The 142799-nt window shown below is 46.1% G+C and overlaps 10 protein-coding genes and 14 pseudogenes across 15 annotated transcripts; all 24 read right to left on the reverse strand.

Annotated features, from left to right (window-relative positions):
- Positions 1 to 3994: 3994 nt before the first annotated feature.
- Positions 3995 to 4836, reverse strand: LOC125549316 (uncharacterized). Its single transcript, XM_048712758.2, has one exon. It carries the CDS (start codon positions 4691 to 4693, stop codon positions 3995 to 3997), a length of 699 nt encoding a protein of 232 aa, XP_048568715.2. The 5' UTR covers positions 4694 to 4836.
- An 11589-nt stretch (positions 4837 to 16425) lies between these two features.
- LOC125549315 (uncharacterized) lies at positions 16426 to 17089 on the reverse strand (annotated as a pseudogene).
- An 8302-nt stretch (positions 17090 to 25391) lies between these two features.
- Positions 25392 to 28066, reverse strand: LOC125549314 (uncharacterized; annotated as a pseudogene).
- A 14556-nt stretch (positions 28067 to 42622) lies between these two features.
- Positions 42623 to 43808, reverse strand: LOC147981846 (uncharacterized; annotated as a pseudogene).
- Positions 43809 to 44827: 1019 nt separating this feature from the next.
- Positions 44828 to 45505, reverse strand: LOC147981847 (uncharacterized; annotated as a pseudogene).
- A 2969-nt stretch (positions 45506 to 48474) lies between these two features.
- Positions 48475 to 49223, reverse strand: LOC147981848 (uncharacterized; annotated as a pseudogene).
- Positions 49224 to 49541: 318 nt separating this feature from the next.
- Positions 49542 to 52195, reverse strand: LOC147981849 (uncharacterized; annotated as a pseudogene).
- Positions 52196 to 52248: 53 nt separating this feature from the next.
- Positions 52249 to 53586, reverse strand: LOC147981850 (uncharacterized). Its single transcript, XM_087514135.1, has one exon. It carries the CDS (start codon positions 53520 to 53522, stop codon positions 52818 to 52820), a length of 705 nt encoding a protein of 234 aa, XP_087370261.1. The 5' UTR covers positions 53523 to 53586; the 3' UTR covers positions 52249 to 52817.
- Positions 53587 to 56269: 2683 nt separating this feature from the next.
- Positions 56270 to 57901, reverse strand: LOC125546090 (uncharacterized). Its single transcript, XM_048710230.2, has one exon. The coding sequence runs from the start codon at positions 57300 to 57302 to the stop codon at positions 56601 to 56603; it is 702 nt and encodes a 233-aa protein (XP_048566187.2). The 5' UTR covers positions 57303 to 57901; the 3' UTR covers positions 56270 to 56600.
- Positions 57902 to 58090: 189 nt separating this feature from the next.
- On the reverse strand, positions 58091 to 59781 carry LOC147981851 (uncharacterized; annotated as a pseudogene).
- A 189-nt stretch (positions 59782 to 59970) lies between these two features.
- On the reverse strand, positions 59971 to 96862 carry LOC125546084 (uncharacterized; annotated as a pseudogene). Its single transcript, XR_015599058.1, has 7 exons — positions 96811 to 96862; positions 88372 to 88458; positions 78882 to 78993; positions 65943 to 66148; positions 65310 to 65851; positions 64550 to 64888; positions 59971 to 62079 (listed from the first exon to the last, which is right to left on the reverse strand). The product of XR_015599058.1 is annotated as an uncharacterized LOC125546084 (transcript).
- Positions 62570 to 64543, reverse strand: LOC125546086 (uncharacterized). The gene has a single exon (XM_048710227.2). It carries the CDS (start codon positions 63402 to 63404, stop codon positions 62700 to 62702), a length of 705 nt encoding a protein of 234 aa, XP_048566184.2. The 5' UTR covers positions 63405 to 64543; the 3' UTR covers positions 62570 to 62699.
- Positions 66651 to 68619, reverse strand: LOC147981852 (uncharacterized). Its single transcript, XM_087514136.1, has one exon. It carries the CDS (start codon positions 67509 to 67511, stop codon positions 66807 to 66809), a length of 705 nt encoding a protein of 234 aa, XP_087370262.1. The 5' UTR covers positions 67512 to 68619; the 3' UTR covers positions 66651 to 66806.
- LOC147981853 (uncharacterized) lies at positions 74019 to 78875 on the reverse strand (annotated as a pseudogene).
- Positions 79000 to 81301, reverse strand: LOC125546089 (uncharacterized; annotated as a pseudogene).
- On the reverse strand, positions 82610 to 84246 carry LOC147981854 (uncharacterized; annotated as a pseudogene).
- LOC125546083 (uncharacterized) lies at positions 84268 to 85843 on the reverse strand. Its single transcript, XM_087514134.1, has one exon. It carries the CDS (start codon positions 85775 to 85777, stop codon positions 85073 to 85075), a length of 705 nt encoding a protein of 234 aa, XP_087370260.1. The 5' UTR covers positions 85778 to 85843; the 3' UTR covers positions 84268 to 85072.
- On the reverse strand, positions 88470 to 89840 carry LOC125531175 (uncharacterized). 3 transcript variants are annotated; one of them, XM_087514137.1, is made up of 2 exons: positions 89585 to 89840; positions 88470 to 89330 (listed from the first exon to the last, which is right to left on the reverse strand). In XM_087514137.1, the coding sequence occupies exons 1-2, from the start codon at positions 89803 to 89805 to the stop codon at positions 88844 to 88846; spliced, it is 708 nt and encodes a 235-aa protein (XP_087370263.1). In that variant the 5' UTR covers positions 89806 to 89840; the 3' UTR covers positions 88470 to 88843. The 3 variants fall into 3 exon arrangements, with proteins under 3 accessions (XP_087370263.1, XP_087370264.1, XP_087370265.1); XM_087514138.1 differs by having other exon boundaries at positions 88525 to 89289; positions 89541 to 89808; XM_087514139.1 differs by having other exon boundaries at positions 88529 to 89248; positions 89506 to 89808.
- Positions 90887 to 92347, reverse strand: LOC125531174 (uncharacterized; annotated as a pseudogene).
- On the reverse strand, positions 92856 to 96944 carry LOC125546085 (uncharacterized; annotated as a pseudogene). Its single transcript, XR_015599060.1, has 2 exons — positions 96811 to 96944; positions 92856 to 94340 (listed from the first exon to the last, which is right to left on the reverse strand). The product of XR_015599060.1 is annotated as an uncharacterized LOC125546085 (transcript).
- LOC125531169 (uncharacterized) lies at positions 94831 to 96804 on the reverse strand (annotated as a pseudogene).
- Positions 96945 to 96964: 20 nt separating the features above from the next.
- LOC125531172 (uncharacterized) lies at positions 96965 to 104546 on the reverse strand. 2 transcript variants are annotated; one of them, XM_048695587.2, is made up of 5 exons: positions 102000 to 104546; positions 101216 to 101542; positions 98204 to 98379; positions 97571 to 98112; positions 96965 to 97149 (listed from the first exon to the last, which is right to left on the reverse strand). In XM_048695587.2, the coding sequence occupies exon 1, from the start codon at positions 104478 to 104480 to the stop codon at positions 102477 to 102479; it is 2004 nt and encodes a 667-aa protein (XP_048551544.2). In that variant the 5' UTR covers positions 104481 to 104546; the 3' UTR covers positions 96965 to 97149; positions 97571 to 98112; positions 98204 to 98379; positions 101216 to 101542; positions 102000 to 102476. The 2 variants fall into 2 exon arrangements, with proteins under 2 accessions (XP_048551544.2, XP_048551543.2); XM_048695586.2 differs by having other exon boundaries at positions 98204 to 98409.
- Positions 98419 to 101207, reverse strand: LOC125531173 (uncharacterized). The gene has a single exon (XM_048695589.2). The coding sequence runs from the start codon at positions 99748 to 99750 to the stop codon at positions 99046 to 99048; it is 705 nt and encodes a 234-aa protein (XP_048551546.1). The 5' UTR covers positions 99751 to 101207; the 3' UTR covers positions 98419 to 99045.
- A 23954-nt stretch (positions 104547 to 128500) lies between the features above and the next one.
- RDR6 (RNA-dependent RNA polymerase 6) lies at positions 128501 to 133582 on the reverse strand. Its single transcript, XM_048695583.2, has 2 exons — positions 130729 to 133582; positions 128501 to 129695 (listed from the first exon to the last, which is right to left on the reverse strand). The coding sequence occupies exons 1-2, from the start codon at positions 133495 to 133497 to the stop codon at positions 128811 to 128813; spliced, it is 3654 nt and encodes a 1217-aa protein (XP_048551540.2). The 5' UTR covers positions 133498 to 133582; the 3' UTR covers positions 128501 to 128810.
- Positions 133583 to 142799: the final 9217 nt, after the last annotated feature.

Here is a 142799-nt window from a genome sequence, read left to right on the forward strand (position 1 = left end):
TCTTTAAGTGTAGTTTCCTATTTATTCCTTGTATTTAGGTTATTACTATCATTATTTCTTTGCGTGCATTCAACAATTTGAAACTAACATGTAAATAATCAAAATAATTTTTCATTTGCAGAAAATCCAAATAATAGGTAATCCTTCATAATATTGCACTAAAGTTGCTGGCTCAGTATTTGACTTGTTAATTTTGTTTTTCTTAAAAAATATGGAATCTAAAAGAGGCCCTTAGTTTTCCCGTCCCCACATGTCAGCTTCCCGTCCTCTTCCCTCTCAGTGCCGCCGCACGCAACTGGAGAAAGGGTGGAGCTCGCGCGCCGCCGGCAACGCCGATTCATCGCCTTCGCCGGAGGCGCCGGCGCTCGCGCTGCCATTCCCCGCCGCGGACGCGCTTCTACCTCAACCCCGACGAGCACTGCGAGCGTCTCCAGGCACTTCCTTTCGTCTCTCCGAGGTAGGATCTCCGCTTCGTCGCTGGTTGGTTTCGAGCCGGCATTGTCAGAGTATGCGTGCTTGGGATTGGATCGATCTGCTGTCACTCGGTAATTTTGTTTTGAAAGGGGGCTGCGAATCTCATTCTCCCGTGGAAATTTTGTGGCAAATTGTGATAATGTATTGGACGGGGAAACCCAGCTTCCTTACTGGAGTCATATGCAGCGATGGATCCAACTTTCTCTGACGATGCAAGCGAACCCAATCCTGATCCCTGACAAAGTATGCATCTGTCTGGCCAAATGCAGGCTCCATCTTGTGGCTTGTGACATCACCATGTATCTGAAACATCCTGGCATGTCAGTTATCTGGATTGTGATACTGGGTTCTCATTCAGTCAAAGAAGACATGAGCACCCTGCAGCTCTTTGGTCAGCTGAAGCAAACTACTTGCTTGGGTATCTTCTCGAGCAGTTTCCATGCCTTGTTGGTCAGACTGATGGAAGGTTGGATGTCCGCGTGAACAGATTGCATTCAGGGATTCAGAGAAGTGACCGGAAGTCCGGTTTGGAGGCTCAAGTGCTTCCCTCCTAGCTAGAAATGGAATGAAGGCAATAGATTCAGACAAGGGACTCTTTGCTGCAATGGTGTCGAACCAGTATGGTGTGCCTCTATATGTAACGAATGAGGCAGAGGCCATGTAAAGGCTCATCCTAGAGACATCAAGATTCTCGTCGGTTATGGAGAGTTGTGTTGCTGGCACAGGACAGAAGACACCCATCTCCCCGACAAGCTGATGCTTTTTTTATGCCTGATCAATATAAGGGGCATCTGTAACTCTAGTCTCCAGCTGAGGCTTCTGATCGGGCTGTCATGTCTGGATTATTGGCAGCAAACTCGTGCACGAGCGTGTAGTTTGGTTTCAGATCAAGATCATGAGATCGGCGGGTGCGATGAAACGGCGAGAAATGAAGAGTTGGCTGCTGATTGCTTGCTGCTGGAAGGAACAGTTGACTTGGCTTTGGAGGTTCCAGGGCCATGCTTATCTGGTGAGCATCGCTGGCATGTTTCTAGTTTCTACTACCGCATTAGCTAGCATGTGGCTGTTTGCAATCTCAGGACAATCCACGTGATTTACAATTTCTTACTGCCGCATTAGGTGCTCCTAATGAGGGCAATCATGCTGTCATGTTCCAGTTATTGGCAGCAAGAAAATACACGGCTGATTACTGTATTGATTGGTCTCTCCATATACATGAATGCTTTAGCACCACTTTGTACTTAGCAATGTAATCTGATTGATATGCAAAATTTAGTTGATTCGTAGTGTTAACTGCAACCGGCATGCTATCAGTTATGGGGAGCAATACCCAATATATCATAAGGAGCAATGTCAAGGCTTCGAGTTAGTGTGTCTGAACAATTTTCTTAATCACACACTGAACATGGGCCTGAAATGTTTCTTCGCTTTCTTTGCTAATTGGGTGTAGGACTGAATATTGACTTGATAACGGCATTGTCTCCTCATTTCAGAATCAAGTGCAGTTCTTGGATGGTGGATGCCAGTCTTCAACTCTGAGAAACTTTCTTCATTGCATTGCAGAGGACAAGGAGCGGGGGAGATGGCTCGAGTTCTCCCCCCACTTGCTTTGCCTGCTGAATGTGGCAGAGTCTAACTTGGCCTCCAGGCAAGCACACATGATCTATTACGAATGGTCCAGCCATTCTCTGTTTCTCATACCATCACATACTGTTTCAATGGTCAGGGGTGGCGAAGAGTAGAGACCTAGTCCATTAGAGTGAGGGTTGGTAGGCACGCTGGCTGACCTTCCATGCTTGGGGCAGAAGCTGCAGTGCTATTTTTTCAGATGGAAAGGAAGAGAGGAGGAACTTTGCTCTAATGGTGTCTACCCCGGCATGCACATTTTGGTACCCTCATATATAGTGCAGAAGTAGAAGAGCCTACAGACATTCCCTCAAAAAAAAAAGAGAGCCTAAAGACATCTTGTCAGTTGAGGTCCTGAGAGTTTGTCCCCCATCCTCAAGGCAAGTAATATGCTGCTCTGCTGTCATCTTATCGTTTCATACATGAATGAATGAGTATATGGGCCTGTCATGTCTAAATTATCAGAGGCAAACTCACACATGAGGACCAGTTTTTGTGTTATTTCTAGATAGCTTGATCATGTACATGCTGACTAACCCTCTTCATGCTTTGTCGCTGGTATTGTACAGCCTTGTCTTAGTTGTCAGTGGCAAACTCATCTGCACGAGGGGGTGGTTGGTGCTTGCTGGTGCGTTGTGCTATCTTGTTCCGCTAATAGCCTTTGTCCATTGGCGTTCCAACCTTACAACCAAGCTCATGCCAGTCATCTCCTTGCTGTCATCAGAGGTCTGTATCTTCTCTCTTGGGATCCTTCCCCAAGATCCATTGAGCACTGCTAGGTGTTCAAGTGCACAAACCTTTGTGGCCCAAAATGCTTACATTTTCTGCAAATTGATATTAAGCATATATCGTCGCCATTGAGTGACAAGGTTATAGTGGAATAGGCATGGTTTTAAGACCTGGAACCATGTTTCTTGGACAAATAATATTTTGATAAATTTCAGCACGAAGTCTTACCAGCATGAGATTTTTTTTAGTGAATATAGTGGTAATGGATTTTACTGGCATTTGTATACAATGTAACAGGGGTGGAGAAAGAAAAAATATATATTAACTAAGTTTATCTACCATGCTTTGATGAGGCAAAATATTTCCCTTTTACTGGAGAGATGTTATTGGTGTTAATGTGTTAAAATTAAGATATGTTATCTCAAAAATTTATGATGCTCAATCCAATATTTATCTCCTATTAAATACCAAATAAAATTATGCTGAAGATACCAGCATACTAATATTTTTTTCATCTGTAGATATGGATTATTATTATTAAGAATATTTTTTATTTCATTTTCCCACTTGATCTACCCATCATATTTTGCTATTTGATTATATCAGCAATGTGAACTTATCATATGAATAACAATCTAGACATACATACCAAAATATTAACTGAGCAAGTGAGCATACGATCGCCAGAATTTACAACTATGAAGGGAATCTGCTACTCCATTTGATTTATGTGCTTATTACAACCATCAACCATGTGGCTTCAACCTGGCGTGTCCCATGCATGATAAGTGAGATCCACAAAATAAGGCTAATCATGAATCTTATGGTAGGTGTGGCGCAACCGATAACCTGCATGTTGGTCTAAAATCATTGTTGTTGTGATTTACCACAAAAATATAACCTGTAACAAAAACCTAATTAACAGAACCTAGTAAATATATGATGGATTGAAATCATACACATTTCCTTTTCTCATGCATATTCATCAAAGAGCTCCAGAGAGATGTTATCGATATCACAAAATTTGAGATGGATCAAAACTTTGCTCTTCGTTTCTATAATTTCTGTACATTTGTACTGTATACATATGGGAAAACTGCCTCAAGATCGGCTCATCCTCAAAAAGGCGGATGCCAATCGCAGGGAGTAGAGTGATGTGGAGTGTCTATGAGCTAAGAATATTTAAAATAGAAACTCTGTTCTGGACTAATTTCCTGAACAGATTTCCTGTTCCATTCTGAAGATCTCCAATGCTGTACTCTAACTCCTGCAATTGCTCCTCCTCGCAGACAACTGCCTTCTTCTTGTAAAATGCCTTGCAGACAAGAGACTGCTTTGGCATTTCAATTTGCTTCGACAAGAGATGGAGTGTGGACTCCAACAGAGAGATGCAGATCTCTCTTGCCTTGGTCAATAGCATGACCATCTTATCGGATGCAGCCTTCTTGCCAGTCTTGAAATGTTTCTTGGCCTTCTTCGCCAAGTGAGTAAAGGACCGGATCTTGGCTTGAGCAGCAGCATCACCTCCTTTCCTTAGAGCCACCTGCAGCTCTTGGATGATGGCCAACATCTCGGCGAAGGTCTCTTGCATGTAGTTGCAGAGATCTAACAGCTCAATGGAGCACTCCATCTCTCCATCCAACATCTTCCTCTGCTGGGAGGAGCAAACTTGGTGGTTTGGTAGGCAAATGATCTCGTCAAGACCATCATACATGTTTGGAAGAGTCCTTAGACCATCGCACATCGTGTTGATGGAGTTGGAGGAAGAGATGCTTGCTTCTAGGCTGTGGAGCTCTTGCTCAACTTCGGTCTCACTGACGCGAGGCCTAGATGGCAAACTTATCGATCTTTGGTGGAAAGCCATATCTAAGCTTGAAGCTTTTCTCTGTATATATTGTGGTTGATGATAGCTGAAGAATAGAACACTTCTTGGTTCGATGTGTCTACTGCTCTGCTAAGGCCTATTTATACAGAAAACTTAAGTAGTTGCATTTGATTGGTAGACATGAAGAACCATGCCATCACATCTCCCAGATGCTGTCTGCTTACTATGCCTTGTGCTCTGGTAGAAGCATAGAGATCACAACCCTAAAGTCGTGTCATGTTCAGTACATTATTTTGTCTGTCTACTGTCCTTGAGATGAGCCATCACATTATCATGTTCCAACAATTGGCAGCAAGAACCAGCATTAGCATAATTGCACGCTCAAGCCATTATTTAATGCACTACCAGAAAAACTGCGTTTGCCGACGGCCGAATCTATGCCGACGGCCCCTGTCGGCATCGCCGCACCTATGCCGACGGCCGAGGATGGGCCGTAGGCGTAGAAAAGCCGTCAGCATACATCAATCTATGCCGACGGGGCCGTCGGCATAGACGAGGCCGTCGGGACCGCCCGAGATACGCCTACGGGGCCCGTCGGCATAGGACAGGCCGTCGGCATATCCCGGGCCCACCTCCCCGGTCAGTGCTGACCACTTGACGGCGTTTATCCTACGCCGACGGGCGGTAACGGCGGCCGTCGGCATATCTGTGGCAGAGGTATGCCTACGGCGCAGCCGTCGGCATAGGCCCCTCTGCCACGTCAACGATCCGTGTGCCACACCACGTCATCGATCCGTGTGTGCACAGATATGCCGACGGCCTTGCCGTCGGCATACGTGTATTTTATTTTATTTTTTATTTTTACTTTGTTTTGTTATTTTTACTTTATTTTAGTTTTTGCTTTTGCATAAGATAATTATGCCTTATCTAAAAAAACATACCCGATGGTATATCGATTGCCCCCCATTACGAACGTCGCTATCGCCGTGTCACGGAGGGGGGAAACGGTCGACACGGAAGGAATTCTGGTTGGTGGGGGGATTCGGGGTGTAGCTATGTCACCGAAACATCGCACAGGTCCCGATGCATATGTGAAAGTGTTCATGCATGCGTAGACGCCCGTCTTGGGGCTCCGGGGTGTGCCCCCCTCACGGATGGCGCCGCCGCCGGCACCTGGAGGGGGAAAACGGACGCGTGGGGTCTACACGGAGGGGATCTTGCTGTGGGTCTGGCCCGGATGTTGCTCCAAAGTGTTCCTATGGGCTGACATAACACAACCGGGTGGGGAGGTCCACTGGTCAAAGCCCGTTCGTGCAAAGTCAAAGGGGTAGATCTCGTGGTCAAACGCTACAGGGTTAGGCGGGACGGGGGCACTGGGGGGTAGCAATGCCACCGGAGCGTCGCACCGGGCCCTCATACATGCGGGGTGGTGTGGTGGCATGTCCGAAGAGGCGGGACGCGTCTCCGGTGCGTGGCCCCCCTCACGGACGGCGATTACACGGTAGTAGACGTTCTGCGGTAACGATGCGGCGTCAATATTACTAAATACTCGGAGCGCGATAAAATCATGAGTTTTTTTGCACGACGTGGGCACATGTGCTATAGGAACGATGGTATTTTTTCATAATTTTTGTTGATGGAGAAGTATCCGAAAAATTCCCTCTACGCGGATTGCCCTTCGCGCGTCTACGGCTGTGGCCGGTGGCCTCCGGGGGCTAGCATGCCGCCAAATCTTGCGCCGGCGGCCTTTCACAAGTCTGGAAGTGTTATGGCGGTTGCAAACGCCCGGCACGCGTGTCCGGGGTGTGCCCCCCTCATGGACGACGCCGCCGCCGGCACCTGGAGGGGGAAAATGGACGCGTGGGGTCTACACGGAGGGGATCTTGCTGTGGGTCTGGCCCGGATGTTGCTCCAAAGTGTTCTTATGGGCTGACCTAACACAACCGGGTGGGGAGGTCCACTGGTCAAAGCCCGTCCGTGCAAAGTCAAAGGGGTAGATCCCGTGGTCAAACGCTACAGGGTTAGGCGGGACGGGGGCACTTGGGGTAGCAATGCCACCGGAGCGTCGCACCGGGCCCTCATACATGCAGGGTGGTGTGGTGCCATGTCCGAAGAGGCGGGACGCGTCTCCGCTGCGTGGCCCCCCTCACGGACGGCGATTACACGGTAGTAGACGATCTGCAGTAACGATGCGGCGTCAATATTACTAAGTACTCGGAGCGCGATAAAATCATGAGTTTTTTTGCACGACGTGGGCACATGTGCTATAGTAACGATGGTATTTTTCATAATTTTTGGTGATGGAGAAGTATCCGAAAAATTCCCTCTACGCGGATTGCCCTTCGCGCGTCTACGGCTGTGGCCGACGGCCTCCGGGGGCTAGCATGCCGCCAAATCTTGCGCCGGCGGCCTCTCACAAGTCTGGAGGTGTTGTTGCGGTTGCAAACGCCCGGCACGCGTGTCCGGGGTGTGCCCCCCTCACGGACGGCGCCGCCGCCGGCACCTGGAGGGGGAAAACGGACGTGTGGGGTCTACATGGAGGGGATCTTGCTGTGGGTCTGGCCCGGATGTTGCTCCAATGTGTTCCTATGGGCTGACCTAACACAACCGGGTGGGGAGGTCCACTGGTCAAAGCCCGTCCGTGCATAGTCAAAGGGGTAGATCCCGTGGTCAAACGCTATAGGGTTAGGCGGGACGGGGGCACTGGGGGGTAGCAATGCCACCGGAGCGTCGCACCGGGCCCTCATACATGCGGGATGGTGTGGTGGCATGTCCGAAGAGGCGGGACGCGTCTCCGGTGCGTGGCCCCCCTAACGGACGGCGATTACACGGTAGTAGACGTTCTGTGGTAACGACGCGGCGTCAATATTACTAAATACTCGGAGCGCGATAAAATCATGAGTTTTTTTGCACGACGTGGGCACATGTGCTATAGGAACGATGGTATTTTTTCATAATTTTTGGTGATGGAGAAGTATCCGAAAAATTCCCTCTACGCGGATTGCCCTTCGCGCGTCTACGGCTGTGGCCGACGGCCTCCGGGGGCTAGCATGCCGCCAAATCTTGCGCCGGCAGCCTCTCACAAGTCTGGAAGTGTTGTGGCGGTTGCAAACGCCCGGCACGCGTGTCCGCGGTGTGCCCCCCTCACGGACGGCGCCGCCGCCGGCACCTGGAGGGGGAAAACGGACGCGAGGGGTCTACATGGAGGGGATCTTGCTGTGGGTCTGGCCCGGATGTTGCTCCAATGTGTTCCTATGGGCTGACCTAACACAACCAAGTGGGGAGGTCCACTGGTCAAAGCCCGTCCGTGCATAGTCAAAGGGGTAGATCCCGTGGTCAAACGCTACAGGGTTAGGCGGGACGGGGGCACTGGGGGTAGCAATGCCACCGGAGCGTCGCACCGGGCCCTCATACATGCGGGATGGTGTGGTGGCATGTCCGAAGAGGCGGGACGCGTCTCCGGTGCGTGGCCCCCCTCACGGATGGCGATTACACGGTAGTAGACGTTCTGCGGTAACGATGCGGCGTCAATATTACTAAATACTCGGAGCGCGATAAAATCATGAGTTTTTTTGCACGACGTGGGCACATGCGCTATAGGAACGATGGTATTTTTTCATAATTTTTGGTGATGGAGAAGTATCCGAAAAATTCCCTCTACGCAGATTGCCCTTCGCGCGTCTACGGCTGTGGCCGACGGCCTCCGGGGGCTAGCATGCCGCCAAATCTTGCACCGGCGGCCTCTCACAAGTCTGGAAGTGTTGTGGCGGTTGCAAACGCCCGGCACGCGTGTCCGGGGTGTGCCCCCCTCACGGACGGCGCCGCCACCGGCACCTGGAGGGGGAAAACGGACGCGTGGGGTCTACACGGAGGGGATCTTGCTGTGGGTCTAGCCCGGATGTTGCTCCAAAGTGTTCCTATGGGCTGACCTAACACAACCGGGTGGGGAGGTCCACTGGTCAAAGCCCGTCCGTGCAAAGTCAAAGGGGTAGATCCCGTGGTCAAACGCTACAGGGTTAGGCGGGACGGGGGCACTTGGGGTAGCAATGCCACCGGAGCGTCGCACCGGGCCCTCATACATGCGGGATGGTGTGGTGGCATGTCCGAAGAGGCGGGACGCGTCTGCGGTGCGTGGCCCCCCTCACGGACGGCGATTACACGGTAGTAGACGTTCTGCGGTAACGATGCGGCGTCAATATTGCTAAATACTCGGAGCGCGATAAAATCATGAGTTTTTTTGCACGACGTGGGCACATGTGCTATAGGGACAATGGTATTTTTTCATAATTTTTGGTGATGGAGAAGTATCCGAAAAATTCCCTCTACGCGGATTGCCCTTCGCACGTCTACGGCTGTGGCCGGCGGCCTCCGGGGGCTAGCATGCCGCCAAATCTTGCGCCGGCGGCCTCTCACAAGTCTGGAAGTGTTGTGGCGGTTGCAAACGCCCGGCACGCGTGTCCGGGGTGTGCCCCCCTCACGGACGGTGCCGCCGCCGGCACCTGGAGGGGGAAAACGGACGCGTGGGGTCTACACGGAGGGGATCTTGCTGTGGGTCTGGCCCGGATGTTGCTCCAAAGTGTTCCTATGGGCTGACCTAACACAACCGGGTGGGGAGGTCCACTGGTCAAAGCCCGTCCGTGCAAAGTCAAAGGGGTAGATCCCGTGGTCAAACGCTACAGGGTTAGGCGGGACGGGGGCACTGGGGGGTAGCAATGCCACCGGAGCGTCGCACCGGGCCCTCATACATGCGGGATGGTGTGGTGGCATGTCCGAAGAGGCGGGACGCGTCTCCGGTGCGTGGCCCCCCTCACGGACGGCGATTACACGGTAGTAGACGTTCTGCGGTAACGATGCGGCGTCAATATTACTAAATACTTGGAGCGCGATAAAATCATGAGTTTTTTTGCACGACGTGGGCACATGTGCTATAGGGACGATGGTATTTTTTCATAATTTTTGGTGATGGAGAAGTATCCGAAAAATTCCCTCTACGCGGATTGCCCTTCGTGCGTCTACGGCTGTGGCCGGCGGCCTCCGGGGGATAGCATGCCGCCAAATCTTGCGCCGGCGGCCTCTCACAAGTCTGGAAGTGTTGTGGCGGTTGCAAACGCCCGGCACGCGTGTCCGGGGTGTGCCCCCCTCACGGACGGTGCCACCGCCGGCACCTGGAGGGGGAAAACGGACGCGTGGGGTCTACACGGAGGGGATCTTGCTGTGGGTCTGGCCCGGATGTTGCTCCAAAGTGTTCCTATGGGCTGACCTAACACAACCGGGTGGGGAGGTCCACTGGTCAAAGCCCGTCCGTGCAAAGTCAAAGGGGTAGATCCCGTGGTCAAACGCTACAGGGTTAGGTGGGACGGGGGCACTGGGGGTAGCAATGCCACCGGAGCGTCGCACCGGGCCCTCATACATGCGGGGTGGTGTGGTGGCATGTCCGAAGAGGCGGGACGCGTCTCCGGTGCGTGGCCCCCCTCACGGACGGCGATTACACGGTAGTAGACGTTCTGCGGTAACGATGCGGCGTCAATATTGCTAAATACTCGGAGCGCGATAAAATCATGAGTTTTTTTGCACGACGTGGGCACATGTGCTATAGGAACTATGGTATTTTTTCATAATTTCTGGTGATGGAGAAGTATCCGAAAAATTCCCTCTACGCGGATTGCCCTTCGCGCGTCTACGGCTGTGGCCGGCGGCCTCCGGGGGATAGCATGCCGCCAAATCTTGCGCCGGCGGCCTCGCACAAGTCTGGAAGTATTGTGGCGGTTGCAAACGCCCGGCACGCGTGTCCGGGGTGTGCCCCCCTCATGGACGGTGCCGCCGCCGGCACCTGGAGGGGGAAAATGGACGCGTGGGGTCTACACGGAGGGGATCTTGCTGTGGGTCTGGCCCGGATGTTGCTCCAAAGTGTTCTTATGGGCTGACCTAACACAACCGGGTGGGGAGGTCCACTGGTCAAAGCCCGTCCGTGCAAAGTCAAAGGGGTAGATCCCGTGGTCAAACGCTACAGGGTTAGGCGGGACGGGGGCACTGGGGGTAGCAATGCCACCGGAGCGTCGCACCGGGCCCTCATACATGCGGGATGGTGTGGTGGCATGTCCGAAGAGGCGGGACGCGTCTGCGGTGCGTGGCCCCCCTCACGGACGGCGATTACACGGTAGTAGACGTTCTGCGGTAACGATGCGGCGTCAATATTGCTAAATACTCGGAGCGCGATAAAATCATGAGTTTTTTTGCACGACGTGGGCACATGTGCTATAGGGACAATGGTATTTTTTCATAATTTTTGGTGATGGAGAAGTATCCGAAAAATTCCCTCTACGCGGATTGCCCTTCGCACGTCTACGGCTGTGGCCGGCGGCCTCCGGGGGCTAGCATGCCGCCAAATCTTGCGCCGGCGGCCTCTCACAAGTCTGGAAGTGTTGTGGCGGTTGCAAACGCCCGGCACGCGTGTCCGGGGTGTGCCCCCCTCACGGACGGTGCCGCCGCCGGCACCTGGAGGGGGAAAACGGACGCGTGGGGTCTACACGGAGGGGATCTTGCTGTGGGTCTGGCCCGGATGTTGCTCCAAAGTGCTCCTATGGGCTGACCTAACACAACCGGGTGGGGAGGTCCACTGGTCAAAGCCCGTCCGTGCAAAGTCAAAGGGGTAGATCCCGTGGTCAAACGCTACAGGGTTAGGCGGGACGGGGGCACTGGGGGGTAGCAATGCCACCGGAGCGTCGCACCGGGCCCTCATACATGCGGGATGGTGTGGTGGCATGTCCGAAGAGGCGGGACGCGTCTCCGGTGCGTGGCCCCCCTCACGGACGGCGATTACACGGTAGTAGACGTTCTGCGGTAACGATGCGGCGTCAATATTACTAAATACTTGGAGCGCGATAAAATCATGAGTTTTTTTGCACGACGTGGGCACATGTGCTATAGGGACGATGGTATTTTTTCATAATTTTTGGTGATGGAGAAGTATCCGAAAAATTCCCTCTACGCGGATTGCCCTTCGCGCGTCTACGGCTGTGGCCGGCGGCCTCCGGGGGATAGCATGCCGCCAAATCTTGCGCCGGCGGCCTCTCACAAGTCTGGAAGTGTTGTGGTGGTTGCAAACGCCCGGCACGCGTGTCCGGGGTGTGCCCCCCTCACGGACGGTGCCACCGCCGGCACCTGGAGGGGGAAAACGGACGCGTGGGGTCTACACGGAGGGGATCTTGCTGTGGGTGTGGCCCGGATGTTGCTCCAAAGTGTTCCTATGGGCTGACATAACACAACCGGGTGGGGAGGTCCACTGGTCAAAGCCCGTTCGTGCAAAGTCAAAGGGGTAGATCTCGTGGTCAAACGCTACAGGGTTAGGCGGGACGGGGGCACTGGGGGGTAGCAATGCCACCGGAGCGTCGCACCGGGCCCTCATACATGCGGGGTGGTGTGGTGGCATGTCCGAAGAGGCGGGACGCGTCTCCGGTGCGTGGCCCCCCTCACGGACGGCGATTACACGGTAGTAGACGTTCTGCGGTAACGATGCGGCGTCAATATTACTAAATACTCGGAGCGCGATAAAATCATGAGTTTTTTTGCACGACGTGGGCACATGTGCTATAGGAACGATGGTATTTTTTCATAATTTCTGGTGATGGAGAAGTATCCGAAAAATTCCCTCTACGCGGATTGCCCTTCGCGCGTCTACGGCTGTGGCCGGCGGCCTCCGGGGGCTAGCATGCTGCCAAATCTTGCGCCGGCGGCCTTGCACAAGTCTGGAAGTATTGTGGCGGTTGCAAACGCCCGGCACGCGTGTCCGGGGTGTGCCCCCCTCATGGACGGTGCCGCCGCCGGGACCTGGAGGGGGAAAACGGACGCGTGGGGTCTACACGGAGGGGATCTTGCTGTGGGTCTGGCACGGATGTTGCTCCAAAGTGTTCCTATGGGCTGACCTAACACAACCGGGTGGGGAGGTCCACTGGTCAAAGCCCGTCCGTGCAAAGTCAAAGGGGTAGATCCCGTGGTCAAACGCTACAGGGTTAGGCGGGACGGGGGCACTGGGGGTAGCAATGCCACCGGAGCGTCGCACCGGGCCCTCATACATGCGGGGTGGTGTGGTGCCATGTCCGAAGAGGCGCGACGCGTCTCCGGTCCGTGGCCCCCCTAACGGACGGCGATTACACGGTAGTAGATGTTTTGCGGTAACGATACGGCGTCAATATTACTAAATACTCGGAGCGCGATAAAATCATGAGTTTTTTTGCACGACGTGGGCACATGTGCTATAGGAACGATGGCATTTTTTCATAATTTTTGGTGATGGAGAAGTATCCGAAAAATTCCCTCTACGCGGATTGCCCTTCGCGCGTCTACGGCTGTGGCCGGCGGCCTCCGGGGGCTAGCATGCCGCCAAATCTTGCGCCGGCGGCCTCTCACAAGTCTAGAAGTGTTGTGGCGGTTGCAAACGCCCGGCACGCGTGTCCGGGGTGTGCCCCCCTCACGGACGGCGCCGCCGCCGGCACCTGGAGGGGGAAAACGGACGCGTGGGGTCTAGACGGAGGGGATCTTGCTGTGGGTCTGGCCCGGATGTTGCTCCAAAGTGTTCCTATGGGCTGACCTAACACAACCGGGTGGGGAGGTCCACTGGTCAAAGCCCGTCCGTGCAAAGTCAAAGGGATAGATCCCATGGTCAAACGCTACAGGGTTAGGTGTGGACAGTGGAGTGATCGTCATCGGAGTTGTTGGTCAAGGATCATCCCTTCTCTGTTCGAGTACTTCCTCTACAGCCGAGGGTGAGCTACAAGTCCATCTCCTCCAATTTTTCATATCACTAGATTTCATTCTCAAGTCAACTGACGTAACCTAGGCGTCTCCCGTCCGAAAGGGTTGCATCAATAAATATGCATTCAATTGCATATTTATCACCGCGGCTCTTTCGGATTGTCCAGCGTTTTCCATGGACAGCCCGAGGATGTGTAGATTGGGTATGTTCTCCATGTTCTACCCCGTTCTGAGACAGGATTTCGGCGACGCCTCCCCATTGTTCTCCGGAGCACATTCTCTCGGCTATTTGCCGAGACGTGTATCTGGAGAACAGCGGGGAGGTGCTGCCGAAATTTTTTCTCGGAACGGGGTAGAATGGAGAACGTACTCAATCTACACATCCTCGGGTGGGATTAGGACCCATCTTTACCTATTAGAGCGTATCTGGAGTTACATCCTGACACACCTGACCCCATTGTGGCGCCTCTGGACGACATGGCGGTGGTGAGGATGGGGCCCAAGGAGCACGGTCGGGACGCGGTTCTCGATGCTGTGATCACTCCTAGTATCTCCTACACACAGCTTCGTCGGATCCACCCGAGCCTGAGCCAGCGCACGAGCCAGCCAGTGACTAGTACACGGTCCCTCTTTCAGGAGCAACAATCTGTAAGTATTTTCCCTCTTATCTTCATTTCTCACTTCATTTTCCGCATTTAGTAGTTTTATGACTTCCATCATGTCATACCGTAGGCCTACATGGAGTACACACGCCAGGAGACCATGGCGTGGCATCAGAGGCTTTATGAAGACCAAGTGCAGAGGGATAGTCAGATGCAGCAGGCTTTTCAGGATATGGCGGCCGGCAGGTGTCCTCAGTTCCCTACAGCACAATGCCCTCCAGCACAACCAGTGCTGATGAGCTTTGAGGAGTTTGTGGCACAGAACGCTGGCCCCTCACCGGTTAGTTCATCCCCAATCTATTCACCCAAAGCATGTCATGCCTTTCAACACAGTCATAGATCCCGTGCATATGTCTTTTCAACATGCAGGGAACAGGTGGATCTACCGTTGGCGGTGGTCTTCGCAGCACTGCGGAGACACGGAGCCCGACCACTCCGATCCACGGAGGCGGAGGAGGAGGCGGTCTTGGCGGTAGCGCTGCCGCTAGCAGTGACGACCTGGGCTTCGGCGGTCTTGGCAGTGACGACCTCCGTGGTGCTCGACGTCCTGGCGCTTAAGCCTTTGGGTCACATTGTGGCGGTCTTGGTGGTGATGATACTTATATGCTTGTGATGTTTCTTATTGTTGTTTGTGAGATTCTTATGCTTGGTGGTGATGATACTTATATGTTTATGCTTTGCGATACTTCTTATGATGTGTGATGATGAATTTGTTGTGTGATGCTGCTGGGTCAGCTGTTATGTGATGCATATATTTGTTGTGTGCTGTATATATTCAAATGAATTGAGCTAAAACAAAACAGAAAAAAGAAAAAAAAAACAGACAGAAACTATGCCGACGGCAAGGCCGTCGGCATAGAGCTGCCGTGAGCTCCCAGTGGCTGCCACATGGCAGGTCTATGCCGACGGCCTAGCCGTCGGCATAGTTTCAAACTAAGCCGACGGCTAAGCCATCGGCATAGGCCTGCTCCAGGAGCTCCCAGTGGCTGCCACGTGGCAGGTCTATGCCGACGGGCTGGCCGTCGGCATAGTTTCAACCTAAGCCGACAGCTAGGCATTCGGCATAGGCCCGCCCCAGGGGTGATGCCTGCTCGCCACGTGGCACGTCTATGCCGACGGCCTGGCCGTCGGCTTAGTTTGAAACTATGCCGACGGCTAGACCGTCGGCACAAACCTGACATGTGGCGAGCAAGCATTGGTCAGCACTTGACGGCGGCTGCCGTTAGGCGATAACGTTGCCGACGGCCGGGGCCGTCGGCATAGATGTACGGACACCGTCGGGATAGGGCCTATGCCGACAGCCTTTCTATGCCGACGGCATTCCTGGCTATGTCGACGGAAATGTTGCCGACGGCCCTATGCCGACGGGGGCCGTCGGCATAGGCCTGTCCCGACGGCCATTCAGGGCTATGCCGACGGCCCTGGCCGTCGGCATAGGGTGTGATTCCGGTAGTGATGGGTTGCTAACCTAGCATTTGGCTGTGACATATCTGTATATAATAAGGTGTTTTCCTTGGTGGGCACTCTTGCAAATCACAGGTTCAAGCCTCGACAGTCGGAGCTGGCATGTTGAGGCCATGGAAACAAGACCCATTGCAGAAGCTCCACGTTAGCGGTTAAGAGTACCAACTCCATTTTTCAGTTTGAGGCTTTCAGCCACCCACTGTGTGAGTAACATGGCCATTTCATATCTAACCATACAGAAACAAGCTTTTTTCAATATTTTTATACAATCTTATTACCTTTGAGTCGTAGTAACTTATTCTCGAATATCAGTATCTTTATTTGTGGTGAAGTTTGAAACAAGCATAATAAAGCATTGGTTGTTCTTTGTGTAATGAGAATTATTATATGGAAAGGAACAAAAACTTTGCATATGTATTTGTTACCCCCCCCCCCCCGCCCCGCCCCCTTAAATGTTTAGATGATGATGTTAAAATCTGAGTACATTAATTTGGACTTTGTTGTATGAAATAAGAACTATCTTCAATTGTAGTGCCAGACTGCACAGCCATGTGGACATGTGGATATTAAAATTGATTGATTCTGCTAACTACAAGTTGAGACCTTGTGACTTTGATCTGGCATGTTTCATTTATAAGAAGCAAGATCCACTAACCAAGGATATCAACATAAAGTATCACAAACACATCTTCAAGGAAGAAATGGCCAAATGGATCAAAACTTTTCTTTCTATTTCTATAGTATCATGTACATTTGTACAGTATAGTGTATACATATGGGAAAATTGTATGAAGATCAGCTATTCCTTAAAAGGCGGATGCCAATCGGAGGGCGTCAAGAGTGACTTGGAAATCTATGAGCTAAGGATGTTGAGTAGGGAAACTCTGTTCTGGACTAATTTCCTGAGCAAATGTTCTGCTCCACTCTCAAGATCTCCGATACTGCACTCTAACTCCTGCAATTGCTCCTCATTGCAAACAACTGCCTTCTTTTTGTGAAATGCCTTGGAAACAAGAGACTGTTTAGGCATTTCGATTTGCTTCAACAAAAGACGGAGTGTGGACTCGAGCAGAGAGGCAGAGATCTCTCTGGCCTTGGCCAACAGCATGACCATCTTGTATTCTGCAGGAGTCTTCTTTGTGTTCTTCTTGAAAAGATTCTTGGCCTTCTTCACCAAGCAGGTGTAAGATTGGAGCTTGGCTTGAGTAGCTGCATCATCCCCTTTCCTTAGAGCCACTTGCAGCTCTTGGACGATGGCCTTCATCTCGACGAAGATGTCTTGCATGGTGCTGCAGAGATCTAGCAGCTCGAGAGAACCTTCCATTTCTTCATCCAATATGTTCCTCTCCTGGGAGGAGCAAACTTGGTTGCTTGGTAGGCCAATAATCTCTTCAAGACCATCGTAGATGTTTGCAAGTCTCCTGAGACCATCACACATTGTGCTGATGGAATTTGAGGAAGAGATGCTTGCTTCTAGGCTCTCAAGCTCTAGCTCAACTTCGGTCTCACTGACGTGAGGCCTAGATGGCAAACTGGTCGATCTTTGGTGGAAAGCCATATCTGAGCTTGAAGCTTTACTCTGTATTGCGGGTGATGAGAGTTGAAGAAAAGAACACTTTTGGGTTGATGTGTCTACTGGTCTGCTGAGGCCTATTTATACAGAAATGTACAAGCAGTAGCATCTGTGGTAGACATGAAGAATCATGCCATCACATCTCCCTGATGCTGTCTGCTATGCCTTGAGATCTGCCAGCAGCGTATTGATTATAGCACCAAAGTCATCTCATGTTCACTACATTTTCTATTGTGATCTGCTGCCTTTGAGATGAACCATCGCATTGTCATGTTCGACTTATTGGCAGCAAGGACTAATTAAGAATGTTATAGTTTGCTGGTGGATCTTGACATAATTGCAATCTCAAGCTATTGTCTAGTGGAATTGTTCTGGCTACCGGATACCTATGTATTTTTCTTCATTTAATCAGGTATTTTTATTTTGTTGAATATACTCGTGATAACCACAGCCGGATGCTCAAGCTGGGATTTTTGTGTACTGGAAAAACAACATCTAATACACAAGGAACACATGCCTTCTATTTGTTCAACATTTTATCCCCATATTTTAAGTTATATCATATCAAACCATAAGATAAATGAGGGTTTTGAACTGTGGCCCTGCTCACCAATCTTCTTAATTTCGATGTTTTCCATACAATGTTGTTTCTTGTGGTTACACTAATTGATTCTCAAACATCGATGGCATTTTTTCATGAAGTTAACCATCCTAATAGGTTGCTTCTTTTGCCGGCCAAATGGTTCAGTTCTGTGACTGAAAGTTTTTTGCTTCTTTTGCCAGCCACATCACAAGGTATGGATGCTGAAAAAAAAATCCTTCTTTCTGTTAATTTTGAAGGTTTCGGCCAGCATACCACGTCCTATAAGTTATGATGTTGATACAAACATGGATACATAACATCTCTTATTCTGCCAATGTTTGGCATAGCAAGCTGCTTTGACAAGAGGCGCGGTGTGGATTCCAAGCAATAGGACTGTCATTTTTCTTATTGCTGCAAGTAGTCTGATCACCCCGTGGGCCTCCATAACAGGTGTATGTAACCGTCTTCCCGGTCTTCCTGAAATCTTTCTGTGCTTTCTTTCCTAATATTGACTTGATAGCTGCATTGTCTCCTCTTTTCAGAACCAAGTGCAGTACCTGGATGGTGGATGCTGGCCTTCAACTCTGAGAAACTTTCTCCATCACGTGCATGTTAGAGTTATAATATAAGTCATGTACCCCTTTGTATTTATCCCGTTGTATAAGGGGTTTCCTGCATATGTTCCACACCTGTGCATGTATATATATATCGGCCTATGGCCTCATGGGAATACAAGTTGCATATTTCCTAACATGGTATTAGAGCCTTAGGGTTTTTTTATGCACGCGCAACTCGTGCTCTCGATCCAATCTCTTCTCCGAGCGGCGCTGCTGTCCGGCGTCTTCACCAACAGCAGGTTCACCCTGCTCCGGCGCTGCTCTCTCTCGTGCCCCTGCCCCCCTCCTCATCAAGCGCCCAGGCCGGCTGCCTCCGCCCTCGAGTTCGTCCGCCAGGCCTCTGCTCGATCCGGCTGGCTTGTCCGCTGGTTAATCCCATCCGAGCGTCCCTGCTGCTGCTGCTTGTTCATGATCCAGGCTGGTGCTGCTGCTCGTTTCCAATTCACCACCAAGGAGAGCCGCACGAGCGTCCCTACTGCTGCTGCTTGTTCATGATCCAGGCTGCTGCTACTGCTCGTTTCCAGTTCACGGTCGGGGTTCTGCCCGCACGAGCCGCTCGCCCTCCAGATCGGGCCTCAACCTCTCGCCCCGGACTGCTGCTGCGGTTCTAGTCCGGACCCTCCGCTGGTTGCCTCCTGTTGAAAAAAAATGTCTGCTGCATCGGGCTATGTTGCTGTCCCTCGCTGTCCGGTGATGTTTGATGGTACTAACTACACCGAGTTCACTGGCTTCATGCGCATTCACATGCGTGGCATCCGTCTCTAGGGTGTTCTTTCTGGCGAGGTCTGCTGTCCGCCACGTCCAGTTCCTCCGGTGGCCCCTACTCCGCCAACTCCACCGGTTCTTCCTACGGATGCTAATCAGGCCGCCAAGGATGCAGCTAAGCTTGCTGATGAGGCTGCTGCTCGTACTTATGATGAGAGGGTTTTGGCTTATGAGGAGGCTCTTCAGACGTATCATGGTGCTCTGTCTGTTTACACCCAGTGGCTTGATGATGATGCTCGTGCTGCAGCTGTTCTCACTGCTAGTGTTCTGCCTCAGTTTGCTTCTGAGTTTCTGGGTCTTCCTACTGTCTTTGAGATGTGGACCCGTCTTCGTCAGCGCTATCAGCCCTCTGGTGATGCCTTATACCTTTATGTGATCCGTCAGGAGCATGCTCTTCAGCAGGGTGACTCTACTGTTGATGACTTCTATGCACAGAGTTCTGCTATCTGGCGCCAGCTTGATTCTCTCCGCAGTGCTGGTTGTCGTACTTGCCCCTGTTGCCAGGCTGTCTAGGCCAATTTGGAGTTTCATCGCGTCTACGAGTTCCTGTCTCGGCTTCGTAAGGAGTTTGAGCCCCGGCGTGCTCAGTTGTTTGCTCGTGGCCGTATTTCTCTCATGGAGGCGCTTTCTGAGATTCGTGCTGAGGAGACTCGCTTACATGGTGCTGGTTTGCTGGAGGTTCCCTCTGTGCTTGCTACTCGGTCTTCTTCCACGCCACCTGCTACACCACCGACCTCTTCTCGCTCGAGTGCTCCGCCGCTCTTGCCCACTCCTGGAGGCTCAGGTCGCCCCCGTCCACATTGCGACTATTGCAACAATGATGGTCATCTTGAGTCTCAGTGCTACACGAAGAAGAAACACCTGCGCAAGGCTCGATCATCATCTTCAGGGACTTCGTCATCTACCTCGACAGCTTCAGCCATTGCTTTGACTGAGCAGGATATTCTGAGACTTAAGCGTCTGCTCGCGGCTTCAGGTTCTTCCTCGACGGGTACTGCTGGTTCTGTGACTGATGCTTCCCGCACTGAGCAATCACCCTCTACACAGTCAGGTACATCCCCATGGGTTCTGGACTCTGGAGCTTCTTTTCATATGTCTTCTCATTCTTCCACTTTGTCCTCTCTTCGATCACTGGATTCTCCTGTTCATGTCTTCACTGCTGATGGTACTCCACTTTCTGTTGCTAGTAGAGGCAATCTTACCACTCCTTCTTATCCTGTTCCTGATGTTGCTCATGTTCCTCGACTTACCATGAATCTGTTTTCTGCTGGTCAACTTACAGATTCTGGTTGTCGCGTCATCCTTGACGTTGACTCTTGTTCTGTCCAGGACCGTCGCACGGACACTCTGGTTGGGGCTGGCCCTCGCCGCCGTGATTCTCAGGGTCTTTGGGAGTTGGACTGGCTTCATGTTCCTTCCGCTGCCACCACCATCGCCAGTTCTTCCGCTTCTGTCGCCTCCGTTACTGGTTCCTTCCAGCAGTGGCATCATCGACTTGGTCATCTGTGTGGTTCTCGGTTGTCTTCTAATTTAGTTCATCGAGGTCTTCTGGGGTCTGTCTCAGGAGATGTCTCTTTAGAGTGTCAGGGTTGTCGTCTTGGCAAGCAGATTCAGTTACCATATTCACATAGTGAGTCGTGTCCAAGCGTCCTTTCGATTTAGTCCATTCTAATGTATGGGGTCCGGCCCCTTTCGCTTCGAAAGGTGGTCATAAATACTATATTATTTTCATAGATGATTTCTCTCATTACACATGGCTTTATTTCATGACTTCTCGTTCTGAGGTGTTGTCTATTTATAAGCGTTTTGCTGCCATGGTTCATACTCAGTTCTCTTCACCCATCCGTGTTTTTCGTGCTGACTCCGCTGGCGAGTATATCTCTAAGATGTTGCGTGGTGTTCTTGCTGAGCACGGGACTCTCTCTCAATTCTCTTGTCCTGGTGCTCATGCTCAGAATGGTGTGGCTGAGTGAAAGCATCGACATCTTCTTGAGACGGCTCGTGCATTGATGATTGCTGCCTCTCTCCCGCCTCATTTTTGGGCTGAGGCCGTCTCCGCATCCACCTATCTTATCAATATACAGCCTTCCGCTGCTCTACAGGGTGGTGTTCCTTTCGAGCGACTTTTTGATCGTTCTCCCGATTATTTGATGCTTCGCTCGTTTGGTTGTGTTTGCTATGTCCTTCTTGCCCCTCGCGAACGCACCAAACTGACCGCTCAGTCTGTTGAGTGTATCTTCTTAGGCTACAGTGATGAGCATAAGGGCTATCGTTGTTGGGATCCTATTGGTCGTCGGATGCGTATCTCTCGAGACGTGACTTTTGATGAGTCTCGTCCCTTCTACCCACGCCCATCTTCCTCGACTTTTTCAGTGCAGGATATCTCTTTCCTCACTTTTCCTGACTCACCTATCACCCCCGTCGAGACTGTACCTCTCCGTTCCACTTCCTCTCCTTCTCCACCTCTAGTTGATTTGCAGCCACCATCCTCCCCGGTCTCCTCGCCTAGCATGTCACCGGGTTCTTCACCGGATTCTACACCTTCATCTCCGGTGACTTCTTCGTCGCCACCCCCCGATTCTACCTTGACGATTCCTCCTTCTATTATTCCATCTTTTCCTCAGCATTACACTCGTCGTCCACGACCAGTCGATGCCTCTGTGGATGAGTCGTCATCTTCCTCTCAGCCTACTTATGGCCTGCGTTCTCGTCCTCGTCCGCCTGTTGATCGCTTTGGATTTCCCACCGCTGGTGCTGCTGTTCTTGAGCCGACTTCTTACCGTCAGGCTGTTGTTCATCCTGAATGGCAGTTTGCGATGGCAAAGGAGATTGCTGCTCTTGAACGCACTGGTACCTGGGATCTTGTTTCTCTTCCTCCCGGAGTCCGTCCGATCACTTGTAAGTGGGTCTACAAGGTTAAGACTCGCTCCGATGGTTCTCTTGAGCGTCACAAAGCTCGTCTTGTGGCTCGTGGTTTTCAGCAGGAGCATGGTCGTGATTATGATGAGACTTTTACTCCTGTGGCCCATATGACCACTGTTCGTACACTTCTTGCCGTTGCCTCTGCACGCCACTGGTCTATATCTCAGCTTGATGTTAAGAATGCCTTTCTTAATGGTGAGCTGCGTGAGGAGGTGTACATGCAGCCACCACCTGGGTATTCTGTTCCTGATGGCATGGTATGTTGTCTTCGTCGCTCTCTCTATGGCCTTAAGCAAGCCCCCCACGCCTGGTTTGAGCGCTTTGCCTCTGTGATCACTGCTGCTGTTTTTTTAGCAAGTGCTCATGATCCAGCGTTGTTTATTCACCTTTCTCCTCGTGGTCGGACTCTTCTTCTTCTTTATGTTGATGACATGATCATCACGGGGGATGACCCCGAGTACATTGCCTTTGTAAAGGCCCGTCTTAGTGAGCAGTTTCTTATGTCTGATCTTGGACCTCTTCGCTACTTTCTTGGGATTGAAGTCTCTTATACCTCTGATGGCTTTTTTATATCCCAGGAAAAGTATATCCAGGATCTTCTTGCTCGTGCTGCTCTTACTGACGAGCGCGTTGTTGAGACTCCTATGGAGCTCAATGTTCACCTCCATGCTACTGATGGTGATCCTCTCCCTGACCCGACGCGTTATCGTCATCTTGTTGGCGGTCTTGTCTATCTAGCTGTCACTCGTCCGGACATCTCTTATCCGGTTCATATTCTGAGTCAGTTTGTCTCTGCTCCCACCTCGGTTCACTATAGTCATCTCCTTCGTGTTCTTCGATATCTTCGAGGCACGATCTCTCACCGTCTATTCTTTCCTCGCTCCAGTTCTTTACAGCTTCAGGCCTATTCGGATGCTACATGGGCTAGTGATCCTTCAGATCGCCGTTCACTTTCTGCTTACTGTGTTTTTCTTGGTGGTTCTCTCATTGCCTGGAAGATGAAGAAACAGCTTGCAGTTTCCCGTTCGAGTGCCGAGGCTGAGTTGCGAGCAATGGCTCTTTTGACGGCAGAGGTGACTTGGTTACGGTGGTTACTTCAGGATTTTGGTGTTTCTGTCACTACACCGACTCTGGTCTTATCTGACAGTACAGGTGCTATCAGCATTGCACGCGGTCCTGTGAAGCATGAGCTCACCAAGCATATTGGTGTTGATGCTTTCTATGTGCGCGCTGGTGTGCAGGATCAGGTTATTGCTCTTCAGTATGTGCCTTCCGAGTTACAGTTGGCGGATTTCCTGACGAAGGCTCAGACTAGAGCACAACATGGCTTTTATCTCTCCAAACTCAGTGTTGTTCATCCACCATGAGTTTGAGGGGGGGAGGGGGGTGTTAGAGTTATAATATAAGTCATGTACCCCTTTGTATTTATCCCGTTGTATAAGGGGTTTCCTGCATATGTTCCACACCTATACATGTATATATATCGGCCTATGGCCTCATGGGAATACAAGTTGCATATTTCCTAACAGTGCAGAGGACAACGAGCAGGGAGATCGCTCGAGTTCTCCCCCCACTTGCTTTGCCTGCTGAGCTTGGCAGAGGCTAACATGGACTCTTGGCAAGCACATTATCCCCCTTTTGGTCTGCTGTAAATGTGTCCTCCAACCTTTCCCATACCATCACACACACACACACACACACACACACACACACACACATACACATATTTTATTTCAATGGTCAGGGAGGGCGAACAGCAGAGACGAGTGTGTTTAGGCCCTGAAGCTGTTCTTCGATGCTGATACCATTAGAGTGAGGGCTAGAAGGCACACTGGCAGACCTTCCATGCTTGGTGCAGAAGCTCTGGTGCTATTATTTGTTTCAGATGGAAAGGAAGAGAAGGGGAACATTTGGCTACCCTCATATATAGTGCAAAAGTAGAAGAGCCTACAGACAACAGGAATCTTGATCAGTTCAAGTCCTGGGAGCTTGTCACCCATCATCAAGGCAAGTTTTATGCTGCTCTGCTGTCATCTTAACATTTCATACATCTATGAGCATATGGGCCTGTCGTGTCTAAATTATTGGAGGCAAACTCACACACGAGGACCGGGTTTTGTATTAGATCTAGATAGCTTGATCATGCATGTGCATCGGTGTCTCAGCGTTACTACCATCTTCATGCTTTGCCACTGGCATGCTATGTACAGCTGTGTCTTAGTTGTTAGTGACAACCTCATCTGCACGAGGGTTTTGTGTCGACGGTTGGTGCTTTATTTCTTTTTGGCGAATGCGGTTGGTGCTTCCTGTTGTAAGGAGTCATTGAATTCATCGGCATGTTCCAGGTTGTGCTATCTGGTTCTGCTAGCAGGTTTTGTCTGTTGGCATTCCGATCAGTTTACACTGTTCACAACATCGCTGGGATGTTTCAGTCGCATGCTTACAAGTTTAGTACTGTTGATAATTTTACATTGAGATAATCCATCACATTATCATATGTTCCAGCAATTGGCAGCAAGAACCAATCAAAAAGATGCAGTTTAGTCTGATTGTGGATCTCGGCATAATTGCATGCTCAAGCCATTATTTAATGGGTTGCTAACCTAGCATTTAGCTATATTTAATAAGGTGTTCTCCTTGGTGGGCACTCTTGCGAATCACAGGTTAAAGCCTCAACGGTCAGAGCTGGCATGTTTAGGCCATGGAAACAAGATCCATTGCAAAAGATCCATGTTAGCGTGTTATCCCCAATTTCCAGTTTGAGGCTTCATTCACCCGCCATTTCATATTATGATCGACTTGACCATTTCATACTTCACCATTACAGGAATGATCTTTTGCTGTGCGCCACCCTATTTTTTCAATGTTTTTGTACAATCTTATTCCCCTCTTGCTCGTACTAATGATTCTCGGACATCGACATCTTTGTTTTTGGCAAAGTTCGAAATAAGCATATGAAGCATCGATTGTTCTTTGTCTACTGAGATTTATTAATATGGAAAGGAATAAAAACTTTGCGCACTGGCAAGTTTAGATTACGTCTTGCTCAGATTACTGTTAATCCTGTAGAAATTAGTTGTGGTTCTAGAGTAAATGTTATAATTACTTTTTCACTTTCAGTCCTTAAATGATATAGATCCCAACGATGTTAATATTTGAGTACCACTAGTTTGGACTTTGTTGTATAAAACAAGAAACGTATTCAATTGTAGTGCCAGACTGCACAGCCATGTGGTGGTGGTGGAGAATCTGGGTAATAAAATTGAATGATTCTGCTAACTACAAGTTGGGACCTTGTGACTTTGATCTGGCATGTTTCAACCATTAGGAGCAAGATCCACCAGCCAAGGATATCACCATAAAGTATCATAAACGCATCTTCAAGCATGAAAGGGCCAAATTGATCAAAACTTTGGTTTCAGTTTCTGTAGTATATATCATGTACATTTATACAGTATAGTGTATACATATGGGAAAATTGTATGATGATCAGCTATTCCTTAAAAGGCGGATGCCAATCGAAGGGCGTCAACAGTGACTCAGGAGTATCTATGAGCTAAGGATGTTGAGTAGAGAAACTCTGCTCTGGACTAATTTCCTGAACAGATGTCCTGCTCTGCTCTCGAGATCGCCGATACTGCACTCTAGCCCTGACAATTGCTCCTCCTTGCAAATCGCTGCCTTCTTTTTCTGAAATGCCTTGAAAACAAGAGACTGTTTAGGCATTTCGATTTGCTTCGACAAGAGACGGAGTGTGGACTCCAGGAGAGACACCGAGATCTCTCTAGCCTTGGCCAACAGCATGACCATGCTACAATCTGCTGGAGCCTTCTTCGCGGTCTTCTTGAAAAGATTCTTGGACTTCTTCACCAAGCGGCTGTAAGATTGGATCTTGGCTAGAGTAGCTGCATCATCACCTTTCCTTAGAGCCACTTGCAGCTCTTGGATGATGGCCTTCATCTCGACGAAGATCTCTTGCATGGCGCTGCAGAGATCTAGCAGCTCAAGAGAACCTTCCATTTCTCCATCCAATATGCTCCTCTGCTAGGAGGAGCAAACTTGGTTGCTTGGTAGGCAGATGATTTCTTCAAGACCATCGTAGATGTTTGCAAGAGTCCTGAGACCATCACACATCGCGCTGATGGAATTGGAGGAAGAGATGCTTGCTTCTAGGCTCTGAAGCTCTAGCTCGACTTCGGTCTCACTGACGTGAGGCCTAGAAGGCAAACTTGTCGATCTTTGGTGGAAAGCCATGTCTGAGCTTGAAGATTTGCTCTGTATTGTGGTCGTAGAGAGGAGGAAGAAAGAAGAGCTTCTAGTTTGATGCATCTACCATTCTGCTGACGCCTATTTATACAGAAGATATGTGTACAGCTGTGCTGCAGCATCTGATTAGTAGACATGAAGAATCATGCCATTACATCATCCTAGAGATCTGGCAGAAGCATAGAGATCCCAACACAAAAGTCGTCTCATGTTCACTCTGTCATGTTACACAAATTGGCAGCAAGGACTAATTAACAATGGTATAGTTTGATAAGGGATCTTCACATAGTTGCATGCTCAAGCTATCATTTAGTGGAACCTTGTTAGTTCAAGCCCTGAGAGTTTGTCCCCCATCTTCAAGGCAAGTTCATGGCGTTCTGCTGTCTTCTTATCGTTTCATACATTTATGAATGAGTATATGGGCCTGTCGAAAGTGTCTTAATTATCAGGGGCAAACTCACACACGAGGACCAGTTTTTTGTGCTGGATGAGCTAGACAGCTTGATCGTGTGTGTGATGACTAGCCCTCTTCATGCTTTGCCGCTGGCATGCTGCAGCCGTGTCTTAGTTGTTAGTGGCAAACTCATCTGCACGAGGGTGTTGACGTGTGGTTTCGTCTTTCTGGTGCAAGGAGTCATTGACTTCATCCGCATGTTCCAGCGTTGTGCTATCTGGTTCTGCTAACAGCCGTCCAACCTTACACTCTTGACTCCTCATAACATCGCTGGCATGTTTCAGTTGCATGCTTGCAATTCATCTAGTAATGCTAACTAATGTAGAGGTGTTCAAGTGCACAAACCTCTTTGTGGCCCGAAAATGCTTAAATTTTCTGTGAATTGATATTAAGTGTGTGTGTATATCGTCGCCACTGAGTGACAAGATTATAGTTGAAGAGGCACGGTTCTAAGGTTTTTTGACAAATATGCCAGTCAATTTCCTCACAAATTCTTAGCTACATGAGAGTTCTTAGTGTATATGGTTGTAATGGATTTTAGTGGCGTTCTTATACAATGTAAGAGGGGCGAAGAAACAAACAAAAGTATAGTACCATGCCTTGATGAGGCAAAATATTTCCATTTTACAGTAGAGATTTTATTGTTGTTAAGTCATCCTCCCAGGCGACACAGGAGGTGACTAGGGTTATCCTGCGCCGCCACTTCTAGCCCCTCATCTTCCTCACCTCCACCAGAGGAGGCTGCCGGGAAAGCCCGTGCGGCCGCCGGTGAAGGTGGTGACGGGGATTTCATCGCTCCGGTCTCGGCAAAGGGAATGGGGCTCCAGAGCGGCGGCCCTGCTTAGAGAGCTGACGCCATCTTCGCGGCTGGTGGTGCTCATGGGAGAGGGTCGGTGTCCTCGGCGGCGACGGCAGGCGCGGTACATGGCCGGCGGTCTGCTCTGGCAGTTCTCCTAGCGTCGGATCTGAAGTTTCTCGTCTTGTCCACTTCCCGCCGGATCTCGCGCCGGTGATCTTGTATCACCGGCCTGATGATGGCTGGGCACGGTGGTGTGAGTTGGGTTCGGGAGAAATCCTTTGGTGGCTTGGCTATCCATGTCGGTGAGACCGCCTGCGGGCGCTACTCCCCTCCTTGGAGGCACCGACGAGATCCCTTCTCCCCACCCCGTGTTCTCCGACCCAAGGTTAATTCCTGTTATCCCTTGTGGATACGACGGCGGCAGCGCTCGGTGTCGTTACCTTCATTGGGGCACCGTTTGGCTAGGAGAGGCTGGTGTGTGGTGCCATGTGGTTAATTCCAACTCCTGAACCCCCACCCCACCCCCACCCGGACGAAAGTCCAAAACCCGCGTGCTTGGGCGGCGGCGATGCCTTGCTCGTCGTACCCTTCATGATGGCGTCGTCTGGGGAGGCTTGCGTATTCGGAAGAAGGCTGTTCTAGCGGTGGGATCCGGGTGGCAAGGGTCGGTGGCGGTGCGGTGCGGACTTTCGCAGGTGGAGTGGCATGTCATCTACAACATGAAGATGACGACTACTGGCGGCATGAGGCGGCTGGATCTCGACGACAGAAGTGTCTGGATTGACGACTGCAGGGTGGTGACGTTGTTTGGCGCCATGGCAGCGTCCACGGCAGGACTAGCAAGGACGATGCGTATATACCTGCTCTTAAGATAGACCGCTGGAAGATGGTGGTGACGACCCATGAGAGTGCGTCAGACCGGTTTGTGCCCCACACCTAGGATGTGGCTTCGTTTAGGCCTTCGGTTTTAGATGTTAGGCTTTGGTGAGAGGTCTGTGAAGGAAATATGCCCTAGAGGCAATAATAAAGTTGTTATTTATATTTCCTTATATCTTGATAAATGTTTATTATTCATGCTAGAATTGTATTAACCGGAAACTTAGTACATGTGTGAATACATAGACAAACAGAGTGTCACTAGTATGCCTCTACTTGAGTAGCTCATTAATCAAAGATGGTTAAGTTTCCTAACCATAGACATGAGTTGTCATTTGATGAACGGGATCACATCATTAGAGAATGATGTGATTGACTTGACTCATCCGTTAGCTTAGCACTATGATCGTTTAGTTTATTGCTATTGCTTTCTTCATAACTTATACATGTTCCTATGACTATGAGATTACGCAACTCCCAAATACCGGAGGAACACTTAGTGTGCTATCAAACGTCACAACGTAACTGAGTAATTATGAAGATGCTCTACAGGTGTCTCGGATGGTATTTGTTGAGTTGGCATAGATCGAGATTAGGATTTGTCACTCCGATTGTCGGAGAGGTATCTCTGGGCCCTCTCGGTAATGCACATCAATATAAGCCTTGCAAACAATGTGACTAATGAGTTAGTTGCGGGATGATGCATTACAGAACGAGTAAAGAGACTTGCCGGTAACGAGATTGAACTAGGTATGATTATACCGATGATCAAATCTCGGGCAAGTAACATACCAATGACAAAAGAAACAACGTACGTATATGCGGTTTGACCGATAAAGATCTTCATAGAGTATGTAGGAACCAATATGAGCATCCAGGTTCCGCTATTGGTTATTGACTGGAGATGAGTCTCATTCATGTCTACATAGTTCTCGAACCCGTAGGGTCCGCACGCTTAATGTTCGATGACGATTGGTATTATGAGTTTATGTGATTTGGTGACCGAAGTTTGTTCGGAGTCCCGGATGAGATCACGGACATGACGAGGAGTCTCGAAATGGTCGAGAGGTAAAGGTTCATATATTGGAAGGTTATATATTCAAACATTGGAATGGTTCCGAGTGATTTGGGTATTATTTCGGAGTACCGAGGGTTTACCGGAACCCCCCGCGGAAGTGTTAGGCCAACATGGGCCTAAAGGGAGATAGAGGGAAGCCCGTGGGGGTGGCCGTGCGCCCCCCTCCTAGGGAGTCCAAATAGGACAAGGAGGAGGGGGCGGCACCCCCTTCCCTTTCCTCTCCCCCTCCTTCCTATTCCCTCCGGTGGAGAAAGGAAAAGGGGGGGCAGTCCTACTTGGACTAGGAGTCCAAGTAGGACTCCCCCCATGGCGCGCCCCTCCTGGCCGCCGGCCTCCTCCCCCTTTATATACGGGGGCGGGGGCAACCCAAAGGCAGACCAAGAAATCTCTTAGCCATGTGCAGTGCCCCCCTCCATAGTTTACTCCTCCGGTCATATTGTCGTAGTGTTTAGGCGAAGCCCTGCGCGGATCACATCACCATCACTGTCACCATGCCGTCTTGCTGTCGGAACTCTCCCTCGACCCTCTACTGGATCAAGAGCTCGAGGGACGTCATCGAGCTGAACGTGTGCTGCACACGGAGGTGCCGTACGTTCGTACTTGGATCGGTTGGATCGTGAAGACGTTTGACTACATCAATCCGTTAACATAACACTTTCGCTTTCGGTCTACGAGGGTACGTGGACACACTCCCCCCCTCTCGTTGCTATGCATCTCCTAGATAGATCTTGCGTGATCGTAGGAAATTTTTTGAAATTGCATGCTACGTTCCCCAACAGCCTGGGTATTCAGCTCAGGCTTACTGCATCCCTTCATCAATTGGATAGGAGTTGCGACACATCTCGCCAGGATGGTGGATTCAGACATTTTTTCGATAAAGGGAATATATTAATATCGCCGAGATACCAATTACACCCAGCCTCTGCAACAACGCAATATCCTACTCGCACTACGGATGCACACAACCAAAAAAATAAAATGAGAAGAAGCTAAAAAAGAAAAGTCCTGCTACAGTGATCTACTCCTTGAAGCAGCATGACAAACACCACCAAGACAACACCTGAAGTACAAATTCTCCAAAAGCGACGCCTCCAAGAAGGAAACAGTGCACAAGCACCGTCGTCGCCCGATCATAGATCATAGGTTTTCACCCTCACGCTCTCAAAACAATGACTTCAAAAAGGCCATTGCCAGGCACAACCAATTAAGGCCAGACATTGGATTTTCACCATGAAAGGTAAGACTTTGAACTTCTCCTGTGTTGTCACCCGCACTTGCATGCCGCTGCTATGAGTCCCGAAACACCAAGCAAATTCCTCATCACCGCAAAGACTCGAACCACCTTTACTAGTCCTCAGATCACAGCTTCCATGACATTCTCTGCCTCCGACTTCATCATGAAACGAAAAAGACATGTCCCATGATGGCAACAAGTAGCAGAGCTTCGCACCGCTCCCTCCAGAAACCAAATGGTCGGAGAAAAAACATGGGTGCGCACAACCAAATTCCATCCGATCCAGCAATCTCCAGGCATGAGGCGCCCATGGGAGTTAGCCGGCGGAGCCTTCCGGAACTTGACACTCAGTCCAGATCAAGGAGGACAAGCATCAAGCAGATCTTCGCCATGATGTGAGAGAAACCATAGGACCGCCGCCTTTATTAGGCAGAACGACGGCCCTCACGCCGTCACCCACCGGCTCCCAATAGTAGGCCTCTATGCCGCCCTCGCGGCCACAACGATCGCCAAGGTCACTGAAGAAGGCCGAGGCCACCGCCCCGGCGTCCCTCTCCGCCGCGTGCACCTCGACGTCCAAAGCCGCCGATCTACAGCAGCTGAAGATCTCGTCGCATGGGGATGGAAGGCCCTTTCTACCACCCGCCACGCGAGGAGACGGAGGCCCGTCGCCGCCATTAGCCACGTAGGCGTAGCCCGGTGGCCTCCTCCGGAGGCAGCAGGGGACGGAGTGTTGGGGATCGTAGCTGAAATTCAAAAAATTTCCTACGTTTCACCAAGATCAATCTATGGAGAGACTAGCAACGAGAGAGAGGAGTGTATCTTCATACCCTTGAAGATCGCAATGCGGAAGCGTTACAAGAACGCGGTTGGTGGAGTCGTACACGCAGCGATTCAGATCGCGATCGATTCCGATCTAAGCGCCGAACAATGGCGCCTCCGCGTTCAACACACGTACAGCCCGATGATGTCTCCCATGCCTTCATCCAGCAAGGAGAGAGGGAGAGGTTGGGGAAGACTCCGTCCAGCAGCAGCACAATGGCATGGTGATGGTGGAGGAGCGCGGTACTCCAGCAGGGCTTCGCCAAGTACTACGAGAGACGAGGAGGGAGAGGGGTAGGGCTGCGCCAAGAGAGAGATCAAATCACATGTATTGGGCAGCCCCATAACTCAAGTATATATAGGGGGAGGGGAGGGGCTGCGCCCCCTCTAGGGTTCCCTCCCCAAGGGGGGCGGCAGCCCTAGATCCCATCTAGGGTGGCGGCCAGAGGGGAGAGGGAGAGAGGGGGGCGCCCTAGGGTGGGCCTTAAGGCCCATCTGGACCTAGGGTTTGCCCCCTCCCATTCTCCCTGCTCCTTGGGCCTTGGTGGGGGGCGCACCAGCCTACCTAGGGCTGGTCCCCTCCCACACTTGGCCCACGCAGCCTTCTGGGGCTGGTGCCCCACCTGGTGGACCCCCGGGACCCTCCCGATGGTCCCGGTACGTTACCGATAGCACCCGAAACTTTTCCGGTGACCAAAACGGGACATCCCATATATAAATCTTTACCTCCGGACCATTCCGGAACTCCTCGTGACGTCCGGGATCTCATCCGAGACTCCGAACAACATTCGGTAACCACGTACATACTTTCCCTATAACCCTAGCGTCATCGAACCTTAAGTGTGTAGACCCTACGGGTTCGGGAACCATGTAGACATGACCAAGACAACTCTCCGGCCAATAACCAACAGCGGGATCTGGATACCCATGTTGGCTCCCACATGTTCCACGATTATCTCATCGGATGAACCACGATGTCAAGGATTCAATCAATCCTGTATACAATTCCCTTTGTCTACCGGTATAGTACTTGCCCGAGATTCGATCGTCGGTATCCCAATACCTTGTTCATGTTGGGGAATGTAGTAATTTCAAAATTTTCCTATGCACATGCAAGATCACGGTGATGCATAGCAACGAGAGGGGAGAGTGTGTCCACATACCCTCGTAGACCGAAAGCGGAAGCGTTAGCACAACGCGGTTGATGTAGTCGTACGTCTTCACGATCCGACCGATCAAGTACCGAACGCACAGCATCTCCGAGTTCTGCACATGTTCAACTCGATGACGTCCCTCGAACTCTGATCCAGCTGAGTGTTGAGGGAGAGTTTCATCAGCACGACAGCGTGGTGACGATGATGATGTTCTACCGACGCAGGGCTTCGCCTAAGCACCGCTACGATATGATTGAGGTGGATTATGGTGGAGGGGGACACCGCACACGGCTAAGAGATCAAGATATCAATTGTTGTGTCTTTGAGGTGCCCCTGCCCCCGTATATAAAGGAGTGGAGTAGGGGGAGGGCCGGCCCTCTCTATGGCGCGCCCTAGGGAGTCCTACTCCCACCGGGAGTAGGATTCCCCCTTTCTTAGTAGAACTAGGAACCCTTCCAAGTAGTAGGAGTAGGAGGGAAGGAAAGGGAAGTGAAAAGGAGAAGGAAGGAAGGGGGCGCCCCCCCTCCCTAGTCCAATTCGGACCAGCCCATGGGGAGGGGTGTGGCCACCCTTTGAGGCCTTTCTCTCCTTTCCCGTATGGCCCATTAAGGCCCAATACGAATTCCCGTAACTCCCCGGTACTCCCGAAAATACCCGAATCACTCAGAACCTTTCCGATGTCCGAATATAGTCGTCCAATATATCGATCTTTACGTCTCGACCATTTCGAGACTCCTCGTCATGTCCCCGATCTCATCCGGGACTCTGAACTCCTTCGGTACATCAAAACACATAAACTCATAATATAACCGTCATCGAACTTTAAGCGTGCGGACCCTACGGGTTTGAGAACTATGTAGAAATGACCGACACACGTCTCCGGTCAATAACCAATAGCGGAACCTGGATGCTCATATTGGCTCCTACATATTCTACGAAGATTTTTATCGGTCAAACCGCATAACAACATACGTTGTTCCCTTTGTCATCGGTATGTTACTTGCCCGAGATTCAATCGTCGGTATCTCAATACCTAGTTCAATCTCGTTACCGGCAAGTCTCTTTACTCGTTCTGTAATACATCATCCCGCAACTAACTCATTAGTTGCAATGCTTGCAAGGCTTGTAGTGACGTGCATTACCAAGTGGGCCCAGAGATACCTCTCCGACAATCAGAGTGACAATTCCTAATCTCGAAATACACCACCCCAACAAGTACCTTCGGAGACACCTGTAGAGCACCTTTATAATCACCCAGTTACGTTGTGACGTTTGGTGGCACACAAAGTGTTCCTCCGGTAAACGGGAGTTGCATAATCTCATAGTCATAGGAACATGTATAAGTCATGAAGAAAGCAATAGCAACAAACTAAACGATCAAGTGCTAAGCTAACAGAATGGGTCAAGTCAATCACATCATTCTCCTAATGATGTGATCCCGTTAATCAAATGACAACTCATGTCTATGGTTAGGAAACATAACCATCTTTGATCAACGAGCTAGTCAAGTAGAGGCATACTAGTGACACTCTGTTTGTCTATGTATTCACACATGTATTATGTTTCCGGTGAATACAATTCTAGCATGAATAATAAACATTTATCATGATATAAGGAAATAAGTAATAACTTTATTATTGCCTCTAGGGCATATTTCCTTCAGTCTCCCACTTGCACTAGAGTCAATAATCTAGTTCATATCGCCATGTGATTTAACATCAATAGTTCACATCACCATGTGATTAACACCCATAGTTTACATCATCCTGTGACCAACACCCAAAGGGTTTACTAGAGTCAATAATCTAGTTCACATCACTATGTGATTAATACCCAAAGAGTACTAAGGTGTGATCATGTTTTGCTTGTGATGGAAGTTTAGTCAACGGGTCTTCCACATTCAGATCCGTATGTATTTTGTAAATTTCTATGTCAACAATGCTCTGCACGGAGTTACTCTAGCTAATTACTCCCACTTTCAATATGTATCCAGATAGAGACTTTGAGTCATCTGGATCAGTGTCAAAACTTGCATCGACGTAACCCTTTACGACGAACCTTTTGTCACCTCCATAATCGACAAACATATCCTTATTCCACTAAGGATAATTTTTACCAATGTCGAGTGATCTACTCCTAGATCACTATTGTACTCCCTTGCCAAACTCAGGGCAGGGTATACAATACGTCTAGTACACATCATGGCATACTTTATAGAACCTATGGCTGAGGCATAGGGAATGACTCATTCTCTCTCTATCTTCTACCGTGGTCGGGTTTTGAGTCTTACTCAACTTCACACCTTGTAACGCAGGCAAGAACTCCTTCTTTGACTGTTCCATTTTGAACTACTTCAAAATCTTGTCAAGGTATGTACTCATTGAAAAACTTATCAAGCGTCTTGATCTATCTCTATAGATCTTGATGCTCAATACGTAAGTAGCTTCACAGAGGTCTTTCTTTGAAAAAAAAAACTCCTTTCAAACATTCCTTTATGCTTTGCAGAATAATTCTACATTATCTCCGATCAACAATATGTCATTCACATATACTTATCAGAAATGTTGTAGTGCTTCCACTCACTTTTCTTGTAAATACAGGCTTCACCGCAAGTCTGTATAAAACTATATGCTTTGATCAACTTATCAAAGCGTATATTCCAACTCCGAGATGCTTGCACCAGTCCATAGATGGATCGCTGGAGCTTGCATATTTTGTTAGCAATTTTAGGATTGACAAAACCTTCTGGTTGCATCATATACAACTCTTCTTTAATAAATCCATTAAGGAATGCAGTTTTGTTTATCCATTTGCCAGATTTCATAAAATGCGACAATTGCTAACATGATTCTGACAGACTTAAGCATAGATACGAGTGAGAAACTCTCATCATAGTCAACACCTTGAACTTGTCGAAAACCTTTTTATGACAATTCTAGCTTTGTAGATAGTAACACTACTATCAGCGTCCGTCTTCCTCTTGAAGATCCATTTAATCTCAATGGCTCGCCGATCATTGGGCAAGTCAATCAAAGTTCATACTTTGTTCTCATACATGGATCTCATCTCAGATTTCATGGCCTCGAGCCATTTCGCGGAATCTGAGCTCATTATCGCTTCCTCATAGTTCGTAGGTTCGTCATGGTCAAGTAACATGACCTCCAGAACTGGATTACCGTACCATTTTGGTGCAGATCTCACTCTAGTTTACCTACGAGGTTCGGTAGTAACTTGATCTGAAGTTACATGATCATCATCATTAGCTTCCTCACTAATTGGTGTAATAGTCACAGGAACAGATTTCTGTGATGAACTACTTTCCAATAAAGGAGCAGGTACAGTTACCTCATCAAGTTCTACTTTCCTCCCACTCACTTCTTTCGAGAGAAACTCCTTCTCTAGAAAGGATCCATTCTCAGCAATGAATATCTTGCCTTCGGATCTGTGATAGAAGGTGTACCCAACATTTTCTTTGGGGTATCCTATGAAGATGCACTTCTCCGATTTGGGTTTGAGCTTATCAGGTTGAAATTTTTTCACATAAGCATTGCAACCTCAAACTTTAAGAAACGACAGCTTAGGTTTCTTGCCAAACCATAGTTCATACAGTGTCCTCTCAACGGATTTAGATGGTGCCCTATTTAACGTGAATGTAGCTGTCTCTAATGCATAACCCCAAAACGATAGTGGTAAATTGGTAAGATACGTCATAGATCGCACCATATCTAATAAAGTACGGTTACGACGTTCAGACACACCATTACACTATGGTGTTCCAGGTGGCGTGAGTAGTGAAACTATTTCACATTCTTTTAACTGAAGGCCAAACTCGTAACTCAAATATTTTACTTCTGCGATCAAATCGTAGAAACTTTTATTTTTGTTACGATGATTCTCCACTTCACTCTAAAATTCTTTGAACTTTTCAAATGTTTCAGACTTGTGTTTCATCAAGTAGATATACTCATATCTGCTCAAATCATCTGTGAAGATCAGAAAATAATGATACATGCCGCGAGCCTCAATATTCATCGGACCACATACATCAGTATGTATGATTTCCAAAAAATCTTTTTCTCGCTCAATTGTTCCGGAGAACGGAGTCTTAGTCATCTTGCCCATGAGGCATGGTTCGCAAGCATCAACTGATTCATAATCAAGTGATTCCAAAAGCCCATCAGCATGGATTTTCTTCATGCACTTTACACCAATATGACCTAAACGGCATTGCCACAAATAATTTGCACTATCATTATTAACTTTGCATCTTTCGGTTTCAATATTATGAAAATGTGTATCACCGCGATCGAGATCCAACAAACCATTTTCATTGGGTGTATGACCATAGAAGGTTTTATTCATGTAAACAGAACAACAATTATTCTCTAACTTACATGAATAACTGTATTGCAATAAACATGATCCAATCATATTCACGCTCAACGCAAACACTAAATAACATTTATTTTAGGTTTCACACTAATCCCGAAAGTATAGAGAGTGTGCGGTGATGATCGTATCAATCTTGGAACCATTTCCAATACACATCGTCACTTCACCCTTAACTAGTCTCTGTTCATTCTGCAACTCCCGTTTCGAGTTACTATTCTTAGCAACTGAACTAGTATCAAATACTAAGGGGTTGCTATAAACACTAGTAAAGTACACATCAATAACATGTATATCAAATATACCTATGCTCACTTTGCCATCCTTCTTATCCGCCAATTACTTGGGGTAGTTCCGCTTCCAATGACCAGTCCCTTTGTAGTAGAAGCACTCAGTTTCAGGCTTAGGTCCAGACTTGGGTTTTTCACTTGAGAAGCAACTTGCTTGCTGTTCTTCTTGAAGTTCCCCTTTCTTCCCTTTGTCCCTTTACTTGAAACTAGTGGTTTTTGTTTACCATCAACACTTGATGCTTTTCTTGATTTCTACCTTCGTCGATTTCAGCATCACGAAGAGCTTGGGAATCATTTCCGTTATCCCTTGCATATTATAGTTCATCACGAAGTTCTACTAACTTGGTGATGGTGACTAGAGAATTCTGTCAATCACTATTTTATCTGGAATATTAACTCCCACTTGATTCAAGCGATTGTAGTACCCAGACAATCTGAGCACACGCTCATTTCTTGAGCTATTCTCGTTCATCTTTTAGCTATAGAACTTGTTGGAGACTTCATATCTCTCAACTCGGGTATTTACTTGAAATATTAACTTCAACTCCTGGAACATCTCATATGGTCCATGACGTTCAAAACGTCTTTGAAGTCCCGATTCTAAGCCGCTTAAGCATGGTGCACTAAACTATCAAGTAGTCATCATATTGAGCTAGCCAAACGTTCATAACATCTGCATCTGCTCCTGCAATAGGTTTGTCGCCTAGCGGTGCATCAAGGACATAATTCTTCTGTGCAGCAATGAGGATAAGCCTCAGATCATGGATCCAATCTGCATGATTGCTACTAACATCTTTCAACTTAGTTTTCTCTAGGAACATATCAAAAATAAAATAGGGGAGCTAAACGCGAGCTATTGATCTATAACATAGATATGCTAATACTACCAGGACTAAGTTCATGATAAATTTAAGTTCAATTAATCATATTACTTAAGAACTCCCACTTAGATAGACATCCCTCTAATCCTCTAAGTGATCACGTGATCCATATCAACTAAACCATGTCCGATCATCACATGAGATGGAGTAGTTTCAATGGTGAACATCACTATGTTGATCATATCTACTATATGATTCACGCTCGACCTTTCGGTCTCAGTGTTCCGAGGCCATATCTGTTATATGCTAGGCTCGTCAAGTTTAACCTGAGTATTCCGCGTGTGCAACTGTTTTGCACCCGTTGTATTTGAACGTAGAGCCTATCACACCCGATCATCACGCGGTGTCTTAGCACGAAGAACTTTCGCAACGGTGCATACACGGGGAGAACACTTTTATCTTGAAATTTAGTGAGAGATCATCTTATAAAGCTACCGCCGAACTAAGCAAAATAAGATGTATAAAAGATAAACATCACATGCAATCAAAATATGTGACATGATATGGCCATCATCTCCATCTCCAAAGCATCGTCATGATTTCCATCGTCACCGGCATGACACCATGATCTCCATCATCTTGATCTATATCAATGTGTCGTCACATGGTCGTCTCGCCAACTATTGCTCTTGCAACTATTGCTATCGCATAGCGATAATGTAAAGCAATTATTTGGCGCTTGCATCTTATGCAATAAAGAGACAACCATAAGGCTTCTGCCAGTTGCCGATAACTTCAACAAAACATGATCATCTTATACAACAACTTATATCTCATCACGTCTTGACCATATCACATCACAACATGCCCTGCAAAAACAAGTTAGACGTCCTCTACTTTGTTGTTGCAAGTTTTACGTGGCTGCTACGGGCTGAGCAAGAACCGTTCTTACCTACGCATCAAAACCACAACGATATTTTGTCAAGTTAGTGTTGTTTTAACCTTCTCAAGGACCGGGCGTAGCCACACTTGGTTCAACTAAAGTTGGAGAAACTAACACCCGCTAGTCACCTGTGTGCATAGCACGGCGGTAAAACCAGTCTCGCGTAAGCATGCGCGTAATGTCGGTCCAGGCCGCTTCATCCAACAATACTGCCGAACCAAAGTATGACATGCTGGTAAGCAGTATGACTTATATCGCCCACAACTCACTTGTGTTCTACTCGTGCATATAACATCAACGCATAAAACCTGGCTCGGATGCCACTGTTGGGGAACGTAGTAATTTCAAAAATTTCCTACGCACACGCAAGATCATGGTGATGCATAGCAACGAGAGGGGAGAGTGTGTCCACGTACCCTCGTAGACCGAAAGCGGAAGCGTTAGCACAATGCAGTTGATGTAGTCGTACATCTTCATGATCCGACCGATCAAGTACCGAACGCACGACACCTCCGAGTTCTGCACACGTTCAACTCGATGACGTCCCTCGAACTCCGATCCAGCCGAGTGTTGAGGGAGAGTTTCGTCAGCACGACGACATGGTGACGATGATGATGTTCTACCGACGCAGGGCTTCGCCTAAGCACCGCTACGATATGATCGAGGTGGATTATGGTGGAGGGGGACACCGCACACGGCTAAGAGATCAATTGTTGTGTCCTTGGGGTGCCCCCTGCCCCCGTATGTAAAGGAGTGGAGGAGGGGGAGGGCTGGCCCTCTCTATGGCGTGCCCTAGGGGAGTCCTACTCCCACCGGGAGTAGGATTCCCCCTTTCCTAGTAAAACTAGGAACCCTTCCAAGTAGTAGGAGTAGGAGGGAAGGAAAGGGAAGGGAAAAGGAGAAGGAAGGAAGGGGGCGCCCCCCTCCCTAGTCCAATTCGGACCAGCCCATGGGGAGGGGTGCGGCCACCCTTTGAGGCCTTTCTCTCCTTTCCCGTATGGCCCATTAAGGCCCAATACGAATTCCCGTAACTCCCCGGTACTCCCGAAAATACCCGAATCACTCAGAACCTTTCCGATGTCCGAATATAGTCGTCCAATATATCGATCTTTACATCTCGACCATTTCGAGACTCCTCGTCATGTCCCCGATCTCATCCGGGACTCCGAACTCCTTCGGTACATCAAAACACATAAACTCATAATATAATCGTCATAGAACTTTAAGCGTGCGGACCCTACGGGTTTGAGAACTATGTAGACATGACCGAGACACGTCTCCGGTCAATAACCAATAGCGGAACCTGGATGCTCATATTGGCTCCTACATATTCTACGAAGATTTTTATCGGTCAAACCGCATAACAACATACGTTGTTCCCTTTGTCATCGGTATGTTACTTGCCCGAGATTCGATCGTCAGTATCTCAATACCTAGTTCAATCTCGTTACCGGCAAGTCTCTTTACTCGTTCTATAATACATCATCCCGCAACTAACTCATTAGTTGCAATGCTTGCAAGGCTTGTAGTGACATGCATTACCGAGTGGGCCCAGAGATACCTCTCCGACAATCGGAGTGACAATTCCTAATCTCGAAATACGCCAACCCAACAAGTACCTTCGAAGACACCTGTAGAGCACATTTATAATCACCCAGTTACGTTGTGACGTTTGGTGGCACACAAAGTGTTCCTCCGGTAAACGGGAGTTGCATAATCTCATAGTCATAGGAACATGTATAAGTCATGAAGAAAGCAATAGCAACAAACTAAACGATCAAGTGCTAAGCTAACGGAATGGGTCAAGTCAATCACATCATTCTCCTAATGATGCGATCCCGTTAATCAAATGACAACTCATGTCTATGGTTAGGAAACATAACCATCTTTGATTAACGAGCTAGTCAAGTAGAGGCATACTAGTGACACTCTGTTTGCCTATGTATTCACACATGTATTATGTTTCCGGTTAATACAATTCTAGCATGAATAATAAACATTTATCATGATATAAAGAAATAAATAATAACTTTATTATTGCCTCTAGGGCATATTTCCTTCAGTTCAATCTCGTTACCGGCAAGTCTCTTTACTCGTTCCGTAACACATCATCCCGTGATCAACTCCTTGGTCACATTGTGCACATTATGATGATGTCCTACCGAGTGGGCCCAGAGATACCTCTCCGTTTACACGGAGTGACAAATCCCAGTCTCGATTCGTGCCAACCCAACAGACACTTTCGGAGATACCCGTAGTGCACCTTTATAGCCACCCAGTTACGTTGTGACGTTTGGCTCACCCAAAGCATTCCTACGATATCCGGGAGTTGCACAATCTCATAGTCTAAGGAAATGATACTTTACATTAGAAAAGCTTTAGCATACGAACTACACGATCTTGTGCTAGGCTTAGGATTGGGTCTTGTCCATCACATCATTCTCCTAATGATGTGATCCCGTTATCAATGACATCCAATGTCCATGGTCAGAAAACCATGACCATCTATTGATCAACGAGCTAGTCAACTAGAGGCTTACTAGGGACATGTTGTGGTCTATGTATTCACACATGTATTACGGTTTCCGGTTAATACAATTATAGCATGAACAATAGACAATTATCATGAACAAGGAAATACAATAATAAACATTTTATTATTGCCTCTAGGGCATACTTCCAACACGGAGGTGGAGGGAGCGGGGCAACGGCGGCTGAGATCTGAATCGCCCATGCCGCCCCCTAGGGCGGCGGATTCAGACATATTGATGTATTACCTTGTAAGGTCCTTGTGCATAACTAATAAAATGGCTGCATGCATCTCCCAGATGCAGAGGCTGGGGGTCATCCTTCTTTTCGAGAAAAGATGTATTAACATTAGGATATGGTATCTCATAAATCCATGATGCTCAATTCAATAATCATCTCCCATGAAATACCAAATAACATCATGCAGAAGAAACCAGCATACAAATTTTTTCCATATGTGAATATGGATTATTTTATTATAAGAACATTTTTTATTTCAATTTTTCAGTTAATCTATCCATCACAATTAGCTATATGATTTTATCAGCAATGCAAACTTATCATATGAATAAGAATAACAAGGTAGATACATACCAAAATAATAATTGAGCTTATGATGGACAGCATTTGCAACTATGAAGGGAATCTGGCTAGGTGTGACGCAACCATCAACCATGTGGCTTCGACCTGGCGTGTCCTATGCATGATCGGTGAGATCTACAAAATAAAGATTGTGTGCTAATCAAGAATCTTGTGCAGCTAAAAAAATCGAATCTTAAGGTAATGCTAACTTGTAAAAAAACTTGCATGTAGGTCTAAAATCATCTTGATCTTACCATTTACCACAGAAATGAAACCAGTGACACAAACCTAGGAAATACATGATGGATTCACATCATACACATCTCCTCTTGTCATGCATATATTCATCAGAAAGCCCCAAGAGATTTTATCAATTATCACAAAATCTGAGATGGATCAAAACTTTGGTCTTTGTTTCTATAATTTCTGTACATTTGTACTGTATACATATGGCAAAACTGTATCAAGATCGGCTCATCCTCAAAAAGGCGGATGCCAATCAAGGGGAGTAGAGTGATGTGGAGTATCTATGAGCTAAGAAGGTTTAGAAGAGAAACTCTGTTCTGGACTAATTTCCTGAACAGATCTCCTGCTCCATTCTGAAGATCTTCGATACTGCACTCTAACTCCTGCAACTGTTCCTCCTTGCAGACAATTGCCTTCTTCTTGTAAAATGCCTTGCAGACAAGAGACTGCTTTGGCATTTCAATTTGCTTCAACAAGAGATGGAGTGTGGACTCCAACAGAGAGATGCAAATCTCTCTTGCCTTGGTCAATAGCATGACCATCTTGTCAAATGCAGGCTTCTTGGCAGACTTCTTGAAATGTTTCCTAGCCTTCTTCACCAAGCGAATAAAAGACTGGATCTTGGCTTGAGCAGCTGCATCATCTCCTTTTCTTAGAGCAAGTTGGAGCTCTTGGATGATGAGCATCATCTCGGCGAAGGTCTCCTGCATGGTGCTACAGAGATCTAACAGCTCAATGGAGCATTCCATCTCTCCATCCAACATGTTCCTCTGCTGGCAGGAGCAAGCTTGGTTGCTTGGTAGGCAAATAATCTCTTCAAGACCATCGTAGATGCTTGCAAGACTCCTGAGACCATCGCACATCGTGCTGATGGAATTGGAGGAAGAGATGCTTGCTTCTAGGCAGTGGAGCTCTTGCTCGACTTCGGTCTCACTGACGTGAGGCCTAGAAGGCAAACTAATCGATCTCTGGTGGAAAGCCATATCTGAGCTTGAAGCTTTTCGCTGTCTTGTGGTTGATGGGAGGAGGAGGAGAAGCAGAAAAAAAGAGCTTCTTGTTTGATGTATCTACCGTTCCGCTGCCGCCTATTTATACAGAAGATGTGTACAGCTGTGTCGTAGCATCTGATTGGTAGACATGAAGAATCATGTCATTGCAACTCCCACATGCTGTCTGCTATGCCTTGAGATCGCAGCACTAAAGTCTTCTCATGTTTAGTACATTGTTTTCTGTGCCTACTGTCCATGAGATGAGTCACCACATTATCATGTTCCAGCCATTGGCAGCAAGAACCAATGAAAAAGATGCGGTTTAGTCTGACGGTGGGTCTTGGCATAATTGCACGCCCATGCAATTATTTAATGGATCGCTAACCTAGCATTTAGCTGTAACATGCCTTTTAATATGGTATTTTCCTTGGTGGGCACTGATGGGTATCACAAGTTAGAGCCTCGACGGTCGGTGCTGGCATGTTTAGGCCACGGAAACAAGATCCACTGCTCAAGATTCATGTTAGTGGTTAAGCGTGTTATCCCCATTTTTTCACTTTGAGGCTTTCAGCCACCCACCGTGTGAGTAGCATGACCATTTGATATCTAACCACTACACAGACAAGCTTTTGATGTGTGTCTCTAGTTTTTTCAATGTTTTTGTTCAATCCTGTTACCTTTTAGTCATACTAACTGATTTTCGGACATCGGCATCTTTACTTAGGTGAAGTTTGAAATAACAAATAAGCATATAAAGAATCGGTTGTTCTTTGTGTATTTTTTTCGAAAAGGATTCTCTGTGTATTGAAAATCATTATATGGAAAGGAACAAAACTTTGCGCACTGGCAAGTTTGGATTACGTCTTGCTCAGATTATTGTTGATCCGGTAGAACATGCAAAAAGCTTGGTTCTAGGGTAATTTTCATTTTGTTCAATGCTAAATGATATAGATGTCGACGATGTTTAAAATTTGAGCCCACTAATTATGCCAGACTGCACATCCATGTGGTGGTGGTGGACAATAAAATTGACTGATTCTGCCAAGTACAAGTTGAGGCCATTTGGCTTTGAGCTGGCATGTTTCATGCATAAGGAACAAGATTCACTAAGCATGGGCTTCAAAATAGACTATACTGGGATTACAAACACGCCTTCAAGGAAGAAATGATCAAATGGATCAAAACTTTTCTTTCTCTTTCTGTAGTACCATGTACATTTGTACAGTATAGTGTATATATACATATGGCAAAATTGTATGAAGATCAGCTTTCCTTAAAAAGGTGGATGCCAATCGGAGGGCGCCAAGAGTGACTTGGGAGTATCTATGAGCTAAGGATGTTGAGTAGGAAAACTCTGCTCTGGACTAATTTCCTGAACAGATGTCCTGCTCCACTCTCGAGATATCTGATACTGCACTCTAGCCCCAACAATTGCTCCTCCTTGCAAACAGATGCCTTCTTCTTGTGAAATGCCTTGGAAACAAGAGACTGTTTAGGCATTTCAATTTGCTTCGACAAGAGATGGAGTGTGGACTCCAGCAGAGACACAGAGATCTCTCTAGCCTTGGCCAACAGCATGACCATGCTACAATCTGCAGGAGCCTTCTTCGCAGTCTTCTTGAAAAGATTCTTGGACTTCTTCACCAAGCGGGTGTAGGATTGGATCTTGGCCTGAGTAGCTGCGTCATCACCTTTCCTTGGAGCCAATTGCATCTCTTGGATGATGGCCTTCATCTCGACGAAGATCTCTTGCATGGCGTTGCAGAGATCTAGCAGCTCAAGAGAACCGTCTATTTCTCCATCCAACATGCTCCTCCCAGCAGAGGAGCAAACTTGGTTGGTTGGTAGGCAGATGATTTCTTCAAGACCATCGTAGATGTTTGCAAGAGTCCTGAGACCATCGCACATCGTGCTGATGGAATTAGAGGAAGAGGTTCTAGCTTCTAGGCTCTGAAGCTCTAGCTTGACTTCGGTCTCACTGACGTGAGGCCTAGAAGGCAAACTGGTTGATCTTTGGTGGAAAGCCATGTCTGAGCTTGAAGATTTGCTCGGTATTGTGGTCGAAGAGAGGAGAAAGAAAGAAGAGCTTCTAGTTTGATGCATCTACCATTCTGCTGACGCCTATTTATACAGAAGATATGTGTACAGCTGTGCTGCAGCATCTGATTAGTAGACATGAAGAATCATGCCATTACATCAGCCTTGAGATCTGGCAGAAGCATAGAGATCCCAACACTAAAGTCGTCTCATGTTCCACTAATTGGCAGCAAGGACTAATTTACAATGGTATAGTTTGATAAGGGATCTTCACATAGTTGCATCCTCAAGCTATCATTTAGTGGAACCTTGTCAGTTCAAGCCCCGAGAGTTTGTCCCCCATCTTCAAGGCAAGTCTATGCCGCTCTGCTGTCTTCTTATCGTTCCATACATTTATGAACGAGTATATGGGCCTATCGAAAGTGTCTTAATTATCAGGGGCAAACTCACACACGAGGACCAGTTTTTTGTGCTGGATGAGCTGGACAGCTTGATCATGTGTGTGATGACTAGCCCTCTTCATGCTTTGCCACTGGCATGATGCAGCCGTGTCTTAGTTGTTAGTGGCAAACTCATCTGCACGAGGGTGTCGACGTGTGGTTTCGTCTTGCTGGTGCAAGGAATCATTGACTTCATCCGCATGTTCCAGCGTTGTGCTATCTGGTTCTGCTAACAACCGTTGTCAACCTTACACGCTTGACTCTTCATAACATCGCTGGCATCTTTCAGCTGCATGCTTGCAATTCATCTAGTAATGCTAACAAATGTAGAGGTGCTCAAGTGCACAAACCTCTTTGCGGCCCAAAAATGCTTACATTTTCTGTGAATTGATATTAAGTGTGTGTATATATATCGTCGCCACTGAGTGACAAGATTATAGTTGAAGAGGCGCGGTTCTAAGGTTTTTTGACAAATATGTTGGTAAATGTCCTCACAAATTCTTAGCTACATGAGTTTGTTTGGTGTATATGGTTGTAATGCATTTTAGTGGCGTTCTTATACAATTTAAGAGGGGCGAAGAAACAAACAAAAGGATAGCACCATGCCTAGATGAGGCGAAATATTTCCATTTTAGAGTAGAGATTTTATTGTTGTTAGGTCGTCCTCCCGGGAGACACGGGTGGCGACTAGGGTTACCTCGCGCCGCCACTTCTATCCCCCTCATCTTCGTCACCGCCACCAGAGGTGGCTGCCGGGCAAGCCCATGCGGCCGCCGGTGAAGGTGACGGCGGGGATTTCGTCGCTCCGGTCTCGTCTAAGGGAATGGGGCTCCAGGGCAGCGGCCCTGCTTGGAGAGCCAACATCATCTTCGCGGCTGGCGGTGCTCATGGGAGAGGGTTGGTGTCCTCGGCGGTGACCGCAGGTGCGGTACATGGCCGGCGGTCTGCTCCGGCGATTCTCCTAGCGTCAGATATGAAGTTTCCCGTCTTGTCCACTTCCTGCCATATCTCGCGTCGGTGATCTTATCTCACCGGCTTGATGGTGGCTACGCTCGGTGTCGTTACCTCCATTGGGGCACCATTTGGCTAGGAGAGGCTGGTGTGTGGTGCCATATGATTAATTCCGACTCCTCACCCCCCCCCCCCCCCACCACCCGGACAAAAGTCCAAAACCCGCATGCTCTTCATTAAGGCGTCCTCCGGGCCGGGAGGCTTTGGTGTTCGGGAGAAGGCTGTTCTGGCGGTGGGATCTGGGTGGCAAGGGCTGGTGGCGGTGGTGTAGAGGTTCGCAGGTGGAGCGGCATGTCATCTACCGCATGAAGACGACGAGTACTGGCGGCATGAGGCGGCTGGATCTCGATGACAGAAGTGTCTGGATGGACGAGAGCAAGGTGGTGGCGTTGTTTAGCACCGTCGGCGGCAGGACTGGCAAGGACGATGCGTCAATACCTGCTCTTAAGATAGACTGGTGGAAGATGGTGGTGGCGACCCTTGAGCGTGCGTCAAACCAGTTTGTGCCCCACACCTAGTATGTGGCTTCGTTCAGGCCTTCGGTTTTAGATGTTAGGCTTTGGTGAGATGTTAGAGAGGTCTCGGTATTCGGCTCAGGCTTATTGCATCCCTTCATCAATTGGATAGGAGTTGCGACACATGTCGCAAAGATGGCGGATTCAGACATATTGATGTATTACCTTGTAAGGTCCTTGTGCATAATTAATAAAATGACTGCATGCATTTTCCAGATGCAGAGACCGGGGGTCATCCTCCTTTTAAAAAAAAGTGTATTAACATTAGGATATGGTATCTCAAAAATCCGTGATGCTCAATCCAATAATCATCTCCCATGAAATACCAAATAACATCATGCAGAAGAAACCAGCATACAATTTTTTCCTATGTGAATATGGATTGTTTTATTATTAAGAACATTTTTTATTTCATTTTTTCCGTTAACCTATCCATCACAATTAGCTATATGATTTTATCAGCAATGCAAGCTTATCATATGAATAAGAATAATAAGGTAGATACATACCAAAATAGTAACTGAGCTTATGATGGACAGCATTTGCAACTATGAAGGGAATCTGGCTAGGTGTGACGCAACCATCAACCATGTGGCTTCGACCTGGCGTGTCCTATGCATGATCAGTGAAATCTATAAAATAAAGATCGTGTGCTAATCAAGAATCTTGTGCAGCTCAAAAAACATTGAATCTTAAGGTAATGTTAACTTGTAAAAAAACTTGCATGTAGGTCTAAAATCATCTTGCTGTTATCATTTACCACAGAACTGAAACCAGTGACACAAACCTAGCAAATACACGATGGATTCACATCATACACATTTCCTCTTGTCATGCATATATTCATCAGAAAGCCCCAAGAGATTTTATCAATTTATCGCAAAATCTGAGATGGATCAAAACCTTGGTCTTTGTTTCTATAATTTCTGTACATTTGTACTGTATACATATGGCAAAACTGTATCAAGATTGGCTCATCCTCAAAAAGGCGGATGCCAATCACAGGGAGTAGAGTGATGTGGAGTATCTATGAGCTAAGAATGTTTAAAAGAGAAACTCTGTTCTGGACTAATTTCCTGAACAGATCTCCTGCTCCATTCTGAAGATCTTCGATACTGCACTCTAACTCCTGCAATTGTTCCTCCTTGCAGACAATTCCCTTCTTCTTGTAAAATGCCTTGCAGACAAGAGACTGCTTTGGCATTTCAATTTGCTTCAACAAGAGATGGAGTGTGGACTCGAACACAGAGATGCAGATCTCTCTTGCCTTGGTCAATAGCATGACCATCTTGTCAAATGCAGGCTTCTTGGCAGACTTCTTGAAATGTTTCCTGGCCTTCTTCACCAAGCGAATAAAAGACTGGATCTTGGCTTGAGCAGCTGCAGCGTCTCCTTTTCTTAGAGCCAGTTGGAGCTCTTGGATGATGACCATCATCTCGGCGAAGGTCTCTTGCATGGTGCTACAGAGATCTAACAGCTCAATGGAGCATTCCATCTCTCCATCCAACATGTTCCTCTGCTGGGAGGAGCAAGCTTGGTTACATGGTAGGCAAATAATCTCTTCAAGACCATCGTAGATGTTTGCAAGACTCCTGAGACCATCGCACATCGTGCTGATGGAATTGGAGGAAGAGATGCTTGCTTCTAGGCAGTGGAGCTCTTGCTCGACTTCAGTCTCACTGACGTGAGGCCTAGAAGGAAAACTTATCGATCTTTGGTGGGAAGCCATATCTGAGCTAGAAGCTTATCAATGTATTGTGGTGGATGAGAGGAGGAGAAGCAGAAAATAAGAGCTTCTTGTTTGATGTATCTACCGTTCCGCTGCCGCCTATTTATACAGAAGATGTGTACAGCTGTGTCGTAGCATCTGATTGGTAGGCATGAAGAATCATGTCATGGTAACTCCCACATGCTGTCTGCTATGCCTTGAGATCGCAACACTAAAGTCTTCTCATGTTTAGTACATTGTTTTCTGTGCCTACTGTCCATGAGATGAGTCACCACGTTATCATGTTCCAGCCATTGGCAGCAAGAACCAATGAAAAAGATGCGGTTTAGTCTGACGGTGGGTCTTGGCATAATTGCACGCCCATGCAATTATTTAATGGATCGCTAACCTAGCATTTAGCTGTAACATGCCTTTTAATATGGTATTTTCCTTGGTGGGCACTGATGGGTATCACAAGTTAGATCCTCGACGGTCGGTGCTGGCATGTTTAGGCCACGGAAACAAGATCCACTGCTCAAGATTCATGTTAGTGGTTCAGCGTGTTATCCCCATTTTTTCAGTTTGAGGCTTTCAGCCACCCACCGTGTGAGTAGCATGACCATTTGATATCTAACCACTACACAGACAAGCTTTTATTGTGTGTCTCTTTTTTTCAATGATTTTGTACAATCCTGTCACCTTTTAGTCGTACTAACTGATTCTCGGACATCGGCATCTTTACTTAGGTGAAGTTTGAAATAATAAATAAGCATATAAAGAATTGGTTGTTCTTTGTGTATTTTTTCTCGAAAAGGGTTCTTTGTGTGTTGAGAATCATGATAAACAAAAACTGTGCGCAATGTCAAGTTTGGATTACGTCTTGCTCAGATTATTGTTGTTCCGGTAGAACATGCAAAAAGCTTGGTTGTAGGGTAATTTTCATTTTGTTCAATGCTAAATGATATAGATGTCGACGATGTTTAAAATTTGAGCGCACTAATTATGCCAGACTGCACATCCATGTGGTGGTGGTGGACAATAAAATTGATTGATTCTGCCAAGTACAAGTTGAGGCCATTTGACTTTGAGCTGGCATGTTTCATGCATAAGGAACAAGATTCACTAACCATGGGCTTCAAAATAGACTATACTGGGATCACAAACACGTCTTCAAGGAAGAAATGGTCAAATGGATCAAAACTTTTCTTTCTCTTTTTGTAGTATGATGAACATTTGTACAGTATAGTGTATATATACATATGGCAAAATTGTATGAAGATCAGCTATTCCTTAAAAAGGCGGGTGCCAATCGGAGGGCGCCAAGAGTGACTTGGGAGTATCTACGAGCTAAGGATGTTGAGTAGGGAAACTCTGCTCTGGACTAATTTCCTGAACAGATGTCCTGCTCCACTCTCGAGATCTCCGATACTGCACTCTAGCCACAACAATTGCTCCTCCTTGCAAACAGCTGCCTTCTTCTTGTGAAATGCCTTGGAAACAAGAGACTGTTTAGGCATTTCGATTTGCTTTGACAAGAGATGGAGTGTGCACTCCAGCAGAGACACAGAGATCTCTCTAGCCTTGGCCAACAGCATGACCATGCTACAATCTGCAGGAGCCTTCTTTGCAGTCTTCTTGAAAAGATTCTTCGACTTCTTCACCAAGCGGGTGTAGGATTGGATCTTGGCCTGAATAGCTGCGTCATCACCTTTCCTTACAGCCAGTTGCAGTTCTTGGATGATGGCCTTCATCTCGACGAAGATCTCTTGCATGGCGTTGCAGAGATCTAGCAGCTCAAGAGAACCGTCCATTTCTCCATCCAACATGCTCCTCTGCTGGGAGGAGCAAACTTGGTTGCTTGGTAGGCAGATGATTTCTTCGAGACCATCGTAGATGTTTGCAAGAGTCCTGAGACCATCGCACATCGTGCTGATGGAATTAGAGGAAGAGATGCTTGCTTCTAGGCTCTGAAGCTCTAGCTCGACTTCGGTCTCACTGACGTGAGGCCTAGAAGGCAAACTTGTCGATCTTTGGTGGAAAGCCATGTCTGAGCTTGAATATTTGCTCGGTATTGTGGTCGAAGAGAGGAGGAAGAAAGAAGATTTCTAGTTTGATGCATCTACCATTCTGCTGACGCCTATTTATACAGAAGATATGTGTACAGCTGTGCTGCAGCATCTGATTAGTAGACATGAAGAATCATGCCATTACATCAGCCTTGAGATCCGGCAGAAGCATAGAGATCCCAACACAAAAGTCATCTCATGTTCCACTAATTGGCAGCAAGGACTAATTAACAATGGTATAGTTTGATAAGGGATCTTCACATAATTACATGCTCAAGCTATCATTTAGTGGAACCTTGTCAGTTCAAGCCCCGAGAGTTTGTCCCCCATCTTCAAGGCAAGTCTATGCCGCTCTGCTGTCTTCTTATCGTTTCATACATTTATGAACGAGTATATGGGCTTGTCGAAAGTGTCTTAATTATCAGGGGCAAACTCGCACACGAGGATCAGTTTTTTGTGCTGGATGAGCTAGACAGCTTGATCATGTGTATGATGACTAGCCCTCTTCATGCTTTGTCGCTGGCATGCTGCAGCCGTGTCTTAGTTGTTAGTGGCAAACTCATCTGCACGAGGGTGTCGAGACGTGTGGTTTCGTCTTGCTGGTGTAAGGAGTCATTGACTTCATCCGCATGTTCCAGCATTGTGCTATCTGGTTCTGCTAACAGCCGTTGTCCAACCTTACACTCTTGTCTCTTCATAAAATTGCTGGCATGCTTGCAATTCGTCTAGTAATGCTAACAAATGTAGAGGTGTTCAAATGCACAAACCTCTTTGTGGTCCAGAAATGCTTACATTTTCTGTGAATATATAAATCGTTGCCATTGAGTGACAAGATTATAGTTGAAGAGGCAAATATGTTGGTAAATTTTCTCACAAATTCTTAGCTACATGAGATTTTTTTTAGTGTATACGGTTCTAATGGATTTTAGTGGTATTAGTATACGATGTAACCGGGGGGGGGGGGGGGGGGGATAAACAGAAGTATATTACCAATGTCTATGCCCCATGCCTTGATGAGGCAAAATGTTTCCCTTTTACAGGTGAGATTCTATTGCTATTAATGTGTTAACATTAAGATATGGTATGTCCGAAATCTATCATGGTCAATCGAATATTCATCTTCCATGAAATATCTGTAGAAGTCAGTTGTGTTCTAGAGTAAATGTTTTCGTTACTTTTTCACTTTCAGTCCTTCAATGAATATAGATCCTAACGATGTTAATATTTGAGTATTCAATTGTAGTGCCAGACTGCACAGCCATGTGGTGGTGGTGGACAATCTGGGTAATAAAATTGAATGATTCTGCTAACTACAAGTTGGGACCTTGTGACTTTGAGCTGGCATGTTTCATGCACAAGGAGCAAGATCCACCAGCCAAGGATATCAACATAAAGCATCACAAACACATCTTCAAGGAAGAAATGGCCAAATTGATCAAAACTTTGGTGTCTCTTTCTGTAGTATCATGTACATTTATACAGTATAGTGTATGCATATGGGAAAAATTGTATGATGATCAGTTATTCCTTAAAAGGCGGATGCCAATGGAAGGGCGTCAACAGTAACTCAGGAGTATCTATGAGCTAAGGATGTTGAGTAGAGAAACTCTGCTCTGGACTAATTTCCTGAACAGATGTCCTGCTCCGCTCTCGAGATCGCCGATACTGCACTCTAGCCCTGACAATTGCACCTCCATGCAAACCACTGCTTTCTTTTTCTGAAATGCCTTGAAAACAAGAGACTGTTTAGGCATTTTGATTTGCTTCGACAAGAGACGGAGTGTGGACTCCAGGAGAGACACCGAGATCTCTCTAGCCTTGGCCAACAGCATGACCATGCTACAATCTGCAGGAGCCTTCTTCGCGGTCTTCTTGAAAAGATTCTTGGACTTCTTCACCAAGCAGGTGTAAGATTGGATCTTGGCTTGAGTAGCTGCATCATCACCTTTCCTTAGAGCCACTTGCAGCTCTTGGATGATGGCCTTCATCTCGACGAAGATCTCTTGCATGGCACAGCAGAGATCTAGCAGCTCAAGAGAGCCTTCCATTTCTCCATCCAACATGCTCCTCTGCTGGGAGGAGAAAACTTGGTTGCTTGGTAGGCATATGATTTCTTCAAGACCATCATAGATGTTTGCAAGAGTCCTGAGACCATCGCACATCGTGCTGATGGAATTGGAGGAAGAGATGCTTGCTTCTAGGCTCTGTAGCTCTAGCTCGACTTCGGTCTCACTGACGTGAGGCCTAGAAGGCAAACTGGTCGATCTTTGGTGGAAAGCCATTTCTGAGCTTGAAACTTTTCTCTGTGATTTTGTTGATGAGAGGAGGACGAAAGAAGAGCTTCTAGTTTGATGCATCTACCGTTCTGGTGACGCCTATTTATACAGAAGGTGTGTGTACAGTTGTGATGCAGCATCTGATTAGTAGACATGAAGAATCATGCCATTGCATTAGCCATGAGATCTGGCAGAAGCACAGAGATCCCAACACTAAAGTCGTCTCATGTTCACGCTGTCATGTTCCACTAATTGGCAGCAAGGACTAATTAAGAATGGTATAGTTTGATGATGGATCTTCACATAGTTGCATGCTCAAGCTATCATTTTTAGTGGAATCTTGTCAGTTCAAGCCCTGAGAGTTTGTCCCCCATCTTCAAGGCAAGTTTATGCCGCTCTGCTGTCTTCTTATCGTTTTATACATTTATGAATGGAGTATATGGGCCTGTCGAAAGTGTCTTAATTATCAGGGGCAAACTCGCACACAAGGATCAGTTTTTTGTGCTGGATGAGCTAGACAGCTTGATTATGTGTGTGATGACTAGCCCTCTTCATGCTTTGTCGCTGGCATGCTGCAGCGGTGTCTTAGTTGTTAGTGGCAAACTCATCTGCACGAGGGTGTCGACGTGTGGTTTCGTCTTGCTGGTGTAAGGAGTCATTGACTTCATGCGCATGTTCCAGCGTTGTGCTATCTGGTTCTGCTAACAGTCGTTGTCCAACCTTACACTCTTGACTCTTCATAACATCGGCAGCATGCTTGCATTTCGTCTAGTAATGCTAACAAATGTAGAGGTGTTCAAGCGGACGCCTTTGGGGGTGGCCGGTGAGGAGGCTAAGGAGGTGGCGTTGCGGCTGACGACACGGCTGCTCCGGTTTGGGGTGGCAGGGTGCTAGGCGGCTCTGGCCAGGCCGCGGAGGCGCCTGCGTTGTAGTGGGGGTTAGCGCCCCGGCGGTGCTCCAGTGCTGGTGTGGCCGGTGGGCGCCGCGAGGTGGTCCTTCGGTGAGCTCTCTCGGATGCGGGTGAGGGGTGGCTTGGCTCTCCATGTCGATGGGCGGGCAGTCGTTGGTGGCCTCACGTCGAGCCCCGTCGGCCGCCACGGTGAGGCGACACGGGGGTGTGTCCGGTGGGGAGTTCTTAGGAGGGATGGGAGGCCCCGATGTCGGGCCACCCGTCACCGGTGCGGGGGTGCGCTAGTCTGGATGCGTCCACTCCCCCTTCCCCTTTCCTCAGCCGTGTGCCGTCTGGCGAGGCTCTGGTGATGTTCAAGGCAAGGCAGTTGCTGGCTGCTTCGTCGGTTGGGGGCTGCCAGTTAGGCCAAAGCCAAGGCCTTCGGGTGCTCACGGAGGTGCTTGGATGCAGGGCAGCGGCCTTGGCGGCGGGAGACGCGATGTTCGTGGGCGGAGCACGCGTCATGGGTGCAGTTGGGCAGCCAAGGTCATGCGGGTGGCATATGGTTGATGATGTTCGGCGTAGCATGGTGGTTTGGTGGAGGGAGGGTTAACACCGGAGTGCACTACTCGCCCGGTTCTTTCAGGACGATGGTGGCGGCGGCCGCGAGCGTTGTTTCCTTCATGAAGGCTCCATCCTGGTGTTCCCTTCTTCTTCACATTGCTCTAGGTGAAAACTTGATCTTCGGGATCGGGCGGTAGTGACAATTCGGACGTGCCCTTCTTGAAGGCACCGCCATGGAGTCCATGCTCCTTCATTGTCCCGATTCACTTCTTCTCGGTGACTAGTTCTCGAGAGGTCCTCGTTGGCCCCAAGTGGTTCTTTTTGGCTCATCTGTAGTTTGCTTGGTGGTCGATTGGGTAGTGTTGTGATGCATCGGCACCCTTGTATCTTGCCTTGGTTGTGCGTGTGTTGCATTTTTCAGTGGCGTGTTGTATTCGGATTTGTATCTCTGATCGTTGCTTTATATATAAAGCCGGGTGAAAGCCTTTTTCGCTGAACTCTTGACTCTTCATAACATCGCTGGCCTGTTTCAGTTGGATGCATGCAATTCATCTAGTAATGCTAACAAATGTACAGGTGTTCAAGCGCACAAACCTCTTCGTGGCCCCAAAATGCTTGCATTTTCTGTGAGATATTAAGCATATATATGTTGTCGCCATTGAGTGTCAAGATAATAGTTGAACAGGCATGGTTCTAAGGTTTTTGGACAAATATGTTGGTAAATTTCGTCACGAATTCTTAGCTGAATGAGTTTTTTTAGTGTATAGGGTTGTAATGGATTTTACTGGCGTTCGTATACAATGTAAGAGGGGCGAAGAAACAAACAAAAATATAGTACCATGCCTTGATGAGGCAAAATATTTCTATTTTACAGTATAGATTTTATTGTTGTTAATGTGTTAACATTAGGATATGGTATCTCATAAATTCATGATGCTCAATCCAATAATTATCTCCCATCAAACATAAAATAAAATTATGCAGAAGATACCAGCATATAATTTCTTTTCGTATGTGCATATGGATTATTTTTGTTGTTAAGAACATTTTTTATTTCATTCTTTAACTTAATCTATCCATGAAAATTAGCCATATGATTTTAGCAGCACTGAAAACTTATCATATATGAATAAGAATAAGAAGGTAGATACATACCAAAATAATAACTGAGCTTATGATGGACAGCATTTGCAACTTTGAAGGGAATCTTGCGCAGCCATCAACCATGTGGCTTCGACCTGGCTAATCAAGATTGTGTACTAATCAAGAATCTTAAGGTACAGATAAAAAAGAATCTTAAGGTAATGTTAACTTGTAAACAAAACTTACATATTGTAGGTCTATAATCATTTTACTGTTAACATTTACCACAAAAATGACCAATAACAAAAACCTAGCAACTACATGATGGATTCACATCATACACATTTCCTCTTGTCATGCATATATTCATCACAAAGCCCAAAGAGATTTTATCAATATCGCAAAATCTGAGATGGATCGAAACTTTGGTCTTTGTTTCTATAATTTCTGTACGTTTGTACTCTATACATATGGCAAAACTGTCTCAAGATCGGATCATCCTCAAAAAGGCGGATGCCAATCACAGTGAGTAGAGTGATGTGGAGTATCTATGAGCTAAGAATGTTTAGAAGAGAAACTCTGTTCTGGACTAATTTCCTAAACAGATTTCCTGCTCCATTCTGAAGATCTTGGATGCTGCACTCTAACTCCTGCAATTTCTCCTCCTCGCAAACAACGGCCTTCTTCTTGTAAAATGCCTTGCAGACAAGAGACTGCTTTGGCATTTCAATTTGCTTCGACAAGAGATGGAGTGTGGACTCCAACAGAGAGATGCAGATCTCTCTTGCGTTGGTCAATAGCATGACCATCTTGTCGGATGCAGGCTTCTTGGCAGTCTTCTTGAAATGTTTCCTGGCCTTCTTTGCCAAGCGAGTAAAAGACTGGATCTTGGCTTGAGCAGCAGCATCATCTCCTTTTCGTAGAGCCAGTTGAAGCTCTTGGATGATGACCATCATCTCAGTGAAGGTCTCTTGCATGGTGCTGCAGAGATCTAAGAGCTCAATGGAGCATCCCATCTCTCCATCCAACATGTTCCTCTTCTGGGAGGAGCAAACTTGGTTGCTTGGTAGGCAGATAATCTCTTCAAGACCATCGTAGATGTTTGCAAGACTCCTAAGACCATCGCACATCGTGCTGATGGAACTGGAGGAAGAGAGGCTTGCTTCTAGGTGGTGGAGCTCTTCCTCGACTTCGGTCTCACTGACGTGAGGCCTAGAAGGCAAACTTATCGATCTTTGGTGGAAAGCCATATCTGAGCTTGAAGCTTATCGCTGTCTTGTGGTGAATGAGAGGAGGAGAAGCAGAAAATAAGAGCTTCTTGTTTGATGTATACACCAGTCCGCTGCCGCCTATTTATACAGAAGATGTGTACAGCTGTGTTGTAGCATCTGATAGGTAGACAGGAAGAATCATGCCATTGCATCTCCCACATGTTGTCTGCTATGCCTTGAGATCTGCCAGAAGCGTAGAGATCACAACGCTAAAGTCTTCTCATGTTTAGTACACTGTTTTCTGTGCCTACTGTCCTTGAGATGAGTCATCACATTATCTTGTTCCAGCAATTGGCAGCAAGAACCAATCAAAAAGATGCGGTTTAATCTGACGGTGGATCTTGGCATAATTGCACGCCCATGCCATTATTTAATGGATCAATAACCAAGCAATTAGCTGTAACATGCCTTTTAATAAGGTATTTTCCTTGGTGGGCACTGCTGTGTATCACAAGTTAGAGCCTCGACGGTCGGAGCATGTTTAGGCCACGGAAACAAGATTCATGTTAGTGGTTCAGCGTGTTCCCCATTTTTTCAGTTTGAGGCTTTCAGCCACCCACCGTGTGAGTAGCATGACAATTTCATATCTAACCACTACACAGACAAGCTTGTGTTGTGTCTTTTTTTTCAATGTCTTTGTACAATCCAATTACCTTTTAGTTGTACTAACTTATTCTCGGACATCCGCATCTTTACTTAGGTGAATTTTGAAATAACAAATAAGCAGATAAAGAATCAGTTGTTCTTTGTGTATTATTTCTCGAAAAGGGTTCTTTGTGTGTTGAGAATCATTATAAACAAAAACTTTGCGCAATGGCAAGTTTGGATTATGTCTTGCACAGATTATTATTGATCCGGTAGAACATGCAAAAAGCTTGGTTCTAGGGTAAATGCTTTCTTTTCTTCAATGCATAAATGATATAGATGTCGACTATGTTTAAAGTTTGAGTGCACTAATTATGCCAGACTGCACAGCCATGGGTGGTAGTGGACAAGAAAATTGATTGATTCTGCTAAGTACAAGTGGAGGCCATTTGACTTTGATCTGGCATATTTCATGCATAAGGAACAAGATTCACTAACCATGGGCTTCAAAATAGACTACTAGGATCACAAACACATCTTCAAGGAAGAAATGGTCAAATGGATCAAAACTTTTCTTTCTCTTTCTATGGTACCATGTACATTTGTACAGTATAGTGTATACTTGTGCGAAAATTGTATGAAGATCAGCTATTCCTTAAAAGGCGGATGCCAATCGGAGGACGTCAAGACTCAAGAGTGACTTGGAAGTATCTATGAGCTAAGGATGTTGAGTAGAGAAACTCTGCTCTGGACTAATTTCCTGAACAGATGCCCTGCTCCACTCTCGAGATCACCGATACTGCACTCTAACTCCGACAATTGCTCCTCCTTGCAAAAGGCCGCCTTCTTTTTGTGAAATGCCTTGTAAACAAGAGATTGTTTGGGCATTTCGATTTGCTTCGACAACAGATGGAGTGTGCACTCCAGGAGAGAGGCAGAGACCTCCCTGGCCTTAGCCAATAGCATGACCATCTTGCAGTGTGCAGGACTCCTCTTCGTGTTCTTCTTGAGAAGATTCTTGGCCTTCTTCACCAAGCGGGTGTAAGATTGGATCTTGGCTTGAGTAGCTGCATCATCCCCTTTCCTTAGGGCCACTTGCAGCTCTTGGATGATGGCCTTCATCTCGACGAAGATCTCTTGCATGGCGCTGCAGAGATCTAGCAGCTCGAGAGAACCTTCCATTTCTCCATCCAATATGTTCCTCTGCTGGGAGGAGCAAACTTGGTTGCTTGGTAGGCAAATAATCTCTTCAAGAACATCGTAGATGTTTGCAAGTCTCCTGAGACCATCGCACATTGTGCTGATGGAATTAGAGGAAGGGATGCTTGCTTCTAGGCTCTGAAGCTCTAGCTCGACTTCGGTCTCACTGGCGTGAGGCCTAGAAGACAAACTGATCGATCTTTGGTGGAAAGCCATATCTGAGCTTGAAGCTTTACTCTGTATTGCAGGTGATGAGAGTTGAAGAAAAGAACAGTTTTGGGTTGATGTGTCTACTGCTCTGTTGAGGCCTATTTATACAGAAATGTACAAGCAGTAGCATTTGATTGGTAGACACTAAGAATCATGCCAGTACATCTCCCAGATGCTGTCTGCTTGCTATGTCTTGAGATCTGGCAGAAGTATAGAGATCGCAACACTAAAGTCTTCTCATGTTTAGTACATTGTTTTGTGTGTCTACTGTCCTTGAGATGAGCCATCACATAATCATGTTCCAATAATTGGCAGCAAGAACCAGCAGGGAGGTTTAGTCTGATGGTGGATCTTGGCATAATTGCACGCTCAAGCCATTATTTAAAAGATCGCTAACTTAGCATCTAGCTTTATCATGCCTTTATAAATTATTTTCCTTGGTGGGCACTCTTGCAAATAAAAGTTAAAGCCTCGGCGACTGGAGCTGGCATGTTTAGGCCATGGAAACAAGATCCACTGCTCAAGATCTATCATCGGTTTCGCATTATCCTCATTTTTTTCATTTTGAAGCTTACAGAAAGAAGATTTTGATACACAGAGTGCCTTCGAGAGCTAAGTTTTTATTTCTAAACACCTAGTTTGGGTTTAGCTTTCTCGGTTTAGCTTCATAGCTGTTCTCTTGTATAGCTGCACAGTTAGATAGATAGGTAGCTTTTTTTATTTCTTTTCCTTTTACTTACTTGTATATACTTTATATAAAATTTATAAAAATTCTGTGGAAAGAAACTCTTACAGTTTTGACAACCTGTTTTGTCAATGTTCTGTACAATCTTATTACCTCTTGGTCATACCAACTGATTCTCCAACATCAGCATCTTTATTTTTGGTGAAGTTGGAAGCATATAAAGCATCGATTGTTCTCTGTGTATTGAGAATCATTATATGGAGAGGAACAAAAGCTTTGTGCAGTGGCAAGTTTGGATTAGGTCTTGCTCCGACTACTGTTAATCCTAAAGAACAGGGAAAAGGCTGTGGTTCTACAGTAAATGCTTTTTTAATTCACCTTCCAAGCTTAAATGATATAGATGCGATGATGTTAAAATTTGAGTACACTAGTTTGGACCTTGTTGTATAAAATAAAAGAAAAGTTTGGACATTGTTGTATGAAACATGTATTCAATTGTAGTGCCAGACTGCACAGCCATGTGGTGGTGGTGGAGAATCTGGGTAATAAAATTGATTGATTCTGCTAACTACAAGTTGGTACCTTGTGACTTTGATCTGGCATGTTTCCTGCATAAGAAGCAAGATCCACTAGCCAAGGATATCGACATAAAGTATCACAAATGCATCTTCGAGCATGAAATGGCCAAATTGATCAAAACTTTGGTTTCTCTTTCTATACTATCATGTACATTTATACAGTATAGTGTATACATATGGGAAAATTGTATGAAGATCAGCTATTCCTTAAAAGGCGGATGCCAATCGAAGGGCGTCAAGAGTTACTCAGGAGTATCTATGAGCTAAGGATGTTGAGTAGAGAAACTCTACTCTGGACTAATTTCCTGAACAGATGTCCTGCTCCGCTCTCGAGATCGCCCATACTGCACTCTAGCCCTGACAATTGCTCCTCCTTGCAAACCACTGCCTTCTTTTTCTGAAATGCCTTGAAAACAAGAGACTGTTTAGGCATTTCGATTTGCTTCGACAAGAGACGGAGTGTGGACTCCAGGAGAGACACCGAGATCTCTCTAGCCTTGGCCAACAGCATGACCATGCTACAATCTGCAGGAGCCTTCTTCGCGGTTTTCTTGAAAAGATTCTTGGACTTCTTCACCAAGCGGGTGTAAGATTGGATCTTGGCTTGAGTAGTTGCATCATCACCTTTCCTTAGAGCCACTTGCAGCTCTTGGATGATGGCCTTCATCTCGACGAAGATCTCTTGCATGACGCTGCAGAGATCTAGCAGCTCGAGAGAACCTTCCATTTCTCCATCCAACATGCTCCTCTGCTGGGCTGAGCAAACTTGGTTGCTTGGTAGGCAAATAATCTCTTCAAGAGCATCGTAGATGTTTGCAAGACTCCTGAGATCATCGCACATCGTGCTGATGGAAGTGGAGGAAGAGATGCTTGCTTCTAGGCTCTGAAGCTCTAGCTCGACTTCGGTCTCACTGACGTGAGGCCTAGAAGGCAAACTTGTCGATCTTTGGTGGAAAGCCATATCTGAGCTTGAAGGTTATCGCTGCCTTGTGGTTGATGAGAGGAGGAGAAGAGCAGAGAGTAAGAGCTTCTTGTTTGATGTATCTACCCGTTCTGCTGCCGCCTATTTATACAGAAGATGTGTACAGCTGTATTGTAGCATCTGATTGGTAGACATGAAGAATCATGCCATTACATCGGCCACATGCTGTCTGCTATGCCTTGACATCTGGCAGACGCATAGAGATCGCAACACTAAAGTCTTCTCATGTTTAGTACATTTTGTTTTCTGTGCCTAGTGTCCTTGAGATGAGGCATCACAATATCATGTTCCAGCAATTGGCAACAAGAAGCAATCAAAAAGATGTGGTTTAGTCTGATGGTCGATTTCAGCATAATTGCACGCCCATGCAATTACTTAATGGGTCGCTAACCTAACATTGAGCTGTGACATACCTGTATTTAATAAGGTATTTTCCTTGGTGGGCACTCTTGCAAATTACAGGTTAAAGCCTCAACAGTCAGAGCTGGCATGTTTAGGCCATGGAAACAAGATCCACTGCAAAAGATCCATGTTAGCGGTTCAGCATGTTATCCCCATATTCTGTTTTCAGCTTGAGGCTTTCAGCCACCCACCGTGTGAGCGGCATGACCATTTAATATCTAACCTCTTAGTCGTACTAACTGATTCTCAGAGACCCCGGGAATGAGCATATAAAGTGACGAAAAAGTTTGTGCACTGGCAAGTTTGGATTATGTCTTTCTCAGATTATTGTTAATACTGTAGAATATGCAAAAAGTTGTGGTTCTGGAGTAAATGTTTTTTTCTTATTTTGACACCTTCAATGCTTAAATGATATACTCAGTTGTAGTGCCAGAGTAGTGCACAGCCATGTGGTGGTGGTGGGGAATCTGGATAGTAAAATTGATCGATTGGGACCTTGTGACTTTGATCTGGCATGTTTCATGCATAAGGAACAAGATCCACTAACCATGGGCATCAAAAACTGGGATCACAAACACGTCTTCAAGGATGAAATGGTCAAATGGATCAAAACTTTGGTTTCACTTTCTATTTCTATGGTATCATGTACATTTATACAGTATAGTGTATGAAGATCAGCTATTCCTTAAAAGGCGGATGCCGATCGGAGGGCGCCAAGAATGACTTGGGAGTATCTATGAGCTAAGGATGTTGAGTAGAGAAACTCTGCTCTGGACTAATCTCCTGAACAGATGTCCAGCTCCACTCTCAAGATCTCCGATACTGCACTCTAACTGCGACAATTGTTCCTCCTTACAAACAACCGCCTTCTTCTTGTGAAATGCCTTGGAAACAAGAGACTGTTTAGGCATTTCGATTTGCTTCGACACAAGATGGAGTGTGGACTCCAGGAGAGAGGCAGAGACCTCCCTGGCCTTGGCCAATAGCATGACCATCCTGCAATATGCAGGAGCCTTCTTCGTGGCCTTCTTGAAATGGTTCCTGGCCTTCTTCGCCAAGTGGGTGTAAGACTGGATCTTGGCTTGAGCAGCTGCAACATCCCCTTTCCTTAGAGCCACTTGCAGCTCTTGGATGATGGCCTTCATCTCGACGAAGATCTCTTGCATGGCACCGCAGAGATCTAGGAGCACGAGAGAACCTTCCATTTCTCCATCCAATATGTTCCTCTGCTGAGAGGAACAAACTTGGTTGCTTGGTAGGCAAATAATGTCTTCAAGAGCATCGTAGATGTTTGCAAGACTCCTGAGACCATCGCACATCCTGCTGATGGAATTGGAGGAAGAGATGCTTGCTTCTAGGCTGTGGAGTTCTTGCTCGACTTCGGTCTCACTGACGTGAGGCCTAGAAGGCAAACTTGTCGATCTTTGGTGGAAAGCCATGTCTGAGCTTGAAGATTTGCTCTGTATTGTGGTCGAAGAGAGGAAGAAGGAAGAGCTTCTAGTTTGATGTATCTACCGTTCCGCTGACGCCTATTTATACAAATAAGTGCACAGATGTACTGTAGCATTGATTAGTAGACATGAAGAATCATGCCATTACATCTCCATGATATTGTCTGCTATGCCTTGAGATCTGCCAGCAGTGTATTGGTTACAACACCAAAGTCGTCTCATGTTCACTACATTTTATATTGTGGTCTGCTACCCTCGAGATGAACCGTCTCATTGCAGTGTTCCACTTATAGCAGCAAGGGCTAATTAAGAATGGTATAATTTGATGGTGGGTCAGACATAATTGCACGCTCAAGCTATTATTTAGACGAATGCTGCTGGCTACCAGCATGCTCTACATTTGTTGGATATATTCGTGATAACCTCAAGATTTGGAGCAGGCATTTTTATGTGCTGGAGAAACACGGAGCTCTTTATTTTTTTTTACATTCTCTCTTTTTCCTTTTCAGGCCATTGCTTCTGTTGCCAGTCAAATGGTTCGGTTCTGTGAATGAAAGATTTGTCACTTGCCACATCACAAAGTATGGATGCTAACAAATCCTGTTTGCTGGTCAGTTTGAGGCTGTTGCGTTTTCTCAACCAAAAAAATACGGTAGAATGCTGCAAATTTTGTAAGTGGGTGTTTTACCCAGGTCTGGTCATCCAATGGGTTAGTTTGGGAGGTCAAATTTCCATAAGGTTACATTGTTTCACTTTTACAGTCTTCCTGGACACAGAAAATTCAAGACTTGATTATTTTCCTTTTTTCTCTACTGTTTAATTTTTTTAGCAATGCAGTTTCAATGAGCATGTATGTTTTCTAAAGGTCAGAGATAGAAACTAATACATCTCATGGAATTAGAACAACCTACTTGTAGGTATACTGTGTCAACTTACTTGGTTTGATTACCGAATATATAACGGATTGATACAATCAAGAAAAGCTTAGCAGATCATCCAAGAAATGATTGAAATAAATAGAATGTTGTAAAGTATAAGACTCCTGAGCCCTTTAATTGAAAAGTCTTGAACTGTCAAGTAACTGCACAAGATTAAGAAGCCAAAGAAATGGAAGTGTTGTTTCAGAAAGATACCTTTGTTTGCTTGAACTCTGAACTTCCCATCTTCAGAAGCTGACCGAGCAGGTATTTGGATTATAAGTTTATAACACATACTCATCATCCAGAATTCCCGTGGAGATGGCGCATGAGAAGAACCAGATATGAAGGAAACCATGGATTTTCAGAATTACTCAGAAGTACAATGCTTTTTAAATATTTCAACCATTTCAGACAGAACAAAACATCTGAGATCACTTGGTAACTGACAGAAAATCAAATAATTCTTTGTTGCAACTGACTTTTCTCCTTACAACAAAATATAGTACATTCCTTAATCAACAAGCTCCCTCCAGCTAGTAGTAGTTGCAATATCTGCAGAAACAGTAAATCAAACAGATGAGAAGCTGCGAAAAATGAGGATGCATTATGCAGGCTCTTGGTGTATACTTTGAGAAGGAAAGCAAGCAAAACTAGCGCATCTATATAGGTATATATATAACACAGTTTTCTAAGAATGGCATCGGCAGCGCTTGTTCAACTAAAGACAGTTTCTCTTCACAAAAGCAAGGTACATAGCTGATTCTACTCTGAAATCTGAATACAGGAGACAAACATGAATTGGTAAAAACAGGCATGTGCATGTCTAGTAAAAGCGGCAATATGCAGTACATCATATTGATACATAATAAATTAGTTCCAGCCCAAGATCCATGCCCGCCAATTCTTTCAAGCAGGGGAAAGAGGAGAATCAGGGGCGCTCAACACAAGAATCAGAAGGGAGAGATGGCCTCACCTCATCCGGTTGCCTACATCACGTTTTGTGTCACTGGCGTGGATCAGGCCATGATCCTGGCTATATCCAGCCTAACCAAAAGAGGCCTTATTTGGATTACCCTCCCGGCGCTGATCTCAACCAGAAACTCTGGCATTTACATGTTGCTCATTTCTACACAAATCCTTTGAAGCATAAGAGCGAACTGTGGCAGGCCTGCACAAGTGCGCTGATTCATAACTCGGGGCATCCTTCAGACTCTTGCTTACAAAAGCGCCCTTCGCGGGGGCAGTGTAGATGACCCAGCATAACTTTATATTATTGGCATTTTCTCAAGAGATTTCAAAGGTTGACTCAAATTAACCTGGTTGGTATAAACAATTGAGTAGCATAATTGAATGTTACTTCCTTTAGAGGGCACTTCTTTCTAAGCATATCCACAACCTCCTCTGCTTCCTTCCATCGTTCAGCTCTACATGAACCCTTCAATGTAGAATTATAGGAAACGGCACCAGGCTTGCACGACATAGAGCTTAATAACTTGCGGGCATCATCCGGACAGCCTTATTCAGAAAAGCCATTGTTAAGAGCATTGTATATGAAAATATCAGGTGTACTTTCCGGTCAAAAAAAATATCAGGTGTACTTCCATACTTTGGCATTTGCTCGAGCACCTAGATTGCACGATCGACAAGCCCTTTTTGGCACAAGGAATTGATTAGTATATTGATGTCACTTCATTTGGCGGACAATCCTTTCTGGCCATCTCGGATATCAGCTCCCCAGCTTCCTCCCATCGCGCAGCTCTGCACAAACCCTTTGCCACAGCACTGAAACAAAAAATACCAGGCTTACATGGCCTGCTTTGAAATTACTCAATGGCCGATTCCACAAGCCCTTGTTCAGAAAGGCTATTAATAAGGCTACTGTACATGACAATATCAGTGCAAAAGGTTGGATTACGCTTTGCTCAGATTATTGTTAATCCTGTAGGACATGCAAAAGGTTGTGCTTCTAAGATAAATGTTTTTGTTGTTTTTTCACCTTAAATGCTTAAATGATATAGATGTCGACGATGTTAAAACTTGAGAGTACTAGTTTAGACTTTGCTATATGAAACTATATATATATATATATATATATATATATATATATATATATATAATTCTAGTGCCAGACTGCACAGCCATGTGGACATGTGGTGGTGGTAAAGAATCTGGATAATAAAATTGATTGATTCTGCTAACAGCAAGTTGAGACCTTGTGACTTTGATCTGGCATGTTTCATGCACAAGAAGCAAGATCCACTAACTAAGGACATTAAAATAAAGTATAGTAGACTCACAAAACACACATCAAGCATGAAATGGTGAAATGGATCAAAACTTCTGTTTCTCTTTCTATAGTATCATTTACATTTATACTATCTCGTGTATAAATATGGGAAAACTGTATGAAGATCAGCTATTCCTTAAAAGGTGGATGCCAATCAGAGTGTCAAGAGTGACTTGGGAGTATCTACGAGCTAAGGATGTTGAGTAGAAAAACTCTGCTCTGGACTAATTTCCTGAACAGATGTCCTACTCCGCTCTCGAGATCTCCGATACTGCACTCTAGCCCTGACAATTGCTCCTCCTTGCAAACAGCTGCCTTCTTCTTGTGAAATGCCTTGGAAACAAGAGACTGTTTAGGCATTTCGATTTGCTTCGACAAGAGATGGAGTGTGGAGTCCAGCAGAGAGACAGAGATCTCTCTGGCCTTGACCAACAGCATGACTATCCTGAAAGCTGCAGGAGCCTTCTTCGCAGTCTTCTTGAAATGTTTCTTGGCCTTCTTTACCAAGCGGGTGTAAGATTGGATCTTGGCTTGAGAGGCGGCATCCTTGCCTTTCCTTAGAGCCACTTGCAGCTCTTGGATGATAGCCTTCACCTCGACGAAGATCTCTTGCATGGCGCTGCACAGATCTAGCAGCTCGAGAGAACCTTCAATTTCACCATCCAATATGTTCCTCTGCTTGGAGGAGCAAACCTGGTTGCTTGGTAGGCAAATCATCTCTTCAAGAGCATCGTAGATGTTTGCAAGACTCCTGAGACCAACGCACATCGTGCTGATGGAATTGGAGGAAGAGATGCTTGCTTCTAGGCTGTGGAGTTCTTGCTCGACTTCGGTCTCACTGACGTGAGGCCTAGAAGGCAAACTTGTCGATCTTTGGTGGAAAGCCATGTCTGAGCTTGAAGATTTGCTCTGTATTGTGGTCGAAGAGAGGAAGAAGGAAGAGCTTCTAGTTTGATGTATCTACCGTTCCGCTGACGCCTATTTATACAAATAAGTGCACAGATGTACTGTAGCATCTGATTAGTAGACATGAAGAATCATGCCATTACATCTCCCTGATGCTGTCTGCTATGCCTTAAGATCTTGACAGAAGCATAGAGATCACAACACTAAAGTCGTCTCATGTTCACTGCAGTTTTTTATTATGTCTGCTGTCCTTGAGATGAACCATCACATTGTCATGTTCCACTTATTGCCAGCAAGGGCTAATAAAGAATGGTGTAGTTTGGTGGTGGATCTTGACACAATTGCATGCTCAAGCTGTTATCTAGTGGAATGCTGCTGGCTACCACATGCTCTTCATTTAATCAGGCATGTTTCCTTTTGTTGGATACTCATGGTTTAGAGCTGGCATTTTTATGTATTGGAAAACAAGATACAACCCACAAGGAACACAGAACTTCTTATTTGTTCAACATTTTATCCCCATCTTTTCAGTTTGAGCCACCCACAGGCCACAGTGTGAGTAGCATGGTTATGTCGCATCAAACCATAACATAGAAGAGGTTCTGAACTGTGGCCCTGCTCACCAGTCTTTTTTTCATGTTTTTCATACGGTGCTATTTCTTTTTGGTAGACTATAATTGATTCTCAAACATCGATGAGTTCTTTTTGGTGAAGTTTAGCATCCCAATAGGTTGGTTTTCCTTTTCAGGCTATTGCTTCTTTCGCCAGCCAAATGATTCTGTTCTGCAACTGAGAGCTGTGGATGCTGACAAATCCTGTTTACTATTGATTTTGAAGCTTTCTGCCATCATGTCTTAAAATAATTTCTAATGTTGATACAAACATAATCACATACCACCTCTCATTTCTAGAAGCCCACGGGTCAGACTGTAATGGTTTTCTTTTCTGGCCCATTTGGGGCGTACTGTGTCTCTTCTAACTTTTCAATGGAATGAAACATGAGGCTTTTGCGCTTTCTCAAAAACAGAAACATTAGAATGCTGAATATTTTGTAAGTTAGTCTTTTACCCAAGTCTAGTTATTAGTATAATGTAGTATTCCCTCCGTCCGGAAATACTTGTCATCAAAATGAATAAAAGGGGATGTATCTAGATGTATTTTAGTTCTAGATACATCCCTTTTTGTCCATTTTGATGACAAGTATTTTCGGACGGAGGGAGTATAACTTAAATGACCATGTTCATTGCAAAGTTCACAAGAGGCACGAAAAATATTGAATTTTTATCCAGATGGCAGAATAGTTTGGATGTCTGAAGGAACGAGATACCAATCAACTATTGAGGAATGGGCCAATCTGATCAATGCCCCAAAGGAAAGTGAAGATGACTTGGATATTTATGCCAAGAAAAAGATGGATCACAATTCCATGTCACAGATGTACAAGGAAATCCCAGACAAAGCTCTTGAGACTTTCAAGTTTGGGTCAGTCCATTTTCTTCTATCAGGATTGCCAACGATCAACTGGATCGTAAGGCACACTCTTTTGCCCAAGTCAGGTGACCACAACATGATCAAAGGGCATGCAATTAATTTGCTACAGATATTTGATGTGCCACAGAAATTCAAGGTCATGAGCCTCATGGTTGAGACTATCAAGAGGACAACAGCAGACCAAAAGAGAAGTTGTGGATATGCCCCACAAATCCAGGAGTTGATAAACTCAAAGATGGGCACAGACACATACTTGTTGGATAAGGAACACTTGCCTATCTACCCAGACTTCGAGGACAATCAAGTTGTGATGAATGAGAATGAACCATCATCAGTACAAGCTCAAGAGAAGAAGGAGAAAGCAAAGCAAGAGAAGGCTGCCAAGATGCCAACTCAAGAGGAGGCATCTGAGTACTTTTTGAAAAGCAAGCAGGACCAGCTTGGTTATTTGATAGCATCAACTCTGAGGATTGAGAAGGGGTTGGCCACCCTAACTCAAAACCAGGAGAGCCTGGAAAGAATCATGGAACAAAAATTCTATGATTTAGATGTCAAAGTAGCTGAGATTCAGTCTGTTGTGGAGCAGCTACAGGATGACATGCAGGAGAGGAAGGGAACCACAACCACTGATGCATTTGCCAGAGTGCCTAGAGCTCAGAGATCAACTGCAGTGCCAGTAACAGACACCAGAGCCACTTCATCTGCACCAGCTACAGCTTCAGTGCCACCAGCTCCAGCACCTACCCCAGCAGCTCCATCTACTTCGACTGAAGCCTACGTTCTTGGAGTTCTCCGGACACCACCACCTGAAGACCAAGCCTGAGAGACGTTTTAGTGCTATGCATTTTCTATGAACTTTTTGGTAACTTGTTGCCAAAGGGGGAGAAAAATGTATAGATCATAGGCTTCAAGAGAGAGAGAGAGTTTGCTTTTGTTCTCTCTTGTCTTCTTGGTTGAACTTTGGTTGCTTTTGATTGCTTCAGATACTATGCTATTATCTGTGAGACATTGATGATCATGTGGTTGATCATAAGGCTAGTCACAATGGGGAGGAACTTAGGAGTAACATCACACACTCCAATACAACTTTGCTTATGTGTCACATATTTAATGAAGAGAGAGGTGCTTGTGGTAACTAGCTAAGTTACCGGAACATCACACACTCCAAGAAACAATGAGTCTATAACATAATAAATACATTGTTGCATGACACTACATAGATGTTCCTACCCACTGTGGAGGTAGTAACATAGTCTAGGAAAGTGTGTAAGTTACTAGACTATGTTCTTGCCCATTGTGACCAGCCTAAGCTACACTTATGCTTGTTAGATGATATTATCTTACTTATCCTTATATGATCATTCACTTTGCTTGGTGATGAGTGCATGTATTTAATTCTTATCATTTTGAGCGCTCCACCAAGATGTATGTGACATGGAAGAGTAACCCATGATCCTAACTCACTGTGCATTTGCAGTCCAAAGCAAATCTTAAGATATGCACAAATTTAGGGGGAGCTCTTGCTTTTCACATACTTCTCAAAGAGACAATATCTTTCACTCTTATTATCATTTGTCGAAGCTTTGATCTATATGTTGTCATCAATTACAAAAAAGGGGGAGATTGAAAGTGCAACTATCCCTGAGTGGTTTTGGTAATTCCTAACAACATATAGCTCATTGAGCTAACATTATTCCAAGATTAATATTTCAGGAAAAGCTCAATGAATGGCATGGCATGGATGAGGAAAGTGGATCCCTCAAAATTCTAAGGACAAAAAGTTTGGCTCAAGCTTCAAGATCAAGACTCTACATTTTATATTTTAGTGATCCAAAATCACATTGACTCTATAGGAAAAGCCAATACTATCAAGGAGGGATGAGGTGTTGCTTAATGGCTTGCTTGCTCAAAGTGCTTAGTGATATGCTCCAAAATCCTCAACTACCTTCACACATCCACACATGACCTAAACCAAAAGTCAAACTCTTCCCCACCGATTCTTTCTATCCGGCGCCACCGAGTTTCAAATGTCATAGCCACTGCCACAAACCCTAGGCAAATCGGTCTCACCGATAGGGATCTCGGTCTCACCGAGATGGGATTGTAATATCTCTGTTTCCCTTCGTAACGTTTCGGTCTTACCGAGATGAGCGATCGGTCCCACCGAGATTGCAATATAAACTCTCTGTTCCATTTTCTAACATTTCAGTCTCACCGAGATGAGCGAATCGGTCCCACCGAGTTTACCTGACCAACTCTCTGGTTAGCTTATTACCAAAATCGGTCCCACCGAGTTTTTGTAATCGGTCACACCGAGATTACGTTATGCCCTAACCCTAACCATATCGGTCCTACTGAGTTGCATCTCAGTCCCACCGAAAATCCTAACGGTCACTAGGTTTGCTGAATCGGTCCGACCGAGTTTAACCATTCGGTCCCACCGAGTTTGGCAAACTGTGTGTAACGGTTAGATTTTGTGTGGAGGTTATATATACCCCTCCACCCAATCTTCATTCGTGGAGAGAGCCATCAGAACATACCTACACTTCCAATACACATTTTCTGAGAGAGAACCACCTACACTTGTGTTGAGGTCAAGATATTCTATTCCAACCATATGAATCTTGATCTCTAGCCTTCCCCAAGTTGCTTTCCACTCAAATCTTCTTTCCACCAAATCCGAATCCTATGAGAGAGAGTTGAGTGTTGGGGAGACTATCATTTGAAGCACAAGAGCAAGGAGTTCATCATCAACACACCATTTGTTACTTCTTGGAGAGTGGTGTCTCCTAGATTGGCTAGGTGTCACTTGGGAGCCTCCGACAAGATTGTGGAGTTGAACCAAGGAGTTTGTAAGGGCAAGGAGATCGCCTACTTCGTGAAGATCTACCGCTAGTGAGGCAAGTCCTTCGTGGGCGACGGCCATGATGGAATAGACAAGGTTGCTTCTTCGTGGACCCTTCATGGGTGGAGCCCTCCGTGGACTCGCGCAACCGTTACCCTCCGTGGGTTGAAGTCTCCATCAACGTGGATGTACAATAGCACCACCTATCCGAACCATGACAAAAACATCCGTGTCTCCAATTGCGTTTGAATCCTCCAAACCCTTCCATTTACATTCTTGCAAGTTGCATGCTTTACTTTCCGTTGCTCATATAATCTTTTGCATGCTTGCTTGAATTGTGTGGAGATTGTTTGACTTGTGCTAAGATAGCTAAAATATGCCAAGAACTAAAATTGGGAAAAGGCTAGATTTTTATTTGGTCAAGTAGTCTAATCACCCCCCCCCCCTCTAGACATACTTTCGATCCTACACACGCACTCAGCAATAAAATGACCCTTCTCTCCACACCGATAGCACAACATTTTCTCCTTCTTGCGCGCCCACTTGGACGCCATGTCCGAGTCAGCCCTGTCTGTCGCCTCCACTAATGCCGACACCGTGGTCTCACTCCGGGTATCTCAGCATTAGTGAGCGCCGACCCCACATCCATAGCCTGACCGGACATCACCGGCTCCTCGGCAGCCCAGTGGCGGTAGTCGCCCCAACGACCACAGGCGGAGGAGGCTGCCGTTGACGAAACCGACCACCTCGACCACCACGGTGACCGCGGTAGCCTCCCCGCTGCCGATAGCCCGGGCCAGACGCCCCCTCAACAAAAACACCCGGAGGACCGAGAAAAGGTCTCTCCGCCGTCCCGTCACCCTACCATGCATATCCTCGGCCACCGCCACTCAACGAAGAACCTCGGTGCTGGCCATCTCCATAGGCATTGTACCCATCATCTCCCCATTGACCCGGGGTGTTCCTGAAACACCTCCAGCACCCGTGTTTTGCGGTGGCGGCGCCTGCGTCTGCATCGGCCCAGGCCGATTCTGAGTCAGCCTCGCGACGTAGTGCGGCGGGGGGGCAGCCGAGGCTGACCAGGTGTCACACCCTGATTCCCCGGCGCCGGTGGCCTGGGTGCGATCGCACCACCCCGGCCCGCTGCGGTCACCCCAACCAGAGCCGGCGTCGGCGGGCGAGGTGAAGGAAATATGCCCTAGAGGCAATAATAAAGTTATTATTTATTTCCTTATATCATGATAAATGTTTATTATTCATGCTAGAATTGTATTAACCGGAAACATAATACATGTGTGAATACATAGACAAACAAAGTGTCACTAGTATGCCTCTACTTGACTAGCTCGTTAATCAAAGATGGTTATGTTTCCTAACCATGGACAAAGAGTTGTTATTTAATTGACGGGATCACATCATTAGATGAATGATCTGATTGACATGACCCATTCCGTTAGCTTAGCACCCGATCGTTTAGTATGTTGCTATTGCTTTCTTCATGACTTATACATGTTCCTATGACTATGAAATTATGCAACTCCCGTTTGCCGGAGGAACACTTTGTGTGCTACCAAACGTCACAATGTAACTGGGTGATTATAAAGGAGCTCTACAGGTGTCTCCAAAGGTACATGTTGGGTTGGCGTATTTCGAGATTAGGATTTGTCACTCCGATTGTCGGAGAGGTATCTCTGGGCCCTCTTGGTAATGCACATCATTTAAGCCTTGCAAGCATTGCAACTAATGAGTTAGTTGCGGGATGATGTATTACAGAACGAGTAAAGAGACTTGCCGGTAACGAGATTGAACTAGGTATTGGATACCGACGATCAAATCTCGGGCAAGTAACATACCGATGACAAAGGGAACAACGTATGTTGTTATGCGGTCTGACCGATAAAGATCTTCGTAGAATATGTAGGAGCCAATATGGGCATCCAGGTCCCGCTATTGGTTATTGACCGGAGACATGTCTCGGTCATGTCTACATCGTTCTCGATCCCGTAGGGTCCGCACGCTTAAGGTTTCGATGACAGTTATATTATGAGTTTATGAGTTTTGATGTACCGAAGGAGTTCGGAGTCCCGGATGAGATCGGGGACATGACAAGGAGTCTCGAAATGGTCGAGACGTAAAGATTGATATATTGGACGACTATATTCGGACATCGGAAAGGTTCCGAGTGATTCGGGTATTTTTCGGAGTACCGGGTAGTTACGGGAGAAGCAATGGGCCTTGATGGGCTTTAGTGGGAAGAGGAGAAAGGGCCAAGGGGCTGCTGCGCCCCCCCTCCCCTCTAGTCCGAATTGGACTAGGGAAAAGGGGGCCGGCCACCTTTCCTTCTCCTCCACTTCCTTCTCCCTTCCTCCCCTCTTGGTGGACTCCTACTAGGACTTGGAGTCCTAGTAGGACTCCACATCCTGGCCGCACCTATTGCCTTGGCCGGCCTCCTCCTCCTCCATCCTTTATATACTGAGGCAAGGAGCACCCCATGGACACAAGTTGATCCACATGATCTTATTGTTAGCCGTGTGCGACGCCCCCTGCCACCATAGTACTCGATAATATCGTAGCGGTGCTTAGGCGAAGCCCTGCGACAGTAGTACATCAAGATCGTCACCACGCCGTCGTGCTGACGGAACTCTTCCCCGACACTTTGCTGGATCGGAGTCCGGGGATCGTCATCGAGCTGAACGTGTGCCAAAACTCGGAGGTGCCGTAGTTTCGGTGCTTGATCGGTCGGGCCGTGAAGACGTACGACTACATCAACCAAACGCTTCCGTTGTCGATCTACATGGGTACGTAGATCACACTCTCCCCTCGTTGCTATGCATCACCATGATCTTGCGTGTGTGTAGGAAAATTTTGAAATTACTACGTTCCCCAACACGAGGACCACCGGTCGTCCCGCCTCGACCCGCGGCAGGCAGCCTCGCCGAGCCCAGCAACGGCGGCCGAACCCCTGGAAGGGCACCGCCACCACGTCCTGCAGCCACACTCGCCATCCCAGGGCCGACCGCAGTACCCCGGCCAGCTGCAGCGGCCGGCGGTGGCATACCTCGACCAGACCCAGAGACCGGTGACGGCAGCACACCACGGCCAGAACCAACACCCGGCGACGGTGCACCTGTAACGCCCCGGACACACCCGCCGGTGATCGTTACTCCTGGCGAGATCTAGAGTGGCCCCACAGATCAATACTAGTCTTTTCTGCGTACTTTGTCCGCACTCATGCGCACCCGGGAGCAACTTCCCGGTCGGTCACCATCCCAGGGCCGACCGCAGTACCCCGGCCAGCTGCAGCCGCCAGCGGCGGCATACCTCGACCAGACCCAGAGACCGGTGACGGCAGCACACCACGGCCAGAACCAACACCCGGCGACGGTGCACCTGTACGCCCCGGACACACCCGCCGGTGATCGTTACTCCTGGCGAGATCTAGACTGGCCCCACAGATCAATACTAGTCTTTTCTGCGCACTTTGTCCTCACTCATGCGCACCCGGGAGCAACTTCCCGGTCGGTCACCCATCCTGGCACTACTCCAAGCTGAGCACGCTTAACTTTGGAGTTCTGTCCAAATGGGCTCCCGGAAAAGAAGGAATTCCTTATTTATATGAGTAGTCTATCATCCTTAATAAGTCATGCCATCACATACACCCCCACTCAGAGGAACCGACGTCCTCGTCGGGCCACAGGAATGTTCCCTTGGCACATACATCTGTGCTTCCAGTCCAGTACATGTGACATGCCATGTGGCACGACGAGTCACAAACGTCATGAACAACATGACCACGCACCTGTCCGCAACCATCCGTGTAACCGCGAGGGTCGGCTCTGATACCAACTTGTAACGCTCTGGACACACCCGCCGGTGGTCGTTACTCCTGGCGGGATCTAGACTGGCCCCACAGATCAATACTAGTCTTTTCTGCGCACTTTGTCCTCACTCATGCGCACCCGGGAGCAACTTCCCGGTCAGTCACCCATCCTGGCACTATTCCAAGCTGAGCACGCTTAACTTTGGAGTTCTGTACAAATGGGCTCCCGGAAAAGAAGGAATTCCTTATTTATATGAGTAGTCTATCATCCCTAATAAGCCAGGCCATCACAGCACCAAGGCCATTGCCACCGCCCGGCGGCGGCGCACCTCCGACGCGGCCTGCCCCGGTATGCACGGCGGTGTTCTTTCCCGGCTGCAGACCAGCCCCGTGGCCCGCCATGGCCACCAGGGGAGGAATCCGTCTAGCGCGTCCAGGACCCGAAGAACGCAGCCGGGGCGCCTGATGCGAAAAAACCCTAGGACTCGGGGTAGACGAACGCGACGTAGATGGCGCTAGGATGCATGCGACATCAGTTTCGCTATCGATAGGACCTGGATTCACTTGGGCCTCTTACCCAATAGTCCCTGGCCCAACGATCTCGAGCGAAAAAACGTCCAAACCCAGCCCGCTACGACCCAAGATCGATTTCAAACGATCACGGCGAGCCGCCGCGATCTGGATCGGCTTGCTCGCCGGCTTCGCCGCCGCGTCCAACACCGGCGCCGAACTCGGCCCTTTCTGGCATGGCTTCTTCCTCCTCTTAACCTCAATCCATGACTCCGGGCGAATCAAATCAAACAAAGTTAAGTTAGGGAGATTTACCTTAGGCAAGGGGCCCTTCCATGGCCGGATCGCCGTCGCCGCCGATTTGCGATGCACGACCCGACGAACCATCTCCTTCCTCTCTCCAGCGTGTAGTCCAATCCTAGCCGGATCCTCGGGTGGCAGGACTTTGTCGATCGTCGTCGCCACATCATCTTCGTCATAGCCGGCATTGAAGAATTCACAAATGAGATCGGACGGGGTTGGAGATGCCGATGAAGCCTCCGGCGAGTCCCCATCCTCGTCGTCCTCGTCGGAATCCGCTAGAGCCCAAAACCGACCACCCACCCGCCGGCGATCCACGGCAGACGAGGGCTGGGCGTCCGCAGTCCCCCTCGAAGGCGCCCCCATTAACTCGTACTTGCAGAATGCAGTGCTTGCAATTCATCTAGTAATGCCAACAAATGTAGAGGTGTTCAAGTGCACAAACCTCTTTGTGGCCCAAAAATGCTTACTGAATTGATATTAAGTGTGTGTGTATATATCGTCGCCACGGAGTGACAAGATTATAGTTGAAGAGTCACGGTTCTCAGGTTTTTTGACAAATATGTTGGTAAATTTCCACACAAATTCTTGGCTACATGAGTTTGTTTAGTGCATATGGTTGTAATAGATTTTAGTGGCGTTCTTATACAATTTAAGGCCTTGTACAATGGGAGGTGCTTAGAGAAATAAACCAGACTTTTCTTAAGCACCGGTGCTTATTTGTACAGGATAGACGCTTAACTAAGCGTCTCTCCTGTAGAAATAGGCACCGGTGCTTCAAAAAAACCCGGTTTATTTTTCTAAGCATCTCTCTAAGCACCTTCCATTGTACAAGGCCTAAGAGGGGCGAAGAAACAAAAAAAAAGTATAGCACCATGCCTAGATGAGGCAAAATATTTCCATTTTACAGTAGAGATTTTATTGTTGTTAGGTCGTCCTCCTGGGTGACACGGGAGGCGACTAGGGTTACCCCGCACCACCACTTCTAGCCCCTCATCTTCCTCGCCGCCACCAGAGGAAGCTGTCGGGCAACCCGTGCGGCGGCCGGTGAAGGTGGTGGCGGGGATTTCGTCACTCCGGTCTCGATAAAGGGAATGGGGCTCCAGGGCGGCGGCCCTGCTTGGAGAGCCAACGTCATCTTCGCGGCTGGCGGTGCTCATGGGAGAGGGGCGGTGTCCTCGGCAGCGACAGAAGGCGCGGTACATGGCCGGTGGTCTGCTCCGGCGGTTCTCCTAGCGTCGGATCTGAAGTTTCCCGTCTTGTCCACTTCCCTCCGGATGTCGCGCCGGTGATCTTGTCTCACCGGCCTGATGGTGGCTGGGCACGGTGGTGTGAGTTGGGTTCGGGAGAAACCCTTTGGTGGCTTGGCCATCCATGTCGGTGACACCGCCTGCGGGCGTCGTTCCCCTCCTTGGAGGTACCGACGAGATCCCTTCTCCCCACCCCTTCTTCTCCAACCCAAGGTTAATTCCTGTTATCCCTTGCGGATGCGGTGGCGGCAGCGCTCGGTGTCGTTACCTCCATGGGGGCGCCGTTTGGCTAGGAGAGGTTGGTGTGTGGGAGGCTTGGGTGTTCGGGAGAAGGCTGTTCTGGCGGTGGGATCCGGGTGGCAATGGCTGGTGGTGGTGGTGCGGAGGTTCGCAGGTGGAGTGGCATGTCATCTACAGCATGAAGAAGACGAGTACTGGCGGCATGAGGTAGCTAGATCTCGACGACAGAAGTGTCTGGATGGACGAGCGCAAGGTGGTGGCGTTGTTTGGCACCGTGGCGGCGTCGACGGCAGGACTGGCAAGGACGATGCATCAATAGCTGCGCTTATGATAGACCGGTGGAAGATGGTGGTGACGACCCATGAGAGTGCGTCAGACCGGTTTGTGCCCCACACCTAGTATGTGGCTTCGTTCAGGCCTTCGGTTTTAGATGTTAGGCTTTGGTGAGAGGTCTCAGTATTCGGCTCAGGCTTACTGCATCCCTTCATCAATTGGATAGGAGTTGCAACACATGTCGCAAGGACGGCGGATTCAGACATATTGATGTATTACCTTGTAAGGTCCTTGTGCATAATTAATAAAATGACTGCATGCATCTCCCAGATGCAGAGGCCGGGGTCATCCTCCTTTTCGAAAAAAGTGTATTAACAGTAGGATATGGTATCTCATAAATCCGTGATGCTCAATCCAATAATCATCTCCCATCAAATACCAAATAACATCATGCAGAAGAAACCAGCATACAATTTTTTTCCTATGTGAATATGGATTATTTTATTATTAAGAACATTTTTTATTTCATTTTTTCAGTTAACCTATCCATCACAATTAGCTATATGATTTTATCAGCAATGCAAACTTATCATATGAATAAGAATAACAAGGTAGATACATACCAAAATAGTAACTGAGCTTATGATGGACAGCATTTGCAACTATGAAGGGAATCTGGCTAGGTGTGACGCAACCATCAACCATGTGGCTTCGACCTGGCATGATCAGTGAAATCTACAAAATAAAGATTGTGTGCTAATCAAGAATCTTGTGCAGCTAAAGAAAATTGAATCTTAAGGTAAGGTTAACTTGTAAAAAAACTTGCATGTAGGTCTAAAATCATCTTGCTGTTATCATTTACCACAGAAATGAAACCAGTGACACAAACCTAGCAAATACACGATGGATTCACATCATACACATTTCCTCTTGTCATGCATATATTCATCAGAAAGCCCCAAGAGATTTTATCAATTATCGCAAAATCTGAGATGGATCAAAACCTTGGTCTTTGTTTCTATAATTTCTGTACATTTGTACTGTATACATATGGCAAAACTGTATCAAGATCGGCTCATCCTCAAAAAGGCGGATGCCAATCACAGGGAGTAGAGTGATGTGGAGTATCTATGAGCTAAGAATGTTTAAAAGAGAAACTCTGTTCTGGACTAATTTCCTGAACAGATCTCCTGCTCCATTCTGAAGATCTTCGATACTGCACTCTAACTCCTGCAGTTGTTCCTCCTTGCAGACAATTCCCTTCTTCTTGTAAAATGCCTTGCAGACAAGAGACTGCTTTGGGATTTCAATTTGCTTCAACAAGAGATGGAGTGTGGACTCCAACAGAGAGATGCAGATCTCTCTTGCCTTGGTCAATAGCATGACCATCTTGTCAAATGCAGGCTTCTTGGCAGACTTCTTGAAATGTTTCCTGGCCTTCTTCACCAAGCGAATAAAAGACTGGATCTTGGCTTGAGCAGCTGCAGCGTCTCCTTTTCTTAGAGCCAGTTGGAGCTCTTGGATGATGACCATCATCTCGGCGAAGGTCTCTTGCATGGTGCTACAGAGATCTAACAGCTCAATGGAGCATTCCATCTCTCCATCCAACATGTTCCTCTGCTGGGAGGAGCAAGCTTGGTTACTTAGTAGGCAAATAATCTCTTCAAGACCGTCGTAGATGCTTGCAAGACTCCTGAGACCATCGCACATCGTGCTGATGGAATTGGAGGAAGAGATGCTTGCTTCTAGGCAATGGAGCTCTTGCTCGACTTCGGTCTCACTAACGTGAGGCCTAGAAGGCAAACTTATCGATCTTTGGTGGAAAGCCATATCTGAGCTTGAAGCTTATGGCTGTCTTGTGGTGGATGAGAGGAGGAGAAACAGAAAATAAGAGCTTCTTGTTTGATGTATCTACCGTACCGCTGCCGCCTATTTATACAGAAGATGTGTACATCTGATTGGTAGACATGAAGAATCATGCCATTGCATCTCCCACATGCTGTCTGCTATGCCTTGAGATCGCAACACTAAAGTCTTCTCATGTTCAGTACATTGTTTTCTGTGCCTACTGTCCATGAGATGAGCCACCACATTATCATGTTCCAGCCATTGGCAGCAACAACCAATGAAAAAGATGCAGTTTAGTCTGACGGTGGGTCTTGGCATAATTGCACACCCATGCAATTATTTAATGGATCGCTAACCTAGCATTTAGCTGTAACATGCCTTTTAATATGGTATTTTCATTGGTGGGTGTTAAGGAGTATTAGTATTGGTCGAGGAGTCCTTATTAGTCTATGTTTAGTTTCCTTGTATCTCAAGTCATGTGTAATATATATATGCCTCTTGGGCCTTCAATAAAGATAAGTTGCTTTCCTAACATGGTATTAGAGCCTAGGTTTAGGTCTCCGGACGCCGCAACTCGTCCTTGCGATCCACTATTTTTTTTCTCGATCGATCTGTTTTTCGCTGGATCGATCTCGTCTTCCATGGCACCACCAGCTCCGTGATCCGCCTGGCGCCTTGACTGCTCGCCCAGCTGCTTCGGCGTGGGCACCTCGTGGGCCGCTACCTGCCCCTGGATCGATGGCGGCTGCCTCAGATCGGGACCATCGCCTCCTGTGCGCTCGGCTGGGGCGCTCGGCTGGAAGCACCTCCAGGCTCCAGGAAGGCTCCGCTCCACGTGCAGGCCCGCCCGTACAGCTCCAGCAGCCTGCGTGTTGCTCTCCTGCAGCTGCAGGCTTCTGTCCGCACACGTTTGCCTGCAGCTGGATCTCATCTTGGCCAACGCTGCTGCTTCCTGTCGACCGCGTGTGCCCCTGCTGGCTGGCTGCTGCTCTGCTCCTGCACGTCCATCTGCGTGCTGCTGTTGTTCCGCTGCCCTTTGCTGCTCTACTCAGCTGATGCGTTCTGCTAGCCTACTTGCTAGTTGATGCGTTCCTGCTAGCCTATTTGCTAGCTGCCGCTGCTGATCTTTTAGTCATTGCATTAGTCTGGCATGTGCTTTTTCTATATTTTTCGCTGCGTCCACCAAATTCGTTGATATTTTGTGTTTTCTCATGTCATGTGAGTCCACCATACCTATGTCTGTCAGCCTTTTTCTGGTCATTGTCCTCTCTATAGGATTTCTGTGGCCTCTCTTTGCATTGTTGATCTAAGCCCATTCCCTTGCCGCCGAGCTTCTTTCGCCGTTGGTTTTCATGGGCCATGATTCTTTAAGCAATGCTTTATTCTCTCGATGGACCATCTTCTTTCGACAACCCATCTTCTTTTGATACTTCTTTTGTATCTTCTATCGGTGCGGTGTCTTCCTCTGATGTGCCATCTCTTCATTATCCCCTTTGACGACTCGACAGGTTTTGAAGACTCTTCATGCTACGACGACACTCTCAAGACACGGATTTGGATTATCATTTTTTTTAGTATTACACTTCTTCAAATGCAATGCTATTGCATACGCTTTGCATTTGAGGGGGGGGGGGGGGGGGTGTTAAGGAGTATTAGTATTGGTCTAGGAGTCCTTATTAGTCTATGTTTAGTTTCCTTGCACCTCAAGTCATGTGTAATATATATATGCCTCTTGGGCCTTCAATAAAGATAAGTTGCTTTCCTAACAGTGGGCACTGCTGGGTATCACAAGTTAGAGCCTCGACGGTCGGTGCTGGCATGTTTAGGCCACGGAAACAAGATCCACTGCACAAGATTCATGTTAGTGGTTCAGCGTGTTATCCCCATTTATTCAGTTTGAGGCTTTCAGCCACCCACCGTGTGAGTAGCATGACCATTTGATATCTAACCACTACACAGACAAGCTTTTGTTGTGTCTCTTTTTTTTCAATGATTTTGTACAATCCTGTTACCTTTTAGTCGTACTAACTGATTCTCGGACATCGGCATCTTTACTTAGGTGAAGTTTGAAATAACAAATAAGCATATAAAGAATCGGTTGTTCTTTGTGTATTTTTTCTCGAAAAGGGTTCTTTGTGTGTTGAGAATCATGATAAACAAAAACTTTGCGTAATGGCAAGTTTGGATTACGTCTTGCTCAGATTATTGTTGATCCGGTAGAACATGCAAAAAGCTTGGTTGTAGGGTAATTTTCATTGTGTTCAATGCTTAATGATATAGATGTCGACGATGTTTAAAATTTGAGCGCACTAATTATGCCAGACTGCACATCCATGTGGTGGTGGTGGACAATAAAATTGATTGATTCTGCCAAGTACAAGTTGAGGCCATTTGACTTTGAGCTGGCATGTTTCATGCATAAGGAACAAGATTCACTAACCATGGGCTTCAAAAGAGACTATACTGGGATCACAAACACGTCTTCAAGGAAGAAATGGTCAAATGGATCAAAACTTTTCTTTCTCTTTCTGTAGTATCATGTACATTTGTACAGTATAGTGTATATATACATATGGCAAAATTGTATGAAGATCAGCTATTCCTTAAAAAGGCGGATGCCAATCGGAGGGCGCCAAGAGTGACTTGGGAGTATCTATGAGCTAAGGATGTTGAGCAGGGAAACTCTGCTCTGGACTAATTTCCTGAACAGATGTCCTGCTCCACTCTCGAGATCTCCGATACTGCACTCTAGCCACAACAATTGCTCCTCCTTGCAAACAGCTGCCTTCTTCTTGTGAAATGCCTTGGAAACAAGAGACTGTTTAGGCATTTCGATTTGCTTCGACAAGAGATGGAGTGTGGACTCCAGCAGAGACACAGAGATCTCTCGAGCCTTGGCCAACAGCATGACCATGCTACAATCTGCAGGAGCCTTCTTCGCAGTCTTCTTGAAAAGATTCTTTGACTTCTTCACCAAGCGGGTGTAGGATTGGATCTTGGCCTGAGTAGCTGCGTCATCACCTTTCCTTACAGCCAATTGCAGCTCTTGGATGATGGCCTTCATCTCGACGAAGATCTCTTGCATGGCGTTGCAGAGATCTAGCAGCTCAAGAGAACCGTCCATTTCTCCATCCAACATGCTCCTCTGCTGGGAGGAGCAAACTTGGTTGGTTGGTAGGCAGATGATTTTTTCGAGACCATCGTAGATGTTTGCAAGAGTCCTGAGACCATCGCACATCGTGCTGATGGAATTAGAGGAAGAGATGCTTGCTTCTAGGCTCTGAAGCTCTAGCTCGACTTCGGTCTCACTGACGTGAGGCCTAGAAGGCAAACTTGTCGATCTTTGGTGGAAAGCCATGTCTGAGCTTGAAGATTTGCTCGGTATTGTTGTCGAAGAGAGGAGGAAGAAAGAAGAGTTCTAGTTTGATGCGTCTACCATTCTGCTGACGCCTATTTATACAGAAGATATGTGTACAGCTGTGCTGCAGCATCTGATTAGCAGACAAGAAGAATCGTGCCATTACATCAGCCTTGAGATCTGGCAGAAGCATAGAGATCCCAACACAAAAGTCGTCTCATGTTCCACTAAGCAAGGACTAATTAACAATGGTATAGTTTGATAAGGGATCTTCACATAGTTGCATGCTCAAGCTATCATTTAGTGGAACCTTGTCAGTTCAAGCCCCGGGAGTTTGTCCCCCATCTTCAAGGCAAGTCTATGCCGCTCTGCTGTCTTCTTATCGTTTCATACATTTATGAACGAGTATGTGGGCTTGTCGAAAGTGTCTTAATTATCAGGGGCAAACTCGCACACAAGGATCAGTTTTTTGTGCTGGATGAGCTAGACAGCTTGATCATGTGTATGATGACTAGCCCTCTTCATGCTTTGTCGCTGGCATGCTGCAGCGGTGTCTTAGTTGTTAGTGGCAAACTCATCTGCAAAGAGGTTTCGTCTTGCTGGTGTAAGGAGTCATTGACTTCATCCGCATGTTCCAGCATTGTGCTATCTGGTTCTGCTAACAGCCGTTGTCCAACCTTACACTCTTGTCTCTTCATAAAATTGCTGGCATGCTTGCAATTCGTCTAGTAATGCTAACAAATGTAGAGGTATTCAAATGCACAAACCTCTTTGTGGTCCAGAAAGGCTTACATTTTCTGTGTATATATAAGTCGTTGCCATTGAGTGACAAGACTATAGTTGAAGAGGCAAATATGTTGGTAAATTTTCTCACAAATTCTTAGCTACATGAGATTTTTTTTTAGTGTATACGGTTCTAATGGATTTTAGTGGCATTAGTATACGATGTAACGGGGGGAAGAAAGAAACAGAAGTATATTACCAAAGTCTATGCCCCATGCCTTGATGAGGCAAAATGTTTCCCTTTTACATGTGAGATTTTATTGCTATTAATGTGTTAACATTAAGATATGGTATGTCTGAAATCTATCATGGTCAATCGAATATTCATCTTCCATGAAATATCTGTAGAAGTTAGTTGTGGTTCTAGAGTAAATGTTTTCGTTACTTTTTCACTTTCAGTCCTTCAATGAATATAGATCCCAACGATGTTAATATTTGAGTACCACTAGTTTGGTCTTTGCTGTATGAAACAAGAAACGTATTCAATTGTAGTGCCAGACTGCACAGCCATGTGGTGGTGGTGGACAATCTGGGTAATAAAATTGAATGATTCTGCTAACTACAAGTTGGGACCTTGTGACTTTGAGCTGGCATGTTTCATGCACAAGGAGCAAGATCCACCAGCCAAGGATATCAACATAAAGCATCACAAACACATCTTCAAGGAAGAAATGGCCAAATTGATCAAAACTTTGGTGTCTCTTTCTGTAGTATCATGTACATTTATACAGTATAGTGTATGCATATGGGAAAATTGTATGATGATCAGCTATTCCTTAAAAGGCGGATGCCAATCGAAGGGCGTCAACAGTGACTCAGGAGTATCTATGAGCTAAGGATGTTGAGTAGAGAAACTCTGCTCTGGACTAATTTCCTGAACAGATGTCCTGCTCCGCTCTCGAGATCGCCGATACTGCACTCTAGCCCTGACAATTGCTCCTCCTTGCAAACCAATGCTTTCTTTTTGTGCAATGCCTTGAAAACAAGAGACTGTTTAGGCATTTCGATTTGCTTCGACAAGAGACGGAGTGTGGACTCCAGGAGAGACACCGAGATCTCTCTAGCCTTGGCCAACAGCATGACCATGCTACAATCTGCAGGAGCCTTCTTCGCGGTCTTCTTGAAAAGATTCTTGGACTTCTTCACCAAGCGGGTGTAAGATTGGATCTTGGCTAGAGTAGCTGCATTATCACCTTTCCTTAGAGCCACTTGCAGCTCTTGGATGATGGCCTTCATCTCGACGAAGATCTCTTGCATGGCGCAGCAGAGATCTAGCACCTCAAGAGAGCCTTCCATTTCTCCATCCAACATGCTCCTCTGCTGGGAGGAGCAAACTTGGTTGCTTGGTAGGCATATGATTTCTTCAAGACCATCGTAGATGGTTGCAAGAGTCCTGAGACCAGCGCACATCGTGCTGATGGAATTGGAGGAAGAGATGCTTGCTTCTAGGCTCTGTAGCTCTAGCTCGACTTCGGTCTCACTGACGTGAGGCCTAGAAGGCAAACTGGTCGATCTTTGGTGGAAAGCCATTTCTGAGCTTGAAACTTTTCTCTGTGATTTTGTTGATGAGAGGAGGACGAAAGAAGAGCTTCTAGTTTGATGCATCTACCGTTCTGGTGACGCCTATTTATACAGAAGGTGTGTGTACAGTTGTGATGCAGCATCTGATTAGTAGACATGAAGAATCATGCCATTGCATTAGCCATGAGATCTGGCAGAAGCACAGAGATCCCAACACTAAAGTCGTCTCATGTTCACGCTGTCATGTTCCACTAATTGGCAGCAAGGACTAATTAAGAATGGTATAGTTTGATGATGGATCTTCACATAGTTGCATGCTCAAGCTATCATTTTTAGTGGAATCTTGTCAGTTCAAGCCCTGAGAGTTTGTCCCCCATCTTCAAGGCAAGTTTATGCTGCTCTGCTGTCTTCTTATCGTTTTATACATTTATGAATGGAGTATATGGGCCTGTCAAAAGTGTCTTAATTATCAGGGGCAAACTCGCACACGAGGATCAGTTTTTTGTGTTGGATGTGCTAGACAGCTTGATCATGTGTGTGATGACTAGCCCTCTTCATGCTTTGTCGCTGGCATGCTGCAGCCGTGTCTTAGTTGTTAGTGGCAAACTCATCTGCACGAGGGTGTCGACGTGTGGTTTCGTTTTGCTGGTGTAAGGAGTCATTGACTTCATGCGCATGTTCCAGCGTTGTGCTATCTGGTTCTGCTAACAGTCGTTGTCCAACCTTACACTCTTGACTCTTCATAACACCGGCAGCATGCTTGCAATTCGTCTAGTAATGCTAACAAATGTAGAGGTGTTCAAGCGGACGCCTTTGGGGGTGGCCGGCGAGCAGGCTAAGGAGGTGGCGTTGCGGCTGACGACACGGCTGCTCGGTGGCAGGGTGCTAGGCGGCTCTGGCCAGGCCGCGGAGGCGCCTGCGTTGTAGTGGGGGTTAGCGCCCCGGCGGTGCTCCAGTGCTGGTGTGGCCGGTGGGCGCCGCGAGGTGGTCCTTCGTTGAGCTCTCTCGGATGCGGGTGAGGGGTGGCTTGGCTCTCCACGTCGATGGGCGGGCAGTCGTTGGTGGCCTCACGTCGAGCCCCGTCGGCCGCCACGGTGAGGCGACACGGGGGTGTGTCCGGTGGGGAGTTCTTAGGAGGGATGGGAGGCCCCGATGTCGGGCCACCCTTCACCGATGCAGGGGTGCGCTAGTCCGGATGCGTCCACTCCCCATTCCCCTTTCCTCAGCCGTGTGCCGTCTGGCGAGGCTCTGGTGATGTACGAGGCAAGGCAGTTGATGGCTGCTTCATCGGTTGGGGGCTGCCAGTTAGGCCAAAGCCAAGGCCTTTGGGTGCTCACGGAGGTGCTTGGATGCAGGGCAGCGGCCTTGGCGGCGGGACACGCGGTGTTCGTGGGCGGAGCGCGCGCCATGGGTGCGGTTGGGCAGCCAAAGTCATGCGGGTGGCATATGGTTGATGATGTTCGGCGTAGCATGGTGGTTTGGTGGAGGGAGGGTTAACACCGGAGTGCACTACTCGCCCGGTTCTTTCAGGACGATGGTGGCGGCGGCCGCGAGCGTTGTTTCCTTCATGAAGGCTCCATCCTGGTGTTCCCTTCTTCTTCACATTGCTCCGGGTGAAAACGTGATCTTCGGGATCGGGCGGTAGTGACAATTCGGACGTGCCCTTCTTGAAGGCACTGCCATGGAGTCCATGCTCCGTCATTGTCCCGATTCACTTCTTCTCGGTGACTAGTTCTCGAGAGGTCCTTGTCGGCCCCAAGTGGTTCTTTTTTGCTCATCTGTAGTTTGCTTGGTGGTCGATTGGGTAGTGTTGTGGTGCATCGGCATCCTTGTATCTTGCCTTGGGTGTGCTTGTGTTGCATTTTTCAGTGGTGTGTTGTATTCGGATTTGTATCTCTGATCGTTGCTTTATATATAAATCGGGGCGAAAGCCTTTTTCGCTGAACTCTTGACTCTTCATAACATCGCTGGCCTGTTTCAGTTGCATGCATGCAATTCATCTAGTAATGCTAACAAATGTACAGGTGTTCAAGCGCACAAACCTCTTCGTGGCCCCAAAATGCTTGCATTTTCTGTGAGATATTAAGCATATATATGTTGTCGCCATTGAGTGTCAAGATAATAGTTGAACAGGCATGGTTCTAAGGTTTTTGGACAAATATGTTGGTAAATTTCGTCACGAATTCTTAGCTGAATGAGTTTTTTTAGTGTATAGGGTTGTAATGGATTTTACTGGCGTTCGTATACAATGTAAGAGGGGCGAAGAAACAAACAAAAATATAGTACCATGCCTTGATGAGGCAAAATATTTCTATTTTACAGTATAGATTTTATTGTTGTTAATGTGTTAACATTAGGATATGGTATCTCATAAATTCATGATGCTCAATCCAATAATTATCTCCCATCGAACATAAAATAAAATTGTGCAGAAGATACCAGCATATAATTTATTTTCATATGTGCATATGGATTATTTTTGTTGTTAAGAACATTTTTTATTTCATTCTTTAACTTAATCTATCCATGAAAATTAGCTATATGATTTTAGCAGCACTGCAAAATTATCATATATGAATAAGAATAAGAAGGTAGATACATACCAAAATAATAACTGAGCTTATGATGGACAGCATTTGCATCTTTGAAGGGAATCTTGCGCAACCATCAACCATGTGGCTTCGACCTGGCTAATCAAGATTGTGTACTAATCAAGAATCTTAAGGTACAGATAAAAAAGAATCTTAAGGTAATGTTAACTTGTAAAAAAACTTACATGTAGGTCTATAATCATTTTACTGTTAACATTTACCACAAAAAAGACCAATAACAAAAACCTAGCAACTACATGATGGATTCACATCATACACATTTCCTCTTGTCATGCATATATTCATCACAAAGCCCAAAGAGATTTTATCAATATCGCAAAATCTGAGATGGATCGAAACTTTGGTCTTTGTTTCTATAATTTATGTACGTTTGTACTCTATACATATGGCAAAACTGTCGCAAGATTGGATCATCCTCAAAAAGGCGGATGCCAATCACAGTGAGTAGAGTGATGTGTAGTATCTATGAGCTAAGAATGTTTAGAAGAGAAACTCTGTTCTGGACTAATTTCCTAAACAGATTTCCTGCTCCATTCTGAAGATCTTGGATGCTGCACTCTAACTCCTGCAATTTCTCCTCCTCGCAAACAACGGCCTTCTTCTTGTAAAATGCCTTGCAGACAAGAGACTGCTTTGGCATTTCAATTTGCTTCGACAAGAGATGGAGTGTGGACTCCAGCAGAGACACAGAGATCTCTCTAGCCTTGGCCAACAGCATGACCATGCTACAATCTGCAGGAGCCTTCTTCGCAGTCTTCTTGAAAAGATTCTTGGACTTCTTCACCAAGCGGGTGTAGGATTGGATCTTGGCCTGAGTAGCTGCGTCATCACCTTTCCTTGGAGCCAATTGCAGCTCTTGGATGATGGCCTTCATCTCGACGAAGATCTCTTGCATGGCGTTGCAGAGATCTAGCAGCTCAAGAGAACCGTCTATTTCTCCATCCAACATGCTCCTCCCAGCAGAGGAGCAAACTTGGTTGGTTGGTAGGCAGATGATTTCTTCAAGACCATCGTAGATGTTTGCAAGAGTCCTGAGACCATCGCACATCGTGCTGATGGAATTAGAGGAAGAGGTGCAGCATCATCTCCTTTTCGTAGAGCCAGTTGAAGCTCTTGGATGATGACCATCATCTCAGTGAAGGTCTCTTGCATGGTGCTGCAGAGATCTAAGAGCTCAATGGAGCATCCCATCTCTCCATCCAACATGTTCCTCTTCTGGGAGGAGCAAACTTGGTTGCTTGGTAGGCAGATAATCTCTTCAAGACCATCGTAGATGTTTGCAAGACTCCTAAGACCATCGCACATCGTGCTGATGGAACTGGAGGAAGAGAGGCTTGCTTCTAGGTGGTGGAGCTCTTCCTCGACTTCGGTCTCACTGACGTGAGGCCTAGAAGGCAAACTTATCGATCTTTGGTGGAAAGCCATATCTGAGCTTGAAGCTTATCGCTGTCTTGTGGTGAATGAGAGGAGGAGAAGCAGAAAATAAGAGCTTCTTGTTTGATGTATACACCAGTCCGCTGCCGCCTATTTATACAGAAGATGTGTACAGCTGTGTTGTAGCATCTGATAGGTAGACAGGAAGAATCATGCCATTGCATCTCCCACATGTTGTCTGCTATGCCTTGAGATCTGCCAGAAGCGTAGAGATCACAACGCTAAAGTCTTCTCATGTTTAGTACACTGTTTTCTGTGCCTACTGTCCTTGAGATGAGTCATCACATTATCTTGTTCCAGCAATTGGCAGCAAGAACCAATCAAAAAGATGTGGTTTAATCTGACGGTGGATCTTGGCATAATTGCACGCCCATGCCATTATTTAATGGATCGCTAACCTAGCAATTAGCTGTAACATGCCTTTTAATAAGGTATTTTCCTTGGTGGGCACTGCTGTGTATCAAAGTTAGAGCCTCGACGGTCGGAGCATGTTTAGGCCACGGAAACAAGATTCATGTTAGTGGTTCAGCGTGTTCCCCATTTTTTCAGTTTGAGGCTTTCAGCCACCCACCGTGTGAGTAGCATGACAATTTCATATCTAACCACTACACAGACAAGCTTTTGTTGTGTGTCTTTTTTTTCAATGTTTTTGTACAATCCAATTACCTTTTAGTTGTACTAACTTATTCTCGGACATCCGCAAAAAGCTTGGTTCTAGGGTAAATGCTTTTTTTTCTTCAATGCATAAATGATATAGATGTCTACGATGTTTAAAGTTTGAGTGCGCTAATTATGCCAGACTGCACAGCCATGGGTGGCGGAGGACAAGAAAATTGATTGATTTGCTAAGTACAAGTGGAGGCCATTTGACTAACCATGGGCTTCAAAATAGACTACTAGGATCACAAACACATCTTCAAGGAAGAAATGGTCAAATGGATCAAAACTTTTCTTTCTCTTTCTATGGTACCATGTACATTTGTACAGTATAGTGTATACTTGTGCGAAAATTGTATGAAGATCAGCTATTCCTTAAAAGCCGGATGCCAATCGGAGGACGTCAAGACTCAAGAGTGACTTGGGAGTATCTATGAGCTAAGGATGTTGAGTAGAGAAACTCTGCTCTGGACTAATTTCCTGAACAGATGCCCTGCTCCACTCTCGAGATCGCCGATACTGCACTCTAACTCCAACAATTGCTCCTCCTTGCAAAAGACCACCTTCTTTTTGTGAAATGCCTTGTAAACAAGAGATTGTTTGGGCATTTCGATTTGCTTCGACAACAGATGGAGTGTGCACTCCAGGAGAGAGGCAGAGACCTCCCTGGCCTTAGCCAGTAGCATGACCATCTTGCAGTGTGCAGGACTCTTCTTCGTGTTCTTCTTGAGAAGATTCTTGGCCTTCTTCACCAAGCAGGTGTAAGATTGGATCTTGGCTTGAGTAGCTGCATCATCCCCTTTCCTTAGGGCCACTTGCAGCTCTTGGATGATGGTCTTCATCTCGACCAAGATCTCTTGCATGGCGCTGCAGAGATCTAGCAGCTCGAGAGAACCTTCCATTTCTCCATCCAATATGTTCCTCTGCTGGGAGGAGCAAACTTGGTTGCTTGGTAGGCAAATAATCTCTTCAAGAACATCGTAGATGTTTGCAAGTCTCCTGAGACCATCGCGCATTGTGCTGATGGAATTAGAGGAAGGGATGCTTGCTTCTAGGCTCTGAAGCTCTAGCTCGACTTCGGTCTCACTGGCGTGAGGCCTAGAAGACAAACTGATCGATCTTTGGTGGAAAGCCATATCTGAGCTTGAAGCTTTACTCTGTATTGCAGGTGATGAGAGTTGAAGAAAAGAACAGTTTTGGGTTGATGTGTATACTGCTCTGTTGAGGCCTATTTATACAGAAATGTACAAGCAGTAGCATTTGATTGGTAGACACTAAGAATCATGCCAGTACATCTCCCAGATGCTGTCTGCTTGCTATGTCTTGAGATCTGGCAGAAGTATAGAGATCGCAACACTAAAGTCTTCTCATGTTTAGTACATTGTTTTGTGTGTCTACTGTCCTTGAGATGAGCCATCACATAATCATGTTCCAATAATTGGCAGCAAGAACCAGCAGGGAGGTTTAGTCTGATGGTGGATCTTGGCATAATTGCACGCTCAAGCCATTATTTAAAATATCGCTAACTTAGCATCTAGCTTTATCATGCCTTTATAAATTATTTTCCTTGGTGGGCACTCTTGCAAATAAAAGTTAAAGCCTCTGCGACTGGAGCTGGCATGTTTAGGCCATGGAAACAAGATCCACTGCTCAAGATCTATCATCGGTTTCGCATTATCCTCATTTTTTCAGTTTGAAGCTTACAGAAAGAAGATTTTGATATACAGAGTGCCTTCGAGAGCTAAGTTTTTATTTCTAAACACCTAGTTTGGGTTTAGCTTTCTCGGTTTAGCTTCATAGCTGTTCTCTTGTATAGCTGCACAGTTAGATAGATAGATAGCTTTTTTTATTTCTTTTCCTTTTACTTACTTGTATATACTTCATATAAAATTTATAAAAATTCTGTGGAAAGACACTCTTACCGTTTTGACAACCTGTTTTGTCAATGTTCTGTACAATCTTATTACCTCTTGGTCATACCAACTGATTCTCCAACATCAGCATCTTTATTTTTGGTGAAGTTGGAAGCATATAAAGCATCGATTGTTCTCTGTGTATTGAGAATCATTATATGGAGAGGAACAAAAGCTTTGTGCAGTGGCAAGTTTGGATTAGGTCTTATTCCGACTACTGTTAATCCTAAAGAACATGGAAAAGGCTGTGGTTCTACAGTAAATGCTTTTTTTAATTCACCTTCCAAGCTTAAATGATATAGATGCGATGATGTTAAAATTTGAGTACACTAGTTTGGACCTTGTTGTATGAAATAAAAGAAAAGTTTGGACATTGTTGTATGAAACATGTATTCAATAGTAGTGCCAGACTGCACAGCCATGTGGTGGTGGTGGAGAATCTGTGTAATAAAATCGATGAACCTTGTGACTTTGATCTGGCATGTTTCCTGCATAAGAAGCAAGATCCACTAGCCAAGGATATCGACATAAAGTATCACAAACGCATCTTCGAGCATGAAATGGCCAAATTGATCAAAACTTTGGTTTCTCTTTCTATACTATCATGTACATTTATACAGTATAGTGTATACATATGGGAAAATTGTATGAAGATCAGCTATTCCTTAAAAGGCGGATGCCAATCGAAGGGCGTCAAGAGTTACTCAGGAGTATCTATGAGCTAAGGATGTTGAGTAGAGAAACTCTACTCTGGACTAATTTCCTGAACAGATGTCCTGCTCCGCTCTCGAGATCGCCCATACTGCACTCTAGCCCTGACAATTGCTCCTCCTTGCAAACCACTGCCTTCTTTTTCTGAAATGCCTTGAAAACAAGAGACTGTTTAGGCATTTCGATTTGCTTCGACAAGAGACGGAGTGTGGACTCCAGGAGAGACACCGAGATCTCTCTAGCCTTGGCCAACAGCATGACCATGCTACAATCTGCAGGAGCCTTCTTCGCGGTTTTCTTGAAAAGATTCTTGGACTTCTTCACCAAGCGGGTGTAAGATTGGATCTTGGCTTGAGTAGTTGCATCATCACCTTTCCTTAGAGCCACTTGCAGCTCTTGGATGATGGCCTTCATCTCGACGAAGATCTCTTGCATGACGCTGCAGAGATCTAGCAGCTCGAGAGAACCTTCCATTTCTCCATCCAACATGCTCCTCTGCTGGGCTGAGCAAACTTGGTTGCTTGGTAGGCAAATAATCTCTTCAAGAGCATCGTAGATGTTTGCAAGACTCCTGAGATCATCGCACATCGTGCTGATGGAAGTGGAGGAAGAGATGCTTGCTTCTAGGCTCTGAAGCTCTAGCTCGACTTCGGTCTCACTGACGTGAGGCCTAGAAGGCAAACTTGTCGATCTTTGGTGGAAAGCCATATCTGAGCTTGAAGGTTATCGCTGCCTTGTGGTTGATGAGAGGAGGAGAAGAGCAGAGAGTAAGAGCTTCTTGTTTGATGTATCTACCCGTTCTGCTGCCGCCTATTTATACAGAAGATGTGTACAGCTGTATTGTAGCATCTGATTGGTAGACATGAAGAATCATGCCATTACATCGGCCACATGCTGTCTGCTATGCCTTGACATCTGGCAGACGCATAGAGATCGCAACACTAAAGTCTTCTCATGTTTAGTACATTTTGTTTTCTGTGCCTAGTGTCCTTGAGATGAGGCATCACAATATCATGTTCCAGCAATTGGCAACAAGAAGCAATCAAAAAGATGTGGTTTAGTCTGATGGTCGATTTCAGCATAATTGCACGCCCATGCAATTACTTAATGGGTCGCTAACCTAACATTGAGCTGTGACATACCTGTATTTAATAAGGTATTTTCCTTGGTGGGCACTCTTGCAAATTACAGGTTAAAGCCTCAACAGTCAGAGCTGGCATGTTTAGGCCATGGAAACAAGATCCACTGCAAAAGATCCATGTTAGCGGTTCAGCATGTTATCCCCATATTCTGTTTTCAGCTTGAGGCTTTCAGCCACCCACCGTGTGAGCGGCATGACCATTTAATATCTAACCTCTTAGTCGTACTAACTGATTCTCAGAGACCCCGGGAATGAGCATATAAAGTGACGAAAAAGTTTGTGCACTGGCAAGTTTGGATTATGTCTTTCTCAGATTATTGTTAATACTGTAGAATATGCAAAAAGTTGTGGTTCTGGAGTAAATGTTTTTTTCTTATTTTGACACCTTCAATGCTTAAATGATATACTCAGTTGTAGTGCCAGAGTAGTGCACAGCCATGTGGTGGTGGTGGGGAATCTGGATAGTAAAATTGATCGATTGGGACCTTGTGACTTTGATCTGGCATGTTTCATGCATAAGGAACAAGATCCACTAACCATGGGCATCAAAAACTGGGATCACAAACACGTCTTCAAGGATGAAATGGTCAAATGGATCAAAACTTTGGTTTCACTTTCTATTTCTATGGTATCATGTACATTTATACAGTATAGTGTATGAAGATCAGCTATTCCTTAAAAGGCGGATGCCGATCGGAGGGCGCCAAGAATGACTTGGGAGTATCTATGAGCTAAGGATGTTGAGTAGAGAAACTCTGCTCTGGACTAATCTCCTGAACAGATGTCCAGCTCCACTCTCAAGATCTCCGATACTGCACTCTAACTGCGACAATTGTTCCTCCTTACAAACAACCGCCTTCTTCTTGTGAAATGCCTTGGAAACAAGAGACTGTTTAGGCATTTCGATTTGCTTCGACACAAGATGGAGTGTGGACTCCAGGAGAGAGGCAGAGACCTCCCTGGCCTTGGCCAATAGCATGACCATCCTGCAATATGCAGGAGCCTTCTTCGTGGCCTTCTTGAAATGGTTCCTGGCCTTCTTCGCCAAGTGGGTGTAAGACTGGATCTTGGCTTGAGCAGCTGCAACATCCCCTTTCCTTAGAGCCACTTGCAGCTCTTGGATGATGGCCTTCATCTCGACGAAGATCTCTTGCATGGCACCGCAGAGATCTAGGAGCACGAGAGAACCTTCCATTTCTCCATCCAATATGTTCCTCTGCTGAGAGGAGCAAACCTGGTTGCTTGGTAGGCAAATCATCTCTTCAAGAGCATCGTAGATGTTTGCAAGACTCCTGAGACCAACGCACATCGTGCTGATGGAATTGGAGGAAGAGATGCTTGCTTCTAGGCTGTGGAGTTCTTGCTCGACTTCGGTCTCACTGACGTGAGGCCTAGAAGGCAAACTTGTCGATCTTTGGTGGAAAGCCATGTCTGAGCTTGAAGATTTGCTCTGTATTGTGGTCGAAGAGAGGAAGAAGGAAGAGCTTCTAGTTTGATGTATCTACCGTTCCGCTGACGCCTATTTATACAAATAAGTGCACAGATGTACTGTAGCATTGATTAGTAGACATGAAGAATCATGCCATTACATCTCCATGATATTGTCTGCTATGCCTTGAGATCTGCCAGCAGTGTATTGGTTACAACACCAAAGTCGTCTCATGTTCACTACATTTTATATTGTGGTCTGCTACCCTCGAGATGAACCGTCTCATTGCAGTGTTCCACTTATAGCAGCAAGGGCTAATTAAGAATGGTATAATTTGATGGTGGGTCAGACATAATTGCACGCTCAAGCTATTATTTAGACGAATGCTGCTGGCTACCAGCATGCTCTACATTTGTTGGATATATTCGTGATAACCTCAAGATTTGGAGCAGGCATTTTTATGTGCTGGAGAAACACGGAGCTCTTTATTTTTTTTTACATTCTCTCTTTTTCCTTTTCAGGCCATTGCTTCTGTTGCCAGTCAAATGGTTCGGTTCTGTGAATGAAAGATTTGTCACTTGCCACATCACAAAGTATGGATGCTAACAAATCCTGTTTGCTGGTCAGTTTGAGGCTGTTGCGTTTTCTCAACCAAAAAAATACGGTAGAATGCTGCAAATTTTGTAAGTGGGTGTTTTACCCAGGTCTGGTCATCCAATGGGTTAGTTTGGGAGGTCAAATTTCCATAAGGTTACATTGTTTCACTTTTACAGTCTTCCTGGACACAGAAAATTCAAGACTTGATTATTTTCCTTTTTTCTCTACTGTTTAATTTTTTTAGCAATGCAGTTTCAATGAGCATGTATGTTTTCTAAAGGTCAGAGATAGAAACTAATACATCTCATGGAATTAGAACAACCTACTTGTAGGTATACTGTGTCAACTTACTTGGTTTGATTACCGAATATATAACGGATTGATACAATCAAGAAAAGCTTAGCAGATCATCCAAGAAATGATTGAAATAAATAGAATGTTGTAAAGTATAAGACTCCTGAGCCCTTTAATTGAAAAGTCTTGAACTGTCAAGTAACTGCACAAGATTAAGAAGCCAAAGAAATGGAAGTGTTGTTTCAGAAAGATACCTTTGTTTGCTTGAACTCTGAACTTCCCATCTTCAGAAGCTGACCGAGCAGGTATTTGGATTATAAGTTTATAACACATACTCATCATCCAGAATTCCCGTGGAGATGGCGCATGAGAAGAACCAGATATGAAGGAAACCATGGATTTTCAGAATTACTCAGAAGTACAATGCTTTTTAAATATTTCAACCATTTCAGACAGAACAAAACATCTGAGATCACTTGGTAACTGACAGAAAATCAAATAATTCTTTGTTGCAACTGACTTTTCTCCTTACAACAAAATATAGTACATTCCTTAATCAACAAGCTCCCTCCAGCTAGTAGTAGTTGCAATATCTGCAGAAACAGTAAATCAAACAGATGAGAAGCTGCGAAAAATGAGGATGCATTATGCAGGCTCTTGGTGTATACTTTGAGAAGGAAAGCAAGCAAAACTAGCGCATCTATATAGGTATATATATAACACAGTTTTCTAAGAATGGCATCGGCAGCGCTTGTTCAACTAAAGACAGTTTCTCTTCACAAAAGCAAGGTACATAGCTGATTCTACTCTGAAATCTGAATACAGGAGACAAACATGAATTGGTAAAAACAGGCATGTGCATGTCTAGTAAAAGCGGCAATATGCAGTACATCATATTGATACATAATAAATTAGTTCCAGCCCAAGATCCATGCCCGCCAATTCTTTCAAGCAGGGGAAAGAGGAGAATCAGGGGCGCTCAACACAAGAATCAGAAGGGAGAGATGGCCTCACCTCATCCGGTTGCCTACATCACGTTTTGTGTCACTGGCGTGGATCAGGCCATGATCCTGGCTATATCCAGCCTAACCAAAAGAGGCCTTATTTGGATTACCCTCCCGGCGCTGATCTCAACCAGAAACTCTGGCATTTACATGTTGCTCATTTCTACACAAATCCTTTGAAGCATAAGAGCGAACTGTGGCAGGCCTGCACAAGTGCGCTGATTCATAACTCGGGGCATCCTTCAGACTCTTGCTTACAAAAGCGCCCTTCGCGGGGGCAGTGTAGATGACCAAGCATAACTTTATATTATTGGCATTTTCTCAAGAGATTTCAAAGGTTGACTCAAATTAACCTGGTTGGTATAAACAATTGAGTAGCATAATTGAATGTTACTTCCTTTAGAGGGCACTTCTTTCTAAGCATATCCACAACCTCCTCTGCTTCCTTCCATCGTTCAGCTCTACATGAACCCTTCAATGTAGAATTATAGGAAACGGCACCAGGCTTGCACGATATAGTGCTTAATAACTTGCGGGCATCATCCGGACAGCCTTGTTCAGAAAAGCCATTGTTAAGAGCATTGTATATGAAAATATCAGGTGTACTTTCCGGTCAAAAAAAATATCAGGTGTACTTCCATACTTTGGCATTTGCTCGAGCACCTAGATTGCACGATCGACAAGCCCTTTTTGGCACAAGGAATTGATTAGTATATTGATGTCACTTCATTTGGCGGACAATCCTTTCTGGCCATCTCGGATATCAGCTCCCCAGCTTCCTCCCATCGCGCAGCTCTGCACAAACCCTTTGCCACAGCACTGAAACAAAAAATACCAGGCTTACATGGCCTGCTTTGAAATTACTCAATGGCCGATTCCACAAGCCCTTGTTTAGAAAGGCTATTAATAAGGCTACTGTACATGACAATATCAGTGCAAAAGGTTGGATTACACTTTGCTCAGATTATTCTTAATCCTGTAGGACATGCAAAAGGTTGTGCTTCTAAGATAAATGTTTTTGTTGTTTTTTCACCTTAAATGCTTAAATGATATAGATGTCGACGATGTTAAAACTTGAGAGTACTAGTTTAGACTTTGCTATATGAAACTATATATATATATATATATATAATTCTAGTGCCAGACTGCACAGCCATGTGGACATGTGGTGGTGGTAAAGAATCTGGATAATAAAATTGATTGATTCTGCTAACAGCAAGTTGAGACCTTGTGACTTTGATCTGGCATGTTTCATGTACAAGAAGCAAGATCCACTAACTAAGGACATTAAAATAAAGTATAGTAGACTCACAAAACACACATCAAGCATGAAATGGTGAAATGGATCAAAACTTCTGTTTCTCTTTCTATAGTATCATTTACATTTATACTATCTCGTGTATAAATATGGGAAAACTGTATGAAGATCAGCTATTCCTTAAAAGGTGGATGCCAATCAGAGTGTCAAGAGTGACTTGGGAGTATCTACGAGCTAAGGATGTTGAGTAGAGAAACTCTGCTCTGGACTAATTTCCTGAACAGATGTCCTACTCCGCTCTCGAGATCTCCGATACTGCACTCTAGCCCTGACAATTGCTCCTCCTTGCAAACAGCTGCCTTCTTCTTGTGAAATGCCTTGGACACAAGAGACTGTTTAGGCATTTCGATTTGCTTTGACAAGAGATGGAGTGTGGACTCCAGCAGAGAGACAGAGATCTCTCTGGCCTTGGCCAACAGCATGACTATCCTGCAAGCTGCAGGAGCCTTCTTCGCAGTCTTCTTGAAATGTTTCTTGGCCTTCTTTACCAAGCGGGTGTAAGATTGGATCTTGGCTTGAGAGGCGGCATCCTCGCCTTTCCTTAGAGCCACTTGCAGCTCTTGGATGATAGCCTTCATCTCGACGAAGATCTCTTGCATGGCGCTGCAGAGATCTAGCAGCTCGAGAGAACCTTCAATTTCACCATCCAATATGTTCCTCTGCTGGGAGGAGCAAACTTGGTTGCTTGGTAGGCAAATCATCTCTTCAAGAGCATCATAGATGTTTGCAAGACTCCTGAGACCAACGCACATCGTGCTGATGGAATTGGAGGAAGAGATGCTTGCTTCTAGGCTGTGGAGTTCTTGCTCGACTTCAGTCTCACTGACATGAGCCCTAGAAGGAAAACTTGTCGATCTTTGGTGGAAAGCCATCTCTGAGCTTTAAGCTTTTCTCTGTATTGTGGTTGATGAGGAGGAGAAGCAGAAAAGAAGAGCTTCTTGTTTGATGTATGTACAGTTCTGCTGCCGTCTATTTATACAGAAGAAGTGTACCGCAGTGATGTAGCATCTGATTGGGAGACATGAAGAATCATGCCATTACATCTCCCTGATGCTGTCTGCTTGCTATGTCTTGAGATCTGGCAGAAGCATAGAGATCACAACACTAAAGTCGTCTCATGTTCACTAGTTTTTTATTATGTCTGCTGTCCTCGAGATGAACCATCACATTGTCATGTTCCACTTATTGGCAGCAAGGGCTAATAAAGAATGGTGTAGTTTTGTGGTGGATCTTGACACAATTGCATGCCCAAGCTGTTATCTAGTGGAATGCTGCTGGCTACCACATGTTCTTCATTTAATCAGGCATGTTTTGTTTTGTTGGATACTCATGGTTTAGAGCTGGCATTTTTATCTATTGAAAAACAATATACAACGCACAAGGAACACAGAACTTTTATTGTTGTTCAACATTTTATCCCCATCTTTCGTTTGAGCCACCCAGTGTGAGTAGCATGGTTATATCGCATCAAACCATAGCACAGAAGGGGTTCTGAACTGTGCCCCTGCTCACCAGTCTTTTTTCGATGTTTTTCATACAATGCTATTTCTTTTTGGTAGACTAATTGATTCTCAAACATCGATGAGTTCTTTTTGGTGAAGTTTAGCATCCCAATAGGTTGTTTTTCCTTTTCAGGCTATTGCTTCTTTTGCCAGCCAAATGATTCGGTTCTGGAACTGAGACGTATGGATGCTAACAAATCCTGTTTACTATTGATTTTGAAGCTTTCTGTCATCATGTCTTAAAATAATTTCTAATGTTGATACAAACATAATCACATACCACCTCTCATTTCTAGAAGCCCATGGGTCAGTCTGTAATCATTTTCCTTTTTGGCCCATTTGGGGCATATTGTGTCTCTTCTAACTTTTCAATGGAATGAAACATGAGGAATTTGCGCTTTCCCAAAAACAGAAACATCAGAATGCTGAATATTTTGTAAGTTCATGTTTCAGTTTTACCCAAGTCTGATCATTCGTATGATGTGGTATAACTTAGAGCGCACTGTAAATTCTTTGCCGGATATAGAAATGGGGTAATCTCCAATGGATTAGTTTGGGAGGTCAAATTTCCATAAGATTACATTGTTTTACAGTCTTCCTGTACAGAGAACACAGCAGGCTCATTATTTTCCTTTCTACTATTCTGTTCAAATTTTAAGTTTGATTGCTGAATATATAATGGATTGATACAATCAAGAAAAGCATAGCGGATCATCGAAGAAATGATTGAAACAAAAAGAATATTGTAGAGCCCCACTTGAAAAGTCTAGAACTGTCAAGTAACTGCACAAGATTAAGGAGACAAAGAAATGGAAGTACTGTTTCAGAAAGATACCTTTGTTTGCTTGAACTCTGAACTTCCCATCTTCAGAAGCTGACCGAGCAGCTATTTGGATTCTAACACATATAGATCATCCAGAATTCCCATGGAAAAGGTACATGAGCAGAATCACCCAGATATGAATGAAACCATGAATTTTCAGAATTACTCAGAAGTACAATGCTTTTCAAAATTTTCAACCATTTCAGATAGAATAGAACATCTGAGCACACTTGGTAACTGACAAATAATTAGTTGTTGCAACTGAATTTTCTCCTTACTACAAAATATATTTTGTTCCTTAATCAAGAAGCTCCCTCCTGCTAGCAGTAGATGCAATATCTGCAGAAACAGTGAATCAAACAGATAAGAAGCTGCGAGAAAATAAGGATGCTTTAAGCAGGTGTATGCTTTGAGAAGGAAAGCAAGCAAAGCTGGCACATCTACATAACACGATGTTTTCTTGTAACATGAATGCTAAGAATGGCATTGGCAGCACTTGTTCAACTAAAGACAGTTTCTCTTCACAGAGCAAGTAAGGTACATAGCTGATTCTACTCTGAACCAATACAGGAGACGAACATGAATCAGTAAAAAGAAGCATGTCTACTAAAAGCGACAACATGCAGTACTAGTACATCATATCAATACAGAATAAGCAAGTTCCAGCCCAAGATCCATTCCCCCAATTCTTTCGAGCAGGGGAAGGGGGAGAATCAGGGGCAATCAACACAAAAATCAGAAGGAAGGGAGAGATGGAATCTCAAACCCTGGATTTTCGGAGGATTTAGGTACTTACAGGAGAGAACCAAGTCACAGTTGTCGTTGCCACCGGAGGTCATGTACGCAGAGAAGTAGGTGGGGGCACAGTTGTCTCAGTTCGGCTGTGCAAGTTGCAGAAAGAGGAGAAATGAAAAGTTTGCCAGAGAGATGTAGGCCTCCACCGCCTCCGTTGCCCACCTCATGTTTTCTGTCGCGAGCATGGATCGAGCCACGATCCTGGCTAATTCTAGCCTAACCAAAAGAGGCCTTTTTTGGCTTGCCCTCTCGCGCTGATCTCAACCAGAAACTCTGGCATTATCCTGTTGCTCATTTGTACACAAATCCTTTGATGAAGCACAAGAGCAGACTGTGGCAGGCCTGCACAAGTGCACTGATTCATAACTCAGGGCATCCTTCAGGTTCTTGCTTACAAAATCGTCTTTGGCAGGGGAAGCGTAGATGGCAAAACGTAACTTCAGGATTGGCATTTTCTTAATATATTCAAAAGGTTGACTCAAGTTACCCTGTTTGGTACAAATAATCGATTAGCATACTTGAATGTTACTTCATTTGGAGGGCACTTCTTTCTAAGCATCTCAGCGACAACCTCCTCTGCTTCCTTCCATCGTTCAGCTCTGCATAAACCCTTCAATGCAGAATTATAGGACACGGCATCAGGCTTGCATGACATAGTGCTTAATATCTTGCGGGCATCATCGAGACGGCCTTGTTCAGAAAAGCCATTGATAAGGGCATTGTATGTGAAAATATCAGGTGTACTTCCGTACTTTGGCATTTGCTCGAACACCTCGATTGCACGATCAACGAGCCCCTTCTGGCACAGGGAATTGATCAGTATATTAAATGTGATTTCATTTGGGGGGCAATCCTTTCTAGCCATCTTAGATATAAGCTCCCCAGCATCCTCCCATCGCGCAGCTTTGCACAAACCCTTCAGCACAGCATTGTAGCCAAAGATATCAGGCTTGCATGGCATGCTTTGAAACAACTCAATGGCTGATTCGACAAGCCCTTGTTCAGAAAGGCCATTAATAAGGCTACTGTATGTGACAATATCAGGTGTGCATCCAAAGTTTGGCATTTGCTCAAACACTTCAATTGCGTAGTTTACCCGGCCACTCTGGCACAACGAATCAATGAGTATATTGAAAGTCATTTCAATTAAGGGACAATCCTCCCTAAGCATCTTCCCTATAAGATCCTCGGCATCATCCCATCGCTCAGCTCTGCATAAACCCTTCAACGCGGCATTAAAGCTAATGACGTCAGGACTGCATGGCATGCTGTTTAGTAACTTGAGCGCGTCCTCCACACGCCCTTGTTCCGAAAAGGAATAGATCAGCGTGTTGTAAATGACAACATCGGGTCTGCATCCATACTTGTGCATGTGCTCAAGAACTTCCATTGCACAGTCAACCAGCCCATTCTGGCACAAGCAACTGGTTAGCATGCTGAATGTCGCTTCATTCGGCAGGCAGTCTTTCGTAACCATGTCAGCAATCAGCCCTCCGACATCCTCCCAGCGCTGAGCGATGCACAAACCTTTCAGCGCGGCATTGTAACAAACAGTGTTGGGCTTGCAGAGCATGCCGCTGAGCAGCTCGATGGCGTCGTCCACACGCCCTTGCTCCGAGAACCCGTTCACCAGGGTGCTGTAAATGACAACATCAGGCGTGCATCCGTACCCGGGCATCCGGTCGAGCAGCTGAAGGGCGCGGTCGAGCAGCCCGTTCTGGCAGAAAGCGCGGATCTGCGTGGCGAACGTCACCTCGTTGGGAGGGCAATGGTTCCTGACCATCTCCGCCATGAGCTCCTCGGCGTCCCCCCACTGCCGGGCGCCGCAGAGGCCCATGAGCACGGTGTTGTAGGTGTAGGTGTCCGGCGCGACGGGCATGGAGGCGATGAGGGCGAGCGCGTCGGCGAGCCTGCCGGAGCGGCAGTAGCCGTTGATGAGCGTGGTGTAGGTGACGACGTTGGCGGCCCCGGAGAGGGCCGCCGCCGCGAGGGCGCGCTCGGCGTCCGCCAGCCGGCCGTCGCGGCAGTAGCCGGCGACGAGGGTGTTGTGGGAGACGGGGTCCGCCGCGCCGGCCGCCTTGAGCGCGTCGAGCACGCGCTCCGCGTCGGCCAGGCGGCGCTGCGCGCAGAGCTTCTTGATGAGGATGTTGCAGGCGACGACGGCCGGCGGGTCGGCGGAGGCGGGCGGGGAGGCGCCGAGGAGGCGGAGCGCGGAGTCCAGGTCCCCGAGCTGGACCAGGCGGCGAAGCTTCTGGCCCGCCTGGCCGGGGCGGGATGGGGCGGCCGGGTTGACCCATATGGAGTTGCCCGCGCCGGCGCCGCGCTCCGGCGGCGCCCTGCCGCGGCTCACCCACCTGGAGGAGGCGGCCAGGCGGATGCCGAGGCGGAAGCGGTGGGCTGTGGGCGGGTTTGGACGGGCCGGGAAAGGGAATGGGTGGTGGGCGGATGGCGACGAGGAGGAGGAGGAGAAAGCGGCGGCCATTGTCGAGGTGGTGGTGCTCTGGCGATAAGTGTGTGGGTGTGGTCTCTGTCTCTCGCCTCTCTTCAGAATTCCCCTCCAGTCAAACATTTGCTTGCTGCGTGGAAATCCAATTCCCCTCAAATGTTACACCCAAAATTATCTTTTTACCGACGAAACACTACTGCTCCGTTTCGCATGAAAATTGCTAGACATCTATAAAAAAATCAGAGTTTTTTTTAAAAAAAAGTGTTGTTTCCTTTGATTTTACTGTTTCATGCGAAATCAAATACTTCCGGGAGCCAAAACGCCAATTACGGCTCTACTTCTTTCAGTTCTTCTGGTTCTTTCGGTTGAGCATCTCCAATAGATAATGTGAAATATATGATCAGAATGGTTGGAGTAAACTATATATCATAAAAGGGTAGTTTTTATATCATCAGAAAACACCCAACTGCAATAGATAATGTAAAAATAGTTGTCACGTGGCGCCGCTGCTCCAACAGATGATGTATATTTTGCCAACGGCCACACGGCAACATCGTCTCTAGCTGCACTCCAACAACACTGCAACCGCACTCTTTTGAATCAAAATCATCCCATAGTGATAAAATCAACAATATTTCAAATTCAACATGAACTCAACTTCCATAGCAAACATATATTTCGTAATCCAACAAATAAAAGTGCATCATACCAAACAAAGGTAACTCATATGTGATCTAGCCATGCTATTTTCTTAATGGCTTAGGTTGTAACTTTGAACATGCTCGTAGAAATAGTTATATTATTGAACAATTAAACACCGATCAGAAATATACAAGGAACTTCAACACCGATTAGAAGTATACAAGGAACTTTCATACATATCAATGGCTATACACGTTCTTTTATTCTTCAATTACTTGCATACGAATAGATATTATGGGTCGATGTCACCTATAAATGTTTAGATTGTGGTTTGAAGTTAGGGTTTCAGAAAGGGTGGGGGGGGGGGGGGGGGGGTAGGGTTGTATGTTAGCTCATTTTTTAGTTGATTGCCAAATCGTTTTTTCATTGTAACAAAGTGTTTATACTATTTTAAGGTCCGAGGACTTCACAACCTTAGTACTAAAGTTAGTGCAAAGTTCAGACACTTATTTGGGGATGGAGGAAGTACCAAGTTAGCTATCACTTCTACATTATTGAAAATGATCAAAACCGGTGGTAGGGGCATTCCCCCCCCCCCCCCTCCCCTGCATGGCCTTGGAAGAAGTGTGAAGCGTATTGTATGCAAGTAATATATAGCAGTAACCGGTCTACCGTGGTGTGTTGGGGTGCCTAAGCCATCTCTGCCCTCTGCAGCCTTGCAGCGGCAGGATCCTTCTGTTGGCTGGCGTAAGTGACTCCTCCTTGCTGCAGCAATCCCAGGTCACTTGACTCCAGGATTCGGGATTGTTGGTGAAAGACTCGGGTTCAGATGAAAATCCTGCATTAATCTGTGTGTCGACGGTAGCGGTATATACAGATGTTGTCTTCCTCCTTGGAGGTACCATCGTGGAGCTCGTTTTGCTCTTCGTACCTCATGGCATGTGGTCTCTGGGTGAAAACCTAAGATTTGGCTATGCTAGATCGAGTGATGGTGTTGTCCTCGACATCACTTCATGTCTTCCTCCTTGAAGGCGTCACCTTGAAGACTCGACGATGGTTTCCGATGGTGTGCACGGTTTGTTGGTGGAGCTTGGGTTTGTGGTGGTGCCGACATTTTTTCTTCTTTTCTTTTTTGCACTGGCATATTTGTTGTGCTTTCCTCTTTAATGGTTCTTGTAATGCTTGTTCTAATTAATGAATTTGACAGCTCCCAACGTTAAAGAAAATAAAGAAGTACCAGGTGACGACCACCACGCAAGGTCAACACACGATAATTAAAGAAAAAGACATATAAGTACAACTTGTTAACTTCTTAAAAGCATCTACAGTCGAGACAACAAATACCCCCCCTCCCCAAATACCTGCAGACGTGCCCGGATGCATTCGTGGGAAGTAGCCGGCCGCACCTCAAATTTGTTCATCTCCATCCGGATACCTCATACTTGAAACCTTAAATCCATACAAAGTATGCAAATGTGGTAATCACGTACTACGTAGATCAAATAACATATACTACCCTAATCCTCATCGGAGATGTCCACTATCTCCGTGTCTGACTTTGGGTACATGGGCGGCAGCCGCAACTCCGGCTCCTACGACTGCTCCGCGTCGGCCTCCGCCTCCATCTCTGCGTCAAATTCGGCAAAAAGCATGTCAGTCGCCGCCCCTTCCTGCCGAATGAACTGCCGGTTGGCCTCGACATAGGGCGGTCTCATCCTAGATGGACTCCAGGATGGCCTGCTGCTCCACCGTCACCGCCACTTGGGCGACCGCGAACTCCGCCATGGCGAAGACTGGCATCTCCTCCGACTACTCCGCCTTGTCCTCCGCCTCGTCGTCCACAGGAACCGACTGATGCTTCTTCTCCTCCTCCTTCTCTGGCTCCGGCGAGTTCAGAGGCGGGCTGACTGTGATGCGGGTGGCGCGCCTTGCTCAGAACTTCTCCTCAATCTGTAGCCGGCGCTCCGGCGTGAGCATATCATAGGTAGTCTTCTCTTGCCGAGACATGGCGAAGCCGGGCGGCGTGGGAAGAGTGAGGCGGAGTAGGAGAGAGGTGGATGGGCTCGGGGTGGTGGCACGAAGAGGAAGGAAGTGGATGTGGCTAGGGCCGTGGGGCGTCGTCTGGCTTAAATAGCCAGACTTTGGCCCTCGGGTGGCGAGCCGAAGCAGCGCCATGAGGCGTTCACACCCCACAGGAGAAGATGCCGCGTGTTATCCAGTGGGACCCATCGGTGGTCCGGCGTGACGGACGCGCCCGGTTGCACTCGGGCCGCCCCTTTTTGGGGCCGGATATGAGGGTGCCGATCAGCCTGGGCGTTTGAGGCGCCCGTCTAGGTCGAATTTTTACTGGTTGCTGATCGGGCAGTCCGTCCAAGCGTTTGAGGCGGGTTTGGGATGCCCGACTATAGATGTTCTAAGATTAGTCGTGACATGGACATGGTGAATCACAACTTAGCTAAACTAGGTAAAAGAAGTGGGAAAATAGGGTTGTGTGGCAGGAACAGGGCACAAACGTGCACCACACTAATATCCAATAATCTAGCAACGGCTTGACTAAGGCCCTTCTCAGTGCTCCATGGCGTACAAATGCTAAGGATGCTACATATAGGCCAAAAAAGTGATGTGGTGAAGCAATGAAAGAGGAAAAAGAGCATTATGATGATCCCAGAAAGAAAGGTGCTAAGCACCAGAACCTATGTAAAATGACTACTAACCAATATATGAAGGAATTTAATTATTAAACAATTTCATGAAGGAATCTTAGTTACAAAAGCTAAGCACCTATGCATTAGGGAGACTAATTTTTAAGATTTTTAATACACTTAGCACCTCATCTAAGCACTCATGCATTGAAAGAGGCCTAAGGCCATGCCTCGTAGGCTTGCAGGGTGTCAGAGTAGCTTGCGGGAGAGACTGCAACTTCACTGAGAAAAGCACGAGAAAATGGTAAAAAATGTGAAAGAGAGAAGAAAGTACGCAAAATGCCAACGGCGGTCGACCTCCATAGAGGTGGGTATTTTGAAAAAAAATCGAAAAACATATTTTAAAGTTTCAAAAAATTCTGAAAAAAATCATACATGTTATGTGTAAATTTTTAAGATGAAATACATTACGATGAGAGCTACACAAAAAAGACAAATCACGTTTTTCAGACTGGTGAACAGTGCGAACACTGTTCACTATTAGAAATGCAGGGGTTTTTTTTGTGTGTAGCTCTCACCATAATGTATTTCATTGTCAGATTTTATACACATGTAGAATACATCTATATGAATGTGTAGAATTGTTTTCAGAATTTTTTAAAACTCCAAAATATAATTATTGAAGTTTTCAAAATAACCATCACCATGAAGGTCGCCCGTCAAAAGCTCTCACTCGAAGAAAGTAGGGGAAAGAAAGAGAGAGGTAGATGTGGGCCCCGCTGGCTACTACTGCTACGGCTGGGTCATGGTTTCATCGAACGATAGCTTCGTAGTACAAGCCTGCGTGGAGAGGATGTAGTTGGTCATGCCTTAAAGACGCAGTAATATAGTTGGTCCATTTGTGCTACTTCACAGATGATCTTTTGCAACCGATCAATAGCTTAGTCCGCTTCAATATTTGGCTCGCTTTCTTCATTTTCCTTGTGCTCCTTGATCTATTTGCAAATTTTCTCTTGCTTCAAATTCAATTCAGTGTGAACTGCAAGCGGCCAGCAACCTATGTGCGTTTTTGAAATCGAGTTCGTTACATTCCATCTCTCTAACCAAGCATAGGAATCAAACCATTCCGTTTTACTTCTAACTTGTACCAAATGCAAGAATTTAAGAGCATCTACAGCCGGACTCTTCAAATGGACCGGGCGGATGCGGGGACCACTGACTGGACAGGAGAGAGAAGCAAAAAGTTGACCCAATCGAACCCCTCTTATCATCCCTATACGCCCGAGTTGTCCACGAACCCTCATATCCATCTCAAATATGGGAAGGATATGAGGGCTCGCGGACGCATCCAGGCACACCCGGTCAATCCGCCACATAGGACCCGTCCCCACCTTGGACCACCTTTTCTCTTTCTTTATTCATTCTTCTCTCTATATCTCTCTCTCTATCTCTCTCTCTCTCTTCATTTCCACCAATCACATGCACAATGACCGAACATATGAGAAAAAAAAATGAGAAGTGTGGCTGTGCAGACGGATAAATAGGGGCTCAAAACAGACACGCCCGGTCACTGACCGGACACGTCCACGGCGTTTGGGGGCTCGAATTAGAGGTATGTGGCTGAAAATGCTCTAATCAACCCAAGTGAAATGGAACCATGAAACTTCATTTCACTTGGTTGCCAAACCAAACGCACCCTAAATTAATGACATTGTAGGTTTCCTATATAATTGACAATGATCAAAACAGTGGCATGAGGTACCCCATCCTGTGGAACTAGTGTGAAGCGAGAAAATTAAAGGGCTTATATGCACAAGAGATAAGAAAGAAAGACAGTCAAATATGGGCCCAACAATTACATGCCAACCCAATGTACCCTAACCCCCTCCCCCACCCAATAGGAATACGCGTTGCCCCTAAAATGGTTGTAGGATATATATGTCCTTTTTTGGAGTCTGGTAGAGTTACGCTTTGACTAATACTCCCTGCCTATGATTAAAGTCATGCAAATAGATTTTTGAACTTTGATCATCAATATTACATCGACTACTTAGGTTACTTTAAACAATGAGAAACTTAGAGAAATAGTTATGATACAATGAACTTTCCATAGACATGGAGGCTACACAATTTATATCCGTTCAATCAGCCGAAGAGATATTCGATATAGTATATCGACAAGGTTTATGTTGGTGGTTGGAGGTTAGGGTTTCAAAAGGGGGTGAGGCTCACTGTTGTATGTGCAGCTCATTTTCTTAGTTGGTTTTCAAACAGTTCCTTTTAATTTGTTATAGAAAGTGTTTATAATACATGAAAAAAGGTCACCTCTTGAGTTTCAAGCAGCTCGAATTCCATGACGGGGGCATATAGGATCCAGATACACTAATGAAAAAATAGTGCTGGGGTTAAACTGCTAAAAGGATTGGTCTTGGAAAGTGCATCGACGTGGACAACAGACACGACAGCGGTGCTTCAATGCCAATGATGATTTGAATGGCAAGATGGTATAGAGCAAAACAAAGGATCTTCTATCATGGTATGGCTTCCCGTTTCAAATTTTCTTTCGAGCCGTGTGATGCCCAATTGTTTGATAGCAAGAAAAATTACTCGAGAAATTGGCTTTGCAATTGTAATTAGTTTTCAATGGTTACATTGTTTCGAGCATAACTCATACTTTATTAGTTATAAATTTTAAGAGGACTTTCTATAATTATTTATTAGGGGGGGTAGGGGGAATATTTACTTGGGATCGAATTACTAGCACCTGTCTTTATGATTTCAAAGAAAAAAATTAGTACTACTCCTACTACCTATCACATCTAGTGCAAGTTCGTGCATCAAAAGTGTAACCATGCTACCAATATGAACACACTTTACTTGGTAATACCTGGCAATGGTGACGTTTTTGCGCCGTTACTCTCCTGAAGGCATTGCTTGGAGTTTGCCCGCACTTGATCTTCAGGTGAAAACCCATGATCTGACCATCGGTGGTCGATCTAGCGACGACTGTGCATATGCGTTGTTTTCCGGAGACGTATCGCCCCGGTCGCTCGCTCCCCCACGAGCGATCTGGGCGTGCAACCCTAACCGCCGCGACCCATTGTCCCTCTCCCCACCGCCGCCGGGCAAAGCTTGCTTAGCGTCGGTGGAGGCGGGGCCTACTCCTCTCTGCTTGTGTGTGTGTGGGGGGGGGGCAGGGGGCTGCTCATCCTGGCAGAGGCACAAGGTGATGCGGGTCAGCGGAGCGCGCTGGCTGGTCTGACAAGCACGACATGCGCAGCACGCCTGTGAGCTGAGTTTGGCACCTGATCGGATCCAGCTTCGCGGGCTGGCGATCGGACGACGGCGGGGCGGTGGCAGCCAGCTGATCCGAGGCGGCGGGCGCCTGCCCGTGGTGTCTCCCAGTGCTCGAGACCGAACGCCTTGGGAATTGTTGCCGATGGCATGGATCCGCGGCGCCAGGAGACTACCCACAGTGAGAATAAACATAGATGGTAACATCAAACATCTTTAGGCAAAACAGATGATGTGACGAGTAATTAATAATGAAAGGGAGGCATGTGATAATGTAGAGTTAATTACTGTAACATCACACATATCAAAACAAGATGAGTCTACAACCTAATAAATAAAGTATTACATGACATCATACATATATTATTACTCCCCACTATAAAGGTAGTAATATAGACTACTAGTCTAAATTGTTGGGTTTCGTAGTAATTTCAAAAAATTTCCTACGCACACGCAAGATCATGGTGATGCATAGCAACGAGAGGGGGAGAGTGTGATCTACGTACCCTTGTAGATCGACAACGGAAGCGTTAACTTGGTTGATGTAGTCGTACGTCTTCACGATCCGACCGATCCAAGCACCGTTACTCCGGCACCTCCGAGTTCTTGGCACACGTTCAGCTCGATGACGCTCCTCGGGCTCCGATCCAGCAAAGCTTCGGGGATGAGTTCTGTCAGCACGACGGCGTGTTGATGATCTTGATGTTCAACCGTCGCAGGGCTTCGCCTAAGCACCGCTACAATATGACCGAGGTGGAATATGGTGGAGGGGGGCACCGCACGCGGCTATGGAATGATCACGAAGATCAACTTGTGTGTCATGGGGTGCCCCCTGCCCCCGTATATAAAGGAGCAAGGGGGAGGGGGCGGCCGGCCTAGGAGGGGCGCGCCAAGGGGAGTCCTACTCCCACCGGGAGTAGGACTCCCTCCTTCCTTGTTGGAGTAGGAGAAGGGGAAAGAGGGGGAGAGAAAGAAGGAAAAGGGGGCTGCGCCCCTTGTCCAATTCGGACCAGAGGGGGGCGCAGGCCTCCTTCCTTTTGGCCTCTCTCCTCTATTCTCGTATGGCCCAATAAGGCCCATATACTCCCCGGCGAATTCCCGTAACTCTCCGGTACTTCGAAAAATACCCGAATCACTCGGAACCTTTCCGATGTCCGAATATAGTCGTCCAATATATCGATCTTTACGTCTCGACCATTTCGAGACTCCTCGTCATGTCCCTGATCCCATCCGGGACTCCGAACTCCTTCGGTACATCAAAACTCATAAACTCATAATATAATTGTCATCGAAACCTTAAGCGTGCGGACCCTACGGTTCGAGAACAATGTAGACATGACCGAGACACGTCTCCGATCAATAACCAATAGCGGGACCTGGATGCCCATATTGGCTCCTACATATTCTACGAAGATCTTTATCGGTCAGACCGCATAACAACATACGTTTGTTCCCTTTGTCATCGGTATGTTACTTGCCCGAGATTCGATCGTTGGTATCCAATACCTAGTTCAATCTCGTTACCGGCAAGTCTCTTTACTCGTTCCGTAATACATCATCTCGCAACTAACTCATGAGTTGTAATGCTTGCAAGGCTTATGTGATGTGCATTACCGAGAGGGCCCAGAGATACCTCTCCGACAATCGGAGTGACAAATCATAATCTCGAAATACGCCAACCCAACATGTACCTTTGGAGACACCTGTAGAGCACCTTTATAATCACCCAGTTACGCTGTGACGCTTGGTAGCACACAAAGTGTTCCTCCGGCAAACGAGAGTTGCATAATCTCATAGTCATAGGAACATGTATAAGTCATGAAGAAAGCAATAGCAACATACTAAACGATCGGGTGCTAAGCTAACGGAATGGGTCATGTCAATCAGATCATTCATCTAATGATGTAATCCCGTTAATCAAATAACAACTCTTTGTTCATGGTTAGGAAACATAACCATCTTTGATTAACGAGCTAGTCAAGTAGAGGCATACTAGTGACACTCTGTTTGTCTATGTATTCACACATGTATTATGTTTCCTGGTTAATACAATTCTAGCATGAATAATAAACATTTATCATGATATAAGGAAATAAATAATAACTTTATTATTGCCTCTAGGGCATATTTCCTTCAGTCTCCCACTTGCACTAGAGTCAATAATCTAGTTCACATCGCCATGTGATTTAACAGCAATAGTTCACATCACCATGTGATTAACACCCATAGTTCACATCGATATGTGATCAACACCCAAAGGGTTTACTAGAGTCAGTAATCTAGTTCACATCGCTATGTGATTAACACCCAAAGAGTACTAAGGTGTGATCATGTTTTGCTTGTGAGATAATTTTAGTCAACGGGTCTGTCACATTCAGATCCGTAAGTATTTTGCGAATTTCTATGTCAACAATGCTCTGCACGGAGCTACTCTAGCTTATTGCTCCCACTTTCAATATGTATCTAGATCGAGACTTAGAGTCATCCAGATCTGTGTCAATACTTGCATCGACGTAACTTTTTACGACGAACCTTTTTGTCACCTCTATAATTGAGAAATATTTCCTTATTCCACTAAGGATAATTTTGACCGCTGTCCAGTGATCTACTCTTAGATCACTATCATACTCCCTTGCTTAACACAGTGTAGGGTATACAATAGATCTGGTACATAGCATGGCATACTTTATAGAACCTATGGCTGAGGCATAGGGAATGACTTTGATTCTATTTCTACCTTCTGCCGTGGTCGGGCTTTGAGTCTTACTCAATTTCACACCTTGTAACACAGGCAAGAACTCTTTATTTAACTGCTCCATTTTGAACTACTTCAAAATCTTGTCAAGGTTTGTACTTATTGAAAAAACTTATCAAGCGTCTTGATCTATCTCTATAGATCTTGATGCTCAATATGTAAGCAGCTTCACCGAGGTCTTTCTTTGAAAAACTCCTTTCAAACACTCCTTTATGCTTTGCAGAATAATTCTACATTATCTCTGATCAACAATATGTCATTCACATATACTTATCAGAAATGTTGTAGTGCTCCCACTCACTTTCTAATAAATACAGGCTTCACCGCAAGTCTGTATAAAACTATATGCTTTGATCAACTCATCAAAGCGTATATTCCAACTCCGAGATGCTTGCACCAGTCCATAAATGGATTGCTGGAGCTTGCATATTTTGTTAGCACCTTTAGGATTGACAAAACCTTCTTGTTGCATCACATACAACTCTTCTTTAATAAATCCATTAAGGAATGCAGTTTTGTTTATCCATTTGCCAGATTTCATAAAATGCGGCAATTGCTAACATGATTCGGACAGACTTAAGCATAGATACGAATGAGAAACTCTCATCTTAGTCAACACCTTGAACTTGTCGAAAACTTTTGCGACAATTCTAGCTTTGTAGATAGTAACACTACTATCAGTGTCCGTCTTCCTCTTGAAGATCCATTTATTATCAATGGCTTGCCGATCATCGGGCAAGTCCACCAAAGTCCACACTTTGTTCTCATACATGGATCCTATCTCAGATTTTATGGCCTCAAGCCATTTATCGGAATCTGGGCTCATCATCGCTTCCTCATAGTTCGTAGGTTCGTCATGGTCAAGTAACATGACCTCCAGAATAGGATTACCGTACCACTCTGGTGCGGATCTCACTCTGGTTGACCTACGAGGTTTGGTAGTAACTTGATCCGAAGTTACATGATCATCATCATTATCTTCCTCACTAATTGGTGCAGGAGTCACAGGAATAGATTTTTGTGATGAACTACTTTCCAATTATGGAGCAGGTACAGTTACCTCATCAAGTTCTACTTTCCTCCCACTCACTTCTTTCGAGAGAAACTCCTTCTCTAGAAAGGATCCATTCTTAGCAACGAATGTCTTGCCTTCGGATCTGTGATAGAAGGTGTACCCAACTGTCTCCTTTGGGTATCCTATGAAGACATATTTCTCCGATTTAGGTTTGAGCTTATCAGGATGAAACTTTTTCATATAAGCATCGCAACCCCAAACTTTAAGAAATGACAACTTTGGTTTCTTGCCAAACCACAGTTCATAAGGCATCATCTCAACGGATTTTGATGGTGCCCTATTTAACGTGAATGCAGCTGTCTCTAATGCATGACCCCAAAACGATAGTGGTAAATCGGTAAGAAACATCATAGATTGTACTATATCCAATAAAGTACGGTTATGATGTTCGGACACACCATTATGCTGTGGTGTTCCAGGTGGCATGAATTTGTGAAACTATTCCACATTGTTTTAATTGAAGACCAAACTCGTAACTCAAATATTTGTCTCCGCGATCAGATCATGGAAACCTTATCTTCTTGTCACGATGATTTTCCACTTCACTCTGAAATTCTTTGAACTGTTCAAATGTTTCAGACTTATGTTTCATCAAGTAGATATCCCCATATCTGCTCAAATCATCTGTGAAGGTCAGAAAATAATGATACCTGCTGCAAGCCTTAATATTCATCGGACCACATACATTAGTATGTATGATTTTCAACAAATCTGTTGCTTGCTTCATTGTTCCGGAGAACGGCGTTTTAGTCATCTTGCCCATAAGGCATGGTTCGCAAGCATCAAGTGATTCATAATCAAGTGATTCCAAAAGCCCATCAGCATGGAGTTTCTTCATGCGCTTTACTCCAATATGACCTAAACGGCAGTGCCACAAATAAGTTGCGCTATCATTATTAATTTTGCATCTTTTGGTTTCAATATTATGAATATGTGTATCACTACGATCGAGATCCAATGAACTTGTTTCATTGGGTGTATGACCATCGAAGGTTTTATTTATGTAAACAGAACAACAATTATTCTCTGATTTTAATGAATAACCGTATTGCAATAAACATGATCAAATCATATTCATGCTCAACACAAAAACCAAATAACACTTATTTAGGTTCAACACTAATCCCGAAAGTATAGGGGAGTGTGTGATGATGATCATATCAATCTTGGAACTACTTTCAACACACATCGTCACTTCACCCTTAACTAGTCTCTGTTTATTCTGCAACTCCTGTTTCGAGTTACTACTCTTAGCAACTGAACCAGTATCAAATACCGAGGGGTTGCTATAAACACTAGTAAAGCACACATCAATAACATGTATATCCAATATACCTTTGTTCACTTTGCCATCCTTCTTATCCGCCAAATACTTGGGGTAGTTCCGCTTCCAGTGACCAGTCCCTTTGCAGCAGAAGCACTTGGTCTCAGGCTTAGGTCCAGACTTGGGCTTCTTCACTTGAGCAGCAACTCGCTTGTCGTTCTTCTTGAAGTTCCCCTTCTTCCCTTTGCCCTTTTCTTGAAACTAGTGGTCTTGTCAACCATCAACACTTGATGTTTTTCTTGATTTCTACCTTCGTCAATTTCAGCATCACGAAGAGCTTGGGAATCGTTTCCGTTATCCCTTGCATATTATAATTCATCACAAAGTTCTACTAACTTGGTGATGGTGACTAGAGAATTCTGTCAATCACTATCTTATCTGGAAGATTAACTCCCACTTGATTCAAGCGATTGTAGTACCCAGACAATCTGAGCACATGCTCACTAGTTGAGCGATTCTCCTCCATCTTTTAGCTATAGAACTCGTTGGAGACTTCATATCTCTCAACTCGGGTATTTGCTTGAAATATTAACTTCAACTCCTGGAACATCTCATATGGTCCATGACGTTCAAAACATCTTTGAAGTCCCGATTCTAAGCCATTAAGCATGGTGCACTAAACTATCAAGTAGTCATCATATTGAGCTAGCCAAACGTTCATAACGTCTGCATATGCTCCTGCAATAGGTCTGTCACCTAGAGGTGCATCAAGGACATAATTCTTCTATGCAGCAATGAGGATAAACCTCAGACCACGGATCCAATCCGCATCATTGTTACTAACATCTTTAAACACAATTTTCTCTAGGAACATATCAAAATAAACACAGGGAAGCAACAACGCGAGCTATTGATCTACAACATAATTTGCAAAATACTACCAGGACTAAGTTCATGATAAATTTAAGTTCAATTAATCATATTACTTAAGAACTCCCACTTAGATAGACATCCCTCTAACCCTCTAAGTGATCACGTGATCCAAATCAACTAATCCATGTCCGATCATCACGTGAGATGGAGCAGTTTCATTGGTGAACATCACTATGTTGATCATATCTACTATATGATTCACGCTCGACCTTTCGGTCTCCGTGTTCCGAGGCCATATCTGTATATGCTTGGCTCGTCAAGAATAACCTGAGTATTCCGCGTGTGCAACTGGTTTGCACCCGTTGTATTTTAACGTGGAGCCTATCACACCCGATCATCACGTGGTGTCTCAGCACGAAGAACTTTCGCAACGGTGCATACTCAGGGAGAACACTTCTTGATAATTAGTGAGAGATCATCTTAAAATGCTACCGTCAAACTAAGCAAAAATAAGATGTATAAAAGATAAACATCACATGCAATCAATATAAGTGATATGATATGGCCATCATCATCTTGTGCTTGTGATCTCCATCTTCGAAGCACCGTCGTGATCACCATCGTCACCGACGCGACACCTTGATCTCCATCGTAGCATCGTTGTCGTCTCGCCAATCTTATGCTTCCACGACTATCGCTACCGCTTAGTGATAAAGTAAAGCATTACAGCGCGATTGCATTGCATACAATAAAGCGACAACCATATGGCTCCTGCCAGTTGCCGATAACTCGGTTAAAAAACATGATCATCTCATACAATAAAATTTAGCATCATGTCTTGATCATATCACATCACAACATGCCCTGCAAAAACAAGTTAGACGTCCTCTACTTTGTTGTTGCAAGTTTTACGTGGCTGCTACGGGCTTTAAGCAAGAACCAATCTTACCTACGCATCAAAACCACAACGATAGTTTGTCAAGTTGGTGTTGTTTTAACCTTCGCAAGGACTGGGCGTAGCCACACTCGGTTCAACTAAAGTTGGAGAAACTGTCACCCGCTAGCCACCTTTGTGCAAAGCACGTCGGGAGAACCGATCTCGCGTAAGCGTACGCGTAATATCGGTCCGGGCCGCTTCGTCCAACAATACCGCCGAACCAAAGTATGACATGCTGGTAAGCAGTATGACTTATATCGCCCACAACTCACTTGTGTTCTACTCGTGCATATAACATCAACACATAAAACCTAGGCTCGGATGCCACTGTTGGGTTTCGTAGTAATTTCAAAAAAATTCCTACGCACACGCAAGATCATGGTGATGCATAGTAACAAGAGGGGAGAGTGTGATCTACGTACCCTTGTAGATCGACAACGCAAGCGTTAACTTGGTTGATGTAGTCGTACGTCTTCACGATCCGACCGATCCAAGCACCGTTACTCTGGCACCTCCGAGTTCTTGGCACACGTTCAGCTCGATGACGCTCCCCAGACTCCGATCCAGCAAAGCTTCGGGGATGAGTTCCGTCAGCACAACGGCGTGGTGACGATCTTGATGTTCAACCGTCGCAGGGCTTCGCCTAAGCATCGCTACAATATGACCGAGGTGGAATATGGTGGAGGGGGGCACCGCACACGGCTAAGGAACGATCACGAAGATCAACTTGTGTGTCATGGGGTGTCCCCCTGCCCCCGTATATAAAGGAGCAAGGGGGAGGGGGCGGCCGGCCTAGGAGGGGCGCGCCAAGGGGAGTCCTACTCCCACCGGGAGTAGGACTCCCTCCTTCCTTGTTGGAGTAGGAGAAGGGGAAAGAGGGGGAGAGAAAGAAGGAAAAGGGGGCTGCGCCCCTTGTCCAATTCGGACCAGAGGGGGGGTGCAGGCCTCCTTCCTTTTGGCCTCTCTCCTCTATTCTCGTATGGCCCAATAAGGCCCATATACTCCCCAGCAAATTCCCGTAACTCTCCGGTACTCCGAAAAATATCCGAATCACTCGGAACCTTTCCGATGTCCGAATATAGTCGTCCAATATATCGATCTTTACGTCTCGACCATTTCGAGACTCCTCGTCATGTCCCCGATCCCATCCGGGACTCCGAACTCCTTCGGTACATCAAAACTCATAAACTCATAATATAATTGTCATCGAAACCTTAAGCGTGCGGACCCTATGGTTCGAGAACAATGTAGACATGACCGAGACACGTCTCCGGTCAATAACCAATAGCGGGACCTGGATGCCCATATTGGCTCCTACATATTCTACGAAGATCTTTATCGGTCAGACCGCATAACAACATACGTTTGTTCCCTTTGTCATCGGTATGTTACTTGCCCGAGATTCGATCGTCGGTATCCAATACCTAGTTCAATCTCGTTACCGGCAAGTCTCTTTACTCGTTCCGTAATACATCATCTCGCAACTAACTCATTAGTTGTAATGCTTGCAAGGCTTATGTGATGTGCATTACCGAGAGGGCCCAGAGATACCTCTCCGACAATCGGAGTGACAAATCCTAATCTCGAAATACACCAACCCAACATGTACCTTTGGAGACACCTGTAGAGCACCTTTATAATCACCCAGTTACGTTGTGACGTTTGGTAGCACACAAAGTGTTCCTCCTGCAAACGGGAGTTGCATAATCTCATAGTCATAGGAACATGTATAAGTCATGAAGAAAGCAATAGCAACATACTAAACGATCGGGTGCTAAGCTAACGGAATGGGTCATGTCAATCAGATCATTCATCTAATGATGTGATCCTGTTAATCAAATAACAACTCTTTGTTCATGGTTAGGAAACATAACCATCTTTGATTAACGAGCTAGTCAAGTAGAGGCATACTAGTGACACTCTGTTTGTTTATGTATTCACACATGTATTATGTTTCCTGGTTAATACAATTCTAGCATGAATAATAAACATTTATCATGATATAAGGAAATAAATAATAACTTTATTATTGCCTCTAGGGCATATTTCCTTCATAAATTACTACCCGTTGTGACTAGTCTAAGACTAGCCACAATGGAGAGTAACATACACTAGTAACATACACGTATCCCTAGACTATGTTAGTATCTTTATAGTGGGTAGTAACTTAAGAGTGGTACATGCAAGGATTCATTTATTAGGTTATAGACTCATACTTGCATTGGGACATATGATGTTACAGTAACTAGCTAAGTTACTACAACTACCTCTTTCCTCATTAACTCATTGCCACATAATCAAATTTGCTGAGTTGGACTTGATGTTACTGCAAGTTACTCCCACTGTGGTTAGTCTAAGTACACCGGTGCCTGTGAAGGTGCGTGCGCTGGAAGGATGGATCGTTGGAGATAGTGTCGTGGCATGCATTGAAGACACGCGTGAACCGGAGAAGCGACGTGAAGGGGCTCAAGTTTCAGGTGTTGTTCCTGGTGAATGGGCACATGCATCTTTTACACTGAATGAGCGTATGCATCTTTACCCTTCTATACAGTACTAGTATTACGATTAGTTTTGCAGTTCGCGTGAAACTCTCATCTCTGAATTTAAGTACTAGTAGTTACATTGGATAGACATGCAACTTTTGTTTGGACTGGATAGCATAATAACACTAGTAGAAAACAGGGCTTTGGTCCAGGCCGGGTCAGCCCATTAGTCCCGGTTCAGTCTAGAACCGGGACCAATGTGGGCATTGGTCCCGGTTCGTGAGCCCAGGGGGCCGGCCGGGCCACATGGGCCATTGGTCCCAGTTCATCTGGACCTTTTGGTCCCGGTTGGTGGGATGAAACGGGACCAATGGGCCTCGCTCCTGGCCCACCACCATTGGTCCCGGTTGGTGGCTTGAACCGGGACCAAAGGCTCCCCTTTAGTCCCGGCTCATGTCACCAACCGGGACCAATGAGGTGCCTATATATATCCCCTCGCGCAAGAGCAGAGCACAGTGCTTTGTTTTTTCTGGCCGAGGGGGAGAGGGCTTTGTGGTGCTCTAGCTCACCTCCTATGCACATAAGGTGTTCGATGGAATGCCCGAGCCACACTACTTAAGCTTTCTCCTCTCGAAGCTCGACCTCCAAGCTCCATTTTCCTCGAGATTTGTCTAGATTTAGCAGTCCGTCACGCCCCGTCCCCGTCTTCACCGTCGTTGATCACCCGCGCCGATCTCATCACCGACACCACCGTGGTGAGCCTCTTGTTCTTATCTTCTTTCTGAAAGGAAAAATATTCTTACTTGTATGTTTAGATAGATACTTGTATCATTTTCTTACATTTATTATTGCATCTTATATAGTGTGATGGTTTTGGTATCCGCCCCCGTCGGCCCTCGTCCTGTCTATGATTGGTGTGGTATGTATATTATCTTTATAACTATTGGTTCATTTATTGTTTATGAAAAATATGCCGACCAACGTGACATAGATTTTCTTTATCTAGGATGTATGTGAATCGGAAATGCCAACCGACCCTATTGTCGAGAGGTTAAATTTAGTTGAAGAAGAAAACAATTTGTTGAAGGAAAAAATAAAAAAAATTGAGGAGGAGAAGATGATATTGGAGTTGCATGTTGCGGATGTCGTCGATGATCACAAGATCAAGATGGATGCAATGCGCTTGAAGATTAGAAAGATTAGAAAATATGCCATTCATACCGAGGCTTGGTATCATTATGTCGTTGGATCAATTGTTACCTTGGTTGTGATTATGATCGCATTTGTTTTCGCATTGAAATGTTTTACATAGTTTCAATGTATGGTTTAATTAATTAGATGCTCTGGAGAGCTATATGTTGTTAGATGAGAACTATGTATGCACTTTGGTTTTAATGTGATGATGAACTTCTATTAATTTGGACACTTAATTATATATAATGCACGCAGATGAACCGGCAATGGATGTACGGTGATAGACACACCCGCGAGTACATTAAGGGCGTGCATGAGTTTCTCGATGCGGCTGAGGCAAACAAGCAGAATGGTTTTATGTGTTGTCCATGCACTGAATGTGGGAATACGAGGTCTTACTCTAACCGGAAAATCCTTCACTCCCACCTGCTTTACAAGGGTTTCATGCCACACTATAATGTTTGGACGAGGCACGGAGAAATAGGGGTTATGATGGAAGACGGCGAAGAAGAAGACTACGATGACAACTATGAGCCCCCTGAATACGGTGATGTTGCAACGGGGGGAGCTGGTGAAGATCAAGAGGAACCAGACGATGTGCCCAATGATGCTGCAATGGGTGAAGCTGCTGAAGATCAAGAGGAACCAGACGATGTGCCCGATGATGATGATCTCCGCCGGGTCATTGTCGACGCAAGGACGCAATGCATTAGTCAAAAGGAGAAGCTGAAGTTCGATCGCATGTTAGAGGATCACAAAAAAGAGTTATACCCCAATTGCGAAGATGGCAACACAAAGCTCGGTACCGTACTGGAATTGCTGCAGTGGAAGGCAGAGAATGCTGTGGCTGACAAAGGATTTGAGAAGCTACTGAAAATATTGAAGAAGAAGCTTCCAAAGGATAACGAATTGCCCGACAGTACATACGCAGCAAAGAAGGTCGTATGCCCTCTAGGATTGGAGGTGGAGAAGATACATGCATGCCCTAATGACTGCATCCTCTACCGCGGTGCATACAAGGATCTGAACGCATGCCCGGAATGCGGTGCATTGCGGTATAAGATCAGATGAGATGACACTGGTGATGTTGACGGCGAGCCCCCCAGGAAGAGGGTTCCTGCGAAGGTGATGTGGTATGCTCCTATAATACCACGGTTGAAACGTCTGTTCAAAAACGAAGAGCATGCCAAGTTGATGCGATGGCACAGTGAGAACCGAAAGAAAGATGGGAAGTTGAGAGCACCCGCTGACGGGTCGCAGTGGAGAAAAGTCGAGAGAAAGTACTGGGATGAGTTTGCAAAGGACCCAAGGAATGTATGGTTTTCTTTAAGCGTGGATGGCATTAATCCTTTCGGGGAGCAGAGCAGCAATCACAGCACCTGGCCCTTGACTCTATGTATGTATAACCTTCCTCCTTGGATGTGCATGAAGCGGAAGTTCATTATGATGCTAGTTCTCATCCAAGGCCCTAAGCAACCCGGCAACGAAACTGATGTGTACCTAAGGCCATTAGTTGAAGAACTTTTATAGCTGTGGAATGAAAACGGTGTACGTACGTGGGATGAGCACAGACAGGAGGAATTTAACCTTAAGGCATTGCTGTTCGTGACCATCAACGATTGGCCCGCTCTCAGTAACCTTTCAGGACAGACAAACAAAGGATACCACGCATGCACGCACTGTTTAGATGACACTGAAAGTATATACCTGGACAAATGCAGGAAGAATGTGTACCTGGGCCATCGTCGATTTCTTCCGACCAACTATCAATGTCGAAAGAAAGGCAAGCATTTCAAAGGCGAGGCAGATCACCGGAAGAAGCCCGCCATGCGCACCGGTGATCACGTGCTTGCTATGGTTAATGATTTACACTACGTAATCTTTGGAAAGGGTTCCGGTGGACTAGCTGTTCCGAATGACGCTGAGGGACACGCACCCATGTGGAAGAAGAAATCTATATTTTGGGACCTACCCTACTGGAAAGACCTAGAGGTCTGCTCCTCAATCGACGTGATGCACGTGACGAAGAACCTTTGCGTGAACCTGCTAGGCTTCTTGGGCGTGTATGGGAAGACAAAAGATACACCTGAGGCACGGGAGGACCTGCAACGTTTGCACGAAAAATACGGCATGCCTCCGAAGCAGTATAAAGGTCCTGCCAGCTACGCTCTTACGAAAGAAGAGAAAGAAATCTTCTTTGAATGCCTGCTCAGTATGAAGGTCACGACTGGCTTCTCGTCGAATATAAAGGGAATAATAAATATGCCAGAGAAAAAGTTTCAGAACCTAAAGTCTCATGACTGCCACGTGATTATGACGCAACTGCTTCCGGTTGCATTGAGGGGGCTTCTACCGGAAAACGTCTGATTAGCCATTGTGAAGCTATGTGCATTCCTCAATGCAATCTCTCAGAAGGTGATCGATCCAGAAATCGTACCAAGACTAAGGAATGATGTGGAGCAATGTCTCGTCAGTTTCGAGCTGGTGTTCCCACCATCCTTCTTCAATATCATGATGCACGTCCTAGTTCATCTAGTCGACGAGATTGTCATCCTGGGGCCCGTATTTCTACACAATATGTTCCCCTTTGAGAGGTTCATGGGAGTCCTAAAGAAATATGTCCGTAATCGCACTAGGCCAGAAGGAAGCATCTCCATGGGCCATCAAACAGAGGATGTTATCGGGTTTTGTGTTGACTTCATTCCTGGCCTTAACAAGATAGCTCTCCCTAAATCGCTGTATGAGGGGAGACTGACTGGAAAAGGCACTCTTGGAAGAGACTCAATAATATGCAGGGACGGATATTCTTGGTCTCAAGCACACTACACAGTTCTACAGAACTCTACCTTGGTGACCCCGTATGTCGATGAACACAAGAACAGTCTGCGCTCCAAACACCCGGAGCAGTATGACGACTGGATTACATGTGAACACATCAGGACTTTCAGCAGTTGGTTGGAAACACGTCTCAGAGGTGACAACACTGTATGTGATGAGTTGTACTTGTTGTCCAGGGGACCATCTTTGACTGTATTGACTTACAAAGGATACGAGATAAATGGGAATACATTTTACACAATCGCCCAAGATCAAAAGAGCACCAACCAAAACAGCGGTGTCCGCTTTGATGCAGCAACCGAGAGCGAAAAGGATACATATTATGGTTACATAGTGGACATATGGGAACTTGACTACGGACCTGATTTTAAGGTCCCTTTGTTTAAGTGCAAATGGGTCAATCTGTTAGGCGGCGGGGTACAGATAGACCCACAGTACGGAATGACAACAGTGGATCTGAAAAATCTTGGGTACACTGACGAACCTTTCGTCCTAGCCAATGATGTGGCACAGGTTATCTATGTGAAGGACATGTCTACCAAACCGAGAAAAAGAAAAGATAAGGAAGCGAATACATCATACGATGAGCCAAAGCGCCACATAGTTCTTTCAGGAAAAAGGGACATCCTGAGAGTGGACGGCAAGACAGACATGTCTGAAGATTATGAAAAGTTTCATGAAATTCCTCCCTTCAATGTCAAGGCTGACCCAAGCATCCTAATAAACAATGAAGATTATCCATGGTTACGGCGCAATAAGCAAATGTCACAAGCGAAGAAAAAGTGAAGACTTTCTCCCACAACTATTATGATGATACCATGCCAAATTTGTAACAGACGAGTATGCTATGCCAACTTTTTCAGAGTTCATTTGAAAACTATGAATTTAGGTCGAATTTTCTCTATAGGTGCATCTATGTTCAAATTTTAACTATTGAAATTTGAAAACTAATGGCACTAACAGAAATTTTATATTTTTTTCTAAAACTAATGGCACTAACAGAAAGTTTATAATTTTGCTGACCTAAAAGCAAAAAGAATTAAAAAATAAAGCAAAAAACAAAAGAAAATAAATAATACAGAAAACAAAACAAAAAAACTAGAAAAAAAATAAAAATAGCAACAATAAGTATTTTGTTGTAAGTAGAAACAAAATAAAATAAATAAAGCAACAAAGAAAACAAAAAACTAAAAAAGTGTTTTTAAATTTGAAAACTAATGGCACTAACAGAAAGTTTATAATTTTTCTAAAACTAAAAGCAAAAAGAATTAAAAAAATAAAGCAAAAAAAAAGAAAATAAATAATGCAGAAAACTAAACAAAAAAACTGGAAAAATAGGGCTCACCCCTATAATATTTTATAATTTGCTCCCCTGAATTCTTCCATGCAGTGTATTTATTTTAAAAAATAGCTATAAACTAGAGCACATTCATGGGCAAAGCTACGTAGGGACTTGGGTGTACAACTGTACACCCATTGTTTGCAGAACTTTCAGGCCTCCTTTGGTTCATAGGATAGGAATGTTACAGGAATAGGAAAATCATAGGAAATGAGATGACATGCATCTCAATTCCTATAGAGAAAGACATGTCATTTGATGCATAGGATAGGAATTTTTCCATTGAGTCTTAGCTAATGTTTTTTCCCCTCCAAAATGTGAAGGATCGATTCCTATCCTATATAGGAATAGGAATCCATTCCTATAAACCAAAGGGCTTCAAAGGAAAATTTCCTTTGCAAATCCTATCCTATAGAAATCCTACGAAATTCCTACAAACCAAAGGAGGCTTCAAGGTGTGCTCCCTCGTACGTGATGCATCGCCCAGATGCAGAGGCCGGGGGTCTTCCTCTTTTTTTTTAAAAAAACCTCGTACACGAGGGCACCCTAAGCGCTATAGGGTTTCTCGTGCCTCCCGTCGGCGTTGCCACCGCTCTATCTCGTCTTCTATGGTCTTAGGGTCATGGAAGCGCAGTGAATCCCGGTTCTTGCGGGCGCAGAGCGCCGTTTTCAGATAGTTTTTTAATTTTTGATAGGGTTTGTGTCCTTCTCAGAGAGGCGAGGCGGCGGAGACTCTCTGAAGATGAAATTAGGCCCTCCCCGCCTAGCCCCCATCCCGGTGGTGTTTCTAGCATCGTCAGAGGGCGTGTGGAGGTTTGTCTCTGGCGGATCTCGTGGGATTCGGTCGGCTTTTATCTTCGATGGATCCACGTGGATCCGATCTTCGTCCGTCAGTGTTCATGTGTCTACAGGTTGGATCCTTCTGATCTATGCTTCTCGTCATTAGCGGCGGTTGTTGTCCTAGTGCGCTAGTCCTGTGGGGCCTTAGCACAACAACTTCCCAATTGTCTAGTACAACAAGGTTTGCCCGGCTTCGATGTGGGAGGGGCAATAACGCCGACACACCTTCGGCTCGCTCCAGTGCTTGTAGCCGTCGCTAGGTGGTCTATATACCTGGATGTATTTTTTACTTCTGTTGTTCTTTGTACTACCTTGATAGTGGATGAATAGATTGGAAGTTTTTCCTCACAAAAAAGAACCTATGTAGCAATATACATAAGAAAGGAAACATGAGTAAAATTGCAAATCTTACGGACTCTATACACCATTGTTTGGATGTTGGCTCCACCACCGATCCACTACAGTTCATATACGATGAGAATGTAGAGGTGTGTTATTCGCACATATTCTATTCTCGATAAACTCAATACTATAAGTTCTCGCATCAACGCGGGGGGTGTCATCTAGTAGATATCATGGTCGATGTCACCTACAATGTTTAGGTTGTAGCTTGAAGTTAGGGTATTAGAAAGACGGTTACCAAATAAGCTAGCACCCTACATCCTTTGGAAGAAGTGTGAAGAGTATGTATGTATACATAGTAGTAGTAGTAGTAGCAGCAGCAGCAGCAGGTATATTGTTATGTGTTGGGTGTCTGGGCCATCTCCGCCATCTGCAGCCCTGCTGGCCGGCGCAGGTGCCTCCTTCTTTTTGAGGAAATGCCATCATGGCGGTTTGAAAAAACTTCAACTAAAACCTCTGAAAACTCTGACTTTCACACAATAGTTCGAGAGGTCTCCAAGTTTCTAGCTGGCACATCTGTCGCCATATTGGCCTTCCAAAAATAATAGTTAAAGTCCATAATATTAAAATTGCGAGCTGGAAAAGGGCGTTCTTCGTAAATGGCCGCGGGTGCCTCCTCCTTACCATCGCAGGGGTACCAGGTGATGATGGCCACCACGACAAGGGTCAACACCCGATAATATATAAAAAGAATTAAAGCGCCTAACCTACGGCTCCTCTCGTGCATTCACAGCGCTAGTAGCCTTGAGGTCTTCATTGAGCGACATGTGTCCGGTTTTCCTTCCGGTTAACTTTGAGTTTTTTAACACAGTTCTTTTTTGGTTTTGTATTGTACCACTGAAAAAATAGCACACTATAACATCACTAATAGCATGTTTTAGCGTTTTGAGCGATGCCTCACTAGATAATTGTGTATACATAGATGTACAAGTACAACTTGTTAAGATTAGTCGTGACATGGACTTGGTGAATCACGGCTTAGCTAAACTAGGTTAAAAAAAAGCAGGAGAATCTGCAATGGGAGCCCGCATATCCGCCACAAACATCTGGCGACCTGCCGATCACTACTTGGACAGAAAATTGCCACCCAACTAGACCTGCCCAAATGTCCGCGCTCACCGGCACCCCATACCCAACCCATATTCCGGGCACCTAACACCCGTCGGTCCGACGGGCGCCTTCTCCGGTTTGCTATATATGTTCGAGGTATGTACATCATGAATGTTGCATGGCTTTGTATGAAAATAAATATCGTCAAATGAGGAGTGTGGTTGTGATACGAAAATACATAGTCAAATGGGGAGTGTGGTTGTGATGTGTGAAATATGGGGGATGACCGGGCGCTGCCCATGGACACAACCGGACGCGTCCATCGTCTGGGGGCTCACTTTTGCTATGTGTGGTTGTAAATGCTCTAAAAGAACTCAAGAATAAGGGATTTTGTAAATGAACAGTGGAAACCCCATGTTCCCAAGTCATATTCAGAAGGCCACAAGGACATACTACTACCAGATCAGTTTTGACAGTTGAAAAATTCAGATAGCACCATTGCTGCAGGCCTCACACACACAGACACACACACAGTCAGTTTTGGCAGGGTTATGGAGCATTTATTTATGCAAGTACAAACACTCCTGGTACCTAATTAAGAGAGTTTCCAACAAGTTGGGCTTGGGATACATTAACCCAGATAAGAATCGTGAGGCATGCGCTGCAGATGGCATGGCAAAAGGGCAGAGTGGTCTTGCTTCAGTACGTGCTGCAGGGGTCTGCTTCACGCCAAGAGCATCACAGGCTCCCAGACATGTAGGCAGCGAGCCTCTCGATGGGCCTCCGGCGGCCCACCTTCACTCCCCCACGGCACCGTAACTTGATCCGCGCCAGGTGCTCCACCGGGATCCATGCAAAGCTAAGCCTCGCCGGCGCGTCCTCCTCCTCGCGGTCAGGCTCCAGCGCCTCCCTCGACCTCTGGACCCATTTGGGGTGGTAGGTCACCTGGTACCATGCCGAGGCCTTCATCTCGTACACCCGGTTCCTCTCGTCGTCGTCCAAGACGGCCTCGGTCTGGCCCGGCGCCTCAATGCTCTCGAAGATGGCCCGGAACTCCTTGCGGAGAGCAGAGTAGGCGTTCTTCAGCCTCTCCTTTATGTCCCCCTGCTTCCTGCTGTTGTACTTGGGGAGCGACCATATGTGCTCCGTCACGAGCTCCGCCTCCGTGCGCACGCCGTACTGCTTGAGCAGCGCGTCCAGCTGCGCCTCGTACGAGCACTTGCACTGCCACGCGCTCGACAGGAAATCCGCCGCGCCGGGAACCTCCATGTCCGTGTCGTAAGGCAGGTCGTTCAGCGTGCAGGTTTCTTCTGGGACCAGATCGCTGCTGGAGGCTTCTTGGATCGATCGGTAGAGCCTTCCGAGGATCTTCTCTGATTTGTAGGAGATGGCATCATCCTTTCCCATGAAGTCGGGGTAGAGTTTTGGTCGAAGGGCTGGCGGCATCGACACGATTTTGCCCGTCTTGGGGAAGTCAACAGCGAATGCTGCTAGTTCTGCCAACTGAATGCACTTCTCGTCCATTGCTCCATACTCGCTCATATCGGCATGAACAACATGAGCATTGCTTATCGGACCCAGTTTCTCATTTACCATGTTCTTCAAAAAGAAATCAACGATGTCCTGTTGTTAACAGTACAAAGACCTTGTATTAGTAAATATTGTATTGAAAAAGAGTACTAATATTTATCACAACTCAAGGACGAAGCAATTTGAAGAAACCGGATGAAATGAAGATGCACCTTATAATTTGTGTATAGTAGCTGCTTGTATCAGATCAATTGGATGATAAGAGCATATGTTAATTTACAAAAGCAAAGAGAAAGAGCTAGTTGATTATGAACTGAAAAGTGTTTATGCCTGAGTAATAATCAGTAGTTCTTGACTTCAATTTCAACCTATGGAAAGAACTAACTTAGCTTTTGGAAACAGGGTAATCTCACTTCAAATGAAGCAAAAGGGGTATCGATCTACAACTGCAATACCAGACATCTGGCAAGTTAAATTTATGATTGTACTCTACAGCTACAGTTTTCCAAGAATAAAATCAAATTATATTGAAATCCAGCCGTACACATTAGGCTACCTTCAGAATTTGTCAAGCCTTTAGCCCCTACCTAATACACACAAAAATATCAAGGGTGCAAGTTTTACTTTCTCTGGGTCATTGGATCGACTCGACTCAAAACTAGTTTAATTGAACTAATCCAGATCTCAAAGCAAAGGAAATGGGATATAAATGAAGTAACAAAGTGCTTGCTGGGTTGTCCCTAAACAAATGTAGTTAAAGCTATTGTCATCTGTTAATCAAATTAAAGACAATATAACCAAATAGATAGGTCAAATGGGGAGTAGACATTATAATCCAACAGTTCAAGAAGTTTAGGGTTTCCCATGCCAATTAACAGGCATGGAATTAGTAGGAAGAAACAGAATCCCTGATTCAGGGTCCAAACTATGATACAATTTCCTTGACTATTTATATTTAAGTTGTTTATTTAGCTACGGCAGGGATTATTTCAGTAAGAACACTAACATGTTAAGCAGAAGTTACTAATAGGAAGACATCAGAGAGGTGAACAAGTATTTAATGGAATATATCCATACACTGAATTTTCAGGGAAGAAATGCATAAATGCCAAGGTTACTAACTTACAGATTGGGTTACTTTGCGCGGTAATTGTTTTGCTTCGGCTGGGGAGTAGTCCATAGGGTTCCAGCTTCTTTTGCCCGGTGGGATAAGTTTTTCATCCCAGGTCACAAAGTATAGATCCCCATCAAGATCACTCCCAGATGCTTCATTGGCGTGTGGCCTCTCGCCATTCTTGGGAAAGACCAAGCAATCAACAAGGTGATGCAAAGCAGGCACATCAATGGCTTCAAGGATCCGGACATCCCCTGGATGAAGGCACGGATTCTTTGCCATTACAACAGTACCTTTAACAGTCTCTGCATTGTTGTTTGCTGAGTAAGATCTTGGTCCATGCTTCAGCAGAGAATTATTGAGTACTGGAGATGAGGCCCGAATAAAGCACTGTCCTTGCTCAAGGATCCCAAGTTCATCAAGGCAGCCCATCAACCACCTTCCCTTGGGAACAAAAATCCTTGATTTTTCCAAAAGACCCAGTAGCTGTGAGGACCTTATAGCCAACAGCAATGCTTTCAGGTGCGGCTCAGTTCCAGGTGAAATGCCAGCACTCAACATCAGTGCTGCCGTGTTTCCTTCGTCAGCACAAGAGGTGGTTACAACGTCAAAAGCAACATCAGTGTCAGTCAAAATATTGTTGAGATTAGACAGCATGTCTTTCTGCATTTGTGAAAAGACAGCATCCGGGACATTCAAGGAGGAGAGTAATGTAATGATCTGACGGTTTAAGAATCCTGGCTGAAACTTTGTCCATGAGACCACCTCTAACACAGTGTGGGAAGAGTCAAACTTGTGCATGCTTGGCCTCAGGGAAAGCTGTATCCCATCATTCTCTCCTTCCCAGACAGCTATAACACCCTTGAAGCCTGCATACCTGATCTGGTAAGCAGATGGGGGATTATCTGTCAGTTGCAGCTTCTTAGCGACTTCCAGTGCAAGTTCCCGGGTAATCTTGCCGATTCCATCAGAGAAAACGTAGCCATTACGTTCAACATCCTCAAGACACTCATTGACCTCATGTGGCTGCATCACCACCGTTGCATATGTCGATGAGAAGCACTGCCCCATCCGAGCAGTATGCTTTGCTACATTCTTACTTGTGAACCGGCCCATCCATTTCCTGATACTTTCCACGGTTCTCGTTCTGTCCGTTCTGTCCTCTGCAAAGAACCAGGCAGATCTGTCCCTCAGCTGGTTTGATGAGAATGCAAGAAACGAGTATTTCCGGCCACACATGTGGAAACCTTCTGTCAAAAATGTCTTGACACGCTTGTACACCGTTGTCTTATGCTGCAGGAACGAGTTTGACATCAAATCCTTGACGATCTGAGCAGCAGAGAAATTCAGCACATTGCTGTTGAGTTGCTGCATGCCCTCATCCATAAATGTTACCCTGAGGAACCTGTTCGCGACTACGCGATAATGCCGGACAACACGGTTAGAGCGCTCCACTTGCGGCGGCAGGCAATAGGCCCTGGTGGGCGTGATCACCAGCCTCCTCACCTCAGAATGGTCATCCCCAATCTTGCTGTTAAGGAGTTTGGGGTTTCTGGCAACCCTGTCCTGCAGATTCTTCAGCCTCCGGCACGCATCAAAGACCGGAAATTTGATCCCCCAGAATTCCTTGAGTGCAGCCACATTGACATCCTCCTCCCTCCCCTGGAGCAAACTGTAGAATTCAGGCGTGAGCTGGTGCTGATTGATCACTCCCTTGTGCACCAGCGCGTTCACGAGGAACAGCACCGGAAACTTGATCCCCTCGGCGTGCTGCACGCAGAAGAAGAGGTCCTGCATCCGCTCCCCAAACTCGGGCTCGTCGCGCACGGTGAGCCCCCTCCTGGCCCCCCACCCACCGCCGCACTCAACGACGGTCACCCTCCTCTCCTTCATGTAGGCCAGCGCGCGCTCCATCTTGGACCAGAACCGCGCCGGGATTGTGATCCTGTAAACGCCGCACCGCCCGATGGCGCCGCTGGGGGTGATGTCGGTGGTCCGGATCCAGGGGTCGTCGTCGTCGAGCAGGTCGAACGGCACGGACTCGTAGATGTCGTCGTCCGCCGTGCGGTAGTAGACGAGCGGGGCGGACGAGAGCCGGAGCAGCAGCGAGCAGTCGAGCTTGAACACCCTGACCTCGGCGACGTCGCGGACGGGGAACTCGAGCTTCACGTCGCAGCGCATCACGACGGCGGCCTCGCGGAGCTCCTTGAACGCGAAGGCGGTGTCGCGGGCGAAGACGAGGCGGCAGGAGCCGTCGAACGGGTCGACGGCGAACTCGAGCCCGCCGGCGCCGTCGTCCGGGCCGGGGCAGCGCCAGGCGGCGAGGAAGGCGTCGGGGGCGGGGAGGTCGCCGGCCTCGAGGCGGGACCCGGGGAAGCGGAACGGCGCGACGCCGCGGCGGCGGGAGGCCCGGAGCGCGCTGTCGGGCGCGGAGGCGGCGCGGAGCGGCTTCCCGGAGAGGATGAGCTCGCAGCGGCCGGCGGCGTCGGCGGCGCGGCGGGCCGCCTCCGGGCGCGCGAAGTGGACGAATGCGTGCGGCGGCACGGGGACGAGCCGCTGCTGCGCCTGGCCGGGGGCAAGGGCGGCGGCGGCGGCGGCGGCGGGGAGGAGGAAGTCGGGGTCGGCGTCCTGCGGGGTCGTGGAGGTCTTGACGCGGCAGCGCCAGACGGGGCCCGCCTCCAGCTCGAGGAAGTCGGCGAGGTCGCGCGCCCGGACGGCGGCGTCGAAGCCGCCCAGGCTGACCTGCGTGGTCACCAGGTCGCCGGCGCGCGGCGCCCCCATTGCTGCTGGCGGCGGTTGCCGCGGCGGCCGGCCGGAGGGGATTGGTTTGGGTTTGGGGTCGGTTTTGATTAGCGGAATCGTGAGGGGCAAAAATATATAACCGCGACGAGGGTGTGAAAGGTGTGATGAAGGGTGAAGCCGCCCTCTTTTTCTTCACTCATTTATCATTTTTCATTCACTCATCAATCAAGGAGATGAATGCATGTGGAAGCAAAAAGAGGAGCAAAAAAGATTGACTGCATTCATATTGGTAGCATGGTTGTGATCTTGGAGCAGCCAAATTATAAAGACAATACTTCCACTTTTTACTGTTAGAAACCATAAAGATACTCTAGTCTAGTTGCTAGTAATTCTCAAGTAAATATTTTTTTCTACTACCTCCTCCTTAATGTATATAAACTTATAAAGCACCCCCTCGAAATTTAGGGCTCCTTTGATTTAAAGGGTTTACAAAGGAATTTTGATGGATTTCTGTGGACTATCTTTCATAGGATTTCTAGAACCCACTCAAACCTCTTTGATATAATCCTTTGTTTTTCTACGATGCAATCAAACAACCCACAATCATATGATTGAGATTAGCATGACGTTCCAATCCTATTTTTTTATTCCTGCGTTTTTAGAATCCAACGAATCAAAGATGCCCATAGTTAGCTATACGTAAAAAATAATATCATTTCTATACCTACTAATAAAGGGAGGTAATGTTTTTGGTTTGGTTGGTCCGGTGATTTTCGTCCGCATGGAACTGTCGGGGACGAGGGATCTGTCGTACAATTCGTGAGGTTGTGGCCCTCTTAAAGTCAATTCCCTAATGCTCGGCTTCCTCCTGGAGACAAGGCAAGTTGAAGTAGAAAAGTTGAAGCGGAGACTTGGTCTCAAAGGATTTCGTGGTGTTGCAAGTTTAAACACGATGAAACTTTACGATGATTTTTTTTCTGAAACATAAGAGATCCTAGAAGCTTCGGGGAGAGACCACTCTGCCCTTTGGCCATGCCGTCCCATCTGAAGCATGCCTCACGTTGTTATCTGGGTATATGTACCCCCAGGCCGAAGTTGTTGCAAATCTCTTGCTACCAGGAGTGTGTATAGTACAAAAAATAATATCAGTATTAGTTTAATCTGGCTTAAACCTGCTCCCTACCCTGCTAAAACTGTTGCTGCCGATTTTCTGTCTGTGTGTGTGTGTGTGAGAGAGAGAGACTACAAAAATGGTATCTAAAATTTTCAGCTGTTTTTATATGTTGTAGTTTGCTGCCGGAAAATGGTCAAAACTGATCTTATAATATGTTTTTGTGGCATTCTGAATATTACCTAAAAGCAACTCTAGTAGAGTTGCCATATCGGCCGATCCCTGATGTCTACTACACAACCTTCTTCTTGTAGACGTTGTTGGGCCTCCAAGTGCAGAGGTTTGTGTAGGATAGTAGCAAATTTCCCTAAGTGGATGACCTAAGGTTTATCAAACCGTAGGAGGCGTAGGATGAAGATGGTATCTCTCAAGCAACCTTGCAACCAAATAACAAAGAGTCTCTTGTGTCCCCAACACACCCAATACAATGGTAAATTGTATAGGTACACTAGTTCGACGAAGAGATATGGTGATACAAGTGGTATACGGATGGTAGATAATAGTTTTTGTAATCTGAAAATATAAAAACAGCAAGGTAACGAATGGTAAAAGTGAGCGTAAACGGTATTGCAATGTATTGAAACAAGGCCTAGGGTTCATACTTTCACTAGTGCAAGTTCTCTCAACAATAATATCATAATTGGATCACATAACTATCCCTCAACATGCAACAAAGAGTCACTCCAAAGTCGCTAATAGCGGAGAACAAACGAAGAGATTATGGTAGGGTACGAAACCACCTCAAAATTATTCTTTCCAATCAATCCGTTGGGCTATCCATATAAGTGTCACAAACAGCCCTAGAGTTCGTACTAGAATAACACCTTAAAACACAAATCAACCAAAACCCTAATGTCACCTAGATACTACAATGTCACCTCAAGTATCCGTGGGTATGATTATACGATATGCATCACACAATCTCAGATTCATCTATTCAACCAACACATAGAACCTCAAAGAGTACCCCAAAGTTTCTACCGGAGAATCACGACGAAAACGTGTGCCAACCACTATGCATAGATTCATGGGCGGAACCCGCAAGTTGATCACCAAAACATACATCAAGTGAATCACATGATATCCCATTGTCACCACAGATACGCACAGCAAGACATACATCAAGTGTTCTCAAATCTTTAAAGACTCAATCCGATAAGATTACTTCAAAAAGAAAACTCAATTCATTACAAGAGAGTAGAGGGGGAAGAAACATCATAGGATCCAAATATAATAGCAAAGCTCGCGATACATCAAGATCGTATCACCTCAAGAACACGAGAGAGAGAGAGAGAGAGAGAGATCAAACACATAGCTACTGCTACATACCCTCAGCCCCAAGGGAGAACTACTCCCTCCTCGTCATGGAGAGCACCGGGATGATGAAGATGTCCACCGGAGAGGGATTGCCCCTCCGGCAGGGTGCTGGAATGGGTCTAGATTGGCTTTCGGTGGCTACGGAGGCTTCTGGCGGCGGAACTCCCGATCTATTGTGCTCCCGGATGTTTTTAGGGTATATGAAGATATATAAGCGGAAGAAGTACGTCAGGGGGTCCACGAGGGGCCCACGAGGGTGGAGGGCGTGCCCAGGGGGGTTGCGCGCCCCCTACCTCGTGGCCTCCTCGAAGCTTCCCTTATGTGGACTCCAAGTGTTCTGGGCTTCTTCTGATCCAAAAATAAGTTCCGTGAAGTTTCAGGTCATTTGGACTCCATTTGATTTTCCTTTTCTTCGAAATCCTAAAATAGGCACAAAAAAAACAGAAACTGACACCGGGCTCTGTGTTAATAGGTTAGTCCCAACAATGATATAAAAGTGTATAATAAAGCCCATAAACATCCAAAGTTGATAATATAATAGCATGGAACAATCAAAAATTATAGATACGTTGGAGACGTATCAGCATCCCCAAGCTTAATTCCTGCTCGTCCTCGAGTAGGTAAATGATAAAAACATAATTTTTAATGTGGAATGCTACCTAACATATTTATCAATGTAGTTCTCTTTATTGTGGCAAGAATATTCAGATCCATAAGATTCAAGACAAAAGTTTAATATTGACATAAAATAATAATACTTCAAGCATATTAACTAAGCAATCATGTCTTCTCAAAATAACATGGCCAAAGAAAGCTATCCCTACAAAATCATATAGTCTGGCTATGCTCCATCTTCACCACACAAAATATTTAAATCATGCACAACCCCGATGACAAGCTAATCAATTGTTTCATACTTTTGATGTTCTCTAACTTTTTCAATCTTCACACAATATATGAGCGTGAGCCATGGATATAGCACTATAGGTGGAATAGAGTGGTGGTTGTGGAGAAGACAAAAAGGAGAAGATAGTCTCACATCAACTAGGCGTATCAACGGGCTATGGAGATGCCCATCAATAGATATCAATGTGAGTGAGTAGGGATTGCCATGCAACGGATGCACTAGAGCTATAAGTGTATGAAAGCTCAAAAAGAAACTAAGTGGGTGTGCATCCAACTTGCTTTCTCACGAAGACCCAGGGCATTTTGAGGAAGCCCATCATTGGAATATACAAGCCAAGTTCTATAATGAAAGATTCCCACTAGTATATGAAAGTGACAATATAGGAGACTCCCTATCATGAAGATCATGGTGCTACTTTGAAGCACAAGTGTGGTAAAAGGATAGTAGCATTGCCCCTTCTCTCTTTTTCTCTCATTTATTATTATTTTTTATTATTTGGGCCTTCTCTTTTTTATGGCCTCTTTTCTTTTTTTGGGCTTCTTTGGCCTCTTTTATTTATTTATTTTCGTCTGGAGTCTCATCCCGACTTATGGGGGAATCACGGTCTCCATCATCCTTTCCTCACTGGGACAATGCTCTAATAATGATGATCATCACACTTTTATTTACTTACAACTCAAGAATTACAACTCGATACTTAGAACAAGATATGACTCTATATGAATGCCTCCAGCGGTGTACCGGGATGTGCAATGATGCATGAGTGACATGTATGAAAGAATTATGAACGGTGTCTTTGCCACAAATACAATGTCAACTACATGATCATGCTAAGCAATATGACAATGATGAAGCGTGTCATAATAATCGGAACGGTGGAAAGTTGCATGGCAATATATCTCGGAATGGCTATGGAAATGCCATAATAGGTAGGTATGGTGGCTATTTTGAGGAAGGTATATGGTGGGTGTATGATACCGGCGAAAGTTGCGTGGTACTAGAGAGGCTAGCAATGGTGGAAGGGTGAGAGTGCGTATAATCCATGGACTCAATATTAGTCATAAAGAACTCACATACTTATTGCAAAAATCTATAAGTTATCGAAACAAAGTACTACGCGCATGCTCCTAGGGGGATATATTGGTAGGAAAAGACCATCGCTCGTCCCCGACCACCACTCATAAGGAAGACAATCAATAAATAAATCATGCTCCCACTTCGTCACATAACGGTTCACCATACGTGCATGCTACGGGAATCACAAACTTCAACACAAGTATTTCTCAAATTCACAACTACTCAACTAGCATGACTCTAATATTACCATCCTCATATCTCAAAACAATTATCAAGTATCAAACTTCTCATAGTATTCAATGCACTTTATATGAAAGTTTTTATTATATCCCTCTTGGATGCCCATCATATTAGGACTAAATTCATAACCAAAGCAAACTACCATGCTGTTCTAAAGACTCTCAAAATAATATAAGTGAAGCATAAGAGTTCATCTATTTATACAAAATTAAACCACCACCGTGATCTAAAAAAATATAAGTGAAGCACTAGAGCAAATGACAAACTACTCCGAAAGATATAAGTGAAGATCAATGAGTAGTCGAACAATTATGCAACTATATGAAGACTCTCTAACATTTAATAATTTCAGATCTTGGTACTTTATTCAAACAGCAAGCAAAGCAAAAGAAAATGACATTCTAAGAATAGAAAACATCATGTGAAGAAGCAAAAACTTAGGATCAACCGATACTAACCGATAGTTGTTGAAGAAGAAAGGTGGGATGCCAACCGGGGCATCCCCAAGCTTAGACGCTTGAGACTTCTTGAAATATTATCTTGGGGTGCCTTGGGCATCCCCAAGCTTGAGATTTTGTGTCTCCTTAATTCCTCTCATATCACGGTCTCCCTAAATCTCAAAAGCTTCATCCACACAAAACTCAACAAGGACTCGTGAGATAAGTTAGTATGAACCATTGCCAAAAACCTTATCATACTCTACTGTAGCAAATCACTAAAATTATTATTCAACATTTCATACTAAATGCCTCTGTGTCACATCCCTAGTGCTAGTATGCTCTGAGCTAGCTAGTCTTGTGCTGCATCATGTTTAAATTCTTATGAATTTGAATTGGGGACTGTTGAAACCCTAGCATAGATGAATCCAACTAGGTTCAAATAAAAAATATCATTTTCAATGATCCCAAAATTCCTTTGGAAAAGTTTATCATTTTTGAATTGGTCTAGAACCTTTGCCAAAAATGGTGCACATTTTCCTAGGTCACTTTGGATTTCTGAATGAATTCATAAAGTATTTGAATTTGGGCATTTAATTGCTATAAATAATTAAAATGCCCAAATAATTCTGAAAGTGGTTGAGGGCTATTGGATATATTTTCAAAAGTGCCCACAATTATTTTCAGGGTTTTTGAAAATGCCTTAGAATTTTATTTAAGTCAAAAACAGTTACAGAAATAATAGAAAACCAGAAAATAGGAAACAGAGAAGAGAAAACTTACCTGGCGCCACCAACCGGCCCAGCACTGTAGCTGGACGGCCCAGCCCACCAGGGGCTCCTCCCTGTCGTCTTCCCCCTTGCCAGGAGGACGAGCGAGTGGCCGGCGCGCGCGAGCACGCGTCCGGCCACCTCCTGCTTGCTTGCCGCTGCTGGAGTCGTCCCCGAGCGCCACACACTTCCCCTCGACCGCCTGCACCTCTCCTCTCTCCCCCTCGAGCACTCTCCCCTCCTCTGCCTCTTTCCCACGCGACCACCGAGCGTGCACGTCGCCGCCGACGCCGTTTGCCGCAGCCAGAGCCACTGCCCCGCCTCTCCGCCGTGTCTAGAAGAAACGCCCCGTCGCCCTACTCCTCCTCGCCGAGCCGCGCGGGTCGGGAAGCCCTGCATCACCCTCTGGACCGCCATCTTCGCCGCCTCTGCCCCGAGATCACCGGCGACCTTCCGACGCCGTCCGTGCTTCCCCGAGCCCACTTCGACGCCCCCTACAACCGCCGTGAGCCACTACACCGAACCCCTCTCTCCCCGTGCTCGTTTGCCTCCTCTGGCTGTCGCTTTCGTCAAGCCCAAGACCTCACCGCCACCGGCCATGGCGCCACCGCGGCTACTGATGCCATGGCTCGCGTCTGAGCGTGTCCCCGTGTTCAGTACTTCCCCAGGAGCACGTAGCACCCATCAGTTCCTCCCCTAGTGCACCGTAGCGTCGAGTCGGTCGGTGCCCGAGCTCCGGCCGCCGCTGTTGAGGTCGCTGCCGCCGTTTCCGGCCACCGCAGCCGCTGACTTTGGTCCCATTGGATGCGGAAGAGCGCCAACTATGCATAGAACCTCTCCGCCGCTTGTTTGGTCACCGGACGGCAAGACCCGATGCCCTCCGCCGCGTCTGTCGACGCCGGCGTCGAGCCGTGGACCAAGTCCGGTGAGTTTGACCCAGCTGACCAAGGGTTTGACCTCCCCTGGCTCACTGACATGTGGGCCCCAGGCCACTAACTAAAATAGGATTAGTATTAGTTTATCACTAACTAAATTTAGTTAGTTAACTAACCACTGACCAGTGGGTCCCACTGGTCAGGGTTGACCTGGACCATGCCCGTTGACCGCTGATGTCATAGTGACGCAGTGCTGACGCAATAAGCTATTTCCTGGGTTTAATTTAATTCAGAAAATCCAGAAAATGCCCAAAACTTCTAAAAATCATGGAAATTCAACCGTAACTCCAAATGAAATAAATTATATATGAAAAATTATCAGAAAAATTCAAGGAATCTGTTTATGGCATTTTCATGCATGTTTGAACAACTTAACCTCACTGTTTAGACCAAAACATGATAATGCACTATTTGAATTCATAGTTTGAATTTGAATTTGAACCTAGTGTTCAAACCAACTCCATTTAACTTGTTGTTAGTTGCATTAGCTCAATCAACAACATATTGCCATGTCATGATCATGCATCATATTGTTGCATCGCATTGATTGTGTTCTTCCTTGTTTGCCGGTAATTGTCCCCTCTCGGTAGACGCTGCTCCGACGCTGTGATCGTTGACACTGATGAAGACTCAATGTTATCTTCAGAAGTGCCAGGCAAGCAAAACCCCCTTGTTCATTCCGATACAATCCCCCTCTCTCGCTCCTGCTCTCTGTTACTGCACTAGGACAACAACGATCATCTGTTACTTGTTGCGGTAGTTGAACCCCTTTCCTTTGCATGACCTGTCATTGCCACAGTAAATAGATGAAACCCACTAGCATGAGTAGGAGTTGTTTGAGCCCTGATGTGCCTACTCATTCATGTTTGCTTGTCATGCCCGCTATTGCTTAGAGTTGTGTCAGGTCTGATTCATCGGGGATGAATTGGAAAGTTGTGAACATGTCCTACTGTGTGTGAGCTAAGTGTGTGAACACGATTTGGTAAAGGTAGCGGTGAGAGGCCATGTAGGAGTACATGGTGGGTTGTCTCATTGAAACCGTTCTTAGGAACCGAGTTCTGTGTTTGTGATCCATGAAACAGTTACTACCACACATTGGGCCCGAAACCAATGGACCCTCTCGGCTTCTTGATCACCCTTGTCCTCTGTCCAGGAGTTGCAACTAGTTTCTGGTGTTTATAGGATATGTGTTGGCGGCCGTGCGTAGCGCTAACCCTAGGGGTGGGCTATGATGCGGTAGATACACCGTGGCACGGTGTACCGGGTGCCCGTTTGGTGTCCCGGGAACCCTGTTCACATCGTTCGGGGCCGTATGTGGAAACCTCGGCTGGACTCCCTGCGGATGGAACCTGGATAGGCGATAAACCTGAACTACAAACTTGAGTGTTTAGGTAGGCCGTGGCCGACACCCTCGTTGGGCTTCCGCTTGAAGGTTGCCGAGTACATGTCGTGTAAACGGTGGTAAGTGGTGAGAGCGTGTGTGAAGAAGTACACCCCTGCAGGGTTAACATCATCTATTCGAATAGCCGTGTCCGCGGTAATGGACTTCTGGGTTGCCTATAACAGTTCATAGACAAGTGAAAATGGATACTCTAAAACTCGCAAGATAAGTGTGAGTGCTATGGATGGCCTTCTCGTAGGGAGATGAGAGCGGATCCATAATGGTGTATTGAATGGTGAATATGTGGGCTGGTGTGCGCCACCTCAAAAGAGTTGCTTGCAGTCGTAGTTCAGATAGCCACCGAGTCAAAGCTGGCTTGCTGCAGTTAAACTCCACCACCCCCCTTTGTTGATACCGATGCATATGTAGCTAGTTCTGATGTAAGTCTTGCTGAGTACTCTTGTACTCACGTTTGCTTAATTTATGTTTTGCAGAGAGACTCCAGTCTCGCTAGTAGTTTCGCGTGGACTTCGACGTTAGCTTGATACCTCAGCTATGATCTTGTGCCCTCGGCAAGATCTGGTAGATAGTCAGGCTTCTTAGCCTTTTTCATTTGTAGATGTCTGTACTCAGACATGTTAAGCTTCGGCATGTGCTTTGCATTGTATGCTATGATTGTTGGGTTATGAGACCCATATTTGTAATATCTCGCTCCTCGGAGCCTAATGAATAAATACTTGAGTTGTAGAGTTATGTTGTGATGCCATGTTGTATTTACACATATCGAGCATATTGTGTGTATGATTGAAATGCTTGGTATGTGTGGGATCCGACAATCTAGTTGTTTATCCTTGGCAGCCTCTCTTATGGGGAAATGTAGTCTAGTGCTTCAATGAGCCATAGTAGTCCGCTACAGCCCGGTTCACCGGAGTCCTGCTAGCCCAGCACTACTGCTCATGACACTTGACTGGCCGGCATGTGTTTCACTTCGTTCCTGTGTCTTTCCCTTCGGGGAAATGTCACGCGGTGACATCCGGAGTCCTGCCTAGCCTGCTACAGCCCGGGTTCCCGGAGTCCTGTTAGCCCAGTGCTACAGCCCGGATTCA

The sequence above is a fragment of the Triticum urartu genome, chromosome 3A (genome assembly GCF_056163025.1).
Source record: "Triticum urartu cultivar PI428250 chromosome 3A, HENAU_Tu73, whole genome shotgun sequence".
NCBI classification, from domain to species: Eukaryota; Viridiplantae; Streptophyta; class Magnoliopsida; order Poales; family Poaceae; genus Triticum; species Triticum urartu.

Bases quoted from the DNA above. Each gene is read 5' to 3' on its own strand.
- LOC125549316 (XM_048712758.2), bottom strand. From the start codon at position 4,693: ATGGCTTTCCACCAAAGATCGATAAGTTTGCCATCTAGGCCTCGCGTC.
- LOC147981850 (XM_087514135.1), bottom strand. From the start codon at position 53,522: ATGGCTTTCCACCAAAGATCGACCAGTTTGCCTTCTAGGCCTCACGTC.
- LOC125546090 (XM_048710230.2), bottom strand. From the start codon at position 57,302: ATGGCTTTCCACCAAAGATCGATAAGTTTGCCTTCTAGGCCTCACGTC.
- LOC125546086 (XM_048710227.2), bottom strand. From the start codon at position 63,404: ATGGCTTTCCACCAAAGATCGACAAGTTTGCCTTCTAGGCCTCACGTC.
- LOC147981852 (XM_087514136.1), bottom strand. From the start codon at position 67,511: ATGGCTTTCCACCAAAGATCGACAAGTTTGCCTTCTAGGCCTCACGTC.
- LOC125546083 (XM_087514134.1), bottom strand. From the start codon at position 85,777: ATGGCTTTCCACCAAAGATCGACCAGTTTGCCTTCTAGGCCTCACGTC.
- LOC125531175 (XM_087514138.1), bottom strand. From the start codon at position 89,805: ATGGCTTTCCACCAAAGATCGATAAGTTTGCCTTCTAGGCCTCACGTC. The intron at 89,290-89,540 runs GCAGCACCATGC...TTGAGCTGCTAG, and splicing joins CATTGAGCTCTTAGATCTCT to ATCTCTGCAACGCCATGCAA.
- LOC125531173 (XM_048695589.2), bottom strand. From the start codon at position 99,750: ATGGCTTTCCACCAAAGATCGACAAGTTTTCCTTCTAGGGCTCATGTC.
- LOC125531172 (XM_048695587.2), bottom strand. From the start codon at position 104,480: ATGGCCGCCGCTTTCTCCTCCTCCTCCTCGTCGCCATCCGCCCACCAC.
- RDR6 (XM_048695583.2), bottom strand. From the start codon at position 133,497: ATGGGGGCGCCGCGCGCCGGCGACCTGGTGACCACGCAGGTCAGCCTG. The intron at 129,696-130,728 runs GTAAGTTAGTAA...TGTTAACAACAG, and splicing joins CGCGCAAAGTAACCCAATCT to GACATCGTTGATTTCTTTTT.